The 144179-nt window shown below is 32.3% G+C and overlaps 5 protein-coding genes across 12 annotated transcripts; 2 read left to right on the top strand and 3 right to left on the bottom strand.

Annotated features, from left to right (window-relative positions):
* Positions 1-49006: 49006 nt before the first annotated feature.
* LOC131842075 (protein decapentaplegic) lies at positions 49007-79197 on the bottom strand. Of its 2 annotated transcripts, none has more exons than XM_059190561.1 (2): positions 79002-79197; positions 49007-50293 (listed from the first exon to the last, which is right to left on the bottom strand). In XM_059190561.1, the coding sequence occupies exon 2, from the start codon at positions 50274-50276 to the stop codon at positions 49167-49169; it is 1110 nt and encodes a 369-aa protein (XP_059046544.1). In that variant the 5' UTR covers positions 50277-50293; positions 79002-79197; the 3' UTR covers positions 49007-49166. The 2 variants fall into 2 exon arrangements, with proteins under 2 accessions (XP_059046544.1, XP_059046543.1); XM_059190560.1 differs by lacking the exon at positions 79002-79197 and adding an exon at positions 53080-53348.
* Positions 79198-80959: 1762 nt separating this feature from the next.
* LOC131842074 (T-cell activation inhibitor, mitochondrial-like) lies at positions 80960-90837 on the top strand. The gene is made up of 13 exons (XM_059190558.1): positions 80960-81110; positions 81289-81418; positions 82150-82267; positions 82347-82482; positions 82610-82714; positions 82934-83051; positions 83339-83441; positions 83528-83619; positions 88145-88245; positions 88325-88471; positions 89444-89575; positions 90102-90246; positions 90722-90837. Exons 1-13 carry the CDS (start codon positions 81088-81090, stop codon positions 90806-90808), a joined length of 1437 nt encoding a protein of 478 aa, XP_059046541.1. The 5' UTR covers positions 80960-81087; the 3' UTR covers positions 90809-90837.
* Positions 90838-91559: 722 nt separating this feature from the next.
* On the bottom strand, positions 91560-96165 carry LOC131842073 (kinesin-like protein costa). 3 transcript variants are annotated; one of them, XM_059190556.1, is made up of 7 exons: positions 96047-96162; positions 95686-95888; positions 93646-95585; positions 93334-93552; positions 92886-93022; positions 92192-92333; positions 91560-91683 (listed from the first exon to the last, which is right to left on the bottom strand). In XM_059190556.1, exons 2-7 carry the CDS (start codon positions 95783-95785, stop codon positions 91561-91563), a joined length of 2661 nt encoding a protein of 886 aa, XP_059046539.1. In that variant the 5' UTR covers positions 95786-95888; positions 96047-96162; the 3' UTR covers position 91560. The 3 variants fall into 3 exon arrangements, with proteins under 3 accessions (XP_059046539.1, XP_059046540.1, XP_059046538.1); XM_059190557.1 differs by having other exon boundaries at positions 96063-96160; XM_059190555.1 differs by having other exon boundaries at positions 95686-96165.
* Positions 96166-96641: 476 nt separating this feature from the next.
* Positions 96642-113194, top strand: LOC131842083 (non-lysosomal glucosylceramidase). 2 transcript variants are annotated; one of them, XM_059190575.1, is made up of 17 exons: positions 96642-96821; positions 96986-97193; positions 97367-97455; positions 98068-98248; positions 98591-98753; positions 99448-99574; positions 100826-101131; positions 101427-101550; positions 101623-101748; positions 102123-102233; positions 102645-102759; positions 102990-103119; positions 103694-103835; positions 104013-104237; positions 105094-105309; positions 109867-110096; positions 110356-113194. In XM_059190575.1, the coding sequence occupies exons 2-17, from the start codon at positions 97036-97038 to the stop codon at positions 110586-110588; spliced, it is 2676 nt and encodes an 891-aa protein (XP_059046558.1). In that variant the 5' UTR covers positions 96642-96821; positions 96986-97035; the 3' UTR covers positions 110589-113194. The 2 variants fall into 2 exon arrangements, with proteins under 2 accessions (XP_059046558.1, XP_059046557.1); XM_059190574.1 differs by having other exon boundaries at positions 103694-104237.
* A 382-nt stretch (positions 113195-113576) lies between these two features.
* LOC131842082 (phosphoinositide 3-kinase adapter protein 1) lies at positions 113577-141695 on the bottom strand. 4 transcript variants are annotated; one of them, XM_059190571.1, is made up of 15 exons: positions 141501-141695; positions 128647-128950; positions 128299-128549; positions 119795-119912; positions 119361-119587; positions 118611-118777; positions 118184-118328; positions 117420-117571; positions 116971-117103; positions 116656-116846; positions 115596-116433; positions 115392-115466; positions 115187-115284; positions 114500-114639; positions 113577-113958 (listed from the first exon to the last, which is right to left on the bottom strand). In XM_059190571.1, the coding sequence occupies exons 1-15, from the start codon at positions 141502-141504 to the stop codon at positions 113766-113768; spliced, it is 3036 nt and encodes a 1011-aa protein (XP_059046554.1). In that variant the 5' UTR covers positions 141505-141695; the 3' UTR covers positions 113577-113765. The 4 variants fall into 4 exon arrangements, with proteins under 4 accessions (XP_059046554.1, XP_059046552.1, XP_059046553.1 ...); XM_059190569.1 differs by lacking the exon at positions 141501-141695 and adding an exon at positions 131196-131447; XM_059190570.1 differs by lacking the exon at positions 141501-141695 and adding an exon at positions 129156-129207.
* Between the last annotated feature and the right edge of the window lie 2484 nt (positions 141696-144179).

Here is a 144179-nt window from a genome sequence, read left to right as displayed (position 1 = left end):
AAATAAATCAAGTTAGTTCGATTATGTAAGTGGAAATAGATAATCGAATATCTATGTACTAAATGTTTGATGCTTTACTTATTATACCAGTATTAAATATTCTAAAATAAATAGGTATGTACACCAATGTACATATGTAATATAGGTATTTTCACGACTGTCGTCCCATTGGGGTAGTCAATGCGAGTCTACTATCCACGCCGTGGTCAACGCAACGCCTGACGTGTCCTTATTTCATTTTTATTTCTTTATTCATTCACTAGGTTTATTTGAGATTGGATTTAATCTAACGTTGTACCGCTGTCTCTTATATTAATTTGATGGTTTGTTATGGCTGTTAGTAAAATATTGCCATTTTTCTCCGATCAAGCATATCAGTGCGATTATTGAATGACATTACAGGATAGGAGGCATGAAATCTCGGGTGGGACATGGTAGTGGGACACGCTGTTTGTAATGCTGTTCAGGTGGGCCGTCCATTTGTTTGCCATTCTAATTACATAAAAAAACATATTTGTTTTACCTATTTGTTAATAATATTGATAAAGTTTTTGAAATGTCCATATCCGATATATTCAGAAACTTGTATCAGTTTGTATGTATTCTAATTACGTTTGCAAACGGCAGAAATTTATAATAATATTTTAATCAAATATTTCATGCAAACGAACAAAGCCGGAGCGGTTGACTAGTATTAAAATATGTAAATATTTACTGTTTTTGTGTTGCCATGCTGTTATGTGCCCGTTTGTGAGTTTATGAACCTGTAGACATATGCGTGTACATGTGTGTATGTGTGTTATGATTATAAGTACATATAATCATAACTTATATGTAGTGTATGCCTATTTCTTTTAATAGCTTGGTCAAATAATTTACAAGTGTAAATCAATAGCGGGTGATGTCATTTTACAAAAACGACTAACAAGGGACGTAGCGCGACCACTTCAGAGAAATGTACCGTAACGTAGTACCTACATCGCATATTTTTCATGGTGCGTGTTTGTATTATTTGAGAGCTTTATGCCACATCTATTGTGTGCCTGTTAACTTTCCCTTAGCGCCGCTGTCATTTTTTCTATCCTGTATAATGCAAAGATGGCATGTTTGTGTTTTGTCTGCTACGAAAGATAATCAGCATTGTCCTCTAAGCGCCAGCGGCATCAATAAAGGCTTCTGTCCTAAGAACTACATATTAGCCATTTGTAGCAAGCGAAATATTTACTATTTACAAAATACATACGGTTCAAATTAGAATATAATTTTAAATATATATGTTTTTTTCAGAACAATAATTGGTGTTGTAGCTCTTTGCTTTCTTAAGTTTGATGTAGAAGTACTCTTAAATGTTATCACGTTATCTGAGCAGGTAACGTTAGATGTTAGCGGTAGTTAAGTGAGCAATGATTCATCCCTAAGGGATGAACGTTTCTTACAAGTGAGTCATTGCATATTATCATGGAAATTTTGGACACCTTATTGAGGAGAATTTAACTTGTCGACACCTGTTCTATGACATAATATGTCTACGATGATCTATTGATGATCATTAAAATAATTGTTATGCCATTAAATGAATAGTGTAAGTAATAAAACTATTGGAAATAATAAAGGCGAATTCATATGAATAAAACTTAATATTTTCGATAATTGAATATAATATACAATTTATAGTAAACTAGTAATCACTAGCAGTTTACTAGAAATTGTATATTAATGTAGGTATATATAATAATTTATATTTGGTTATATATAAGGTCCTGAATACATTTCAGGAAACTTGCACTCACAGCGCGTTGATATCTTTTCTATGATACGAATGCTCCTAACTATGCCTATACATCATGTTTCGTGAAATTCTGTATAAAATAACGATCATGCATTTTAATTAGAGAAAAAGACACATGCTTTTCTTTGTTTGTCATTTAGAAAGTTTGGTCTGCTAGCTCAGATAACATCTAAAATGTTTTGCAAAAAAATTTGTGTATTTTGGTAGGCAGTATAAAATTTATTATTTAAAAATTGTCTTTTCAAAGCAATCACCGCAATATATATAATAGATTATAATGTTTTTATGTAATGCTCAATTGAAATTTTTATTTATTGATATTAATTCATACGAACCTTAATTGAGCAGGCATTCTTTGATGTTGTGAATCAGTGTAGACAAAGATGAATAAGCCTCGGCAGGTAGCAATTAGGCAGGATGATGGTAGATTGGGCTCGTTAGTTGAAAGCGGATAATTTCTTTATCGGCGCAGGCGTAGAGGACGCGTGTGAGGTCCGTCAGGTTCGCCGCGCTGCACTCCCCGACCCACCTTAAACACCTACCTAAGATAAAGAGCTTTTTATTCGGCTTTGGTGGCCTAGCGGTTTATATCACCGCTTTACTTCCGATGTTCGCGGGTTCGATCCACGTTAAAAATATTTGTATTCATGAGTATGTTTGTTTGTATCGGTGTGGGTTTTGTCTACCTATAGAATATTATGTATATATTTAAAAAAATATTTCAGTTATTTAGTAGCTATAGCACAAGCTCATCTTACCTTGGGACTAGATGGCTTTGTATGTATTATCCAGGGTATTATATTATTGCTATTCTTTAAATTTCGATTTTTTATTGCTAATCATTATTTAAAAAAATAAGATATTTGTCTGCTTCTCTCTACTTACTCCATAAGAAATGTGCCGTGATGATATTTAGATAGATGTCTCTGCACCGCAGTGGTCTGATATGTATTATTCCGTGCTTCTGTTGTCTAGCATCCTGTGTGTTAGCAATTTATATATATGCCTTATTAGTTGTTGTTGTACAGTAGTACAATACTGCTATTTAAATTAAAAGTAATAAAAATTCAAAAGTAAAAGTAGTGTTGAACATAAAAAATCCTTATGGGGTTAGGCTTCAATAGTACAATAGCTTGAACTATTGATTGGTTTTGGACTATCATCTAGTCAGAGGACACTATGAAATGGTCTGGATTATTACATTTTTAAATAACAATATCAACGGGTTTAATAATATTATATTGAGTCATTGGTAGGTTACAGTACAATACCTTCTAAAACTTGGTGGTCAGAAATTGTTACTAATGAAATCATCTTGGTCTTTTTATAATTCCAAGTGAACATATTACGATAGTTAACTGATTTAACTATTTCATTTTTAGGTTGTGTCTTATTATGACGACCTCGGTGCTCTAGTGGTTTAGCGCACCGCTTTACGTCCAACGATTACGGGTTCAATTCCCCGCACGGTACACACATTTATATTAATGATTACGATAGCAGTACAAACAGTATTACTCTGGGTGATTTATATGTATATATGTAAGTTTTCCGAAAAAATAAAATAAGTATATCTAAATTTGTCTAGTACCCATAACACAAGCTCTACTTATGTATATCTTGCGACTAGATGGCACTGTGTGAATCACAAACGTTTCCATAACTTGCTATTAAATCAAACTTGAATGTTTTAGGACGATGTTAATAGAAGTTATTTAACTTTATTACGCGATAAAAAAATAATGAATCATTGTCTGTACTTAAAAATGGTAGTTAGTACCAAAACAAAATTTTCAAAATCGTGAGTAAATATTTGCTCGCTTCACAATTCTCGAGCATGCCGAGGAGCAAAAAATACGTTAACAAGAAAGGTCCTGTGGGAGCGGCCAGGAGTTGAGAGGGTAATGCAAAGGCTACATTTGTTAGAAAGGGACAAAATGTGCCACGCCCACAACCACCCACGAAGTCGTAAACAGTCCAAATCCTTTGCACGCTTTCATGTATCCCAAATCGAAATCGCTTCGAGCATCTGCATTGAATCTACACACTATAACTGCATCTGACGCTATAAAAATAAGACTGATAATCGTCTGTATCAGTTAAATAAGTTATTCCTTGTTTGTTGTCCTTTTGTGATGGAAATCATAATGATAAATAACTCGAAGTTTAAATCCAGTTGGAGAATAATAATTGATTTTGATGTCTTAAACAACGCAACCTCTTCTTGAGTCGACTGTGAATGTAACTTTTCTATTGAATCGACAATGAACGGACGCTCATCTCTATTTAGATAATTTCAAATATTTATAAGAAGTGACTATCAAATAAGTGTCAATCATTGTTATTCCATTTCATGAAAATATTGATACTTGTGAAAACTCAATTAACGGAAGTTTGTATTCAAAACTCATAGAATAATGAATACCTATACACTGAAACTATTGAATAAGTAGTAACTATTTTCTTTATTAACCTCTACTTGATCAAGAAATAGTTATGAATCATAAGGTCTTATTTTCGAATATTCAAAAATTAAAAGGAATGCTGTGACCAAAAAATATTAAAGATATTCCATTCCGATTGTGGGCCTTGTTTCATCGGCGGTATCGACAGGCTATAATTTGTGCATCTACATCGACACATAATTAAGGGGAACGTGATGCAATAAGTTGCACATTCCCACATGGACACGGCAAGGACAGAACACATAATTTTGACCCATTATTTTGACCGCAAAATGTCCACCATCACACCGCGGCTGCCCGCTGAGACTTGCGTGAACTTAAATAATTGTAAATGAGATTAGTTCTTTGTATTATATTCTATTAAATAAATAAAGTTATACCTACTTTATTTTGACACGTAGATACCTATACTTGTGCGAATATAAAGGGTAACTGCAATATACAAGGTACCTATAATTGTATAAAATCCATTAAGATGTTAGAATGTACGTTAAGAAGTATGTAAGCATCCCTTACTAATGTAGGTATTATCTATACTTTGCATAATAAAATTTACTTTTTAATGCATTATATATTTAAGTCAAAAGAAGAACATTATAATGTGATGTTTGTAGTACTGTTTAAAAATAAGAGGGTCAAAAGTTTACTTACCTTTTCAATTTTAATATACCTACCTATACAAAAAAAAATAACAAAGCTAAGCTGAAAATTACATACGCAAAATTTCTATAATAAGCAAGTTATATATTTTCTTAGTAAAAAGACTCTGCATCAGTTGTTAATGGTAGTATTTACCTGTATTATACACTTACGAGCAGTGCAGCAGCGTAGCACCGCGGGTAATATTCTCCATAGCACAACCACAAAAATAATAATAAAAAAATTAAAATAATATATAGTAGTATAATAGAAGTGAATATTTCGTTTTTCTTGAAACTTGAGGTGCTGATTATTTATTATATATTTATTCGAGCGACCAACATGAGATTCATTACGTTTACAATTATTATCACTTTCAAGAAGATCTGATATAGGTATAGTGTTGACTTAATCAAAATATATTGAAATAATCAAAATATCTTTGGTGCCAAAATGCTAATACGTAATTCAAAATAAATTTTAATATTAGGAGAGAGATTAGAGAATAGAACAATGAAATCTAGATAGTAACTCTACTTTTACTTAAAAATATTATTGCACTTATTGAATTAGTATTAAAAATAGATGTGACGTCGTGAGTCTATATATCATCTACTACCAGTATTGAAGTCGTTAGGTATCGTCGACCTCGGTAGCCTTCCATTAATTATTGGCTAAATTGGTTTTTATGTATCAGATGATATTCAATTTTCGAAATTATATGTAGATAGATTATAATTATAGGTAAATTATAAGTCGGTAAGTTAATTGCATACCTGCAGGTTTTTTTTAGGTTCTACTGTACCTTTCTTTGTGGTGACGTCGTTTTGGTGTATATTTTATTCCTGTATGTGTCCATTTTTTATATACATTTTCTTTATAATTATTACACTTTTTACTCTACTTATTATACACTACTAATATCTGCTGGTAATCCGGTATAAAGCCTAACAAAATTTAATTATTTATACCCCGTATTTAATAAATGATACCACCACGGTAAACAATGGGGTTATTGCTAGTAATGTACCATAACTATGTAAGTATGTGTAGCTTAAATACTATTAAGTATATATCTAAAATAATTAAATATTATGACAAATATTTCCATAGTCACGAAGTAAAATTGTTTGACGACAAAAGTGGGTGACCTTGCTTGGGCTAGGTATCTACTGTAGGTATCTAGTCTTTTATTTCATAGCAGTAGGTAATAGAAGAAGCGAAGTCTAAGAATTTATTCGATATAAAAATAGCAAACAATTCTATTTCTGTCATTATATTTACGAGTAGCTTGAATGAAAGTAGTCACGAATTTAAAAGAGAAAATGTAATGCTATTTGGAGAATTGTCAATTTTTTTTAATCGGATATATTATATTGAATCTCTGAATCCAGTCAATTAGCCTCTACAAAATAAAAATCCAGACTGATGCTATGTGATATATATTTAAAGTTACACATGGTTGGTATCTAACTTCATAAATATTATGTAATGTATAAAGTAGTAGTGTCTGTCTAACATAATAAAGTAAGCTCTTTGAAAATTCAAATATGCAGGAATGTTCTGTGCCGCCGTGTAGTCTGTTTGAGGTAAATAATCATGTAGTAGAGTATATTTGTTATTCTAAAAAACGTCATATCTATGGTATCTATAATATAAATAAGTTTCGAACTAGATACCAACCTAACTTAATTGTTCACATATCATCATCAACCATCTATTATAGTATATCCATTGATAGGCGTAGACAGAGATTTAGATTACTATTAGTTTATTAGCACGCTGCTGAGGCGGCTTGACACTTCTATTTCAAACGAGTAGTTGGACTCGACTTCAGCTGGAGTCTCATATTTAACATTGTAGCTATTGTACCCTATATCTCTTTGGAATAATACATTTGAAACAGTGAAATTATTTCGCAATTCAATACAGTGTCAATCCGAAATCTACTTTTATTTGTTTAAAATCTCTCTCGTTACAATATTTGTTGATCTTTTAGATAGAATACGGCCTCTAGCCATTTGTTAGACATACGGAATTATAGCGAATAGTGAACTATTGTACTCCTCACTCACATCTAAGAGACGCTATGTGAACCTACATAATGTGGAATAATTAATACCTATTGCTCAATACATTAACATACTATATTCGTTGCTTTTAACAATAATGAGATAAAGAACAAAGCATTAAAAAATAATATAATATTATGAATGGCGATAAAGATACAAATCGATCAAACTCCATTATAACATTGTGGTTCCAAGTCATCGTTTTATAACCGACATTAGATACTACCTGTTAACCAAAATTACGACAAAAACAACTTAAATAAGAGGCCGACGTTCGGTCTGCCTCGCACGCTCAAAACAAATAAAATGTTAAAAGGTGAGCGATGCATTAAGTGCATATAAACATGTTTCTGTAGTGTCAATATTTGCGGGCGGGTTCCCATGGGAACGTGCGCCGAGCCGCGAGCGCGACTCTGCGCTAAATCACTTGAGAGCTGCGTGCAGCATCCAACTTTTCCTTTTTTGCTATTGAAATGTCAATTTCTTAAACAAAACCTCGTGCGCTCTGCTTGCCTAAAATCAATTAAAGAATCTCGATTTATTTATAAACGTATATGCATTATTTCCTTATTTGAAAATGTATGTAGGTATATCTCAGAAAAAAGATAAAGGGTTATCTTTTTTAGGGACTCATATACGGAATTCCTTACACCGTAAACCTGTTACTGTTTTCTCCACTAAAGGAAATAACGGAAGTGTAAATGTACTGACATACTAAAATCGATGTAAGCAATGAAAAGAAATAAGGAAATTATTTACATGCAAGGAAGACTTTCAAAACGGTGATGTTGGGTTGGTGAGTCGGCGAGTGGCGATCGTGCGATGATCACGAATATTTGTCGCGTGATGTCAGGAGCCGAGCAAATGGAGATAAGGTAATTGTGAATGCGTGTAGCTGTCCCTTGGATATATTGCCGTGGGTTTTCGAATCCGCCTGATCGACCGCGCCCGAACCCTCCTACATTGTAGAGAAGAATTATTCACCTCTTAAAATATCGTTTTGGGCCATATATAATAAATAAAATATACATGTTTCAGATACAAATATAGAAAAGTTTTAATACTAAAGCTATATTATATAAAATATATAAACTATATTATAAGAATCACTGATGTAAATAGCACTCCATTCTGATGGCAGATTTTCGCAGTATCTACGCGCCCTTTGACTTTCTTTAATCATGTAATACTTTCACCTCATACAATCTTTAAGTTAACACTAGAAATCCTGTTGGCAATGTTATAAAGCCGTGACCAGTAACGCTTAACTCTCATTATGTCTATTTCTGAAACTCTACTAATTGATGTAAAATTAATCACTTGAGATTACGATCAGTTGAAATCAGTAAGGAAATTACAATTATCACAAGTTGTATCAGTGGGAGCGCGTCGGCTCGACATGTGTACCTACCTACTACTACTACGGTATGCGCAGACGCAGGTACCTGCGATGGAATGCCCGATACGCTCCTATAATGATGTTAAAACAAACTGTTAGGATGTCATTAACGCGACTCAGAACCCAAATGGGGGAGGCCCATTATAAAAATTTGTCCCATCCGTTTCGACCCAAATTTATGGTTATCGAGCTGCCCCGTTTTTCTTGAACCATCGAAATTTTATTGCTTTAAGATTAGAGTGGGAACGTTGATAACGATGTTTTAGAACAGGAATCTGTGTTCTTTACGCCGAAAACAATGATTAAGCATGCTCTGTATCCAAATATTATTTAAACCACTTATTCGGTCTACATTTGTATATATACCTAATATATTATAGCTATTAAGTATAAAAATTCACAGGTGTCTTGTGATATGATTTGCATACATATAAAAAATTAAACCGTTACATACGTACTTAATATACACGCTCGTAATAGTCTAGTATCATATATGTTAATATTCTTAAAAATCAAGCATAGTACGTAACACGGGAGCTGCTGCCTTGCTCATAATGTATTGTATTTTATGGTTGTGGCCTGCGGTATGCAAAACTCGGCTTCGATAATCTCACGTACACCATTACAAAATTAATTTTGCCGTCACATTCGTTTCTGTTTATACAATATTGGGCTATATCTAATGGGAATAAGACCATTATGGATGAAACATATGGAAATATATTGACAACCACAAGTATTTATGCGGTAGAGTCGTGGAGACTGGTCCTCGTCGTGTTCGCGTCAATAAGTTATATGCAAATATTCCCGTGTCACATATAAATGTGCTTGAATTATGATTTAAGACCTCATTAAGACTACCATAGTTGAACTTGTATTTTTATTAATAAGTATATAAGGCTAAAATTTAGATATGTATAAAAATTAATGTCATATTGGTATATATTTGTTACATTAAAAAGGCAGATACGCACAAATTAATAGACATTCGATTAAAGTGTCATATATTATTTAAATATAAATGACCAGTTGTATAACAATTAATCACTTTGGCATAATGGTAAACAAATACAACAAGTAGGTAGTAATTAAAAGTTAATCGCTTATTTATCATTTTATTGCCTGGAGTTCTAACTACTGCTAATTTTTCACTCGCTATCTATGTGTTTACTAATAGCGTATGTTAAATTAACGATCTATTTGATTAAACATTTTATAACGAATACAGTTTGTGGACTGAACAACTAGTTTATAAAAAAATTAATTATCATGCTGAGGAAACAAATCTTAAGAATTTGCGGTAGAAATGTACGAATTACTGCCGTTAAAACTGTAATAGAGTAATCGGGTAAAATCATTGCGAATTTGTAAACAATTACACAATACACAAACAATATTACCACTTTTACGGTGTTTAGATATGACATAACTTTCTTCTTTTCATTCATTATATTCATACTAATATTATAAAAGCGAAAGTCTGTCTGTTAGTCTATTCAGAACTGAAACACAGATTGTATTTCAAAGACAGGCATAGGTTACCTTATATCTCAAAAAAAGCAGAAGAAGTCGCGGGTAATAGCTAGTTATTTATAAACGTTCCTACGTCCTAACAAGTGTTGTAATAAATTGTTATAATTTGCTTCGTCCTTCCAGTTTGACAGTTGTGTATGTGAGAGAAACAAAGCCTTATAGTTGATTGTGAATGGTGTGGGGCAATGTTTATTTTCAGTAAAGAGTACAATCACCCCGCATGCCTATGTAATCATCATTGTTTCGATGCACTGATTTCTATAACAAGGGGTAAGTTAATTGGAAAATGTCATTGAACTCAAACACACATCCAGATGTTTCTTATAAAAGTAAAAGCTAAGATATTTATAATGCAATACAAAAAAGAAGTTTAATTTTAATTTCATTCATTATTATGAATGGTTTTTCCTATAATAAATAATATATATAGTAAAATTATGTTTACGTAATGAATTATTTTCCTTTTGAGCATTCATATAGATACATGTAGGTACTAATTGTAATTACAGTAAGCGTATACCTAACTGCATCAGTTCGTAATTAAATGGAACATTGAGTTAATTCAGCCAAAACAAAACGGTCCTAGTTTTGATATAAAGCAACGATTTGATTTACTTACTTTTACTTTAATTGAAGCTCTGTGATACTCGTCGTTCTTCATTTCATTACCTAACAAATTTGCTTATCCGAGGCTTCTGAGATAGAAGTTTCTTCAAGTCAATTTCTTTTAAGATTTCCTAAGCCGATTAGTTGTCAAAGCAAATATTCAAACAGACAAACAGATATATTTTACATTTATTATTAATATAATAAAGGACAAATGTAGTATAGTATAAGCTCTAGAGCATATGGTAGAGCAAGTGTGATGAATAGTCGCGAGACATCTTGTTTTTTAAATATTTATTTAAAGGTCATTAAAGGTCCTTATTACATATAAAAACTTTTCAGATACTACATGGTACTGTCAGTTCTGATGCGATTAAGCAACTGCTAATCGTTGGATAACTATCTAACGTCATCTTAAAAAAACCTTGTCAAAATAACTAGATGGTCAGATAAATGGACACAGAAAAGTTTAACTTAGGAAAATACCAATTTAATTCTCTGCTAAATGCAATTTATTTCATTTTAACTAAGACAAATTTTGTTATAAATGTATGTTATATATGTAGGTTACATTCAAAGTTAAAGTCATACTCCAAATAATATTTATTCATATGGGACATTTTTTTCTCTTATTATAACGTTAAAGTTTTAAATATATTATTAAATTCATAAATAACATGTTTACTATGACAACAACACAATTCTTTAAAATTAAATGTATATCCACTAAGTATAAAATTATTAAATTGCTTTGCAAAATGTATATGGGTACTCGTATTTAATTCACATAATTTGTGTTACTCTTATAAAAAAATGTCATTACAATTATTTATGTACAAAATATTACTATGACCGTATTTCCATCATAGTTTCCTGTATATAAATAATTCTTAACAAGGACGCATATCTTTACGGAAAACCACAAAGCTATAAATGTCAACAGATGTAACAGCTGGGTACTTAATGTTTTGTAATACTTGAAAGAACTTAATACTAGTGTTTATATATTAGTGTTCAACCATGCATTTAACAGGCAAATCACGTTTTCTCGTTAATAATACTAATATGTAGGTACCTATCCATCTAAGTTATTTTATGCGTAGCTTCTATTAGACTACATGTTAGTACTAATATTTATGTATGCAGTTATAGCTGTAACCCGTCACCTCGTCTATTATTTTAGGTAAAAGTTAGGTATACCTCGTCATGAGGATAGCTCACATAAAATTTTATTAGGACCCATTCAGCCGTTCAGTACTGAAAAGATAACAGACTATTGCATTTATAATATTAGTCGGTATATATATTTTTTATAAAACAGTTAATGTTGTACATATGTATTACTTTTTAACAACTTTATCATTACATAGGCAGGTTTATCAATTTAGAATTAACGACAAGTAGCGTGGCCAGATGTTTATTTTAATAGTAAGAATTTACTCTTGTATTGATCCAGTACTAATTATATTAACAGATTTTCTTTTTTTCTGGAACTAGGAGATCATATTTTAAAAAAGTATCACAGTTATTTTGTTTCTAATTTGATAAGAGAAGAACAAATTCTGTATAAACATATATACTTTTAATTATTTGACAGACCAACAAGATATCCACATTGTTTCCAATCATTATAACTTGTAAGAAATTCAGGTATACAGTGTTGATTTAATGTACGGTTGCTATGGCATGCATTTTTATATTTTTTAATATACCTAAATTTTAATTCTAATTGGATGAATTTAGCTTTTGTGTGCTAATATGTTCTAAAGAGGCTTATTTAAATTTAATATATAAAAATGAAGGCATTATTACGTTAGCACAGGTTACACTGTGCCGATAAGAAAACAGGGAGATAAATGCAAACAAATTCTTTTATTCTCAAAAAAAATATAGACGATAAAATATTAGGCGGAGTAACCAAGTCACATTGCATAGTTCCAAATGGTTTGAAGTTTTTGTAGGTAATTTTCCAAAATTCGGCTTATCTACTGGCCAAACCAATATTCTCTATATGAACCGCTTTCGTAAATACGATAATTGAACTGCTGGTATAGTAATTATTTACACTAATTTATGTCTAGACAATTTTATCAATTCTTAGTATCCATTTGTTATGCACTAGTAGATTCCTAATAGGTTAATAATAAATAAAAACAGCGATAAAACCTCGAATGATACCTAGCATTGTGACGTCTTATGTGGTTTACAGTATTTGTGTCATGTGATGATCCATTCATTAACAATATGCACTCGCATTGGTTGCTCAATAGGTATAAACATAAAAAATCGTTTATTAATATACTCACAGTTGCAATAAGTGACAATATCAGTAATCGATTTTTAATGATTATTATTTTTTAAGCGTACATAAGATTTTTTATTTATAATCTATTAATAATAAAATAGGATGCAGGCTTTAGCAACACACACTCTTAGTTAAACGTGGAGATTTTTTTATTATGACTGTCGTAGATAATTTATTATTAAAATCTTATTGTAGACAGATAAACTGATTTGCTGCTGATATTTTATTATTGTATCATACATACAATAAAGTAGTTCTATATATCCTTATACAAATTGAAATAAGACTGGTCTAGAGCTTTCTGCCAAACATGCATATGTCACCGTAGACGCGATGTTATTAAATGTTATCTTGGTCACTCACATCCGGTTATCTGATTTAATTCGATTTTGATATTCATCGTTAAAAAGATTTTTTTAACATTTCTATGTTTCATATTTGGTAAAAGAGATGCAAAATAATTAATTTCTTAGAAAATTTCCATTAGGTATGTTATATTATTATTTTGTATACCTATATACCTACATGCTTACGAAAATATCTGCCTAGCTGATATTATATTACAGATTGCTCTAGATTTTTACAATATGTAAGTGCCTTAGGAAAACATATTATTGTAAAGATCATTAAATGATGAAAATTTTCAATATTTAGATTATTTAATGTTATTTGTGAATTTAACGCGAGAATTCCATAGGACAAAATATGTAATGACAAAAAATCCCCGTGAAACTTCTTTGACTAAACCTTGTTGCTACTGGTTAAGTTTATAAACTTTCGCAATTGCATATAATCTTCATAAGTGTTAATTACAAACGCAGATAAATTATATTTTTATTTATTTATAAAGCATTGTACAATTATAATATAGTGTCTCACAAGCATTAGTAAATTCACACCATAACATGCACCTTGTTATGTATAGCAACGTGGTTAAGGGATTTGTTTTGTATATTTGAATCTATTCAAGTTTTTTTGTAATAATAAGTATTTTCATCAGAATAATATTGTTATTGTAAAATGATCCATATATTTTATTTTAAATTCCAATGAAGTTCAATTGTTATGTTTTAGTAAAATATAATCATAAATTTGATTTTTAAGTACTATGTCGATTTAAGGTAGTCGAAATTTATAAATATTTTTAGTACCTTTTCTTAATGTTAATAGTCAAATAGTAAATAATAACCCTTACAATAACACAATTGTGTTATTGAAATCTAAAAATAAATAATTACACTAGCATAAAACTCGTTTTTATCCATCCACAATGGTATCCACCTGTATTTTTATATATAAAACGCAATGCTCCCAAACCATCCGCTTCAGTTGGGAGAGCCGGGGCCGTCACCGTTATCAAGCGGTCACTTTGATTGTTTCGTTTGGCCCTGTCCCACTGACAGTATGACGAATGGTCCGATGCGAACTGTAGATAATAACAAAAACGCGTCCACAACTGCTAGTGTTCCTTAAATGTCGATATTAGCGATGTCGATAACAATTTACTTGCCTCGGTATATCGTACTCATACAGATATTCTTAATTTTGAAATTTGTCTGTCTATCTGTTACCCTTAAATAATTAAAAGACTGAAAAATATTATTGAAATTTGACATGAAGACATATGTGCCTCATGTAATGTGGACTCTATTCTCCGCAATTATCTTATTATCTATATTATCTCCTATCATTTGGGCCGTTGTCCGTGTATTGTAAACTAAGTACTTCATGTCAGGAGGAAAACATAGGGCATATTTTATAATAAAAAGCAGACTAAGTCGCTGCTAATACTAATACTAATCGCTAATTTTAAGGCTTTTATTTATTCTTCTTCTCATTCGAAACGTTCTTAACAAAACTGTGGCGTCGTGGTCATTACGTAGTTGGCTAAGGGGTTGATATCATCTACCGTACAATGGTTCGTCATTTTTCTCTACTTACTGCCATTCAGGTATACCCGTGGAGTATATTTTTATTTGTACAGTACATATATCAAAATACCCGTCTGTAAATAAACTGTATTTCCAAAATATTTAACGTACATTTAAAATTTTAAATATTCTTTATTGCACTTAAATACATTTTTTAGATATATTAATTAGAACTAATGTTAACAAAGGAGGACTTATCTCTAAAAGAGATCTCTTCCAGTCAACCCAGATTGAAAATAATATTTACTCAAATAATTTTAATTGTCTTTTTGTAAATTTCAGTAATTAACAAGAAGTTAAAAAACAAGCAATTAACTTTAGTGCAAGTAAAGAATCTGATCAAAAAAGATAATTGTTGCCTGTAATATAAACTAATTACTAATTACTTATAATCATATATGAGAATATAACATATAGTTAAGATGATGTCACTTATCCCTCACACACCATGTGAAATTAAAATGTTTATTATATCATTATTTATTTATATTATTTATATATAAAAAAACATCTATTAAAAAGAGCAACACACAAGTTTCTTGCTCATTCTTCTTGTAATGAATCTGCATTCCGAATGAGTGGTAGAATCAAAAATTGACTATTCAAAAGTGCTTGTAATGAATTTATTTGAATGAAGATTATTTCTATTTCTATAAAAATAAATATGTTTATGTATTTTGCTATTTACATAAAAATCACATTAAATAAAGATGGTGATAATTACCTACTTTACCTACTTCGTAGATTAATACAAAACCATACAGCTTGAGAAATCCATAGTACGAATATTTCTTTAATAATTATACAATACAATTATTATCACTATCGAATGATAACTGACATAATATCATATTAACTGATTCTATTCATGTATATTAAAAAATATACGAACAGTGAGTGTTTTCTGTGTCTATGAACAATAATAGTATCGATATTATCGATGCTGAGAACACTAGTCCGGCTCGTTGTGTCCTGTCACCATCAAAAAACAAATAAGTCCTAATGATCGATCGGTAAACTTCTATTTTGAACCTTTAAAACACGAGTTATCTCGAGTTAGACAGCTAGCTATACCTGATCAGAGTTGAGTGAATTTGTCAAAATGTTACGTCTTGGATTCTGTATTATTTTGTTTATTCTACTTCAAAACCAAAGTAAAACTAAATTAATTTAAATATACAAGACCGTTGTAAACTCTGTCTTATTTATTACAGCCAACCTTTGTTTCGATTGAAATTACGGAGGGCTGACACTTTCGATATCCTTCCGATCGATCCCCCGTCCAATTCAATCGGGGGTCGAAATTACTACGTTCTGAGTGGGGTCGAACCCCTACCGGTGCCCTTAGACTAAAGCCGTATCCATCTGGCGGGAGTTGGGCTTTAGGTGCTCCAAGCCCTTCCACGGGTTTGGAGTGCCATCTGCACTCGCCCTCTATTGTCCGGTGAAGCTGTAAAGGCCAGCTTCATTTCAATTACGTAAAAATATCCCTTTCAAAGGAGATCATAAACTTTTCATCTAACAGGCTTTCATTCATCTTTTTGATTTATGCAAGTTAATCCAATTTCTACTATACCTACTCGTATTACAGTACATGTGAGCTAATAGTCCAGTCTGTAGAAACATGAACAGGAATCAAAATATAACACGTTTGGACATTGAACATTACTAGAACGCACTCTAAGAACGATTTATGGACGCTATTTATTATACATATAACTGATTACTTACTGTTATTCTTGGGTATTTACACGTCTGACAATATGATTGTAAAACTAACGGTCACATTTATTACATTACACAGAAACAAGTTTAGTGTTCTGTTACACAAACACTAAACAAATTATTTGTCAGTTATGTATTAAAATAGGTCAGATATTATTTTAAAATTGTCAAGATTACGATGACGGTCCTTATAATGGAAAGTAACAAATATTGTCTGTAGATATGAACTATTGCAAAAAGTATCATATGTGTTAATCTGTGATATTGATTTATCTATGTACCAAATTTCATGCAAATCCATTCAATAGTTTTTGTCCATCCATCCGCCGCCACAAACATTATTAGTAAGTTTTGTACTATTATATTATACATATTTCCAGTGTATTGTATTCCTAGTTATTATACCGCAGCGGTAGAGTTTTTATATAACTCGGATGATGATCATGCGCGGTCTGTCTGATTGTAAATAACTATCGTAGTACGTAGGTAAACACTTTCAACACCAGAGGCATTATCCGCACCTGTTGCTGCCTCTTGTGACATGAATATCTTCGTGTTATAGTAGGTACCCGGTAATTTTACTGTCATACCTTAACTTTTCCTAACACAACAACATGCAGGCAAGATGCTAGTCTCAGACTTAATACATAAGACAGACCCGGAGTTGACTTTATACAAAGTTTCCTTTTATATAGATTCTTGTATAATCATCACCTTCATTGCCTCACTGAAAGTTGGTCAAACCGTTTCCAGATAAAAGTTATGTGTGCATAGATATAGCTCGCTTTGCATTATTTATTATTAGCTATTACGATTCAGAATAACAGATGAGGCTTAAAATAGACACAAATGCCTATTTAGTATCTAAAGCACCACGCGAGTACGTTTATGTAAAGTGAATAATAAAGTTAGAAGGTGCACTGAATTTTTATTAACCATTCAATGTAGGTAATAGTTTAACATTACTTTTTGTTAAATAATTTACATCTTGGATATAAAATTGTCATACATATTTTTAAACATATTGTATTAAAATTAAAAGTCAATTTAAATAATTTTACCTGGCCAAAAAGAAAGATGAACTTCTTGGCATTCTAATAATTCAACGTGCTTGTATCAAGTCCATCCTGTGGCAGAGAGGGAAACTCCGAGCAGTTCTTGGGACTTGTGATGCAAGTGTACTGTGTATACACAAATTATTTGGAAACTTCAAATGAATATTGTACCAAAAAGAAACTGTGATCATAACAAGATAATTTATTTATTATTGATTATTGAGTTTCGTGCTAGCTATTTTCAAATTAAGTAGCTAATTGAATTGGACGGTAGGAATAGAGATAAAAAATATTACGTACACAGAAGGCCGATAGGTATTGTGTTAATAAATGATTTTAAGTTTGAGTTTTGAGTTGAATAAGTTATAGGTATACATCTAGATCCATTTGGATATTTACAGGTATTTTATGGATGCATGTCATTGCTGCTAGGCTTTGAATATTTTAAGCTACGAATTAAGTAGCTTTTAACATTGACAGGAAAATTATTTATGAATGTTTAATAACATTACATTTAAATTTAAACAGATTAATTGATTAAACACATTCAGATACAGCGATCTATAGACTAGAATATTAAACGTTCTGACTTAACAAGCTTAGATTTCAATTAGAAGGCTCGCTAGTTACCTATCTGTGGACGTGTAAATGCCATCGTATATCATACGAACCTCGCTATTACATCCAGTGTCGGTGTTATTAATAGAACTGGATACATACATTTTAATAGTTGCGTTTGTTAGATACGTATTGGTGTTATATACAAAGTTCACGTGTGTATTGCATTGCGATAGTCCTTTTGAATTGAATACAAATATTAAAATCTGGCTATCCTAACTTTGTCTGCGCCACATAAGAGATCCGTTTTTGCAACATTTTCATTAAAGCTGGACTGCTTATAGTTGTAGCGTGCTTATACATTTAGCCTTCTTCGATAAAAGAACTATCAAATACTAAAAAAATATTTTAGTTAGAAGAAGCAGGTCCTAAAGATACGTTTAAGATAATGTACTCCAAACAAATTCTTTACAGTATCAAATCTACTATGGTCTTGTATTAATTTATTTTGTTATTTTTTCCATATCTTTCTATTCTCTACGCCATTTATCTATTAGAATATCACTTAGGCAGTTACTTTACGCTTAAACTTACGCAGTAAAGTTACAAAAGAAAAATATTTGTAACAAGTTAAATACTCGTTACAAATATTTTCCTTATTTTTTATCGTATAGTTTGTAAATTTGTTGATTTTGGATGTAAGAATGCGAATAAAACTTTCTAGTAGAAGTGCTTCCTAAGTAAAGTAATAAACCATTCGATGGAATTGAGGAAAATATAACATTTAAAAAATAAATTTGCATATAATATATAGTAGTTTAGGTGTAAAGCAGGACATATTTCATTCATATAAAACAACTAGCAATTATCCAATAGGAACTAAGCCTCTGTCTTGAATTTTAATTAATATAAAATAAAAACTAATTTTCAAACGGATAGTCTAATTTCATATTGTTTCAACTTCATTTACATAAATGATATTACGAATGTCCACTTAGAGCAACTCCTGCCTTTCCACCCCACTAGTTAAATAGTATTCTCTTTCCTACAAAGCGGAGTTCGAGGTAACTATATTATTACCCAACTAGTCAGCTTTCTCTTTAGCGTTAGTAGTAGGCCAAGTTACCATCCGGCTTCCGCACTAGCAGTAAAGACTACTGCTAGAAATTACCATCGTTGTCTGATCAGAAAGCATAAGAGGGAAGAACTGTATACAAATTCACTCTTCTCAACTACCTACATAAATATATGAAACAGGGTTAAATAACTACTTATTAACACTACTTATTAAAACGAATAATTATACTTCCACAACCTGCAATAAATTATTGTAGACAAACTTAGACTGTGTTTGTAGGCCAACTACATAAACAAGGATCTTCAAATGGCACAGAAACTTATGAATCTTTAACCACATGTTATAAACAAATCTTATTATGTAGTTATAGATGTATTTAATTATTAATATAATAATAACATATACAAGTATTATTTAAAAGTATAATCAACACAATAGTTTCTCTTATATTCAGTATTCTATAAATATTTCAATATTTTGCGTCTTTTTTAATTCAGTGCAAGCGGGTGGGTTTGAAAAATCTATAAAAAAGAAGTAGATCTGCATCCTAATATCAGTACTTAACCAGGTGCCCAATTGCTTACTCTTAGAAAAATGTGGTCATGTCAATCCCTTACTTTAAAATAATTGAATTGTATTTGTACTAGAAATTGTACTTTTGTTATGTGAATATACAACTATCAATAAATGCTGTATAAGCTTCCATATCAGTGATTAATCTTTGATGCACATGTGTTGCTACAAAAGGCGACTCGCAGTCTGGACGCCGAACATTGAGCTTCTCATTTAATTTCCTTATGAAGTGTCAATTAAAATTGAATACTGTAATACGGTATATGTTATGCTTATTTTGAAACTGATTACTGATTCGCACGTAGAGGTTGTATTAGTGACAATTAATTCTTCACGTCAACACATTATAGTCTCAATCTCAGACATCATAGAGCGATTCTATAAATTATTTTATTGCATCCTTAGAGAGTTCGAAGAGAGTCTACAAATTTACACTACTTTGTCTTTAGGTATACAAATTTTTATTCTTGTTTTTTCAGAATATCCAATTGTCAATAAAAAAGTTTTTTTTTATTCATTTCATGCTACTAGGCCCGTATAATAAATACCGTATAGATTAACATATGTACATATGAAATAATATTATAAAATTATAGTTATGCGAAACTAGTACAATGGTATTCAACCATTGAAATCTTTCTTGGGAATCTTAATACAATTTGATACCAAGTCGCATCACACGTATGGGTTTGTAACTGAAATGTTTCTTTTGACTGCATCGCTGGTATGACAGAAATGTTGTCGAGAGTGTATCGAGTGTTAATGCAAGCTATCAAATGATGAGGGCATTCCGTCTCGGGATTGAACCGCACGCGCGGCGAGCGGCAGAAATGTGGCCGCAACCTGACACCAGGCAGCCGCGCGTCGCTGCCGCCGCGCCGCCGCCGCTGCGCCCGCGCACTCGCAAGGTCGGCTACTGCACTGCGCATGCGTGACCTAGCCACCATCAACGCAATACTTATAATAGCACACTGCACTTTGCACTTTCCTGTTTGGAAATAGATAAGTTTATTTTTGGTATACAAGTACTTGCAGTTTTGTGTTAAAACATTTAATAACAGACAAACAATAAGTTTATAGCGTAGGCATGTTTATAAATAGATTGTGTCAAGTTAGTCCAATAGTCTGATTCAATGCCACCACTAAGTAATACCTAGATTATTGACCGTATTTCATCTTCAATGTGCAAAATATTTGCATAAACGACTTGATTTACAGTGCAACTGTTAATACTTATGTTAATAAGGTGTGGTATCACGGTGTTGATTGTAAGTAGGTATTGCAAAATATATACGCACGGAGCGCAAGCTCGCTCGTACTCGTGCCTAAGTAATCGCTTATGTAAATGAGGTGTATTGACAAACAATATATATGGAAATATATGAAGTGGACGCGTAAAATTGACAGCAAGTGGGTGCAAACCTACAATCACGACGTGGTCGCCAGCATCTAAACAAAGTAGCTGATTTCAATGAGTCTACAGATTTAAACTTAACTATTGTTTGACTACAACGTTTAAATAATGAATTTATTTTTTATATATTATTCAAGGATAATGCATATACTATTACTGAAATAGGTCAGTCTGACTACGCTCGATAATATTTATATGTCATGGTAGTCATACATATATGACAGTTAACTTTAGATACAGCATCATGTTGATCATAAAATGTATATAGTGTTACTAAACACCAGTCACGCGTTGAATCTCTGAAAACTATTAAAGAACTAAGTGAAACAATGTGTTATATAAAACAATTACAACATTATAAAAATAATATTATAAAACGATGAAGGAAAAATGTATTGCATATATAACATTTATTGCCTATATCAACAATTACATAGTTACCGATATGCCAGACAGTGCAAACTGTAATAGTCTTACGACAAAAAGTTCATTTTTAAAATAATTGATATATTATTACATATGCATATTACATTAGATAATTGAGACATATACCTAGTAAAATGTTGAAGTTGCACACTGAACACTAAAAAAGGTTCCAAAATAACGTAAGCAATAAGTAAAAAAGGGAATGAAACAAAAAAGCATCTACAGTGCTACAGTTTTGTAAAAAATAACATAATGCCGTTAAACCAAAAGTGAACATAATAACATATACAGACATTGTCATGATGATTGGTCGAAATTCCGCCACTACAATTTGTTAATAATGACTGTAATATGAAAGAGAAATGTGTAATACTTCTACGTGCACTTTATGCAAATAATAATAATAAATCTGGACAATTCACATAGCCACCTTATATAAGCTACGTAGAGCTTGTACTAGACAACTGATATAAATACTTAGATATTTTTTGTGTACACAAAATGTACATAGAAAACACCCAGACCGATACAAACAATCGTACACATGAATACAAATTCTTACAACGTGCGAGGAATCAAACCCGTGACCATCGGAAATTAGTCGGTGTGCTAAACTACTGATGCCGTAAAATATTTAAAAGTAGTAGTGCCCACGACTTCGTCTACTACATTTCTAGACGCCGTTAATGGGCAATAATCAAACGAGGAAAATAAGTGAAGTACATATTTATTTATACATTGTATTAGATGAAGTATTTAATAATAAGAAGTACTAATTTGCCCCTTTCAGGAATATTTTTTAAAGTTTCACAAGCTTATTTATTGACTCATTTTTAATAACATATTCTGTGAAAAATTAGTTTTAATTTTTCCAGACGTTTTAATATATGAAATACGTATTAACATACAAACACACGAAGAAACAAACAAATCGTTTTCATCTCGTCACTATTTTATTATATAAAGAGATAGACATAATTACTTAGAGAAGCAATAAGAGGACGTAGATATACATAAGTTAATGTAGTAGTGGGTAAGTCTATATAGATGATATGCAGAGCACAGACTGGATGTCGTACTCAGTTGACCGCGTGTTTATCGGTTCGCGAAGACCTTTGGCACGTAGCGGGGCGCGGCACCGGGCACCTGCGAGCTACGATAATGGCCCTCATAATGTCCGAGATTTATGTCGATGAATTAAAATGAAATGTCACTTAATTTAATAAACACACCCCGCGGCGCGAGCGTGCATCTGGCAAAATATACGCGGATGAATCATGTTGTTTTGCAAAGTACCTTCTTGGAACTGATTATGTTAATAATTATAATAATTTATCTTGTCAATAAAACAATAATTAACAGTCAGTAGTCATTTGAGACGTCGTATAATTTTCCTAATGTGAAACCTAGTGTAACACGATACAGAGATCGAACTGGTTGACCGTACACCTGTAGTCGCCAATAATACTAGTCAAATATTCCATTAACTTCACTTTTTAAGCATTTTGCCAGAAATATCGATTATTAGAATAATTTTAATTTAACATTAAAAATATTTAAATGTTAAAACATTAGAGATCAGGTAATCGATATTTTTAACTTGCTAGGTGAGGTATATATATATACATAGTGAATATAGGTAGTTTGTATTACATACGTTTATTTACTTGTTAGAGATTATTTATAACTTAACATTTTTTAATAAAAAATAAAAGTTAAGACATAAATATATATATACTAATGCCATTCCTTTATAGTCCCATATTGATAAAAAGAGTAGGTGTGAGTACTTACATGTAGCCTACAGAAGACGGGTTTCTATGAAACTCATAATTGAATACTAAAATACCTAGTTATTTTCTTGTGATAGTAAAAATATTATGTACTAATAACATTTCTTGCTTTCTAATATCTAATTTTTAGAGAGCGTTGAGACTAAGTGGTTGTCTACATGTATATGTACATAAGTTCAATTGCAAAATTTTAGAATTTTGTCTCTTCATGTACCAATTTCCAAATAAAACATTTATTTTTTAAATTAATTAAATAATTATATTTGTACCATCATTATTGTTGTAATAATGCATGGTCAAGACTAGCGGGGCCCCCAGTCCCCGGCAGCCCCGCTATTCTTGACCATGGTAGCGGTCATGGAAACGGCGGGGCAGGGGGTGCGAAGAATCTCCGGGTAAGACCAGGCTACCACTGGCAACATACAACATTCAAACACTGCGGACCGACGAAAAGTTAACTGAACTGGAGGAAGAGTTGAGCAGATTGCACTGGCATGTCGTGGGATTATCTGAAGTCCGAAGAAAGGAGGAGAACTCGATAGTCTTAAATCCGGCAATCTGCTTTACTTCCGGGAGGGCGATCAACTGTCCCAACGCGGTGTCGGGTTCCTCGTCCACAAGTCCCTTGTGAATAATGTTATCAAGGTCGAGAGCGTGTCGACTAGGGTAGCGTACCTGATACTCAGAATTACCAAACGGTATTCGTTGAAGGTTATCCAAGTGTACGGTCCAACTTCGACGCACTCCGACGATGAGGTTGAGGCTATGTATGAGGATATCTCCAGAGCCATACATAGTACAAAGACTCATTATAACGTTATCATGGGGGACTTTAACGCAAAATTGGGCAAACGAAGCGGTGATGAGCTGAGAGTGGGGCAATTTGGTATCGGTGATCGGAACTTCCGAGGTCAAATGCTGGCCGACTTCATGGAGAAGGAGAGACTCTTTATGATGAACTCCTTCTTCAAGAAGCCGGAACACCGGAAATGGAAATGGATTAGTCCCGATGGTGCCACAAAAAACGAGATAGATTTCATCTTGTCAACGAGAAGACAGATTTTCAATGATGTCTCTGTGATAAATGCCCTCAAAATTGGAAGTGATCACCGGATTGTAAGAGGCACATTGAATTTGAATCTGAAACTCGAACGATCCCTACTGATGAAATCTATGCTCCGCCCTACACCTATACAGATTCAAAACCCCGAAAGCTTTCAGCTAGATTTGCAAAACCGTTTCGAATGCCTTGGTGACTGCGTTGACGTGGACGATTACAACAACAGGTTCGTAGAAACTGTCCGTGCGGCTGGGTCTAAGCACTTCAAAACCCGCCGCGCAGAACCGGAAAAATATCTATCTCTACCCTCAAACTGATGGATGAAAGGCGAAGTATAGTCCTGTAGTCTCCGACTGATGCTTCCCAGTATCGGCAACTTAGCAGGCAGATCTCTAAGTCCTTGACTCGTGACTTACGCCACTTTAACATAAATTGTGTAAAGGAGGCTATTGAGAGAAACAAGGGCTCAAAAGTCTTTAACAGGGATCTGGCTGCCGGACAGAGCCAGCTGACGCGACTTAAGACGGATGACGGCAGGATCGTATCGTCTAAACCCGAACTTTTGAGGGAAATTGAGAAGTTCTATGGACAGTTATACACGACAACACGGGCACCTGTTAACAACACGGCGAAAGACCCTAGAGCCAAATTAACCCGACACTATACCGAAGATATCCCGGACGTCAGCCTGTACGAGATTGGTATGGCTCTTAAACAACTTAAAAACAACTAGGCGCCGGGCGATGATGGAGTTACTGCTGAGCTTCTGAGGGCTGGAGGTAGACCTGTTTTACGAATCCTCCAGAAACTATTCAACTCCATCATCCTCGAGGGCAGAACGCATCAAGCATGGCAAAGGGGTGTGGTGGTTCTGTTCTTCAGAAGCGATTTGTCTCCCACAAATCGCTTCTGAAGAATTTCAGACCCGTAACACTGCTGAGCCATATTTTGATTGAATTACCTGCCGCAGCGTATGAATGTGATCTATGGTACTGAAGCCTTTTCGGAAGCCGGGTTGCGAATACGCTGTAGCAGGTAATTCAGAAGACCGAAGAATACAACCTGCCACTTTGCTTGGCGTTTGTGGACTATGAAAAAGCCTTTGATTCGATCGAGACGTGTGCTGTGTTAGAGTCTATCCAGCGGTGCCAAATTGACTATCGATATATCGAAGCGTTGAAATGTTTGTATGAAAACGCCACTATGTCAGTTCGCCTCCACGACCAGAATTCGAAGCCTATCCAACTGCAGCGAGGTGTCAGACAAGGCGATGTCATATCGCCAAAGTTGTTTACCGCTGCGTTGGAAAATGTCTTCAAGCTTTTAGACTGGAGCGGGCTGGGCATCAACATTAACGGCGAGTACATCAATCACCTTCGATTTGCAGACGATATCGTGGTCATGGCTGAGACCCTGGAAGACCTTAGCAAAATGCTCGAAGACCTCAATAGAGTCTCACAAGTAGTAAGTCTTAAAATGAACATGGACAAGACGAAAATTATGTCAAACGTCCATGTCGTACCTGCTCTCGTAAAAATCGGAGATTCTACACTCGAAATTGTCGATCACTATCTCAATCGTCGAATCCAACTCGGATGGGTAGCGTTCGGGAAGCTCCGATATATCTTTTCGTCCCAATTTTCGCAGTGTCTCAAGACGAAGGTTTACGACCAATGTGTGTTGCCAGTGATGACTTACGGAACAGAGACGTGAACGCTAACTATGGGCCCCATCAACAAGCTCAGAGTCACTCAGAGGGCAATGGAGAGGGCTATGCTCGGAGTTACTCTGCGTGATCGAATTAGAAATGAGGAGATCCGCAGAAGAACCAGAGTGACCGACATAGCCCAAAGACTTGCGACTCTGAAGTGGCAATGGGCAGGGCACATAGCTCGTAGGACAGATGGCCGTTGGGGCAGTAAAGTCCTCGAGTGGCGACCACGGACCGGAAGACACAGCGTGGGAAGGCCTCCAGCAAGGTGGACCGATGATCTGGTCAAGATCGCTGGAAGGCATTGGATGCGAGCAGCGCAGGACCGATCGTAGTGGAGATCTTTGGGATACGTCTTCCAGGCTGCGATGATGATGATGATGATGAATATGTAGTAAAATTATTTATGTCTGAAAAATATATTTAATGGTAAGATGGTAGAGAGTGAAGTGACATAATACATGATTTTGTTTTTAAAGTTTTGATTAAAGAATACAAGAAAACTTTAAATATATTAATATCAAAAAAGTTTCTCAACAATTATACTTATTCATTCATCATAATTTAATGTAATGAATATATTTGTATAGTTTCGGGCAGCACAAAATACTACACATTATAACAAGTATATTACCTAAGATATATTATATCGTTTGTTATCTTTATCGCTGGCCAAAATTTTATAACAAGTATATACTATAACACTTTGACACTGCATAACTGCATACCTGTGTCGCATCTCGCCGGGTCTGCAGTCGCCTTGCTGACTCTGCCAAATAAGGACAGGTCATTGCACCGACTTCTTTGTTTAAAAAATAACACATGTTACATATGCGTGTGTGGAAAGTCAAGCAATGAGTAATAAGATAAAAATCTTTTATAAACGCATACAAACTTTGTAATAATTATTATTTACTGTAATCTTATATATAAAATTTTCGTGTCATAATGTTAGTTACCATACTCCTCGGAAATGGCTTGAACGATTTTTATTAAATTTTAAATGCATATTCATGTCTGAGCTACTATCTATTTATCATATCCCTAAGTGATGAAAATGTATGGGGTTGTCCACCCCTAACAATGATTTTTTATTTATTGAACATTTTTTATTATATTATGGCATTAAAAAGTACATACAAACCCAAATTTTCAACCTTCTATCATCAACCCCTATTTTTTAATAGCCATTTTAATTTATATGATAAAACAACGTTTGCGGGGTCAGCTAGTTATCTATAGATATGTGGAGCTCTTCCATTATCTCTCTAGTGTCAATATTAAACGCTTTGTCTTAGTTGCCAGATGTTATACCTAACATTATTATATGTATACGACTGTGTGAGGTAACACGACTGTCATCCTAGTTGCGGAAGTCATCGCAGTGGACTGACATTGCGATTCCGCGACTCTGGCAAATGGCGCTTCGTCGAGATACCTTGAAGTTTTTGGTAAGTAGGAGTCTCACAATATCCGCTAGGCTCCCCCGCGGCGTTCATGAGGAATTTTCTCTATTTAAAAAAAAATGGGCTAGTCATATTATCTACTGTGGATGTTGTGATGAACGCATGATGAACACTTGATATGCCCACATTTCAATGGGTATATTTGAATTCAAAATGGGAATGCATGCATATGCACATATACACAATAATTATGCATACAACAACATCAATTACATAAAATTGCAATATACGAATCAATCTAACCCCGTCTCTTGAATTCATTTTTAGTTCGAAATCGGTGTTTCCTTCACTGGAAGGTCCATCAGAATTGTAGGTCTTTTTTGTGTCAATCAGTTTGGAACTCACTACACAATGCAATGCATTTCAGATGAATGCAATTTCAGATAAGGAATACTTGATCACGACACTTTGACATTAATATAGTTGTTTTTTGTAGTCGTGTAAAATAATTTTTAAATCTAACTTCAAAAAGGAGGCAGTATCTACGTATATCGATTATTTACTTAGATATATGTTATTTCATATCATGGCCATTTTAGATCTATACTTGATATTTTTTTGTGTTGGGGTCATGTTTGCAATATGATCGCTATTAAAGTTGTTTTTGTATTTAAAATCTTAAATTATTATATCTGTTGTTTACCACTAAACTTGAAAAATCCATACAAAATAATAATCTAGCGTTTCTACACTCTATTAATAAAATTAATGAAATTATGTCATCGTGTACAGAAAAAATATATAAAGAAACAGTAAAATTATGAATAATATTTGGAATTTACTCATAAAAATGTTTAGGTAACATAGTATCAAGTGTCGTGACAGCACGGGGTCGGTCGGCTGCCAGGTGTGGACCCTGGTACAGTTAGCTTCATATATATACAGTTCACATATACATTTATTATTTTTCCTTTATTATAATTGGCTGATCATATTTAATCACAAATAGTGAATGTAAAATTAAAAAGGATTTGTCGCGTGCCGAGTAATGTCGACCATAGATAGCAAAGATGTCATATTCACAAATTATGTTGTTATTAAATGTAGATAACATGAGTGCACTGTTTGAAGTATTCACAATATTTTTGACATCAACTGATCAGTATAAATCATTACGTTCCATAGTCACATCTGTTGCGAAGATTTACGAGTATATAAATTCGTTACTTGCTTACATTTAATTTATTAATACAATAAGATAAAAAAGAAATTCAGCTTTAAGATTATTATTAATTCTGTCATCTAATATGTTTATGATGGTGACTGTACATTAATCGTCGATCCACCATCGTATAGATCACAATCGGAACCAGTTTTATTATTTTAAGTTGTAAATGACGCAAGTATCGGTGGTGCCTTCTCGCAGGTGGGTGCGTTTATGATGAACGAAGGAAACGGTACACACAGCCTCCAAGATTATAGGACTTCGCGGTAAATGAACTGTCAATGTTCTCAGTGATAAGTATTGTAATGATAATTGCATATTATTATGAATAATTAATATGCATACCCATTACGGTTTACCATGTACCTATTCTTAAAGTTTGTATTGTATTATATAATCATATAACGAATATGTATATATCAATGAATTGCATTGTGCGGAAATAGGATATTGACTTCTATAAATACTAAAGTCAGTATATTATACATATCTAATTTACTCTTACATAAATACAATTACGATTTAATGATATATCTATTTCACTGATAATAATATAGTTTAACATCGAATTAAGAAAAAATAACTAATATTCGAATATGGTAACTTTTGTATGCTCTTAAGTATAATATTTGCGCCTCTTGTTACTTGTTTGGCTTTTGATCAACCAACCAAATGCCAACAAACAAAATAAGTAGCAGTACTAGTAGTATTTTCAACAATATAAATAGTTCACAGATAACAAAACATATGAGATTGCACATGTTGTTTATGAAGCGTGGGTTACAGTGGTATGTTGTCGGTCGGGACGGTCTGGCGCACGCGCACATTACATGCGCCTGCGCAGGCGGCGCGGCGTCTTACTCGGCGCCCTATCGTCTACCAGCCGCCTATCATTATTCCCAACCACATGAATATAACTGCGACTTTTTATACTCATTTTTTAATTTACAAAAGCAATCTAAAGTTAAGACTGAAAAATATTACAGTAAAAATGAAATGAAAGAGACAGGAAACTTTTTAATGATCTCTTATTATATTTATTTTAAAATTCAAAGAAAATTAATTTTATATAAAAATTGTGCAAAGTAAATATATATATATAAAAGTGAAGTTAATTAAAATGAAATCTATCTATGTACACATTAGGTAAGTTTAATGGGAACAGATATATTTCATCTTAAGAGATTCTTTCTGTCTATCCCATAAAAAGTTTCTTATTCGATGCGCAGCAATGATCTCTTGCTTCATCCATCTTATTTTATTTTCACCAAACACTTGAATTTACCCATTACATTTCATGATTTTAATTTCTTAATTTCTTTTACATTTGAATATTATTATAATTTGCTTTTATATAACTACAATAACAAACAAGCTGATAAGTCACTTGATGGAAAGTGACAAGCATCAGCTATAGGCATTAACAGTACCACATGACGTCATTATCATATTTTATATCCTAATAATGTTTTTTTAGGTTTCGATTTATCCGTGGAGAAACTACGGATACAAATCCGTTTGTTTCCCTACTTTACACACACTCTCTCTCTGCCAAATTACCGTCATATACCGTATTAAATTATAAAAATTAAAACGTACTATTTTCTTTATATTACTAATGTATAAAAACATTAGTAAAAATCTTTATTAATTAAAACCTTATTTTTAATTACTTGATTTTACGTTACGGTATGTTATTTTGGTGAAACGAAGTTTTACACTAGTTAGCTAAAGTTGAAACACTTGTTTGTATAAATAAAATTCTTTATAAAATTCCATAATTCTATGCTACGAAACTGGTTGTGGCATCACATAGGCGTACTGGCTGCATATAAGAGGAATTGCTGGCGATCAGGATTCCATTTATATCTGTCCCTGTTTTCCTGTTGGTCGTAGGTAGGTAGTGCTATATCTACGTGACAGAACCAATAAATACTTAGAGCTTACATGTATAAAATATTTTTTGTTTAGTCGAGAAAAAAATATAACTGTATTCTTCTAATATCTATTATAAACTTGAAAGTTAGTAAAGATGTGTGACTATTTGTGTTTGTTACTTAATAATGCTTTAATGACTGGATGGTTGGACAGTAATTAGTAATTTATAAAATTTGGGTAGAAAATGTCATAAATATGAAAAAAAAAACAATTTATATGAGTTATTTACGCATATAAACATAAGAAGATCAAGTTTCATGTATGATCTATGGGAACTGACTAAAAATGCTGAAAAAAGTTCATTTGGCAACCCACGTTGGGCGCCAAATTACCGCGTTTCTTTTGATTGTGAGAAGAATGATAAAGTACAAAATTCAATATCATATAAAAATAAAAGTATGTAGTTGACTCATCGTCTGGTAGGCATTAAGTATTTGTTTAATTCAAAAGTATTATACCAGTAATATACACCATATTACTGGTATAAATTAAGCTAATAAATACAAGTGAATGTAACAGCCTACGTTGCAAAATTTTTATAATACAGTGGCATGCACTAACAGGAAAATATATATACTTTGCATTATCACAGTTACTCTTTTATAGAGCAATGTTTAACATGTCATTATATATTAAAAATAACATTATAACACATTCTCATTTAGGTACGTTTTTTATATTAGTATCTATAGTAATATGAGTATTTGTGTAACTAACCTAGGTACAAAGTCTTTTGTTTATGGACAACAAATAAATATATTTCGATTTGAGTTCTGTCGTTAATTAATTATATTTATTTGTTAATTGTTAGTAGGGTGTAAAGTTTAAAGAAATAAGTAAGGATCTTTAAAAACAGAACTTTATAAGTATTAAATGATTTTATTTATTGAAACAAAAAAAATTGTTAACACAAATGTTGATAAAACAAGTGGAATATGAGGACATATTGGAGAGACTTATAATAAGTGCGACTGTTACTACTTATTATTCTGTTTAACAATAAAATAGAAATTTGAAATACATATACATCACAAAATTGAGATATAATACATGACCACAATATAGTTACTTCCAAAAAAATAACAGTGCGTAGTATGTATGTATTATCATCACATACTCGGCTCTTTAACTGTAGGTGTCAAGACATGTTTATATACGTAGGTATATATGGCAAGTCAGGCTTGTCGAGATGTTTGAACGCGACCGCGGTTTGAGCAGATTCGCGGAAGCACGTCGGCGTCCGCCCGTCTGCTCATGCCATGGTGCACCTGCCTTCGCCGCTGGCTATTTATAAACCAGACCGTACAGCGTCCATAGACTATACAATACCTATATTAAATTTATAAGATCGCCAGTTTCTTTATAATTTAGCAACAGTTTTCTTAACTTGAGAGTTGTTTTGTATATAGGTAAGTTCTATATTGTCCAAAATAATAAAAATAAAAAATTTATCTTTACACACCGTATTCATTTACTTATAAAGGTATATCAGTATTTATTTACCGAATATTATAATTGACATATATCTTTTCTTTTCTGTTGTATGAAGTATTGTATAATGTAGTTTTCTACTTATATAGACTTTGTACTTAGGCGACTATGTCTCTGGTTCATCTACATATTTCAGCCGTCAAGCAGTCTGGCTTGACGGAAATATATAGTAGTATGTAGTATATTAGTACGCTATATTTTTGATGAAGAATGGAGTATGACAGTAAAATTATTGGGTACGGAGACATGATTCCGTCCAGAAACCAAGAATATGTTCTTGTCCCTATTATAACATAGGGGACAAATGAACTTGAGCAACCGCTACACGAAAGGATTAAATCTGAATCGCCTGCTTTTTAAGATGGAGTAAGTTATATTCTTGAAATATTAAATATCTTATTAAATCAGAATTGTCATTGCTGAATGGTAATTCGACAATGTTATCGTGGTTGAGCGCAACCAAAAAGTTTCAGGAAAAAAACTAATGCTATGTGCACCCAAATATAGTTTTATTATTTTTAGTCATAGTAATAAAATCATATTTTGTTTTATAATACTAAATTAGTAAAACTTTACTCTAAATATACATGAAGTGCCGTGTCTAAAAACAAATAATTTACGTTCTCTATGATAACTGGAAGAACGAAGCGCGGCGTACTTACCTTACTCTCTATGTACAGAATGATACAAACCCTATAGATAGACCACGTTCCTACAACATATTAAATAAGGCTTTGTGATGTTAGAATACCTATCCGGCAAAATATTGTTTACCACCTTTTTGCGCAGCGACTTACATAGTCTCCTACATATTACACATAAGTATACATGTATACATCTCAACAATAATGATGTAAGAGTTTGCATATTTTAATAATCATCAACAAGTAATTTATAAGGATACGACTGGAAATATACTAAATGATCAGGTCCCTTTTATTGACTACACATAATGATATCGCAGAGTAACGACTTTGGACAATAGTTATAAATTAAATGCGATATTCTGCATTGACATTATTCACAACTAATTGAAAACCGTTCTATATGAAAATATTACGATTCTATTTGTAGAATATGCTCCTAAACAAGTAAATATGTTTACAGATCATGCATTCCCACTTTGTACAAGTGTATACTAGGTATACCTACATATCTGTGTCTTGGTAACTATTTAAATGTATTGCTAAGAATTAAAAATGTTATTATTTTTCATCATTCATTACTATTTTGCAGCTTATGACAATATATGTCTGCTGTTATGAAGACCGTCACTATAATAAGTTATGCTTTTAGGAAGAATTGCAAAGAGGACTGACAAAGCATAAGCCGTGTGCATAAAGCCTCTGTTTATTTAAATCTTGATATCCAGGTAGATAAAAGTAAATTATATTAACTCTCTTTCTGATGGTTGCTGTATTTCATCAATCATCATTTATAATTGTCATAGAAGCTTCCTTTTAATAACAGCTTTCAATTGTTATTAACATATTTGACAGGCTAACAGTCGTTGTTCTTTGAAGCTCAAAAATATTTTGGGACCTGTATAGTCTGGAGCTTAGATGGAGAAATTAATTTGTTTATTTTTCATTACACATTAACACAGATTCCAGTTTGTAATATTATTGAATTCACATTACATATTAAGAAGTGGTTTATTTACTAACCGGGATTGCTGATCTACTGGAACCACCAGTCTTTGGACACGTGTTATGGGTGTATTTTATAGCTATAAACATTACAACATATAGAAACCGTTGTTCACTAATTTCAAACGTGGAAATGAGAGTCTACGTATATGATCATAGAATCCTAATACTATTACATGTGTGAAAACTTGTTCTTTGAATATTTACATATACATATGTAGGTACATGTTTGTAACTCCATCATTGAATTTGAATGATTTTATTAAGGTATAGAACAAACATGTAAGTTAAGATTTACTAATTTTTGTTAATGTTATTAACTAAGTTATTATAGATGCAGTTAGCGATTTATCTTCCACCATAACGAGTAGGTCATAACACTTCTTATGTTAATAGTTACAGGAAAATATGGATTAGATAATTTGCAAAAAAAAATCAAACATTACTGTTTTCGTGCCTTTACTAAATAATATTCTAACTCTCAATCTGTTTTTTTTTCATATAATTTGCCACAATTAAAATGATTTCATCAACAGAACAAATTTTAAATTATTTTACAAAGCAACGAACATTGGTAGTTTTTAAACTTTACGAAATCACCAGTATGACAGTTATCGATGTGCATACAATAAAGAAGACTACCAGTAGTAAAATAAATATTATTTTTAACGATCAGTGCAGTATGTGTTTGCGCTGTGTCCGACATGTTTACGTAACAGTGTTCAGATGGAAGAAGCCGTTTGCGTACCGACCGAAGCAAACACACGAATAGGTGGCTTCCGAACCTGCTATTATTTATTCAGAGTTCGTGTGAAGCACCGCGTCTAACATGTGGTGGAAGACAGCCTCCACAATCGACATTAGAATGAGTAGTTACTAACTTTCATTAATATTAGTTTTACTAGCATCTGAGAACATGCAAAATAAATCTAGTACTAACTAAATCCTAATGTAAGTATATAAAATACATTAAAGCATATTGTTGGTAAAGAGTAGATTACCAACAATAAGCTTGCACTCAAAGTTGAGACTCACTTAATTTGGAAAGCAAAATAGGACAGCCACTTTTAATATAACTTGGAATAGTAAATATTCTGATGTACAGCAATAGCAGCTTAGAACTGTGTACCTACCATTGCTACCTGATCACAAAATATAGGCCCATACTGCCCTATGTTGCATTTACTGACTATAAATGCGCAATTGCTCGTGCACAGTAATTTCGCTGTCATAGCGCTCTCTCAACACCAGAATATAAAATGCAAGTAAGTTGCTTGTTGGAAGCAATAAAAGGGGCAGAGGAACCAATTGAGTCTTTATATAAAACCAATATACAATCTGCTCAATTCGCTTAGCCAAATTAACCATGTGTGGACACCTAAACCACTATAATTTTGAATACTGATAAGTACTAAATTATTCAGCACCTTTTGAGATCTAAATTTTATAAACAACAACGAACAAGTATAGAAATTTTATAAGATAAGACTGATGTTGGAAGAATAAATTCTCCATGATGGGTTTTCTCATATTTTCTCGTTATTAAGTGGGCTCTGCCAAATTGCGATTTGCCAACCAAAAGCTTCTTTTTCATTGGCTTCATAGACAATAAGATTAGGTACCGAAATTATCCTACATAAAAATATCATATCACTGCAAATTCAAGACAAAGAGTAATTGGAATTGTGACGCTCAGAGGACTCAAATTCCTTCGTATTATATGATTCTTTAGATGACTTTTTACAAAGCTTACCTTTGGTAAGGATTCTGTATATTATATTACAAAGGCATACATGTATATCAATTTATCAATTAATGAAGTTGTTACTGCACTATGAATAAACTAGATGTGAAAAATGGATATCAAAGTTGTATCACAGTGTTTAAAATTTAGATTATTACTTAGAGAATCCGGATGTAAATAAATCTTAGACGCAAAAGCTTCGCTCGTAATGAAGGCAGAGTGCCGCGGGCGCAGCTTAGGGTTCCCACCTGTTATTTTAGAATAACATTAACAAAATATTTGTAATATTTGAAACAGCTGTATCAGATCATTAAAATTCGTTAAATAAAAACAAAATAAAAGAAAACAGTAAGTATTATCTGTAACGTAATTTTTATATTGCAGTTATACATTTTTGTACTTAAAGTACTTCACTTTTTAATAAAAAAATTTTGATTTGTTTAAAATGACATTCATTATTCATTGATTACAAACATTTATTGGCATTTAAAAAATAGCAATACATCCTACCACTGATAACTTGTTCAAGATAACTATAGTAAGAGTTGCATTACATTTAAGAAGCTCAATTAGTACAAATCTGAAATAAAGTAATGTGAACTATTTATCCAATTTCCTCAAGAGATACCTAATTTTTTGATCCAATTTAGCTAATTTAATTTAATGTAATTAAAGTTAATTTCTAAAAACTACAATGAATACTCGTACATGTAGATTAAACAGAACAAAGTTTTCAATACAACATATTTATTTTACCATATGAAACGCACGACTACTAAAATATCTGAGAGCAATATTAAAATAAGTTTTAAAAAATAACATAATACTATTAAAAGCTATTTATACTTTGTGCATATAGTTTAAAAAAAATAAACTTGTATCCTATTGAGATAGTAACATTTCTAAGTATTCCTAAAATATTACCTTCACTACTGTTTTTCTCCTTCCAAGACGCAACAATTTTGATTTAAAATAAAATATACTTTATAATTAAAATATACTGTCAAAGTATAAGTAAAATATTGTATACGAAGTATAATTTACTAGACAGCATCTTGTGTATGGCGTCGGCCCTACATGGAATGAGCGTGCTCTGCAATTTACTTCTACCAGCACTGTGGCCGGCGGGGCATTCCTATCCTACGGTCAGCCTAATTAGTATCGTGTGCGATGAGCTTTTGTCTAACATAACAGTTCACCTTGCCAACTTTTTACGACTCATTTAATGCCTATCGATTCGCAGAGTCGACCTCTGCTGGAGGATATCACCCTTTTGCTGAGAAGTATACATTTATTATGTTATGTTATGATTTGTATGACCTATAGACACAGATTACTTTATTTATAGCAACCTTGATATAAATAACATTTAACGTCATTATTCGAATGTTATTTTAACCGTAGTTAGATATTTACTCTTAATTAATGTACTATGTTCAACTAGTTGGTATTAATTTTAATGCATATCACCCAACTTAATCAGTAAATAATTATCAATGTATAATAGTATTTTCAATAAACAAAAATCGTCTAAATACATATTTTCGCAACATAACTGCATACTTGTCGTGGAATAGTTTTATTACCTGTAATATTAAATATGCAATGAATTGTTGCCACTTAGATACAAACTTACAGTTATTTGGTTCTCATTAAAATACACTGTGTCTATTAGAAGTCATACAACGATATCTTTAAACATCCAGAATTGAAGATTGTTATTCTATAGGCAATTATTTGTAGTAATTGTAACAATAAACTGATTAATTTATCAAGTATATATATTCAAATGTCCATAATTATCTGGTAAAATATTGATAAAAACTATAAATAGTTAGGTTACCTACAAGTTTAATCTTTATTAATAACCACACTGTATGCTATGTCTACGTAGTCATGAGCCTTAACTGCACATGTTGTAGGCATCTTCACATATCCACGTCACACAATATGTCAACACGTCAACGTCGAAGACACGTGACGTTGGTTTGTTCGACATGCTATGTCCATTTCGTAACGGTAGCAGTGGTAAATAGGTTTAAAAAATGTTTACACGATGTTTTACCACACTTGAAAGAAAGAATAAAGAAGAATATGGGTTGGAATTAAAAAACTAAAACGGATTGGAACTGAATTTCGATCCCGGAACAATATTCCACACTGGGCTTACGACCTTTTTGTATTGCTGCGGATATCACTTAATGACATAAACTTGTTAATATTATTTAGATCTGTGTTTTGTCCAGAAATATATTTGGCGCATACAGTTTATAAAGCAAACATCTATTATACATGACATGAATGGATATAAATTAATATTAATCAATTAATAAATATAGCTGTAACAAACATATACCATAATTCTTTTTAGAATAATAGAAAGAAGAAATTAGAACAATTTAAGGTTTGACTCTTCAACTTCATGCAATTGTTATTAAATTTTATAAGTTTTAAAGGGATTTTAACAGAAATTATTTTTATAGAGTATGCAAGTTCAATCTTAATTAAGTTCACCATACACAACATCTTTGTCAAATTAGGTGCCTTGATAATGTTATCATAACTTTAATTCGTGATCAGTATTTAGTAGTATAACAGATTTTGGTGTAGATATTATTTACATGGTTGGCCCATGCGGTTGGTTTGTGGTCGGCCTTCGGTCACCGAGAGCCAAGAGGCTTGCTGCCACTTTCACTCTGCCACTGCGCCTCGCACATATAAATACACCATATGTAATGGACGTGGTATTTTGTAATAGAATATTATATTTGATGAAAGTATACAGTTTATTCTACATATAACGTTTCAGGCGTCTTTAAGCAAAGGATTGCTTTCTTTTTATTCTTGGGATATTTATCTTATTTATATATCATACATACTAAAAATGTGTTTTTGTATTGTGCACTCAATTACATGTAAACAGCTGTTCATTTGGCTGTATTTGGTATTGAGTGAACAATACCAAAAGGAAAATATTATCATCAGGTTTGTTGTAAGCACTGCAGTCCACTGGACATTCAGAATCATGATTTTCTGCTGTACATTTCCAATCGTTACCTTCAAATCCGAGTATGTCGTTGGTTTACCTGGCTACAAGTGGTGAAAGACATATATCGTGAATTTTGTATTTATATATACTGTTTACGACTTATATTTAGACTGCTACATATTTTTGTCCAGTCCACAAGAGTGTAGTGGCTGAATATATCTGGACAATTTAGGGTGTGGTATACATAATTTCTACAATACTGACTAGTCGTTAATGTGTTATTGAGCAAAAAATGTTCATTCATATTTGCAAACTTTCACATTATATTGATAGGATACATATGGGACGTTTTTCTATCCAATTCACGGCATAATTACAACCATTCCATGGTACATGCAGGAGATATGTATGTACTCATTGAGTTAAAAAAAAAGTGAGATCGACTAACCTTACCCATTTATTGTTTTATGCTTTTATATCTTAAATCACTAATTTATTTATTATGTATTAATAGAAATTACTTTTAGTATCATGTCCAGACCAAAAGTTTTTAAACAGTTGTTAAATTATTTACTATTTACTTTGATATTTCAGTGTTAAACTAAAAACTTTAACAAACTACGAGTGCTAATGCTATAAGTGTTTTTTATTATAGTTAATACGTGCATTCTCCGCTAAAGTAAACAAATTAAAAAATGGTGGAGTCGTATGATTTATATAGTACTTCTGAAAGGAAAAATAGAATACTTCATTCATAAATATAATAAAGTAAAGACGCCTAGAAGACTTCTTACGTTCACTATATTGATAATGCAGAAAAGTGTTACTCTTGGACTATGATTTTAAATCGTCATAAAATTGCAGTATGTCCATTTGTAGATTTAATTTAATATTATATATTTACTACTAATTTTGTTATTATAATTATACACCGTACACAACAAACGAATTGTGTCTTGTAACAAACCGATAAACATCATAAATAGGTGTATGAATATTAATAATATTATTTAATTTAAATCCGCTTATGTCATTTAAATGTCGTGCCTAGCCGTAGTCTCCGAGTAGACACACATCCTGGGAACGGTGAAGTGAAGAAAATCTTCTGGAAAGATCTTGGTTTACTACTCTAGTAGTCCCAAATGCATAAAAAACAGATCCTAATTTACTTTATACGTCACATTTTCTGTTTAATATATATTAATATATCGGACTGATATTTCAGCTATAAAAGAAAAACCTTCCAACATTTAAATCCAACGATAATGACATATATTTCTCTTTCAGGTATACCTTTCGGTTAAAAGTCTTTCCAAATATACCACGGTGCGTCGCAGTGGGCTATTTAATAGTAAGCAATCTCAACTGGCTATGAATATTTGCAATTGATTTTAATGACAGTAGTAAGGTTTAGTTTCAATTACAGTAGGTAATATAAGGTAGGTTGATAGACTTTCACGACTGAATTGCATATCTGCTGTAATAAATAGCTCAAATAAGACGGTTTATAAGGGCGGGAAAAGGTGTCCACTTTAAATTTACACTTTTCAAACAGAAATACAGTGAGACAGAGCTCAGAGACTCTATGTAGAATATATCAAAATTTGAACCTTCTCCTATAATGCCTATATATATTAGGTAATTTATATTTGTATATATATATATATATTTATTTGTGTATATATATATATATATATATTATTCTATTTTTTTATACTTATTTTATAATCTACAAAAACATCCAATATTTACCATACTCTATTAATAACCATAAAGTCACGTGCCATCAGAAACTCGACTGACCTCTATGGGTGACAAGTTACCACTATTTTAATATTATTTTGAAATAGTTTTCTATCAATTCCAATTTTACACATAGATAGATTTCAATACAATGTGAACGCACGGGAAATATACAAGTACACGTAGACAGCTAACACGCTACGCTCTCTGAGCTAGGTTAGAAGACGTATCGGTTTTTTGTCGGATAACTTATAAGATACTATAATTGGCTTTTGATATAAAATAACAATTCCACTTAACTACTGGAGGATCATATCACAGAACACGGGTGTAGTACATAGAACGTGCGCGTGCGCGTTTCGAAACCGGTGTTGCGCAATAAGGTCGGCGCCAAGGACGCGGGTTCGTTGCCAGAAATAAATTGCTGTTTATGTCTGTCTAGCGTACACTTGTTGCGCGACTGGGTGCCTCCGCTGCGTCGCAAACTGCCTCCTAAAAGCCTTAGTATCTCCCAAAGAATCTACTAGATATTTTTTCCATCGCCATTTTAATTAATTTATAAACAAAATACTTAAAAGTTTTTAGGTAGTATAGTTATTCGCAAAAAATGCATGTAGCGTAATATGGTTAATGGTAGCTACTCATCACAATGTAGCCTTCACGATCTGTATATCCGTGTAGTAGTAGTACAATGTTTTATTATTAAATCTACCTTCTTCGCAATACATATTGATATAACTGAGAGCAGAATTAGAATCGTTAAATGTTGTGATTAAATTCACGACTATAATAATAACAATGTTATGCTTATTTGTGTTCACCGTCTCGTAAATAATAAACAGAGATCATTTTATAGTTGGTAGGCATTTCCCAATTCGTAGTGTTTGCATGTACGCAAATACAACCTGTTGTGTATCAAATATGTGAATATCTACTGTGTTTATCCAGTAATGCCAGTTTATTTGCATAGAAAGCAATCAAATATATATGTACTAACAAATACAAAAAAAAAACATAAATTTGGTTCAAGCTATAATTTAGTACATTATAAAAATAAAACAGATTACATCTAAACCTTTAATTTTTTCATGACACATGTACCATGTTTCAGGAAATAATGAAATGTTTACTACGTACTACGTATTAACTTAAACTTTTTCTGATGATAATAGAATGGTGCTCTCATCTGCGATAACGGTTGCACCAGTGGACGACAATAAAATGAGTATGAGGTCAATTCAGTTAGACCAACGTGCAAATTCACTAAGATTTATGGTTTCCAGGGTGAATCGGCCGTTACAGCCAGTGAGGGATGATTGTCAGTAATGGGAACTGATGTCATTGCTAGCAATGTGCCAAGTCAGTTTGACCTCCACCAACCACTAATATTTGTTATATTAGGCGTAATATAACAAATATTAGTGGTTTTTGTAATGGATCAATAATTATATATATATCTATCTATATGAGCTATATATTAGTTTCTAGTACTTACAGTTATAAGTAACTAATGTGCATCATTCATTTTTATCATCATTATTCACGTGTTAATTTGAATTTAATGTAAAGCTTTCATAAGTATTAGTACTACATATCTGAGTTGGAGTTGGAGTGGAATATTTATAAGTGTTATATTTTTCAAACATAATTCACTTTTATTCCCATTAAATATCACTATATGACATACTTATTTATCTGAGAGGTTCTTGCTTCAGAAATTTGGTTTGAATTCCGTGACCCGTTTATTTTTCTATTTTTAATTGAGAATATAACTCTGTTACAGATGTTTTCAGTAAAAGATTGAATTGGGTTGCAAAGAATGTAGGCTTATCTTTAGATTCGTGCTAAAACAAGACCGACCATTAGTTTACGTAGAGTATTTCTTACATTTATACTTATATATAATTAGTTCAAAAATAGACTTTTTCTCTTACTTCGTAATTTAAACAAAGGCACACCAAATGAAAGACGAAAAGTAGGGTTGTAAATATTTTTTGATTTTGTACTCATTTTTTCCTTGAAGTAAATTTGAGCTCATAGTTAGAGACTATGAAACTAGAATAAGCTAATTTTTACTACGTATTTAATTGCATTTCTGTAAAAAAAATCGAATGTTCAATGTTCAACTTCAATCGATCAGCTATGTGACGTCTCCCTTATGGTGAAAGTTGATTGTGATCGAGGTGCGTATACGAGACAAACAAACGCAAAACGCGCGAGTTGTGCGGCACGCGACTTCATCATTTTTTATTACTTATACTGTCATTTTACACTCTTTTTTCAAACTTCGACACTACATCAAAAGGTTGGAATTGTAATGATCAGAATATTATGGTGAACACGATGCGCATTCACACTCAAATTCGAAATGCAAACAGCGCATCCACAAAACATGACGACATAACGTCTTCACACTGGACGTGTTATTACTCTTGATTCAGATAATGATTGTTGATTAACGAACGGTACTGTTACAAATTTAAAACATGTGTAGTTTGTATACATACAATTTTTCTTCACCTGTAAACCATAAATAGAGTACCTATATTTATTTATATTATGTATTATTTCTTTACTACTGAAATTTATGAACTTAGGATTAAAACGGTAAGAAAGATATAGGCTACTTACTGTTTATTCCGGTCAATTAGTATGTCTCGGTTATGCGAACGTGTACACAGGTATTTTTTAATTAAGAATAATATAAACAAGGTATTAAAAAAGTAATAACAGTTTTATTTATTTCATGACTTTTTAAAATTTATTACTTAATAACTTTAAGCAGCTTTTAAATATTGGGTTGACGTTTTCATGTATTCACTTGGAAGCATAGGTAGAATAGGAGGCTGCAATAAAGAGTTGGAGTCGGGCGGACCGCACTCGCGGCCATCGACCGCGCGCCTTCTCTCAAATATTCCAAGCATGCACAAATTAAACGGGTTTTTTCTTCATATCACTTTATTACTTCTGCATAAAACATTGTAAACTAAACAATTTCGCGGCACTCGATACCAACAACGCACCGAATGAGGGTTACCGCGTTACGTCTGACGAATTTAAAATTTCCGTTAGGTATTTTCGTAAATCGTTTGTATACGAATATAAATTCTGAATTGGCATAATTCGTGGTATGTTGAGGTTCTCTGGATTTAGCGTAGCGAATTAGTTTAAACACTTTTGTGTGCTTTTATCGTTTTATTTAAATGACTACTTTAATTAAATATAATATACCTACGTAGAGGCGTATGTTACTTACGTCACAGTTTCAAATGTTCCACCTGCTTTAGTAAATTTTGATTCTCTTAACCGATTTTGGTCAAACATATCCATTGCAGATTTTAGGCTTATCCTATTTGTCCCCTAGAGTAACCTTGTCAGTCGCTCTGAGGTTTTACTTTGATGCTTAACTCTGATTGTATACAATATTCTAATTAATAATATTTATATTTTTGGTAAATTGTATACACATAAAGTCATAAACTTGTATTAGAATATTGTTAAGTCTGTGAGGTATAACTAATTTAAAACTATATAACTTAAAGGAATATAAAAATATTTTATAATAATAAAATGTTAGTTGCATCCATTAAATTGTCAAAGTTCAAGTGGTAGATAAGTATTTATTTATTTACAAACATACGTCGAACCTATTAAAAAAGAGATGAAACAATTCCGATTCACTTACAAAAAATTAAGTGCTTACAGTTCACATAGCAACAAAAACAATCTCTTCCCACTTGAGACTGGAAACTTGCTTCGATTCATCCGTAGCTTTTTGTCTCAGAGAATGTGAGTCGTCAGACTTTGGTCTGGTCTGTAACATAGGGCCTGCAGCACGGGGGGCCAGTATCTCGCTCTTTTGTTTTTATACCCGTGCAAGAATGCAAAACAATTATAATTCCCTCAGGGATAAGTTGCAGCTCTCCTTGGGAACCGAGCCTGCGTAATCGCGAACCATTCTTGTATCTCATTGAATCTTATTCGTGTTGTGGTTACAAAAAAATATTATTTTAATTGGATTATGTCTCATAACCCACACTGCGGCGTTCTAATACTGTACACTGCATAATGCGCGATAGTAATAACTTTCTATTAGATAAACAGGGAGTGGTCTGAGAGGAGAGGGTCGTGAGAGAGGCGAGTCGGGCGGGCGGTCACTCAGAGGTACCGACTCCGGCCAATCCATTTACGTTAATTACACCGAGATGGGGATAAATCGGCGTCCAGCCGTCCACCGCCGAGTTACGAGCGAGCCGACTATAAAATAAATTATACCCACTTCGTTCGCCTCCACTCAGTTTTTTGTTGCCGTCCAAGGCGAATGGAGGAAAAAAAACAAAAGCAAAATCTCGAGAGGACGAAATACGAGGCAAAGACAAAGCTTAAATTTATCTACTGATAATATAGACGTAGGGCGGCGGGCGCGGCAGACGCGCAGTTGCCGGGTGGCCGCCCGAATTATACAGGCGGGCATTCCTGAGTCCACGCAAAAACATGATATATTGCCGTCTTGTGACGAAATATTTGAGATTTGGAGACCTGCTATGGAAATTGTTATGTGTATTGCTTTCGAATTCTTTGTCTTTTATTTGTCGTCGACAACTTTATATTGTTCTGTGTGATAATTCGTACTAAATTAATGTTTGACCCCTATTAGCATACCGACGTGATTTATGTTTAATAAAATCTGCTATATAATATGTGTTCATTAGGAGAGTTATATGTCATTATTACAGTCCTATATTTATCATTTTATTATAATTCGTTATAATCATTAATATTGTGTCAACAAAAATTATATGCACTATAGTTATACCAGTTATACCATCTAGTCTTAACGACAGTTAAAACACACAAAGATCCATAGATATAATACAAAACATTTGCTAGTAAATTTCTGTAAAGTTGGTGATCAGAAGATGAAATATTCGCAATAGTGTTGTGAATGTTTCACCTCCTGCCATCACATAATCAACATAATCTATTAGAAAAATGGCAGTTAATATTAGAAAATTTGTAAGTAACTTTTGTATTCGAATTATTTTCTTATATTGTAATATTGGAAGTTGTCAATATTATCATTATGACAAAGTACTAAAGTGGTATTTGATATAATTATGTGTACATTCGTATAAAGTCTAGTGTTCGACGTCTCCAGACGACAACTTCAAAGAGTAATCACAAACATGGAATATAAAATTGGGAGTGACCATCATGTGAGACCAGATATCCCTCCTGTGTTGCCATTCCGGAGGACTTTCTGCTTTCATTGTAATTTCATCATTCTCACATTTCAACCAGATCATAACTTACATAGCAAATTGGTTGGCGGTCAATTTAGTTGAGACTGAAATACGCAATATACTTCATACAAAGTTGAGTACATATATACTGTTACATACCACAGACATCATAATATTACATACATATACTATATAATATTTATCGTATATAATATATATCGTATATTATTATATTAATCAATTTCTAAGTCAATAAATTAATGTTTAAATACCATTGGTACAGAACAGTCACGTTCGTAATTTACATACCAAAATTCCTACTACAAATATTTTTTGATAACAAAATAAATTTTGTTCCACATTATTATATAGTAGAAAGTACCTACATAATTGGCGATGATATCATCCAGTGGAATTATGTTTTTATAAAAATATCTTTTTCAAACACCCACAGTAGGTATGGAAATGTTCGACAGTAGAAAACTATTAGATACAATCCGTTTGGAACTCGACTCCCACACGGAGATCAAAAATACTTGGAATGGAGTTCAGTTTAATTCTTCAGTGTTTTTGATGGCACTGTAAATGTAAACGGTGAATTCCAATGTACGAGTACTTGCTCATATATTCAGAGTTGTTTTTACTAACACTCCGTGAAATATTATGTAAACATATTTTCTTACCAGTGCGGTGAGAAATAAGCACAAGGCCTGCCTCATATGGTATATGTAGATACGTGTCGGCAAAATCAATTTATTGGGTTGTATTCTCAAATGTAGGTAAATGAAAGTCATTGACATTCATTATTATTGTTAAGACATTCATTATTATACATATTTTTATAGTTGTTAAGAATAATTATTTGTATTAAATTTTATCTCTTTTCAGAGCAAAACAATTGGGTATATTATTTCACATAAGAATATGTTTGTAATATAGAGAACACAATGTTACCTATATTGTACGATATTTTTGGGTTTTCAGAAGTTTTTAAATTTAAGTTCTTTTAGTAATACATATGTAATATACGTAGCAAATCAATATTACTAAAAAGCATATTAAACTGTAACATTAATCTCATGCAAGAATCGAACTTGCGACGCGGTATTCTAGACCGCTACCCCACCGAGGCCGTTATACATGTATAAATGTAATAATAATAAAATATCATATTATAAAGAGGTTACAAACAATTTTATCGTTTTATAATGAATAAACGAAAAAATACTAACCCTATTTTTTAAATTCGCTCGATAAGAGAGAGTGATTTCATGTTAATAAAAAAATAAAGATTCCAACTACAATTTCATCGGTGCTAAGCTAGTAGTAGTAGCCTAGTAGTAAATAAGTGGTTTGTTTAATTGAATAAAATACAACACAAACATCCATACAACTTTACTAACCTAACATAATAATATTAGTGGAACCTCGTTAGATAAGTCTACAGAAGCTACAAATAGATATAAATGAAAGAGCAAAATGAAAAACTTTTCAGCTTGATCGTGCTTTTGTACAATTTTCTGTCATAGTTTCACTCTTCTTTCGTCTTTTCAATAAGCACATTGTTCCTAATAATAATTATGAATTTCATAAAGGATTTCTAAAAACTAATTTTGCTAACACTAACCAATGAAATCTTATTAATAGACCTAGTGATTTGTATCAATTTTGGAGATAAAATTTATCATTCTCATTAAACAATCTGTCATTACGTCAAATTTAAAAAAAATACAATAAATAGAGAACCGTTCCAATCTTTAATCATTAAAGGATTAACAGACTGATACAGTTATATAGTATAATTACATTTTAACTTATGTCTTATAATTTATTTATATATATATATTTATGTATGTCTATTGATACTTATAGTTAATATCATTAGAACAATATTTTAATATCTCCTCTTTTCGTACACGTATGTATGACTATTCTATTTAATACACGATCCTATAGAAATCTCTTTTTAGAGATAAGCTCGCCCTTGTACTTTACATTTATTCTGTATAATTTCTTTTATTATGTGTGTGTGTATACAATAAAGAAAGAAAAATATACAGTTTCATATTTATTATATTAGTTTGGATTAGGACTAGTATAATATAAGAGTTTTTTTTACTGAAGTCAGTTATTTTACTTTTCCAACTGTATATAAAATACGATCGACATTACCTAATAATATTCGCTACATTAAACTTGATACAAATACAAACATCATATCTAGGTATAAAAAATAAAATGGTACCAAACAGATATTAATTTAATCCTGTTTTTATTTTTATAACCATTTATTTTTCTAATCTCGGTGTAACTACTGTATACTAAAAAAAACTATATCACGCATAGTTAGCAACTGGATATCTGTCACTATATATGAGTATTACACTTATTTACATAATATAGTATAAGAAATTAAGGTGACTTAATTCATTCATCAAGTTCATTTACCGTCGACCTTGTACCGTCGGTAATGTGACATGCCGAGTGACCCAGTTAGCAGCACAAAGGGTATGTTATTTTGACTACAGGGTCAAACACGACCTCTTAGTACATCCGGTAACCATTTGATGGTCATAATAAAATAATCTTAACACCTAATAACAAGTTGGTTAATTCTGATGCGATAACTGCGATAGATTCTTCGACTGAGTTACTGGTTTTTTAAATATTACAATCGTAATAAAATTAATACAGTAGATTGATATTTACTCTTTAATTATTCAATCCGACTGTAAAAGGGGTAAGTTCTCAATTTTATGGTATGGCATGTGAATATAAATTGCGTATTTGTTTTCAATCTTATCAATTCTATTTAACTGATTTCGATTATTATTTTTGCAGTTCACAGTCTTATATTGTAATGGTATCATATATTTTTTTCTGGATTGGAAATTATTTTTATGTAATAGTTTATACCTTAAATATTGTTTGTGCATCCATCATTAGCTTTGTTCTATTATTTATTTCTGTTATTGTAAATTAAATTTGTTATTGCTAAATTGAAAGCACTATCTAAAAAAAATAGTAATGTATTTTTAAAATTCTATCATGTCACAAGTTTGTAACAGATATGTATACTTTATCAAGCAACTTTGTCAAAATATAATTGTAAATTTATAGATTTTATTTTTTATATATATATTTATAGATAATATTTTTAATTACATTCTACAAAATTAGAAAAGAGTCAACAAAATGCACTTATAATCAGTGAAGATATGGCATAACATACTGACTATATGAACATAGCATAATATGAAATATATATTAAGTAAAGCAATATATCGACTTCATGCATATCCGCTGCTTCTCCATAACATAAAGTATGGTTCTTAATCACCAGCAGCCATAGAATCTCTGTCCTATGTTATTGTATAGTGAATATGAATTCCTAATATTACAAAGCAAGATTATTGAGTTTAAAAGATTAAAAAAAAAGCATAGCGTTTCAAATTAAATGTTTTATTATATTTTTGTTTCAATAAAATAGTAATTACACGAATATATACACAAAGAGATATGTACAATTTTCGAGGCCACTACTATATGTACACTGGGTCCACGATATTATCACTAGGTCCGCACCGGGCGTGGGGGGCGCCTTCGTCATCGACAACCGCAGCCCACCACCATCATGTCCTGATAATTTTTGAGCACCACTTTGTTCGCTTCTTCATCCAAGTATAGCATGGAAATAGGGGCGAGTTGGGTCGGTACGCAACACGCTTTAGGTACCGCCGCCGGGTTCACCGAATTCACGAGAGTTTGTACTATAGCGTGGTTCGTCCCGTTTAAATGATCAGCGAGCGGGAATGGGCAGTCACCCTGGCAGTAGTACGCATCGTACCCTGGAGGTGCCACGATCCAATCCTTCCACCCCACCTCTTGGAAATCTACGTACAACGGTCGCCGCTGACATATCTCCCGTGCTTCCTTACGGCGATGGTGAGCGCGGTGTCCTTTTCTCTTCGCGGCCCGCTTGTTTCTCATGAGCCGAGTCTCACCAAGCTCTCGAGCGGCTCTCGCTCGACCATCTTCTGTATATAGGAGCAATAGCGGCTGACTAGCGCGCCATTGCTCTTCGTTTTCAGATGCACGTCTCCGCACTCTCACATGTGGCACTCGCGCATCTGTACCGTTTGTGTCTTCTTCCATAACACGCACTAATAGTCCATGATTATGTTCAGGCTCTTTTAGCCACCGTCGCACAGCACCAATCGCGTCCGCGGTGAGGGTGCCCTCGGCGGGCCTGAGTGGTTTAGAGTCTAATAACCTTAATATAGGAGCACTTTGGCCGCGACGTCCGGGCCTTACTATATCGTATAACAAAAGTCGTTGATCGCTGGTCGCGTCGGATGCGCGTTGGAAGGTAACGTCGGCACCGCGTGCGATCTCATCACTGGGGACCGCGCTCACATTGAAGAAAAGTCGAAACCGATGCTCATTGGGAAATCGCACGTCGATTTCGGTGGGAGTGTGATAATATGAGCGGGCAGTGTTGGCAGCGGCGGCTGGAATGGACTGCGTCTCGTAGAGCAGGCGCATGGCGCGGGGCACTGGCGGCATCGTAGTGGTACTACGAAGAGGTCGCCGCTGCAAACCGAGCAGCGCAAGCAGTTGCCGCTCGGCGGCAGCGCGCGTCTCTTCGTCGAGCCTCGAGGCCGCGCACAGCGCCACCAACGCGCACACCACTGCGCACGCGCACGCCCCACGCATAATTCTCCTCGACCCACCTGCAATGATAGAAAATTATATTTATTTGGACTGTTTAATTTTGACTATCTTAACTTTTAAATTACAATAAAAATTTATATCTTGTTATCAAAAATTTTTAGCTATTGCAAAATTCTACTATAAGAGTAAGAAAAAAATTAAGATTAGATTATAACTTAACGTATTAATTCATACAGATTCTTACGATGGTAATGCCAAATGGGGTAGTCAGAGGTATTAACAATTGTCCACATTATACTAACATTTGATATGCTCCCTGTACTAAGAATATTTGAATACACTATAACGTAAGGCGTTACCATATTGATTTTTATCTTAGTTTATTTTGTCATTGCCCTAGGATTAGATATTAAAAATTTACACATAAATCTTTTGGCGTCGGCCTGATTTGTTCATACAGCCTTTAATATTAGTTAATCAGGGTAATGTCGAAGCTTTAGAGAGCTCAGAAATATATTGCTCTGCCTAACTCTTTGTCATCTCTGTCCATTTTTTTGTCCACCTTTTCACGACTAAATGACTAAATGAATCTTAATTCAATTTCATGTGAACATAGCTTGTGGCTAAATTAAAATAGGCTAAAATACGTTTTATGTTAAAAAAGAAGTAGCAGCCTCAGTTTATATTATTTAATATTATAAAAACAAACGAGAATTTGTTTATTTGTCACGCTTTCATCCTTCAGTATACAATAATAATAATAATTTATAAAAGGATAAAAAAATAGTAATAATTGTTATTAAAAAATATATTAATAATTAAAACAATATATTTTTTAGATATATGAGCCATAGCCTACTTTTATCCCGGTTACACGAACGGATTCGGAGGCAGATTCTAGTATAATGGAATTTTATTATTAAATGGTTAATTCAATTTTAATCTCCCATATATATATACTGATATATAGGATATCAGTAGCTAGCAAAAATTCCGAGAGAATCGTTAATTATGTATAAAACATTAAGTAATGCGACAATACTGACATTGTCTGCGACCGGTAGTGTTTTTTTTATCTCGTATCGTATTTCTAATGAACACATCGGCTGCATTGCATTCGGTGTACTAAATACTAAGTTGCGACCGTTACGTTTTTGTAATTAGGAAGTTTTTATGCGGCGTACCGATACTGAGTGCTGTTAATGATTGTCGTACTTAAGTTCGTGTTGTAATTGTTTAATTATTAAAACTAATTATCAATAGATGTAATGTTTAAAATATAGAAATATACGGAAATATAGAAGCGTAGCTAATTAGAGATTTTAAGTAAGTGTTTATAATTAAATTATTCCATTGTATAATTATTTAACATTTTTATTTGATACTGTGTGAAACATATGGAAAATTATGAAAGCAAACTCTGATTTTGATTATGTATAGGCCGAAGTTTGTACGCTATATTTTGTTGCTACATCAAATACCTATAATAATGTTTTATTTTAGATACGTGTTAAAAGTCAAATGTTATCTAAATAAATATTTAATTTATACGAATATTGCAATTTTAAAGAGCGTCTGTATTTTTGTTACATTTTCTTTAAACGGCTGAAAAGATTTTAATAAACATGGTACTACGGAGACTGACGTAATTTATATATTATATTTAAAAAAAGGCGAAGAATACAACTAGATCTAAATACAATAGTTTTTAGAGTTAAAAAACAGCAGATTTACTTTAATAGTTTAAAATTTAAACTATTGTAAAGATGGTGACCGTCGGTCATCAGCGAACGAAAATGGGGGCGGAAAATGAATGAGGGCACTTCAAACTGCGGATAAACATATGTGGCAGGTGCATTAATCAATTGGCTCCTGGCTAATTGAGTAATGCACCTGATCAATCCATTTGAAATTATAGTGATGGAGATAATTATAATAGTTTTACGATTTAATACAAAGTATAGATATATGAGCATGTTGCGGTAAGATTATATTATATTAGAATTATCTGTTTTTGTTAAAGCTCTTGTTAATAGCTTTTTGTTTATGAGATATATTATTGTTCGATTAGTAGTAATATTTATGTTAAGAATAAGTTATATCTATAAATATATATCTAACGTTAAACTGCGTTGTATGATAAAGCACGCTACGTGTAGGTATATAACTTATACAAGACCTGTTGCAGAAATTAACGTTATTTTCAATACAATAAATAAATTCAATACATTAAAAATATTTCAACCACGCATCTATATTAAAATCAATTTTCAACATTCCGTTTCTAATCGGTACAAAATCCTATATTAGTAGATACAAGGATCCATTTATGATATATATAAACGTTATATATGTTAAATAGGAATTCTTTAATTATACAACAAACTGACAAACAGTTAAGTTACATAAACATGCAATGCAAATATAAATTTCTCGATCGAACACTTTCCAAAAGCGTTCAGTAAAAGACATCAACGGGATCCGATGCGAAGTAACGCGTTAATTACACAAAACCTCTCCGTTGATAGCAACCACTCTCTGTTTACAATAAAGCACTCTACATACTCCTCTTACTCTACACCTTATCTGACTTAGACTGGTAATAATTCCTATTTAGGAGTATCGAAACTTAAATAAAATGAAACACTTATCGTGCTAGGAGAATCGAGGAGACACGAGTTTAACAACTAGTCGTAGTAGCGATGGTAAGAACGTCGCCGAATTTATATGTTGTTGTTATGTTTTGATCGTTCTAGCGCGGTCGACCGGATCGCGGCGTACGTATTTCGAAAATAATGCGGTCAAACCGGCCGCGGGCGCACGACCACTCGCCTCTCTCACTCACCCGAAATTTTAACGCTTCCAACGTCGACGGGCACGCAAAATCCGCGATATTCTCGCGAGCGATCCGAGCGCACGGTCAGCGCTTCGGGAACAGATGGAACTGCACTTGTTCACGAACTAACTGATGGCACAAAACAACAGAGTGTGGTAACATGACGAGCGCGGGAGTGGTGTCGCGCGCGGCGTGCGAACTGAACAGGTACGCGCATAGCGTGATGGCGTACTATCGGCGCGCTGCTCGCTAGCGGAATGAGCGCGCTGTGCGTGCCAGACGCGGCGGCGTCGGCGCACACCCCGCCACCCCGCTGCCCCGCACCCCGGACCCCGCACCCCGCACCCCGCCGCCCGACGGCACGCACACACCCGCCACCCCGGCCCTCCAGGCCCCGCCCCTCGCCCCCACCACTCACACCACATTACACCCCACCACCGGCACCCCATCCCCAACTAGCACACTGTATTAGAAAACATTACCACCGTCTGTAATCTAATGGTCAATGTAATACACAATATGTGTAATGTTATCAAAGGTCATACAGTTTCGTAATTGTATCATTTACTGATGTTAGGGTGGGACTATTAGGAATAATTCTATCATAGTAAAGATATTACATAATTCTACAGAGGTCGAAATCAGTGAATATATAATTACAAGATACGTGAAAATAACTGGACATATTGATACGAAAAGCACCGTTTCTCTCAAATATACTACTACTCGTATGTCATATTTCATGAGGATTAGTTGAGCAGTAAATAAACAAACTCACTTTCACATAGTACCTATAACGTTCTGATTTATCGCTGACAGCTCTACGACTGCACCTGGAGCCTGATAAAATCCATGATCAATCACATACCTAATAACATTAATATCTAAATTACTTTATGTTTAAAGGACCTACACAGGGCCCTAAATTCAGAGGTATTAACAGAGCAGAGGAGGAGGAGAGCACCTAAGATCTCTTCATAGATCGCCTCGTGTGTATCCAAATTGTAACCACTATTATTATTATTCCTCCGGCCGCTGAAATGGCCGATTTTTCACAGCTTGTTTGCTAGCTTAATTTTACTTATCAAGCAACCAACTCAATCTTATCTAAACCACGATTTATCAGTTAAACTTTTTACTGCCTGCAGGATTCAGCAAATGGGTACAGCCATTGGCTCTACCTTCAGTCTCTACCTATTTACATATCAAAAGGGAAAAATTGTTAATCGGCGCTTCAATCACCGATGTTCAATCATTAACACACATACTCGTAGATTGTTTTGGTGACTGCTTGATCCAATCTCACGGTGTGAGTGGGGTAGTAAATCACTAGACGATGGCGTTTTATTGACCAAAAACTACAAAGGCTTTATATGTTTCACTGATAAGTAGAGATCGTGTGATATTGTTTAGCACATATATCCAATTCGTAACTGTGAATGTGTAAATCGAGAAAATTCATTCTGTCCATAAAATTGATTAGTCTATAGTTACCATTGGTAAACTGTAATATTGATGATGTACTAAGATATGGTGTTGATATCAACTGCTATCAAACTAAGATTTCAACTTCATGTCACGTCTCTTTGATGTTTTCATTTACCTTTTGACATATGGTTCCGCCTGCGCTGTTACGTTTTTTTATGAAATTAGAATAGCAACAAGCTGAAAGTACGAGTGTATACATGATACAGGATAATACTGAGATACACACAAGGTGCTTTTACTCATTGTCATATCCATAATGAGAACTCCATGCTGATAAGAAACACATCACTTTTACAATTGAGGGCGTAATAGTCTCAGGGTTTGAGTCTGATATTCATACTTTTCAAAAATCCAAAGGCTATAAGACTTACTACTGAGAGAGACCTAAATACAGAGACTAAAAATCTTAATTGCGGATCTTCCAATGAATATCGGATCACCTCTAGAACTAGAACTTGGTATTAACTTACTCTTGAATGGCATAACAAATACCTACGAGAGTAGGTATTTGTCGTCCTACATCCTACTCACAGAGTCGACTTTTTATAAAGTCCACCTTGGTGCTTACTTCTCTAACCTAAATACTTTTGGTACGAAGCTTTATACTTTTTTTGGGATCTTGACGTGCCAATAGATTAATAGTAAACAGAAGATAATATTTTAATAAAATAAAAAACGATAAGAATAATAAAAAATGAGGACATTTTATTTCATAAACACCGAAACACACATATCTACGTTTGTGCTACAGCTGCTACGATTTAAAAATTAATTACCTGGCATAAATATTTAAGGTTTATTTTATGTATATTTGAAATTACAGTCGTCTAGTATGTTGTGAAAACACCTTTAATTTTCAATTAATTTGGTAGTAGGTTACAACTTATAAAAATCTCTGAAATATATTTATATTTTTTTTACTTTGGGACATATTTTCTATTCATATAACTGCAACACTTTTTTTAATTGGATGTGAATCGTCAGAAACCATAATGACGTTGTTTTTTATGTAATGTACTAGTAGTAATTCTAGAATTCTCCATTAATTAAGTGTTAATGACATGATATTTTGACAATAGTCATTTTAAAATAATTAGATTTTAATTAAAAAACATGTTAAGTGATGTAAAAAACACAAGCTGAATATGTTAAAGGCACAGAATACAGATACTATATAGATTAATTATAGCTGCGGAAATAATCGATATTTTATTATTTGTAATTTCCAGAACCGGTTTATATTAGGTAGTGCACTTTATTAATGTTTTTTACATTCATCATTATAATTTCGGAGGCAAAGTTAATTAATAGATCATCAGTTATTACTATATCTGTACCTAAATTGTATTAAATGGTAAGTAGATATACTCGGCAGTGCAGCGGTTTAATCAATTCACCTCACCTGATAGCAGGTTCGATCGCATATTATAAATATTTGTAAGTCATGTTTACTTGTATTTATATAATTATTATTGTGTAGGAAGTTATTTACCTAATAGTATTATAAGTGTAAATAGGTAGGCAAAGAGTTTTAGTACCTAGTCTATCATCCATAACAGGAACTGTGTTTCGTATGGGACTTTAGAGCACTTTGTAATTTATTATTTATTTTAGGACTTCCATACCTATTATATATAGGTACGTAATTTCCAAATGCTTTTTAAGTTTTAGAATTTGGTATATATAATATTTTATATATTATAAAATGTATAATATTAAATACTATTACAAATTTAGATAACAGATCGTATCGTATAGCAAAATCTAGTAGTGTGAAACCTAGACCGCGCAAGAGCTAAGAAAAGATTACAGTATCAAACTGTGACAACATTAAAATTAAATCATATTGACATATATACTTGTTACTGAACTGTAGGTTCGTCGCTTCCCCTCTATTTTCCTCAATACAAAAATATATATGTAGATGATATTTTAAAACTTAGATGTTTAGAATCCGATAGTCTGAGATATGAACACTTCGACTCTCATGAGTTGTTTTAAGTCTTCAGGCTGCTGTAGAATCCTTGTAATATTGTTTTTATTTCCCCAAAACTATTACTTGCGCTTATTCTTACAACAGAGATAAGGAACCAATGCACATCTTGTCGCACATCGCAATACTTCTCTAACAATAACTTTATACATTGGATACTTTTTTTACGTTCGACATGTAAGTAGATGTACACGTAAGTAGCAGCATAACTTTGTTTTTACACCGTTTCATGTCTGTCCACGCACCTGCGTCCGAACTATAACAATATGGAGATATCTAAAATAAATATAAGTGAGATAAATGGATAGATACGCATCGCGAGTGTGCACGATGAGTGTATCGTTGAACAATGATTGAAAGTTTCGATCGGCAGGTGCCAACAGATGGTATTTTGATAAGAACCACGCACGTGCCAGATACAGATGGTGCGGTAAGTGTAAACTATGTCAGATTTCTTTATCAGCTGCTTATTTTTTTTTTAAATCTACCCTTAATGTATATTATTTTCCAATAATTAGCTATTTCATTATCTATTACCAAAAGTTACAATCCCTATTATGATTACGAATGCAAAAACTTTGTTTATTAGCACTTCATAACTGAACGGATTCTAATGAAATTGCGGGAAAGTACAAATAGAGTTACAGCTAATATATATGTAATAAACCTATTACATGTCTGTTATATTGAAAATGAATGTTCCACAGAGCTTCAAATATTGACATAATTGTCATAAACACATGCCGTAAATCTCCGAATAAAATCAAAGAAAACTTCCTCCTTTATATTATGAGTAAAACAAATAACTATATACATATTTATATACAACCATTATAAGAATACAAATATAACAAAACGTGTAAAAAACTAACTTTTCAACATATAATGAAAAGGTAACCATTTTAATAAAAATATAAAGGTAAAATATGTGAAAAGAGGCCGAACAGCACGAGAAGTCCATAAAAATAAATGATGATGTTTGATGATGAAGTTCCATTATCATTTTATATCTATACCTATTCATTTGTTTCTCGTGATACTCCATAACAAAGTATGCACAGTAATAAATATTCAACCAACACGACTTGTACAGTAAGCGGTACGAGAGTACATTTTAACTGGCATTTATAAAAACATTCCGCTCCTAATTATTTTAAGTATGCGATCAAGTGGAAATTACTGAGATTGCTACCGTACACCGGGCTACCGGAGCCGTTACGCGCAAATAACCAACTGCTGTTCTTGTTTTTTTTATTATTTTTTTGGCGCGTGTCTCTCGTGAGCCGTTATTTGCGAGGTATTCTGTTCGTAGCGAAAGTTAGAGGCTATGCGGTATTTTATACCTGTTTTTAGAAGACCTTGAATTAAGGTAACATTGATTAATTGATTTAACTTGAATTATTTTTAGGCCTTAATATATTTTTTTATAATAGCAATATTATTTATTGTTCTCATGGTATTTGTCTACGGCATATTCAGTTTGTGGACTTTATCATTAGTACAAAAATATAAAGGCCAATTAAACAATATTGAATAATAGATGTTATAAAAATCACAATAGCAGTTGAAGATTTGTATGACAGTGGTAACACTTGACTAGTAATATTAAGAATGGTACGGTAAAATCACGATAACAAACTATGTCAGTATCCAACGGAGCCATGCCGTCTGCCACCCACGACCGCCGGCGTCCTGCCACATTGACTCACCAATTCACGTCTCATATACGTAATTAGTCCATTAGCACGCACGCACCGCTCAAATGCTCAATTAGATCAACGACCGTCGGGAATGGCTGGGCAGATTACGTCCCTCCTGTTCGTTTCAATGAAACCCAGGATAATGGTTGCTGTAATTGACAGTTGTAAACCTAGCTGTCTGGTACATCACGCTGGTAGTCTAAATTAGAGATATGCGGCTAATGATGTATCACTTAAGAGATATTAATAAAAAAATGTTGTTATTTTAAGTTTTGGGTCCAAAAACCTCTCGTAAATGTAGATATTTGATTATCTATTATTTAAATCGTTGTAATTCGTAAAGAATCTTCAGACCCTTATAATGATACAAATTTTATAGACGAGTATAATATTACTCGTAATTCTAAAAACGCCGGCTAGTCGTATTACCACGCTTAAAGATAGATGTAACATATCATAACATAGTTCAGCTGTGGATAGGAAATGCTACATCTTCCTGCCAAGTAGGTAATGTAGTAACGTTATTTAATACAAAAACTACATCCCATAATTTCCTTTTATCAAGTTACTTATAAGAGTATCTAATTAGACTCCATGAACACCACTGTCCGTTTTCAATATATTGTATAATAGGATCATACCACAGAAACGTAGCCAGTCAATTTCCTCTATTTCTATCGGCTGTTGTAGGACTCGGCGGTCTAGTGTTTACTTACTTTTGATCATCCTGGAATCAATTTCTCGCATAATACAAACATTTGTATTCTTGACTATATGTTTACATGTGTTTTTTTATCTATAATAGGTACTTATGTATTTGCAAAAAAAATATATTTATTTTGAACAATATGATGCTGTGTGAATTGCTCTGAGTTATTATTATTGCTATTTGTTGTCTTAAGTATATTTAATTAGGATATTTTTATGACATTCATAAATGTGCAGGTTAAATTGACGCTAATTCCAATTCTTTAACATTCCTATTGTGAAACTTCATAATAAGTCCATATTAGTTTCATATTGCTCGAGCACAGAATGAATTAAGTGATAATATAGTTGAATTATTGAGTACAATGTAATGAATATAATCAGTTTGCTATTTATTGTTACAACATTAGGTAACTGTTGTGGATTAAAATACCTATGTGTTGAAAATAAATTCAAGAGTAAAATTATGAGACTTCAAAGACCAAAATTGTAATAGTTTGATTAAGTTAGACAAAGTATTAACCAATTATATAATAATAATTTCATATTCATTAACGGATATTTGAACAAAAATTTTTTCTACTACCACGTAGTCTAGAAATTTTCAGAAAGATGTTTGGTAGATTATGACTTTGAATTAAAGAAGAAATCTGTGGTATTTTATTCACCTGCCTGAGAAAGGTTTGAATATCCCCAGAAACCAGCAGAAGACTGTGTAATGACAGAAATAGGAAGGAGAAAGCGGGACTCACCGACCGGGCTAATTTGATTGTAAATTGAAGACCTTGGGTGCACCCTTCGTCCTTGACTCCGATTCCACACACCACCAGCAGTTTATTTTACACTTGTAATGCACTGGACACGTAAATTCACACAGATTTTCTTGTTAAATCTCAATTAGAATATGAGTAATGTCAACTCAGGTATTAACAGCAGCCATAATGAATTGCACATTTCTTTTTTCCGGGGTTCACACGCTCACGCAGTTAGCACCGGTTGGCGGGAATATTTGAATTTGGAATTAATTGAACGAACGAAATATCTTCTTATTGATCGTTGATTAATACAATGATATGGGGATTGGAAAAGGATGTCAGAACATACCCCCCACTTGGAATTCAAAGGGATTCCACCCAGCAATAATTATTGACTGTGCTTGAAATACCTACACTAGATTTTGTACAATACAAAGAATATATAACAAAAAGTAAGGAAAGTGCTATAACTGGAATAATATATATTTTGTATAATATCTACTAGAATCTTATTAATCTTACTACTAATCCTACTACTATATAGAGTTGGGACTGAGATAACTTACAATGCTAATCTTAAATAGCTAAATTAATAGTATATATCCCCTTTTAACTAACTTACTCTATTGGATAGGTAAGGGACAAACCTTTACTACGGGACGTTTAAGAATATTGCCGCTTGCCGTTTTTACTGAAACCACTCTAATAACATTGTCACGACCCGGGTGAACTTGTACTATTTTAGCTAATTTCCACGACAAGGGTGGCAGGTTAGAATCCATCAAGATAACTGGATCGTTAATTTTAATATTATCTTTAGTTTTTAACCATTTATTTCTCTGTTGAAGAGTGTGAAGGTAATCAATCTGCCAAATCCGCCAAAACATTTGTGTAATTTTCTGTAACATTAGCCAACGAGAACGCAGGTTGGAAGTATTATCCTCTAGAGGAATCTCAGGCAAACTTATGAGAGGACCTCCAACTAAAAAATGGCCTGGTGTCAGTACATCAACCTCATTAGGGTCCGAGGAAAGCGCACAAAGAGGTCTCGAATTTAAAACAGCTTCAATTTTGGTAACTACAGTAAACATTTCCTCCAATGTCAAGACCTGTGCGCCCACTACACGCTTCAAGTGGTATTTTGTGGATTTTATTCCACTTTCGAATATACCCCCGAAGTGAGGTGCGCCGGGGGGATTAAACTCCCAGCGAATACGTCTGACGGCGAGTCCATCAGAAATATCACGACGATTTTCGTAGAACATTTTATACATTTCATTCAAATAACGATTTGAGCCTACGAAATTCGTGCCACAATCAGATATAATTTTATGACAAATGTTGCGTCTTGAAACGAACCGATCAAGGGCAGCAAGAAAGGCCTCTGTACTTAGTTCAGTGACTACTTCCAAATGGACAGCCTTTACGCTTAGACAGATAAACAAACATATCCAAGCTTTATATGTACGGGCATTTCGACGTCTACTTTCTTTTTAGCATAAATGGCCCACCGAAATCTATTCCAGTAGTTTGAAAACATCTACCTGACTGAAGTCTTTCAACGGGTAAGTCACCCATGGAGGGTTGACAAGGAAAAGGTTTAGATTTGAAACAAATTACGCACTTAGATAACCGAGAGCGTATCAATAGTCGCAGTCCAAGTATCCAAAAAGTTCTACAAACTAGTGACTGCAAAGTGCGAGGACCACAGTGCAAGTACTTCAAATGATAGCTGTCCACGACTAGCTGCGATAATATAGATAATTTTGGTAATAAAATCGGGTGCTTTACGGTATGAGGTAAATTTGAATGTCGAATACGACCCCCACTCGTATTATACCAACTTCGTCGAGAAACGGACTTAGTTTTTGAATGGACTTTGTACAGTACAAACCTTCCTGAAGGAGTCTCAACTCTTGGGAAAAGTAATCAATTTGAACATGCTTTACTAAGAGAATCAATGCGTCATTTAGTTCAGACGTCGATAACGGAAATGAATTACGGCGATCCCGACGTAACTTAATATTTTTGATGAATCGCAAACACCAAGCTAGAATTCTTTGTAGCCTTGAAAGAGATGAAACTCTGGAAATTAGATTGGTTAATAAATTATCTGGTGGACCACTCACCAAACAGTCCACAGTGAGAGGTTTTAATTCAGGCAACTCTTGCTCATTTGCGACAATGTTTTGTATAGGCCAATTCATAGGAGTCTGGCGAAGCCAAGATGGGCCAGTCCACCAAAGATGGTGATCAGCTAGAACTGTGCATGTAGTACCACGACTACAACAATCTGCCGGATTATCATGTGTAGAGACATGGAACCATAATTCAGAATTAATTAAATCTGTAATCAGTACTACCCGATTTGCTACAAAAGTTTTAAGTAGATGAGGTGCGGTATGTAACCAGGATAAGACAGTACTACTATCTGTAAATGCCTTAACGGATTTAAATTTTAATTTTGGGTTTAAAAGCTCATACATGTGTTTGAGTACACGGGCCAGCAACACAGCGGCGCACAACTCAAGCCGGTTAGTCGTTAAAGGCTTCAACGGGGCAATCTTAGATTTGCCTATGAGTAAACTAGTTGTAGTGCCTTGTGCAGTCACCGCACACAAATAAACACAACATCCGTACCCCTTAGAACTACCGTCACAGAATCCCACAAGATGTAATTCTGAAGAATCCGGAGGCAGTACCAAACGCGGTAGCTTAATTGATTGTAAATCTGATAAATTAGCAGCAAGAATATGCCATTGCTTGGCAAGACTGTAAGGTATGGGTTCATCCCACATCAACTACATCTCTTGTAGCAACAGCTTGGCGGAAAAAACAACTGGACATATCCAGCCGAGAGGATCAAAGATTCTTGCAATTATGGAGAGAATAGATCTTTTTGTGTACTTTTAAATTCGTTAGAAAAAGAATATGAAAATTGGTCACACAAAGGATCCCACTTAATTCCTAAAATCTTTAATGTGTGTTCACTATTAGGTTCAGTGAACAATTTAGAAGACTGACAATATTCAGACGGAATGTCGGAAAGGATTTCTAAACAGTTGCTGCTCCATTTACGCAATTCGAATTTGCCTAGCTGCAATAAAGTAACTAATTCTTCCTTTAATTGTTTAGCAGCTTCTATGGAGACGGCACCTGATGTTATGTCGTCCATGAAAGTCTCTTCGCGCAACACTTGAGCAGCGAGAGGAAATTGATTACTATAATCATCAGCTATTTTCTTATAGCCAAATACGGAGAACTACTTACTCCATATGTAACCGTATTCAGCTCATATTCTTTAATGGGACCATTAGGTTCATCGCGCCAAAATATATGCTGATACGACCTATCTTCCGGCCGAATCAGTATTTGCCGATACATTTTACATATATCCGCCGTAAAGACAATCGGGTGTAGGCGAAATTTAGTAATCAAATCGATAATATCAATCTGAAGTTTCGGACCTACGTGCACAATGTCATTTAACGACTTATTATTTGTTGTCATACAGCTAGCATCAAATACTACCCGTAGACGAGTAGTTGTGCTATCAGGTTTAACAACACAATGATGAGGAATAATATAATTTCGATCTTCACAAGAAGATTCCCAGGCATCCATATGACCTAATTCTTCATACTGGCGCATGAATTCCACGTAGATTTCAAACCGACGTCGTTAGACATACGTTTCTCTAAGTTTAGAAAACGGTTTAAAGCAAGCTACTGGAATTACCTAATACAGGGAAATTATCTTTTAACATTATGGGTACAACATAACGACCGTCTGAATCGCGGTAAGTGTATTGTTTATACTGTTGTTCACATATGTCATCTTCCGGTACCTTTATACGAGTTAGGTTCTTCACTCCCAAAACCGTTGTACCACGTTATCCAATCGATTAGTTGAAGTTAAAAGAGAAGTCACATATTTAGAAGGTGTCAGTTGTAGTATGACGTAATATATTGATAAGGCACATAAACTCGGGATCCGGAGCAAAGCGACCTCCATCATATATGCGATCGAAACATTCTACTCCAAGCAAAATATCGACTTTACATGGTTTGTCAAAGTCATCGTTAGCTAGATAAAGATGACTAAACTTTTCTCTAACATCTGATGGTAATGGCACAACCGGAATGTTTGATGTAATTTTTTGAATAACTATTAATGGCAATGAAAACACGGTTCATCACAATGCTTAGGCATAATCGAACCATATGTAACACCCTTTATACATTGTACAGAATTCTGACCCAATCCTGTCACCGACATATCACACTTACGCACCGGTAATTCAAGTCGATGAACACAAGAACTGGTAATAAATGAATCCATGCTACCACTATCTATGAGCGCACATGCCTGGTGTAAATTACCATAGGAGTCACGAATGCGTATAATCGAACTAAGATTTTTGTCGATTGATTTCCCGTGTACTTGTTAGCGTAGCATTTATACAATCTCCCTGAAGCGACTCCTTGTTTTGATGATTATCATTCATAGACATACTCGGGGAAGAGGTATCTACTTGTAAGTATGTACTCGTGGTGGGCGCGCACATCGGAGCGTCAGTGTGCAAAAATGTATTATGTCGGGAACCACAAATAAAACAATTTATTTTCGACAAACAATTGCTCGGATTGTGACCCGTTCGTAAACAATTTGAGCATAATTTTATATCGTTAATTAATGACCTAGCATCGACGCTCATTTTTTGAAATTTAAAACACTTATAAATACTATGAGAAGAATCACAACATGGACAATGAAGTTTATTGTTCTGTTGGTTTTGTTTATCATTAGTATTAGTGGATGAAACAAAAGAAGACTTCGACTGTTTATTACGTGGACTGTATACTTCGGATTTATTTCGAATTGATTTTATGTTATAATCATGTGAGGAAGAAGAAGAATTACTAACTTCCAAAATTTTAATATAATTTTGTAGGAAAGTTAATAGACTTTCAAATGTTGGTATTTCTTGTTTGTTTTGTAACTCAAACCGCTGACGAGTGTCGCCATCTAGTACGCGAGCCGCTAAATAAAATAATATAACTTCATCGAGCAACTCGATATTTAACGCTCGGAGTGCGTTTACACTTTCATATAACGTATTTGTCAATACATTTAAACCTGCGATTGACACTTTATGCAAAGGAGATAAACTAAAAATTTTATCGAGATAGGCAGTAGCTAAAACACGCTTGTTGTCATATCTGTCTAATAAAGCTTGAAATACTACCGAATAATTAGAAGCGGTCAGAGGAACACCCTTTGCAATGGTTAAGGCAAACCCAGATAGACACGAAATCAAATAATGGAATTTTTCTATATCTGATAATGAGTTGTTATTATGTATTAAAGGTAAATAACTATCCTTTAATGTTTGAAAATTAATTATATTACTATCAAATATAGGTACATGTAACTTCGGTAAGCGAACTTGATACGGCTTATTTTCTATAGAAGACGAAGGTATAGTCATCAACTGTGGGTCTGACATTTTAGTAGATAAAACTACCTCTGCAATTTCAATAACACTATAATACAACTCGTCAAAAGACTCTAAAAGTTTTGTATCGGGTTCGCTACTCCACCCTGCTTCCAAATGTTTTAAATTAATTGTCTGATTAATTTCATAAAAACTTTCCTTCAGGGATTCTATATTTTTATATCTGGCACGAAAACTAGATAATTTAGACTTATCTTTTTGTACTTCCCTCGATATATCATATAATATTTGTATTGATCGAAATTCATGTTCACGACGTGAAATCAATGTTTTAATTTCTACTTCAAGTCGTTTTTGTACGAGATCAGCTGCTTTGGCCATGTCAATGACCTAAAGATAAAATCAGTTGACAATAGAAATTTATAGGTACTAAGTAATAATAACCTATAACTAATAGAATTAATACTGTACTGATATTAATACGATTATTATGTATTTGTTTCCTATTTCAAGCACAAATCAATAACTTTGCTACAAGCAGGCGAATAGAATACCGATTTATTGCAATGAATTATAGGTACATACGTAATACAGGTAAGTAAATATCGACTGGAATCATTGAAAAGATAAACAAGTTTTGTTTTGTTAATTGTTTATAACTAAATTCGAATAAAGTGTTATGAATTACAGTTATAATATTCTGAATGTAAAATATATAAAACGTACAATTACGGATTCAAAATCCGGCTCGAAGGACCAACTTAGATGGTAGATTATGACTTTGAACAGAACAATGTTTGTTTAACCTTTCTTAAGAAATCTTTCGGCTCTATCGTGGTACATTCCACTGATTTCATCCATTAAAGCTCCGATTGCTAACAGTACATAAATTATGAACTTTGAATACTGTGATGGCATATATGACAGCTATTACTGCCGTATCGCATTGAAGGCCGCACACTCCGATTCCGGAAAATATGGCACGAGCTATCTGCTCTACAGCATATTTATAGATATCGGTTTCCTCGGCAACGGGCGATACCGTGCTGTGTTATGAAAATTATATATATTTTTATACATATAGAATGTAGAATGCAATATCACATTACATCTAATATGTATGAGTAGCAGGTTCAACATTTTTCATAACGCATCTGGATGAGTGGTATTTCGCTATCTTTGGACAATAAAATAGTTTCTTATATAGTCTTCCCATTTCCAAAGGAAGGAGAATCTGAATTCGTTGTACATTTTGGTATGTAATTTTACATTGTTGTTTTTGATAAGCTTTACATCTATATGGTAATCTAAACTATCAATATTTTTTTAAAACGATGAAATGATGTTAAAATTTATCGCAAAATTTTAAACACTATACATACATAGTCATCTCCTACATTGCGTACAATTGAATCGACCTACACAAGATAAGTTTCTTTGCTAGTAAATACTTTGCTAAGAATATTTATATTGCACTTTTATTAATTAATAATTGTCGTTAGAATCACAATCATATACATAGAAACACCGATTTCATAATATATATAAATATGTAAAAATCAAAAGGAGTTCCTGGTAATATCATGTTATCATCTTTGTGCAAACGGGCATATAATTTTATAATTATTTATTTATGTATGGGATAACAACAGCTATAAGCTGTTAGAAACTACATAAGACTGTCAATACCTACTTATACTGAGGTAACATGTAAGTTTACAGTATTGAACTAAAAAACACTCACAAACTCGTACTGTAGCACATAAATTCATTATTAATACAGTAAAGAAAGAAATATTTATTATTTTTTGGCAATTTTCCCATTATATTTTTAATAGAATTAGCTGTGTGAAGTACAGTTAGGAGAAAGAGTATGTAAACAATATAGTACTTTATCACAGTAAATATTATGAAAACTCTGAGCAATTTAATATTTTAGCAATAAACTGTTATTGTAATAAGATACCTAGAAAAGCGTTTACCATTAGTGCGCATGGACTTTACTGGCTTATAATATAAGTTAACAAACTATAAGCATCAGCTTTACTTTATTTGGTTTGTTTAGAAAATAACGAAGGTTTTTTAATTCAAACCAAATTATTTTATAACCAAATTACCTACATCATTCTTGGCAATTACACCAATTAACGCTTCTGAGAATCGTATGGAGCGCGGCCTTCGTCACAGGATAATTGTACGTATATAGCGTTGATTACTATAATACCTACAGTCGACATTAAACTTTATTAGAATCATAAAATCCATAAAGATAGTACTCTGGTAGGCCGCTTAGATTGAATAGAGATAGCTTTTTATAATTGCGGACATAAATCCGTATATTAAGAAGAAGGGGATGTGATTTATTAGTAATAGGACTGAGTGATCTTATTGCAAACAAAGCATGTTAAGTTCAGCTCCATGCGATCCTGGAAACCACAGTTATTAATTTGCATAGAATTCACCACAATATACTACTTCTTGTAAACGAACTTTGACCCATATGCGGAAAACAGAGCCCAATTTACATTACCACGATGGACTATCTGACTAACTTCATACACATCCTATTATGTTTCACTTCAACATATTAGCTCCCAGCTAGCGTGTGCCGTTATAGAGCAAGAGCCCACGACTGCCAGACATACGTCATTTTAGTAAACGTGAAAGTTGTTGTATGTGTGTCCCCAACACAGGTAAGAACGATCCCCAAACATGAAACCTGGATCGTGGTTCCTTTGGCAGGTACCAGGTAACAAAGATGTAAAAAAATTCATATCAAATTCGTTATTTTAAGAAACTCCATATTTTCATATATTGTTCGTAGCATTATTATAACTTGCGCTGCTCATTGCCAGACCCTTAGTGTGGTTCCAACCCCCCGCCGGACCCCCCTAAACTATACTATTTTATAAATAAACTTACGTCATTTTAATAAAGCTGAACTTTATATATATTATTGAGAGAACTATTAAACTGAGTTTCCTAAATTGCCAGACAGTTTTCTTGGTTCGACAACGAGCAGAGCAAGTTATAATACTGTTACGAGCAATATGTGAAAAAATGGAGTATCTTAAAATAACGAATTTGATATGAAATTGTATACACCGTTGTTACCCAATATACGGTTTCAATGAGTCTGGTAGGATAAGGAACCAAGAAAACTGTCTGGCAATTTAGGAAACTCAGTTTAATAGTTCTCTCAATAATATATATAAAGTTCAGCTTTATTAAAATAACGTAAGTTTATTTCTAAAATAGTATAGTTTAGGGGGGTCCGGCGGGGGGTTGGAACCAAACTAAGGGTCTGGCAACGAGCAGCGCAAGTTATAATAATGCTACGAACAATATATGAAAATATGGAGTTTCTTAAAATAACGAATTTGATATGATTTTTTTTTACACCTTTGTTACCTGGTACCTGCCAAAGGAACCATGATCCAGGTTTCATGTTTGGGGATCGTTCTTACCTGTGTTGGGGACACACATACAACAACTTTCACGTTTACTAAAATGACGTATGTCTGGCAGTCGTGGGCTCTTGGGCTATTAGCGTAGTTATTATTCTATCATTAGAAGCCATCCATACATTCAGTAACATTGATTTTAGTAGTAGTAAGAGTTGTGACAACTAATCACATTTGTGAGACATTGTGACACGTTTCACTAGGGAAACCTAGTGAAACGTCACATATTTTTCAATTTTGAACTGGAAAACCGAGTGTTAACTCCTCAAAAAAAAAACAATATAAGCCTTATGTAAATATAAATACTTATAATTTTTAATTTTTTTTATTAAAAGTACAGTACAAATTTCGTATTTACTTACTTTACTTAGATATATTAGATTTTGCAATGCGACGTCATGAAATGTATGTGCCGTTCTTCCCCTTGTCACACAGTGTCACATTGTGTCGATTAACGTGTGTTTTAATTTATAGATGACCCCTTATGCCATAAATACCTTTTCTCGATAGTTGCATATTACGCAGATATAGCATTTGAGTTTAAGGATAGGGGACACCCATAATGTACCAGTAATGACACACAACCTTGAGAACTCGTTATGCTAACTCAATATCACGACCAGAAATAAAATTTATTCCTATAATACCATATAGGTGCGATATGTTAAGTGAAATTTCAAATGAGTATAACATGACGTCAATACCTTAAACTTGAAATTCAACGATTCGGAAATGTCATGTGTAAGGTAATTAAATTTTATTGTAACTCGATTACCGTGCCCTCAAAGGCAATTCATTTTATTGGTTCCAATATGTCTGTGCATGACATAGTTTTCCTATTAAAACAATTGTTCCAACAGTCCAAAGGAAAATAACTGTCACGGAACATAATATACCCATATTTATGTATCAGAAAGATTGTGCCAACCGTATTTTGGTTAGAAGACGTTTTCATCATCGTCAGAGTTTATATGAGATTTTGGCTAACAATAATCGAAAATTACTTGGTGCGATTTGTTCAAATATATGTGAAACTCCAAAATATTCGCATAACACTAATACGTTGTCAGTCACCATTCCAAAGATCGGCTACGCTCAGTGTCGATTGACCTCGTTGAACGACATTGACCAACGAGAGCAACATAGCTGATATGATTTTAGTAATTTTCTTAAAAAAGCTTAATAAAATTAAAATTAGTTTGATTTCTCTTTCTCTCACTAGGAATGTTTAAAATTTATTCCATATTTATAAATAATTTTGAGTGATCTATAAATCTACGATAAAAAGTATTGAGCATCTTTACAATTACATATATTTATATATCTTATTTTCATCTTCTCTATTAATTTTATATATCAAATAATAACAAAAATTTCTTCTTTAGAAAGATTCATCATTTATCATCAGGGTTCATCATTGATAACTATTTAAATTGTTTTTGATATTTCAAGAGAGTACCTTAAAATAAAACGTATTGAAAAATAAAAATGAGTTCCAAATCGAGCAGGTGACAAGAATTGCAAATATAAACTAAATTATTGAGTGCATGAAACTTGAAATTGCATATTGGTGACACCTCAAAGACATGTTTTCGGAAATACTCATGGCAACAGAAGATATCGCATTTGGCGTGGGCGAACGGGCTAATTTTATTTCCACTTATTATTTAATTCCATTATTTATGTATAATATTCATTTTTGGCTTTATACCGATATTAGAATGTTTGTTGCAATGCTATTAAAGTCAATAATTTTGTTTACGATTAAATATTAATATGGTGTTATAAACATTTAGAATATGCTTAGCCTTTAGTTAGCTTAACCATTTAGCTAGCAAAATAACACAGGTGTTAAATCAATTAATACAATTAGTAACTTCTATATCTAAATTTTTGCTCCATATGTCTTTACATATGTACAAAAGACAATCTAGATATATAATAATAATTGCTGAAATATAGTAGGTAATATAACTTATTAATACTTACATTATACTAATATGTACAGAACTTGTTAATAATTACTGGCTTAATTTTTAACAAGTTCTGTACATATTAACGTTTTATAATGTTAGTCTGAAAGAAGGTTCCGAGTAGAACTGAAAGAGTTTCTTTCGGTGCAATGATTAAGGAGTTCATTTTCCTCATAAGAAAATGCGCTCACCCTCTATCTTCATAATAATATTATGAAGATAGAAAGGAGTAGAAGGAAAAGGAGTAAACATTACATATATATGCTAAATAATTGCAGATATTGAATGAAAATCACTGTAATATATTTGAAACATACAGATAAACATACAATTCGATATTCGTGCAGTTATAATACTATGAACAGACAAATTTTTGTGTTGGCACGATACCTCAACGATACGGCAACGATACAAAAATCACAAAAATACTTTAATGTCAAGAAATGAGAGTTAATCTGGTTTACTCTAATTCTCGCTATAACCTTGGTCTCTAAAACTCCTTAAACCATTCCTTAATATATAAATAGCGGGTATCAGCTAGAAAATATACCTATAAAAATGTATAATTATAATAATCCTTTTGGAAATTTTACAACATTTAAAAAACCTCTAACAATAATAAGTAATGAATACTTCCTTCTTATAGTTGTACCAATTGAAGTTATAAGTACAAGGAAATATGACCACAATTGTAGAAGGAAACTGATTTTAAAATATTTTAATGTACTTTATTAACAATAATAAAACGTTCAACTTTTAAGTTATATATTTTGTCAATATAGGTACAGTACGTAATAAATGATATTTTATAACTCTGTTTACTTATATATGTAGGTACATGTTATGGAAATCTATAAAGAACAATATTCAATCGGCTATTTTCTTAAAGAGGAGATTATCGATTTGATTGTACTAACTTACCTATTCACCTACTACCTACCTACCTACTTACAATTTAGTTTCTTCAGATTGTGAGATTTTTTAAATATTCTACCGAAGGTAGGTACTTATATTTCAAATCCATATACATTACCAAATAATATAAAATTCCCTATAACAAGCGATCTAGTACACTGTGTTAACACAGTTTTGTACATTCTATGTTTACACGGTAGGTACCAAATCGCACACAGTAGGTATGTGCCTACACACACCAAATAGCGCAACAGCAATATATACCTCTTATGAAAGAAACCCATGTACAATACAGATATATCTAACTGAATAGTACCACAATTTTCGTGATATCTGTACATATCCGAAATTTAGTTACATGAGGAAATGAAAATATAGAATGACTCATTCTTTATTTTATAGGAAATATTTGTGCTCAGGGAAGTTCCAAAATATGGTATATCATTTTCTTATTTCTTGCAATACAAAATGGTAACTTTTTGTGATTTATTTTATTAAAAAAATAGCACAATTTTAAGATATAAAACCAAGTATAAAGAATTTGAAAGTGGAATGACACTTACCACTTAATAAACAAATGCATGAAAAAATAGAAGATCCCAGGAATGTACTATTGGTACTACTAAGTAATAATAAAAATGTAATCAAGGTAAGAAACAAGTCTGTTCAAAACTAAAATGCTTAAAATTCTACATAAAATGTCTAGGAATGCCAAAATCAAAGTATAGATTTAAGGTATAATATTATATCTGTCAACTGGTTGCTTTCTAATTATGTAACGGGCAAACGAAATCGTAGCGTATCAACAACTTTAACAGTTTTAATTGTGAAACGCAGCATGAAACTTTATCATTTATTTAAATTATGTGCTTGTATCGAACGGTGGCTCGGATCTATCGGACCGGTTCGCACACTAGCTCGCCTCGCACACACACGATCATGGCATGTGGTAATCACACAGACCTGCCTAAGAACTGGTAAAGACAAAGCCCGTTCTAAAAGGGCTGTTAGTCTGTCAGCATGATGTCAGTAAGATGCTGTCGAGTCTTTCAAGCTAGCCATTCGTATCCATGTTTATGTATAAGTTAGAATCGTAGACGTAATGGTTACTGATATCGATGGAGTACTGATGAGCTTACATAGAATAATTATGTTGGCTTTTTACACGTCATCACAATTTATCTTATATCAAGTCAATATGATAGAAATCTCATATTAACGTTTATAGCTTTAATTAATTAACAACGCGCCCATTGAGTATTTTGCAACTGAAAGCCTGTCGTTCAGATTATCAGATAATAATAAAAAATTATGACTTGTTGACTTGTGACCAAGAGGTCCAACCGAAATGAGTGGACCAGAGGTAGATAGCAAAAAATCATCTGCGTGGGTATACATACCTTACTTTTACCTATTTCAGAAATTACAGAATAAGAGGTATCTCAAATAAGTCTAGAGAAGCTCCCACAAAATTAGGCAGTGAAATTACAGGATAAAAGGTAATTACAGGATAGAGGTATACACATACCTCTCAATCCTCTGGAACTTGAACACATGAGTATACCACGGGTCTCAAATAATAACGTTATGTCCGTAGTGCTGTTCCTGTTTATAGGCGACGGTTACTGTTTATCATCAGGTTGGTATCAATTTGTTTGCGTTTTCAATTACGTAAAAAAATCCTAAACTAACAAAGTGTGAAACATCAAAGATTCTATTTGATTGCTTCTGGATAGCATCAGTGAGACAACAATGCCGAATTATTACACAACACTACCCTTTGAGTTAAAACCATGTTCACACTGCCAAGAACTTAGGGACTGAGAAAAGCTACCTCAATAGGTCACAAGAATAGCCTTACAACACCGGAACGAATATTATAGATTGTATAAATTAACCTACAAAACGTACAGTCGAAATACGAACTTACTCATCTCTGAAGAAATTCCTTTAACATTAATAGATAAAAAGAGTGATCATCTAACGAAATATCTGTGTACGTAAATGTTTCGATTATTGAACGACGATCTAGTAAAGAAGGCGGTGCTAATGAAAGTAACAGAGCGTGTACAATGCAGACCTTCCAACTCTCAATGCACCAGTGATTACCAATCCTATTACGCCGTTTTGTACTCCAATTTGTGGTTAGCATTGTAAATAGTAAATAATGTATATTTTCTGTTGGTAGAAATGGTAAGTAAGTACTGTAAAAATCATCTATTGTTGTAGGCACCTACTTATTTGTGAGAGTTACCGCACCGCTCTACATTTTATTGTAATCCTGAAGGTTGTGTTGAAATTCCAACCGATAAGTTTTTACGTTACAGATCGTTTTAGTTGTGTATTTAGATTAAAACAAACATATTTAAGTGATTATTGTTGATATTATTGATATTATTGAAGATAATTTTTACATAATATTTTTGTTTTTTCATTCATGGAGGGTATATAGATGACGATGATAACTTTTTTTTATGTAATTAAAATGAAAACAAGCTAATGAGCTACTGATGGTAAGTGGTAAAGTCAACATACATGAATAGCACCACGTGACGCCCGTGCTACTACCGATGCTTTGCTATTCTGGAGAACTAAAATGTTTCTAAACCATGTGCTGTAATTTAACCGCCTTATCTGAACCTTTAACCAAGCACAGCTTATAAGGCAAATTGTTTAGCGACTGAAATAGGTTCGACAGGGGTATGCACGCTGACAACTTCAGATAGTCTACCATAGTCAAATATACCATTAAGACATTATATTTGTTATCCACACAAATTTAATAGAATGTAACTCGCTCTAGCTCCATTTGTCGGTATCAATTATTCGGTTCGAGATATGGTTGAAACGGTAACTGTAGAAACTAATATATTATAACGTATGCGAAGTGGGCTCAAAATTTATTAATACTACGAACTACAGAGAATAAACTTCCTAATAGATATGTTTTTCTGAGTATCTATTGGAAGTACAGATATTAATAGATATAGTGTGAAGTATTTTATTTTTAAATCTTAGCTCAATATCTCATGGGAGCATGTTCATGAAGATTGAGAACTTAAGCTAAAGAAGAATTTTATAAGAAGTATCTCGTCCATTTGTGTTTTCAACTAATGTATTTTCACTATAAAGACCAATTGTAACAATTGCAGATAATGCATAGTAATTTAAGTTTTATTTAGAACCTCTACGTTTCTTACCTCCGTAAATAAAAGAGATTTATAGTATTATGGTCATATAACATCTTTTTTATGTGATGATGTTATATTACTAGTCAGACTTTAAATCCAATTACGCTAGAGATTATTCTTAATGATGATCTAAGTGATCATGGTCTTATTATATGTAAATTTCCTATAGAAAATTATAAATATACATCATACCGTCGCACAGTCTCGTACAGATCTTTAATTGAAAATGCAACTGCTATCACTCAAGCAGCAAAATTTACTCCATGGGATATTGTATTAACTTGTACAAATATTGATGAGATGGTCAGTATCTTCAACCCACTCATCTTGGATCTTATAGATACCTTTGCTCCAAATCAAACACGCATATTCAATCGTTCTCCAGGCTCCCTGGATGACCGATACTCTTAAAGACATAAAAGCAAAGCGAGACAAAGCCTGCCATCGAGCAAAAAGAACTCGCACAGAATCCAGTGAACTGTACTATCGTGAATTACGTAACTATTATAACCAGGCTCTAATGCGTGAAAAACAAGCTTATTTTACTAAATTTATTAATAACAATAAAACAAATGCTAAATTAATGTGGCGTCACATTAACAACATTGCCGGAACAAATAATAAACGGTTTACTATACCGAACCATTTATCTGATCCGAATGTTCTTAACAACCATTTTATAAACAGCGTACCCCTTAAATCAGATAATAGTGATATACTCAGTGATCTTCAATATACTAAATACTCTAATGCCGAATTTAATTTCGTATCGATTACAGCTAAGACAATTGAACATATTATAAATACATTCTCATCCTCCAATTCAATAGGTAAGGACGGTATATCCATGTTTAATGATAAAACTTACACTACCGTATTCAATGGATGCAATATTGTATATAGTCAATAACTCCATTTTACACGGAGTATTTCCCGAAACATGGAAGTGCGCTGTAGTAAACCCCATACCTAAAAAATCTACCAAAGATAGTAGAAGGATGTGTTCAGTTACAAATAGTTTCTTTTAATGAACAAAATAATATTCTTCTTCAGATGCAATCAAGTTTCCGGAAGAAGCATAGTACGACTACAGCGCTATTGACTATAACTGATGATATTCTTATGGCTTCCGATGAAGGCAAAGCTACACTCATGGTGCTTCTGGTTTATACACGCGCGTTTGATTATGTAGACATTGAGATACTAATAGCAAAATTAAAATATTATGGATCTGGTGAAACAGCAAGAACATGGTTCCATTCATACTTCCAAGGCAGATCTCAGGTAGTAAAGTTCGTGGATAGTCAGGGTGTAGTCAGGATGTCAGAAGTTATTCTATTGGACAGAGGTGTTGTACAGGGATCAATATTGGGCCCAATACTTTTTTCCATATACACCGCTAGCATTGTTAAAGCAGTGACTCACTCACAAATACACTTATATGCAGATGATAGTCAGTTGTATGTTCACACTTTACCAGGTCAACATGATGTTAGTACTGCAGTTAACAAATTAAATATAGATCTGACATCAATAACAGAGTGGTCAGTAAAACATGGTCGTACACTTAATCCCAATAAAAGTAGTACTATTACATTTGGAACTAAACGACAAGTTAAAAATATTAATAAATATAAACCGGCAATTAAACTTAGCAATATTATTATACCATATCAAGATAGTGTACGTAATCTGGGTATCCTCATGGATGAGCATCTTAAATTTGAACAGCATATCCGAAGTAAAGTAGCTAAATGTTAAAAATGCTTTATAAGTTTCGTACGTTTCTCAAACGAGACATAAGACTATTATTATGCAATAGTCTAGTATTATCACTAATAAACTATTGTGATATTGTTTATAGTCCTTGTATGATTGCAAAAACTGCCAAAATAAAACAAAGAGTACAGAATGCTTGTATGAGATTTTGTTACAATATACCGCGGTGAGATCATATTACACCTTATTTAATCAGAAATAATATATTAAATTCACACAATGTCTGTATTTTAAAGTATGCTTGTCTTTTGCACTCCATAAGGAATACAAAATTACCTTCGTATTTATATGTAAAAACTAATGTTTATAAATCTAAAATAGAGTCCCTTAGAGACAGATGTCATCAGTTTTCTAAACCTTTCATCAAGCTCACAAGAACTAGGGGTTGTTTTAAGTATGCTGCAGCAAAAATTTGGAACGACTTGCCCCCGCCAGTTCGTTCATCACTGATTTTATCCTTACCAATATTTATTTTTTAGACGCAAATGTAGCAAATGGTTGCTGCAAGAACAATTCCTCGTTTCGTAGTATTGTAATTTACTAAGTTGTGTCGATATATGTGTGTACACGCAAGTCTGCGTCTGATGGTATATATGATAAAATAACCCCGAATAATTCTTAGATTTTATTTAATGTTGTAACTAATCCTGAATAATGTTTAGATTATATATATTTAAGTTTGTTATTGTAAATTTTTATGTTTACTTTGTTAGTTGTAGTTTAAAACTTAATATGCTATCGTTGTCGTCGATCTCACATTGTATTTTACTGATAAAGGCTATAACAGAATAGCAGAGAGGGTGGACTCACTGCCCTCACTGAGTTATAGGCCTTTTTGTCTCATTAATTAGTTTTTAAATTATATTATTCAATGGGCAATAGTTGTATTGTGTAAAAAGTTTATGTTTGAGACAAATAAAGATTATTATTATTATTATTATATGAGCAACATCAGCGGTAATGGTGTATACTGTATCTCTTAAGCCTATCTGGTTATCTTCCACAGGTGAACAGAGCATGAAGACAGGTTTAACTAACCCATCACGATGGTTTCCAAGATTGAATGCTTCAATATCTACCCATAGTACACTAGGGCCACAATTTTCCATTACTAACAATCCCCTCACCGCTATAACAAGCGCTGAAAAAGACTAATAAACGTAAAAATTGGGAAGGACCAAATATACTGCATGACTTGTCAAATATATAGCACTTTGTTGAAAGTGTTGAAACACTTAGTTCTAAGCGAGCAACGTCATTGGGTCTAATAGTAGTTGGGTCTTTTTCGAATACCGGGGTAATTGGCCGTCAAATCCATGACCCCGATATTACAAAATCTTATATTCGTTATTCGATAATTATGAAAATATATACCTTTGTAAAATTTAGAAACAAACATTATGAACATTTTAAAATCTGGTATTATTTTAGTATATCTAATAATAAGTAGATACTCCAAAGTACATAAGGTTAAGTTATTTACTGTTTACTCAAAAAGTGAAATAAAATAATGTGCAATATCCCGTTATTCTTTAATATAAGTTCATCTAATGGCAGGTGTACTTAAGAATTGATTATTTTATAGCAATGTTTATTTTCCTGTTTACAATTATTTGTTAATGCGTAACTACTACTAACTAAACGTAGTTTATTTTGTATTTGATTTGAGTAATTTAAGTGTAGGTAGTACCAACCTACTATGTAGGTACTAATAATTTGCTGAAATATTACTTTTAAAGTAAAAAGAAGTCAAATATTACTTAGTTACTTAGTTTTCTATGTGTATTAAGTATACATTTGTAAAAAAAATATTTCTATCAGTTGTTTAATACTTGTAAGACAAACGGCTTATCTTGAGACTGGTAGTACCTACTAAAATTGTATGGAAATAAGTTTTTAGAAATGATATATTTTTTTAACTAAATATAACAGATATTTTCACTCTGTAAAATTCAAAATCTAGCGAGTATATAGTGTACTAAAAAACATCTTTCCTTATCATTGCAGTTGTTTAATTGGAGCAGAGTAATAATTTACAGTATGTCCAAGTCTGTGATTATTTTATTATCGTTCAAACAATAACAATATTATGGTCTTCATCTACTTATTATTACATATATTTATATTAAATATATAAAGCAACATAGTAAATCAATACTTAGCAAACATTATAAACAAAACTGGTACCCAAGCCTCTACATTGCGGATTGAAGAACTACATCCTTGAACTACATCCTTATGAACATTTTGAAGTATTCTCAATCCAAAACTTTGCGTGTCCACATCAGTTTCATTGTTAATAATGTTAACGAAATAAGACTTGTCAAGAAAAGATGTTTACCTAAAAGTTTTAAGGTGTTCTACCACCAGTTCATCTTGTAAGTGTTGCCACCGTTGTAAAGGTATCCTTGATATACTTACTATTGATAAATTTAAATGTTTAAATGTAACCGTTAAATGTGTATGTGTGTGGTTAGAAAAAACACTACATAAATAAAACAACATACGTAGCTCATTGCACGTTATACAGGAGATGAGCGCGCTGGGGCGGCAGCGCCGGCGCGTGCTTGCCGGTGGCGGCGATGGCCAGCTCGCGGGCGACACCACTCGGCACACGGGCGCAGATCGAAAGTTCGATGCGAGATCGAGCGCGCATATGTAAATATCGGCACATTTACAAGCGAAAGGGTTCACCAGAGCGGCGCACTAACGCAGTGCTGCGCGGGAACCAGTCAAGTGAGATTCCTACGGCGTCCGATAGAAAAATGTCGAACGAGCTTCGGGTCCATCACTCGGCGCGGGTGTCTGATACGCAACGCGGCCACCGCTCGACTGCCGCCCTCCTCTCACCGCCACACTGCTGGTATATTTATCGCTTAATTATTGAACTCGTCTGTGTAACAATTATGAAGCTCGACGAGTGGCAGGCGCTGGCGGAGGGTGTACGGCGCTACCAAGTCTGCGCTCGCGCATTGCGTCACGTCACATGCAGGCGCAGCACCACACGCCGCTGCCGCGCTGCACACCTTCTACACCTCACATCGGCACACAACGACGGCATCGCATAAAGGTACTTGCGGAGGTCGCAATGGTACCTTACATCGACATATGTCACGCCACATGGACATCAACCTTCAGATTTTATCACTATCAATTAAGAGCCAATCAGCTGTTCACCTGTTATTTATTTTATCCATTAACCTCCAATTTATATCAATAGATATCATTCTCAAGCTTCTGTTTCCGCGGTAGTTATTTATAATTATCATATTATTGCACAAAACTATAAGCGTTAGTATATGTATGTAGATAGGGGTACCTCCATATCTAATATTACATGTAGGTACCAAGTTGAATACTCATTATATGTGCAGATAAGCTACAAATTATTACTCGTAAACATTTATTCATTACATATACTTCTGATCTTATCATATTCAGTCGATTTTGCTAAATACACAATTCACATGATGAAATGATTGACGATAATATATTCAGTCATTAGACTATATTTACCAGTACTATATTTCGGTAAATTTTTATATTTCCCTTTTAGCGACCTAAAAACTTCCTTCAATTCTAATACACGAAAAACGTAGATTGTTTGTATAAACGTAATGTTAAATGCAGCATGTATCATGGCTATATAGACAATAATATTGGAAGGGTAAGGATGGACAAAGAATCCTGCCTGGGGGGAAAGTGATTGTTAGTAATGTGAATTAATTAATCCATTGCTAGCAATGGATCAACAATAGATCAACTTTACATGGTTATGTAAGGTTGACCTCCACGGGGTTCCCATGGAAACCATCGTGATAAATTCTTGGTGAATTTGTTACAATGGTCTAACTGACCTGATTTCATGCTCATCTTATCATCCACCACTGATGTCCCGCCAGCGTAAACCGTTAGTGCAGACGGGCGCATCATTCCATTATCATTAATTAAAAAAAACCCTTTGCCCCGGGATCGTTTCCCGGTGCAACAACATACAAATGGGTGGGTGTAAGCGGGTACTTTTTTGTAAGGTACTATTTTGAAACCTGTAAATACACCATCTACATGATCAAAAACATATTTATTGTTAAAAAAAATCTGAATTCGTTCTTCCAAAAACAAGTTAAATATAAGGAATATTGTCTTTTATAATTTTTATGAAAAAAAAATTTAATTATAATATTTATTTTAATAATAGTTTATGTATGTATGTTATGTGTTTATATTTTAAATGCTTTATACATAAAGCTTTTTAATTTTCACTACTGGTAACTTGTAACTTATAATTTAATCGTAATTCGTTTGTTTTTTTAGTAATTTCCTTTTCGCCGGAACCAAAGGAAGGGAAAAAAATCATTTATTTTCTTACTGTAATGAAGGAAAGAATGGGAACGTAGTGGATAATGTGCCTAAATGCAAATTATAAAAATGCTGTCATTTATGACATTTATTTTTGACACAGAAGGAATAAAAATTCACTCTCTAACACTCTCTAAACGCGTAGCCTACTGTCAAAATCAAGGTCGATTTCTGGAAAAATGCAATTTATTTGTTACACTGCGTAAATTATTTAATTATTTGTATCTATCCAAAATGTATTCTAGATTGAAAATAAGGTAAATGAATATCTTACGTTGCTAAATATTTACATTTCATCATTCATACTTGTCAAAACATAACTTAATTCAATGTGTATAATTCCTACATTTTGGTGCATAAATGTTTTACCAAAGTTTTATTTGTAAGCCTACTCTTAATATGCAGATCTTTAAACTTTGCTTCTGCTAATTCCAGATGGTGTGGATGTCCTAGAACATCTGGAGTACTTTGTAGATATTTGAGTAGTGCCGAAATTTCAACTGCTCTACGACCTTTTTACTTTAGTGTTCATCCTGATCTTTTTGGAAAATATCCAGAGCAAAGAGTGAGTATTTTAATACTATGTTATACCGGGTCCTGTGTGAGGTGGGCAGAGAAAAAGTTCATTTTTATTTTATGTTACCCTTAACTTAAATACTTTTTAGTTTAGCTATTTATAATTTTTTTATATTGTCTAGGAAACACTTTCTCCCAGCCAGAGGCTTATTTCGTCAATTAATTTCTCCTTGTTGAAACTTTCAAAAAGTGTTACAAAGCCTACTGAAAGTCAGTTCTGCTTCCGAATGTGGACTGAGGAGCGGGGCCCTCAATATTTATCTCCCATCTCAAATTGCTATCTAATCATAGTTAAACCTATATATTGAAGATAAAAAATAGTCAGCTGGCTGTAGTGTGTACATGTCAGCTGATGGCATAACAAACATGTAAAGAAATCTGCGATTTCTTCCCACACCAAAATTTGTTAGATGTTAATTTATGTGCTGTTTTGAATAAATAAAATTGTTAACTGTATATATAGACAAGCTTGTCCATATTTACTTTCATGTAGAATCAACTAATGTGTTTGACAATAAATTAATTTTGATGAAATTACAAATTTTCTCTTAAGTTCTCTTAGAGACACATTTTAATACCCATTATTTTCAGTTCAGTATCCTATGTATATTATATGTATATTATAAATAACCCTTTTGAATTCTTTATGATTTCATTATTTGTATCTAAATATAAAATAATTTCTTGTTTATTAAAAAGTATTTTATGAATTTATTTTAGAAAATCAATGAGAATTCATTACAACAATTAAGTGCTTTAATAGAGGCTCAGCAGTCTAGTCGAAGATTATCAATACCTCCTTTATCATTTTATTTGAGACAAAAGAATATGCCTGAAGGTAAAATATACATGGACACAAATGTTTTAGTTGTAGACATCATATTAATGCTATTACTAATATCAGTTTAAAATTTTAGGTGAATTTAAATTAGTAAAAATTAGTTTAAATGGTAACAATGTAAGAGAAACAGTAGTCAAAGTATTAAATGCCTGTGATATGTCAACAAAGTTTGTAGACAAAATCCCGAAAACTTCTTCAAAAATTGAGATAAGGTGAATAAACTTGATTTAAATTAGATATAAAGATATAGAAATAATATACAATAATGATATACAAAAAAATTAATATATATGTACTTGAAGTTAATATATGTACTAAGAACTTTGTATAAATTTTCAGTACACCTGACTTTTCTAAAGCCTATCAAGAATATGCAAAGGACTTTGAAAATGTGACTAGAATGAAAAGAAAAGTTGAAGAAAAGAAAGCCATTAATAATATTGTGTAAGTGTGCTTATAAATAATATGGATAATATTTTTATGTACAACAAACTATAACATATAACTTATGTGAAACCAAACAATGTAACTTATGCTTATTAACTTATGTTTAAAATACAATTGTACATCTTTTGTTATGCCAGAAGTATTTATAAAATTGTTTATATAATTGCCTCAAATATTAAAACATAACATATAAATAAACAGTGATGTATGTTTCAGTGAATGGATCATTGAAAACAGTGTTATAGCAAAAGAAAAGTATGAATCGACATCTGCCACAAGAGATCAAGTCAAATGTTTGAAAGAACATCTTTGCAATACTTATGGTATAAAAGAAGTTGGTAAAGCTTAAATAACAATACTGTGTTTAGAATAAGTAAACTATTCTACATACAGTTTTATATAAATAAAATATTTAATTAATACAGATAGATTATTTGAGTCAGAATGACGTTTTCCATCTCTGTTAACCAGAGAGTGTCAGCTATTTTTATCTCACTTAATTAATAATAAAACAGAATGTAAGGTTTTATAACAACTTATATAATTATTTTATATGAATTTCTAAAAGTTTGTATATTGCAAATCCTTATATTAAAATTAATAGTTGTTTTATATCTTTAGGTAAAATACGATAATGGTTGGAATATAAGTCATATACGAGGGGCGCTACAAAGTCTGGTATCACTTGCCACCCAACACTCAAATGAAATGACCAATCTAGAAGGTTTGTAGACTTTATTACTTTCTATTACTGTTTCATGCCTGTTGTCTCACTGTTAAATGAAAATATGCTTAATAATTATATTTCAGGTAGAATTATAGCTTTAGGGCAATTTACTGGAGTAAGTTTAGATGGAGATGTATACCTCAATATAATTGATGTTAGGAATGAATGGCTTTCGGTGAGTTTTTGAATATATTTTTATTACTATTAGCAGTGGGGATCAATGGCATAGTAGCCATTTTTAGTTCGAAAAACGGATTTAGATGGCGTCATTGGTATCGAATGGAATTCAACATTGTTTTGTAATCGTTTAAAACCCAAAACTATGTTTTTAAAAAGGTTTAATCTATTTTTAAAAAGTCATATATAGATGTTAAAATGAAATAATGCGTTTTGAAAAGTAATTTTCATATATTTACTCATTTTGTTGTTGCCCTGTATTTGTTTACAATTTAATCATTGCTAATTGGGGCTTATTGTTTCCAAAATACTTTCATAGATGACGCTGTTTTCATTTGTATCACCGTATTTTAAATGTTTATTTTATATTTTCAAATAATAAGTACTTACTATATTATTATGATAAATTAAACATAAAAAAAGTTTAAGTAAATATAAAACAGCTAAACAAGAAAACCATATTATTCCAGTAATACTTATTTAGAAAGTGTTGCCATATTAAAAATAAATGCATAGATTTATCGATTTTTTCGAATAATCGATAACAGGATATTACAACGCATTATTCGATGGTGCTTTTAATTAGTCTTTGCAAACAGTAAAATTTCATCATTTTGTATTATACTCTTATTTGGAACGAATTGCAATGCATAATTTTTACTCGACGACGGCAAAATAGAGAGATTTTGACAGGTATGCAAGTACTATATATTTATCTGTTCGCTCATAACTTCGAAACTTGAAGAGGGAAATATTAATTAGATTGATCTGATACAAGTGTACTCTATTATATCAACCTCCACGCGGTCACCCTGGTAATTATAGCAATTAATGACATTAGTGACATAGTTCTTCTATTAAAAAAAATAAATACCTACTTATTATAATTTAATGAATGAGAATTGAATGTGGTATAGAGTATATAAGGTCAGCTATACCTTTATGAAACCTCTATAAACAAGTGTTATATGGTATCTAAATTACTGACATTGATAGCTAAATATGAGGATCCTCGAATTTTTAAAAATACTCATAAGAAACTTTACAAATACTCGAATTTTGCTTTTGTAGAAGGATATTTTCAACCTTACTAAATTGTACAAGGTTTTGAAACGATAATCATTCATAATACTATGATATATTACTGATCCTAGTACCTACTATTCATGATAATTAGTTTTTTAATATCTCCATTCAAGGGTAGGTTATTAATAATTTATATTATTAGATTTCATCACAAATAAAAATATCGATTTAAAATCGTAGGTTGGTCCATATTTTTTTATTATATCGAAATGACAACGAGTACTGGCAACATAAATGAAATGTTAAAAATATAAAATATAGGAATAAAAGAATAGGATAAACGACTTTAAGTCAAATGCTTAAAACATATTTTCACTAGCATTGGATTTTTTCTCTTTTTTCATCATTTAAGTTAAGTAGGTACTTCAACTTTTGAATTGTCCCTGTTCAGAGTTCATTGAACTTCTTATTTTTTGTCAAACTCAATAATTTAAATGTGTCTAAGGACTACTACAAATATTTAGTAAACTATCGTGTCTTTGAGGATTATCTCATACCAGGTAAACTTGCATATGTATGCGTGTGTATCTTTCATATTAAAATATAATAAACATAGGTACTTGGTGACCGCTTTAATGTGGTATTATTATGTTTTTATTATTGGTATGAATGTAACTTCAAAAAACTAACACTGATTTTATAATTTTTGATTGATTGAGAAAATACTGAAAATTATTAATCAAAATAAAGTACTAAACAGTAGTATTATTTTTATATTTTATTAGAACTGAATGAATATGATGTATGAATAATATGTTTATTGTACTAATAAGGTTACAGTTTAGTTACTTTCATGTAAATTAATTCATGTAAGTTCATGAAAATGTAACATGGTATATGATATTGTTTTCAGATTTTCCTGACATCAACAACTTAATACTGAACAAAGTTTAAACAAATAAGAGATGATATTCTAAATCTCCTAGTCATTCAGATGAAGATAAATAACATTTTTACTGTAAAGAACAGGAGTTCAAAAGAATAAAAAAAATAAATATATATATATATATATATATATATATATATATATATATGAACATTTTACTGTATAAAATAATAATGCAAGTAAAAATAAGAGAAAAAAGCAGAAGAAAAATCTGTAAATTATTAATCACAATGCAATTAATAATATAATTAAATAAGTAAGAAAGCAACGGACTAGTGATGAGAAGAAATTCCAAGTAATTATATTATGTGTAACCGACTGCAAATAAGTTTATGATTTAAGCTCATGATTATTATTATATTGCTTCATCAACAAATCCAGGAATATTTTGTGTACCAGAAATTAATTATGAAATGATTTTGATGAAATATTATGTCTTGATATTGATTTATTTGGAATATAATATAAAAATAACAGAAGTGTTTGAAGTTTTAGTGGTATAACAGACAAGCAGTGAAAGAAATATTATTGTAAATTATTAACAATTGTTTATTCTGTGATTAATAAATTATTTAAAAGTGTTTTATTACCTGAAATAAAAATGTTACGATCTTCAAGTGTTGTGTTCATGCAATGTTAGTTTCACCTCATTCGATTTAAAATGTCAGGAATTATTTACTACATAATGATTTTGTATTAGATGGTAATCATATATATTTTTTAATGCAATGTGTATAATAATTCCCATTTACATCAAGAAACTTTGTGTAAATCTATATTTCTCTGTCTATAGACTTTGGTCGTGGAATACTAATAAGAAACAAAATCTAGAGACTGTAGTATATCACAGCATCCCAGAACCTTGTATTTAAGTCATATAAGGACTTAGTACCTACCTAATACTTGCTACTTTTTTAATCAATTAATTAATTTGATCTCAATCATCATGATGAACAATGATGATAATGTTGAGAATGCTGCCAATGATGAATTTTATGGTGGTCATAAATAAATGCCACCGTCACTATCGTCAACAGTCATTGATCATTCATTTGATCTCATCATCGTCACCGTCACCCTCCTTCATCCATATTGTCAAAAGTTACTACCTACTATTATTAACTGAAATGGTAAATAAGCTGACGATCCATCCAACCACGACGCTATCCGACGTACATACATACACATATATTATTAAACAGCATTACGTCATCATGTCGTGCCCGCTATATCCCGCATACGTTATCATTCCGGAGAACATAGATGTTATGTCCAAATATCCTGTAATTTCGCAGCTTAATTTCAACTGAATAACAACTTACATAAATACCAAAAAACTAGCAGTAAAGGCGTAGTTTGTAGATATCGAAGGTTCTACAAATAGGTATAACATCAAAATAAGTACCTACATGTCATTAGCACCGATGTAGTATCCCTGAAAGAACCTACATATAACAGATTGATGGTTTGCAGATATTATTTTCAGTTTTACAAATTGCCAGTTTACCATAATTAACTACATATAATTAACTACAAATTGAGAAATAATTATACACTGAAAATTATATTATAAATTGATTATAGCTAAAATCTATCACTATCACATAACAATTTATATAAAACAAAACCGTATTAAAATCTTAAACCGATCTTAAACCGACCGAACCGAAAACTCCTTAACCGATAGCCCGATTTTAGTGCAGACGCGTTACGACATATCTTCGTCGGGAGAAAAAAAGTAGGCATGTAAAAAAGTAACTGTAACATAGTACATAGATACATAGGTACATTAGCCGTGTCTGTAGACTGTCAGCGAACAATATTATACCTACATTGAATTTTCGATTGTACCCAATCAGGAGTTCGATACAGTTATATATCTATTATGTACGTATCTTTGCAAAACAGATGTCATGTAGACCGAATTCTCTGCCATCTATTTTCATGCTTTATTACTAATCACCCACTAGTAATCCAAACTGCTTCAGATATAGCGACATCTAGCGCCTACGGCGGCGAAATAAAATAGCCCGAAGAATAGCCCGAGTTAGGAAGGAACCATTTTCTTGTATGGGATGGGGTATCTGTATGTAATATTATATTATCTGTGCTATTAGTATATTTAGAAGAAGATTACTTAGTTTGCAATCTATATTATTATAATAACATTGAAGTTTATTTGAATGTAGTAAATTCATTTGATAAATATGCTTACATTAAGCTTTACTACTAAATAAATATGTTATTTATCAAATATGTTAAAACAATATTCTATTCAGTATGAGAGGAGTATGCTCTAAATACAAGGCTCAGCTGAGTGTCCATCCTAATAACTAACTAGCTCATTAGGGTGGAGATTATTCACTAATAACCCCTAAAACACTTAACACATAAACATGTTCTTTATGTTTACTAGTGTTGAATAGAGAGCAAGTTCTCAATTTCTAAATATATCGCCAGAAGGCCTATAGGAATAAATAAATAATTGTATATGTATATCGAGACAACTGTAACATAATTATAACAAATGGTGTTTTCTGTTTAATTACAGTTAATAAAAAAAGTTAGTCAAGAAGACAGTGCTCTGATTGAAATACCTAAATATGAGAAAGCATTATCTAGTATTCTAAGAGACATACATATATGTAGAAGGTATATAATATATATAAAGTATTTTATTAATAACAGGCTTATTATTTTCCCATGCATACAATCTTCAACTTAATTTCAGGAAATTTATGCCGAAAGTGTCCGCGTTTCAGTACTGTAATCATCTCAGACAATTGATCACTTCTATTGGCGACTTTTATGGCCACGGTAGCAAGTTTCCATCATCTGTACCAGAATCTCTTAGCAAATATCAAATAGTTGTAGAGCCGTAAGTATCTACAATACTTATAGAACATTGAACAAATATACATAGATCATAATATTGTAGAAATAAGTTTATTAAAAATAAACATTTCATCCATTTTATATGTGGTTGCTTTTAGGTAATCAAATATATTAAATGCATATCATCAAGTAAAGGTCTGCCATAGAAATTGCTTCAATTAATAATTTCATTCTATTTGAGCTATAGACAGCATGATAATTACATGAAATACCAACACAAATTCAACTTGGTGCACTTAATTATGCTCTAATAATCGTCAGTATTGCTGGTTCCATTTGTTTAGCAGGTGATTTTACTTTAACTATTATCCTGCATGCATAACCTACATTTGTTTAATAATTATATTCTATTAAATTATTTCGAGTGCGATACTAATTCACCTAAATATTGTTTACAAGTCTCAAATCAACAATATAAGACTGTAGAAAATATGATGTGATTACATACAGTCGATGCTCAATCGGCATAACTTAAATTATTCCCTCAGCCGCTTTACAAATATACTATTAGGAAGAGCATAATCAATAACATATTCATAAGTTTTATGTTCAGTAAAGTAACTAATATCATATATTGCTTTATCTGTGTTGTACTAACTAAATGATTGTGTGACCCTAATAAAATTATGGTATCCAAATAAGTTTATAGAAGCTCCCATATAATTAGACAGTGAAATTATAGGACTATCTTCCAGAGGACTAAGATGTCATACCTCTTATATGTATGACCTCTTAGTCCCCTGGAAGGGCAAAGGATGAATACTATCACGGATGTCGCATAACATGATGTCCGACAGTGCTGTTTATGTATACAGGCGACGGTTACAGCTTATCATCAGGTAGGCCATCCTATCTGGTAGTAAGCGGTATTACATTCCAATTAGTCAATTACATTAAAAAAAAAATTCTACGCTTATACTAATCACTTCCAAGTTGATATAAATTACACTTTCAGAGAAGCAGGCCCTTTAATGGTGTCGCCAACTGGTCAATTCATTACTCCGTCGTCGTGTCCCGCCGGTGAGCTCATAGCGTATATCGGCAAGCATCTGGATGAAGCAACATTACTCATGACAGAGTATAACATGTAAGGAAAATTAATGTAATATCCAAAGGTACATTAAGAAATCCAAAAATTGGACATATCATCAAATCGAACTCTGCTTTCTTTCCAATCTTTTTTAACAATGGGACAATTTTAAGTTTTCCTATTTTCAAAGATTAAAACTAATAATAACCCTGGACGATTAACACAGCGCCATATAGTCCCAAGGTAAGCAGAGTATGTATTATGTGTACTAGACAAGTGAAATACTTAGATTTTTTTTATAAATACGTATATAGCATACATAGAAAAGATCCAGACTGATACGAACAATCGTACTTATGAATAAATGTTTGCACAGTGTGAGGAATCGAACCCGCGACCATCGAAAAGTGTACTAAACCGGTAGATATCCGAGGCTGCCGAAACTGATTTAAAAAAATGGAAGAAGTATACCAATTGACTTTCTTGCTAGTTCTTCTCAACTAAAGTACATAGCCAAACTGTAGTAATACTGTTAAATGATGACTTGCATAACAGGTCCTGTATGTAATGTTTTAAATTTCAGAAATAAACATGTCGAAAAAGCGCTTTATAAAGAAGTACTTGAACGCTTTGGACTTTTAGAGTTGCACAAAGATGATAGCATTACTCCAGGACTTATGATTCTCTGTTGTCAAAGATTGCTAACTAGAAGTGATAAGCTTCATATGGTGAGTATTTACTATATGCAATGAAATCCATTAAACAACACATTAGCGTTAATCAAGATAGCATATAAATAATTACCACTAATAATATACTAATTTTGTACCCTAAGGGCGCCTTCAAATTAGTCGCAAAGAGCCGCGCGGTGGTAGCGCGTCTGCAGCGCTGAAGCCGCACTGCTGTCGCTAGGTTTGCGAATCGTAGTGTAGTACATAGTTTTACGATAGACTCATCGATAGATTCATCAAACTTGTACAAAAAAAATACGTGCGTGCAGTCACTAGTAGATCAATGAAAAGTACGGGATCGCAGCGCGGGCTGACGCGCTGCCACCGCGCGGCACTCTGTTGCAAATTTGAAGACGCCCTAATAATAATAATAAAGTATCAAATATAATAACAAGACCAAAAACTCGTATTATTTTCATAAAACTGTTGTTGCGAATTACACCAACTGTAACTCTTACCTTTTTTGTTTCAGAAGTTACAAGGCAATATTTTATATATAACACATTATTATTCTGTATTATCTGAAGGAATATTATGTATACCCTGGAATTTCAAATAACCAATACTAGTATAGCAAAATGTATACTGAAATGTTACCATTTGATCTAAAATATTTACTATAGCAACTTGTTAAATAATACAAAATTGTGATTTGAATATATTTCATATATTTATATTTAATATTATAAGAACAGTCTTCAAAAATTTTATTTAGTATAAGTAGCTTTTTAGAAAATTTGACACAAAGCAAAACTATTTAAATGTACAAAGTATTTATAAGTTTCCATTTTGTTGCTTAGACAAAGCTAAAACAGTACTTTCATATATATCAAAGAATATGGAATCTCATTTGCAATTGTTTCATATTTTTTTCAATGTTCTGTTCAATGCTAGCCTTTACAAGCATTTCTACAGTATCAATATGATTTTTTTTCTTTCACGGTTCTGTTTAGTGTTATGGATACTAGCAACCAGAGATGTCGGAATACAGGATTGTGTACTCATTTATAAAACTTAATTCCATTGACCACAGAGTGAATTAATCCAAATATGCTATGTATTTATTATTAGGAGATTTTTATTAACACTTCAGCATTTTCTAATACTATTCATCAAGAAGCATTTGTTTTAAATTATGTGACAATATTTTACAAAACAATTCATAATATTATACAAAATTGCATGCATACTGAACTGAATTATTTACAAATTATTTGAATTATTTATACTGTCTAAAATATATTGCATTATTATGTACAAAGTGAACATTATAATTGAATTAAATTGTGATAATAAAAATAACTGCAAATATCAGTGTCTTTTGTTTTGTTGTTGTATGATGACGAGTTTATTCTTTTCTTTAGTTACTTTAGCTACTGGTATGTTCGTTGCTGGCATAAGCTGTCTCAAATTTTGACTAGGTATTATGGGAGGCTGTAAATAAAAAAATATATATATTAAAGACTTTTATGCACATACACAATGTCACTCCTTAAAAGTTTATACGTCCGTAAGGTGCACATACCAACATACAAGTAGTTTACAAAGCTTTAATCACTGAAGTTTTAGTTGTTAGACATGGATTTTTATAACTAAAATGTTACCCAATATTCATTTTTTTCAACTCGAAATGTCAGTAGCAAGTACACACTAGTTACATTTTTTTTATTTATCATGTCTATCAACCAATTAGTGATGACTAGAAAAATGCATGGGTATGCTGACAAGCCAAGTAAAAAAACCTGTTGTTAAATACTTTGTAAAAGCCATAATTAATACATATTTATAATAAATAATAATATCCCTGAACAATTCACACAGCGCCATCTGCGCATCTGCGCGGCCGTCAATTATTCGTGATAGTTACCCCAATTGTTGCAATGAAGTATGTAAGGATATTTTATTTTAACAAAAATTACTCTGTATTTTAATGTACACTTACCGGTGGACATCTAGCTAGTTGCTTCATACGATCGACTAATCGCATGGCATCGTCTGATGTTTCTGAATCTGTTGTCATACCCAATGATAAAGCTCTTTCCATATTCCCACCATCCACATATTTGTGAATCGATTGGAAATGCCTGTAATTTATTACATAATAACAATTATTTAGTTAGGTTTATTTTTGTGGATGTAACGGCGAAAAGCTTAGAACGTAAGTCAAAATAAAAATTACTAATAGCTACAAATTGATCTTCATAATCGTACGTAATAAACTCGTATCGTATTTAGCAAAAATCGAAAAGTCGAAAAAATTTACAAGTGGCTTTCTCGAATTAGCTGACACAATGCTTCTAGGACAAGTGTTATTTGAATTTATTATTTATAACTTTGTTTTACATTTAAACTTTGAAAAATGGTAAGTTATTAAAAGTTTTTTAATTTAACATTGGCACATGTGTTTAAACGTTGCAAAAATGGTCTAAGCCCGTGTGTTTAATGCCATGCCCTACCTTAGCCTTACTAATAAAGAGTCCAATTTCGAATTGCTCCCCTTACCAATCAAATCTTAGCACCCCTTTGGGATGTGGACCCCACGTTGGGTAACATTGCTCTAAACTCAAAAAGCGTGTCGGAATATGGTACGTATGTTTAAAGTTTATATTTACTTACTTTAAATATATAAAACTTACCGGGCTTGCGCGTGTGGTCGTGATCTCTGTGCGTGTCGCCAGGCAGCGGTGGCGCGTGCTCGCCACGCAGCCGCCTCTTCCGCCGCTGCCGTTGCACCCGCCTCCAACGCTGCGCATGCGCCACGCAGATCCACCACCTGTATCCAAGCACCACCACCACATCCAAGGTTATACTAATTTTACTTATCAATCAAATACATTATTGATATTTCCTGGTCTTTTTTAGAAGTCGTCGGTGCGACTCTCATGGTACCCGCCACTGTGCTATTCCTGAAGATGCCATGTTAATACTAACGGGGTTGTACTTCACTGTACTATCTCATCCTATCTTACACTCTCTTTTTATAACAAAGCAAGAACTGAGTACAAATTACTTGAACTACAATAAATAAAACTTTAACTTATTATAAAACTTACCAAGTAAAAAGATATGTTATAATTATTTTACCTTTTGGAAATATCTATACAGAAGAGTTTTCATTTCATCATGTGACAGTTTATCTAGCCTCGCCATTAGCATTTGTTCTCCCCGGGTTCTATTGTCCCTATTATCTTGGGAATCTGATAAGGATGCAGATGGTGATTTGCCACATATTAAATTATTCTTGTACTCTATTGCTGTATCAATTGCTTCAATAGCCTCTTCACATTCTAAAAGTTTGCGTTCCTAATAATAAATAAAAAATTATGTATTATATATAAGATAATCATATACACATTTAACTTATATAACTCCAAACAAATTAATTTTAGAACATACCTCAGAATCAGAAAGTGACTTGTATATTTTTCTTTTGTGACCTAAACTACATCGCTGGTCATGTAGACATTCCCTAGTTTTTCGTAGATTTTTTATTTCTTTCCTTAACATTAATTCCTTGTCTTTTGTTAATTCTAAACTCTCTAAATCATTAGTTTTCTCTTTCAAAATACTATCTAGTTGTGTAATTCTATGAGTAAAGTGTTTTATTGAATTAGTTTTTTTATCCTTTACATCTATAGATGTTTCAGATAGTTCATCCAATTTTAGTTTGTCTTTCACAATTTCTACATCTAAAGTATTTTTACGTTTCTCATCTTTACGGATTTGTCTTTTTATTTGTTCAATTTGCTTTTTGTAAGTCTTAAGATTTGTTTCATGTCTCCTTATTTCTTTAACCATATCATAATCCATAACACTATTTTCTACTTTGTCTGAGTATTGTTTATTTGCACTATTATGGCAAACTCCTTTTGATAAATCATGTATCAATCTCTCCTTAGCTATACAAAGATTTATAAGTTCTTTCAGCTGAGATTGGCTAGAACTAATTTCTTTAGACAATTTTCTTGCTAATATTTGTTTTTGAGTATATTTTTCTTTAGTAACTCTGTACTTCTTACAAATTTCTTCAGTCTTTGGAGAATCTATCATTTTAAGAAGTTCTCTTTCTATTAATTTTGGTTCCGGATCCAAATCCTTTTTATGAGATTCCATAATAATTTTCTGAGATTCAGGTGATATTGCTTTGGCTGCAACCTTTCTTAATAATTCTAATTCTGCACCAGATAAACTTTCGCCAGGTTGTATTGTTCTCCTGCGCCCGGAATTTGATTGAGATGTCAATGTAGGTAATGATTGTGAACCACTAGTTTCTGATAAAGTAATATCATCAGAGTCAATATGATTTAAATATTCTTCACATCTTTCTGCAAACAATTGGTCATTCTTTTCTCTGAAATATTCCATATATTTTTCAAGTTTATCTTGGAATATAGTTTCAGAATGACTATCTTCTTCAGAATCAGATTCAACATCTGATTCACTGAGCTCACTGGGTTCAGTGTCCTCAGCTATTCTAGGTAAACCTTGCTTTAATCCATTTTCTTTATTATCAGTACCAACATCCCCACTTAAACATTCATCACATTCAGCCTTCAAAAATAGCCATTCACTAACTTGATTCATATCAGCATCAGACAATGATTTAGATTGTAGAATTTTATTAAAAAGACCTTCAGCATTAGAAACTAGCTTTAACCACTGAGTTGTAGCAAATTGAATGTTAAAGTTGTTATCTGCAGGTTGTAATATTGTCTTTTCAGTATAGACAGGTGTATTATTGTCTGCAAATAAATTAACTGTAACAAAATTCTTTATACCACGACAACATAAGCATAAGTTTAGTATTTTTAATGTGTCTTGATAATCTTCTGGTTCAGTACTTATGCAGCCTATGACCCATGTGAATGCTCTGCCACCAAAAGAATCACGTAGCATTGCAGTGAGTATGCATTGATCATAATTTATGTGCTTAGGAGGGTTTCCTGCAAGTAACTCCTTAATAATGTTTTCAAGAACAAATAACCCTGGCTCAGGATATGCAGCTAAATCACAGAAACTGGCAGTGGACATCCTGTGATTAAGCACACCATTACCACCTACCCATTTTTGTTCCATACTAACAGTGAACACAGTGTGATTATTCCCTTGACATCTCTGCCGCCACCCCATTTGTAAATACTGAAAGGCTTCTTCAACATTACAACATCGGACCAATCCTGCCCCGAGTACATCAAAAATATTATTATTAACAACTTGCATCCATGTTATATGCAGTATGAACTCTCTTTCAGGCATTTGATTGAGTTTGTGAAATATTTCAGTTAGAAATCGTGGGACAATGCCTTGATCACATTCACTATGTATACATTCAAAACCTGAAATTATATTTTAATGCATACATACAACTACATAACATATTTTTAACATATAATAATAAACTGAACCATTCATGTATACATATTATAGCCTACTCACCTGAACCAAACAATGTATAAGTTTTTCCAGTTTTAGGCTGTCCAAATACAACAACAGATGTGTCGCAGCCATCCAAGAAACAATTTATTTGAGGAATCATAAACGAACTAAACAAATAAGCTTGTGTGCAGTCCACTGGTAATGCTCTATTAACATGAAATGTTTGGCCGCTTTCGGTTATAACTATTTGTGTCACCGGATTACTGAAAATACATTGAGTAGAGTCTTCAAGGCTGGGAGGTTTCAATCTAACTGCAATTTGCACTGGTATATCCATTTTAATTATAAATAATACTATATTAAAAACTGATTGAAGTACAATACAAGTTCATCTATTTTATAATTTCATGTATTAAGTTACTTTATTAAATCATTACATATCGAATTGAACTTCTATTTTAAAGAATTTTAATCATATATTTCAATATAAATTTACTATAGTAATAATAATTAGATTACTGTGTTTTAACATAAAATAAGTAAAAATTTGAAGTATTTTAATGACAACAATGCGCATGACATTTACAGTGTGACCAGATTTAAATTCATGATTATGCTAAATCCTCGACACCATTATACTAAAATGTGCTTTTGTTAAGAAATTAAATTATAACAGATTAAAATCAATTGGTTTGAGATTTTCTATGAATAATTGAATTATAGATGCAAGACGGTTTATACGGCTATCAAATGCAGTATAGCTAATAACAGTCTGTACCTAAAGGAGTGGTAACCGGTATAGAAGTTTTTTATCTCTGTTAACTGTCATTGATTTTTTTTAGGTTGGTTAGACTATTAATATACTATATTACGTGTTTTCTCTGTCTACGGGTTATTGCCGTCATAGGGTCTGTAGGAAACTGTCATTGACAGTTAATCGCTGACATAAGCTGTCATTACTGTCAAGTCTCTTATCTATGATTTGTTTCCATTTGTATCCAAATCTGTGCCCGATTGTTATATTGTAGTCACGATTTCGTGAAACAAACCATTAAATCATTATGAGTCTCTGAAACAAACTCAATATTTCAGAATACGTTTCAGACTTCTGTTGCCAAATACTTTAGTTTATTGCCCGCTTCTGCTGTTTTAAATCAGACTTAAATCAATTTTACTTAAGTTCTATGCTGCGTTCGGTGAGCTCCTCAGTAGTATTTTAGATTCATTTGTGCTAAATAATTGCATATTTTTGTACTATATTTATTAGCATTAACTTACTACTGATTCTGATTATTCCATACCTTATTTTATATAAGTAATACAGTAGTGATTTCTATTTAATTTGTTCTTATAACCACAGTTATCTTCGCCAATTTGGATTGAACAGTTTTCTGATAATATATACGTAAAATGGAGATAGAAACTGTAGGTGATCAAGGTCCAGAACTCGACAAACCTCCACACATTGGGCACAAGTTGCTACTGAATCATGAGTTTCCCTTACAAAGTAAACAAATTATTAGACCAAGAGTCAGTCAAATATTTGAAATGATGCCTCTTTCAGCGAGGTAAGTATTCAATTAAATAAGAAAATGTTTTTATCTTATCTTTGATTGAAAAGAATATTTCTTTTAACTATATTAACATAATTTATCTCAGATTTATGTTATCTGGTCATCATAATAAATTAAAATAAATTTCTGTAAATACTTAACTTTTATGTTTATCTAAATTCTTTCAGATATTTAAAGTATTATCTTAGTAAAAAGGTACATAAGAAGCGCCCCATCATGGACTATGTACATATGATATCAGCACAAAGGATGTATGGTATGTACATAGTTAAATTGAAATTTAGAAAAGTTATATTTTTTCTTATATAGACATAATGACATTGAAGGGGCCACAAAGTCATATAGCCTCAGTCAAACTATTCTAGCTGTTGAAGTGATTTTTGCTTTACTATCAAACTATTGGTTTAATTTTGTAAGCAGTTACAAAACATAAATATTATATAAAATTTGATTATGGAAAGTTTCCATTTTTATTAAAAAGGCAAGTCCATCATCGCTAAACTACTTTGAAATGATATAAAAAATCTCTTATCCCATTCTTTTTGTAAATCCATAAACAATTGTTAATTAAATTTTACTAAGAACTTTGCATTTCAATTTTAAGCAGTAATAGAAATTAATATTATACCTTTGTGTAACTGTTTGGTGTTAAAAATTAACAAAATTATTTGACCAAAGAGAAATTATTTAAAATAATAATGAAAAATTACAAATTGGACTGAAAGGTAAATGTATAAATAATAAAAACTCCTAGAGAGTTAGAAGAAACTCTCAATAACATTAAATGTTTTTTTTTATATATGTCATATTTATAAATAAATTGGTATATGTGTAAACACATTTATAAACATAATATTTTATTAAATAGGTTGTCCTATTGGAGGTATTGGTGGAGGCACAATTGGCAGAGGGTTCAAAGGAGAATTTTGTCGTTTCCAACTATATCCAGGCCTCTATGAATATGTCACAGTTCCTGAATGCCAGTTTATTGTCAATATACAAAATGCTAAGAAGGAAACCATATTTCAGTCTGTGCTGTCTACTTATGAGTGAGTATAATGTCAATCTTTAATGTACTGCAATAAGTCATAGTCATAAGATTTTATTACTAATAGATTTTATTTTCTGATTTATAATGATGTTATTATTAAAAATGGACCTATAAATAGAATACTAGTGTATTTTTATATATCTAATTGAATAGTAAAAAAAATTGATGGCAGACCTATTGGTAACTAGTAACTGTATATGCCATGGATGTGATGTTATATTCTGATGCAATTGATATGTAATGCTATTCAAGAAGACTAAGATGTCATGCTTCTTATCCTATAATTTCACTGCCTTATCTTATTCATCAACTAAAACTGGTTTTTTATATTGTTAATTAGTAAACCTAAAAAAGCACCACAATCCTGGGAGTGGAATCTTAATGCTGTAGATTGTGAATACACTGCTTTGTACCCCCAAGCATGGACCACATATGATTTGAGCAAATATGGTGTAAAACTAGTATGTAAGCAGATATCGCCTGTAATACCACATAATTATAAAGTAAGTACAGTTTCAAAAAATTAATTCATAGAATAGTATTAGTAGCCAAGCATATTTAACAACCTGTGAGCGGTTTACCATGCCACTTTACTTCTAATGGTTGCAGGTGTGGTTCCTCACTAGGTACAAGCATTTGTATTCATGAGTATGATTGTTTGTATTGGTCTGGGTGTATTGTATGGATATTATGTATACATTAAAAAAATATCTAAATGGTATCACTCAGTTACTAGTAACCATAACACTCACTACTCTTAGCTTGGAAATAGATGGCGTTGTGTAGATTGTTCTGTGTTATTATTATTATAATGAAAAATATTAATAGCTCACAAATCTGCTAAATATTGGGTGCGGAATGGAGTAGAATATTCAACAGTAATCAATAAGATTATACAATGTGAAGTAACTTATAACAATTTTTTTTTCGAGTGCCCTAGCTATTTTACCCCGACATAAATAAAAATGGTATTAGTAAAAATCGACACAAAAAAACTGACTGCCTAAATATATTTCTGACTGATGACCGCAGCCTTGCGCCTTGCCACATTGGATGCAAATGTATTGATAGGAATGTGGGCATCTCAGATGTTCTGCTCACCATAACATGGACAGTTGACAATACCTCTGACTCCCCCATCTGATAACAGATGTGAAGATATATATAATATTACAATTGTACACTTTATAATTACAGGACAGTAGTTTACCATGTGCTGTATTCATATTTTCGGCAAAAAATGTTTGCAATGAACATAGAGATGTAAGCATAACATTCACATGGACTGAAGTTCTGGGAAGCACCAACAAGAAAAAATCTGTAGGTTAGTTTTGTCTTGAAAGTTTTATTATGAGTATACCAGAAAAATATTAGTCGAGATAGAATAAGCTACATAAGGATTTTCTATAATAAGGAAATATATATATTTGGAATTATATACTACTCCATGTTCATTCATTAAAAAGTATCGAAGTTGACCCAACTAAAGTGCTGTTAGAAACCATTAAAGCAATAGTAAGCAATAAAGAATCTATACATTTGAATACTGGTGCAAATTATATTCATTACATTCATTAACTTCATTGTAGGAAGTAGTAGGAACAATGATGTACTGTAGTATACACTAATTACACTTTACGTGAATTAAACGGATTCACTGTATAATATCAGAGCAGATATGCTAATTTCTATTAAGCTTAATTATTGTAATTTATAACATTCTGAACAGGATGTGGTGAATTAGAAAGATGTTATTATAATACAATGTATGGCACGAAAGCGAAAGATATCGTTAATTGTTAGTTACATAATTGCGAAAATACATTAAAACTTTGGGACCAATTACGTAACACGAAATCGAAATATATGTTTGGTGGAAATACAAATTTCATGAACACTCAAAGTGCTCCCATCCCTGGGAGGCATCTTAGATTTGGTCACGTCACATTTAAAATTTTGTTAAAACATGATATTATATATTAAAATGTAACTAGCAGTGACAGGCGTAAGAGAGGAATAAACATACTAAAATGGCCTTCTTAGTAGTTACGTTGATATAAGTTCCTTGTAAATTTATCGTAATTTAATTATTTAACATCAGTCATCTTACTTAGAGGTATTAAAAATTTCATCTCCACCAATGTAATAGGATCATTTCATTGTATGAAATTGTACCATTTCGTCAAAACTACGCCATAGTAAAAATACTATTAAAACATAAGCTATAATAAAATTAATCTCATTATGGTACGTGTAAAATGGCGACTAAAACTCCCTTTCGCCCATTCCATTTCCTCCTGCAGCGTTAGATAATAATTATCAGTTACATAGTTAATTAATTAATTATGACAAAACAAATTAATTGATTAAGAATCTAATTATGATTTATTATTTTACTAACATATATATTATATTAGATAAGATTATTGAATGTTATCAATGTGAATTGAATAAACTGTTTTATATAATGTCTCATCTGTCGCTTGCATGAACAGTATTACAAATTCCTATACTTTTTTCTAGCTTTCATTGTGCAGGTCAACACATAAATTGTATGCCTATATTTTAATTTTAGCTAAACTGGACATGGAAAGGTATTCGGAGGAGTACACATGTGGTGTAACATTAGAGCAAAAAATTTTAGAAACACCATGTACATTCACAATAGCAAAAAAGAAGCAGGAAGATGAAACGATCCATGAAGGATATTGCTTGTGGAATTCTACAAAGACGTCCAACTATGTATGGGATTGCCTAAAGAAAAATGGGAAATTAGAACCAGATCCTAACTTGACTCCACCTCCACCTAAAGTGCCTGATAAATCTGATAAAGATGACGATGAAAAAGAGAAAAAAGAAAAACAGAAAAAGATACACAAATGTAATTATTATTCTATTACTGGGAGATTTGGTCACGTAGTAGTCCGTAGTCCTATTTAAAACTATAGTAAACTGTAATATTGGATATAGCTGGACCAAGTTAGAAGTGATTTCATAAAAATTGGTAAAGTAGTTAGTTTCATGGTCATCCCAGACCAACATAGTAACGTGAATTTTTTGATATGTAGGAAGTATGAATAAATCTTATCTTAACACTTCTTAATGGACAATAGTTTTTAAAATCACTTCCAATTTTACAAATTGTTATTGATTGCTTTATTTATTATATATTTCAGGTGATTCTATGGGCCTTTCTAGTATGTTATCTTTGGATCCTGGAGGAGTTAGAGCAACAGAGTTTTGTCTTGCATGGGACATGCCAATTATTAGATATAAAAAGGACAAAAAAATACATAAAAGGTTAAATAATTTTTTTTCTGTTACAGAAATGGTTTAGTAATTGAATAAATATAAAACTGACAAGTGTTTCAGGTTTTATACGAAATATTTTGGAAGCGATGGAATTGCGGGAACCAGCATAGCTGCATATGCGCTTAGAAGTTATAAAAATTGGGAGAAGCAACTAGCCGAGTGGCAGGATCCTATTTTATCAAATAGGTAATCATAATAGTTATAATTTATTTATACTATTATCAGAAACGTTAATAGTTTTATACTAAAATATTGATTAAACTAGATTTAGTAGGAAGAAAGAAATAACCATTATTTCTGAACTATGTTTATAATACTTTTACTTTGATATTAATAAAATACATATTCTTTTTATATTTGAAACTATTATCTGTACTTATAGTAACTTTATATGTGTTATATTTATTTACTTATAAAATCAAATGTGCACTGTAAGATGCGACTATTTCAATTGACATATTGTTCACAATATTAAGGTTACATCATGCGAATTTTACGTACATTCGTACATACAGTTGCTAAAATTTATTATATATTATTAAAATACTTTTTACTTTCAGCAATATACCCGATTGGTTAAAAAGTGCCTTAATGAACGAGCTTTACTTCATCGCCGACGGCGGTACCATATGGTTTGATGTACATGACGAGTATCCAGATACTGATCCCAGGTACTTCTTGAATCCTTTAGTTATATAATTTAAGTCATCTTGTTTAGAATGGCTAATAAACAAAAAAAAAGTAAAAGTGGACTGTCCTGTGGCATATAAGACGGAAAGAGGGAAAAATAATCTGCATTAAAATAATTTTATTATGAGCATGTTTAAATAGTTATATTTATTTAAAGGCCTCAACGGCCTAGCAGTATAGCATATATACCGCTTTATTTCCGGTGGCCATACAATCGGTTCAATTCCTTGCACCATACTACCTTTTGTATTCAAGTGTATGATTGTTTGTATCGTCTGGGTGCTGATTCATATCTATCGATATAGTATCGATACCAGATTTTCGTTGATAGAACGTATGAAATCGTATTTGGATATTTTAAAATACTGGATATTTGTTAATTCTCATTTCAGACATTCATTTGGATTGTTTGGCTATCTCGAGGGACACGAATATAGAATGTATAATACATACGATGTACATTTCTATGCTTCATTTGCTTTAGCACAGCTATGGCCTAATTTACAGGTTAGTATAAGGTTAATTTTAGATTCTTATAAGTATAAAATACTTCATTCATTTACCATTTAATTAATTCGTAATTAGTAAATTCAAACAAATAGTACTTGCCAGAGAACTAGGTTACGAATTTGGCCAATCGTTATAGAAGTGATCATGCCTTATATTTATACACAGTCTTACAAAATGCGCCTTTTTTATTACATTAATATGTATGTACATTTAAATTGTTGATTCAGGTTGTACTACAGTACATGTTCCGTGATACGATAACACAGGAAAGCGAGAAATTCAGACAATCATTATATGATGGTAAATCAGTTAAATTCAAGATAAGGGATTCTATTCCTCACGATTTGGGCGATCCAGGTAATATTATTCGAATAAATTAATTGTTTTAACGAAATATTCAGTATTCGTGAATGTTAGTATTTAGTTACATATTATACAAAAATAGATATAATGAAGTAATCCACTTACCTATTTTAAATATCATGATACTGTTAATTGTCTCGTATTCATATAATTATTAATTACAAATTGTTTTCAATTCAGTAAACATCAGTATATGAAGTTTACTGACGGATGTTTACTAACATGTGTATGTTGGTCCATATTCTGTACTTACATTGTCTTACTGTCTTAATAAACGCAAAGTTTTTGAGCATGTATGGATGGATGGATGTTTGTTACTCATTTGACGCTAAAACTACTGAACGGATTTTGATAAAACTTTACAATAATATAGCTTATACAAAAGAATAACACACGCTACTATTTAAAAAGATAATTTGTGTATTGGACGAAATAAATAATGATAAATGTCAAGTTTAATGCAGATGTAGTTGTACCTGTTAGCTAGTCGAATAATAGTGATTTGGGCAATGACTTCTGTCATATTATCAAATTGCTTTATTATATAGTACCAATTTCTACAAAACAGATGATCTGCCTTTCTCGAACATAAACGCATACAACATTCACGACGTGAGTGAGTGGCGGGACCTGAACCTCAAATTCATCCTGCAAGTGGTCCGCGACTACCGCCTGCTGCGCGGTCACACCGCGCCATTCGCGAGCGAAAGGTACCGCTCAATGGCGTTCATAGACGACGTAAGAGACGGCACCGAGGACGACCTGTACTCACGGTCTACTGGCCAAGCGGACGACTCGGAGCCGTCTGAGGTCGCTACCGCTGAAGGCAGCCCAAAGCAGGATCCACCGCAGCCGGCCGTGGGGGATATACTCGACCTGTTGTACAGGAGTACCGAACCGGAGCCCGAGGGCTCTAGTCTGGCGCCGCGGCCGGAGCCTCGAGAGGCGCCTGCGGCTGTGTGGGACGCCGGGAGGTACCTCGCGGATATGTTCCCGTCGTGTGCAGCACTACTGCGTCGCGCGCGCCAGTGGGACCACGACGGTGACGGCCTCATAGAGAATGGAGGCTTCCCCGACCAAACTTACGACGCGTGGGTCATGATGGGGCCAAGGTAATACTCACTTTAACTATTTTATACTCTAACAATAATAATATATATTATATATATCACAGTATAGCTACATACAACATTAATAGCTTAAAGAATCATTACAAGATTACCTAATACTACGCCTTAACTGAAATGTAATAAGGCAGGAATTTACTTACACTAATAAAATAATATTCTATTTATTCATTACAGGAAATTCACAGGATGATTCACACTAACATATACAGATTGTCTGGTATTATAAACTAATCCACAAACAAGTTCTCTTACATCACTGCCTATCTTATATATTTATGCTCATACTGTAGCAAACGAAAGTAAATGTTTCTAAGCACTGCCGCAACCTGATTCAGGAGTTTGATGACTCATTAGTCATATGAAATATATTTAAAAATCCAAATATGTTCCAAATATGTTAGATGTGTCATGCGAACCAACATACACCACCTAGATACACTCAATCATTTTACTAGAGGTTGATTTGGAGAACGTCAAAAATGATGAGCTCACGTATCGTTTTTTTTATATTGATTAATATACCTACTAGCTGTTAGCGACTTCGTTCACGTGTAATATAACGTATTTTACTTTGATAAATAAAATTTATAAATAAAAGTAGCCTAAATTACTAGCTATCAGCGAATGATTTATTTTTTACTAGTTTTTTATGTATGTATCGTGTCTACATTCATATGCATTTAGTGAAAAGCTGGTAATTTGAAATTATAATCAGGGAGTTCAGTTTTATTTATTTGTATAGATTTTGTAATGAGTGCAACGTCGCTTGAACTCCTTTTGATATTCTTTAAAATCAAATAATAAAAATTCTATTTGATATTTTTATTTTCTGTTTTAGCGCATACTGCGGGGGATTGTGGGTATCAGCAATAAGTGCGGTTCGTATGATGGCTCGCATCCTGAGCCAGGAAAGTGACGAGCGTGAGTTTTCCAAGTTACTCGAACAGGCACAAAACTCATTTGAGAGCAAATTATGGAACGGATCCTACTACCGGTTCGATATGCGGCCCGCCAACAGTCGTGTGGTGATGGCTGATCAACTTGCTGGACATTGGTAACTATATATATTTTTTAATTGATCACACTAATGTTATAAAAGTGAGAGTAAGTATAATAAGTAATCTATTTTGATCAGTGGGGATCAATGGCATAGTAGCCATTTTTAGTTCGAAAAACGGATTTAGATGGCGTCATTGGTATCGAATGGAATTCAACATTATTTTGTAATCGTTTAAAACCCAAAACTATGTTTTTAAAAAGGATTAATCTATTTTTAAAAAAGTCATATATAGATGTTAAAATGAAATAATGCGTTTTGAAAAGTAATTTTCATATATTTACTCATTTTGTTGTCGCCCTGTATTTGTTTACAATTTAATCATTGCTAATTGGGGCTTATTGTTTCCAAAATACTTTCATAGATGGCGCTGTTTTCATTTGTATCACCGTATTTTAAATGTTTATTTTATATTTTCAAATAATAAGTACTTACTATATTATTATGATAAATTAAACATAAAAAAAGTTTAAGTAAATATAAAACAGCTAAACAAGAAAACCATATTATTCCAGTAATACTTATTTAGAAAGTGTTGCCATATTAAAAATAAATGCATAGATTTATCGATTTTTTCGAATAATCGATAACAGGATATTACAACGCATTATTCGATGGTGCTTTTAATTAGTCTTTGCAAACAGTAAAATTTCATCATTTTGTATTATACTCTTATTTGGAACGAATTGCAATGCATAATTTTTACTCGACGACGGCAAAATAGAAAGATTTTGACAGGTATGCAAGTACTATATATTTATCTGTTCGCTCATAACTTCGAAACTTGAAGAGGGAAATATTAATTAGATTGATCTGATACAAGTGTACTCCATTATATCAACCTCCACGCGGTCACCCTGGTAATTATAGCAATTAATGACATTAGTGACATAGTTCTTCTATTAAAAAAATTAATTCCTACTTATTGTAATTTAATGAATGAGAATTGAATGTGGTATAGAGTATATAAGGTCAGCTATACCTTTATGAAACCTCAATAAACAAGTGTTATATGGTATCTAAATTACTGACATTGATAGCTAAATTATGAGGATCCTCGAATTTTTAAAAATACTCATAAGAAACTTTACAAATACTCGAATTTTGCTTTTGTAGAAGGATATTTTCAACCTTACTAAATTGTACAAGGTTTTGAAACGATAATCATTCATAATACTATGATATATTACTGATCCTAGTACCTACTATTCATGATAATTAGTTTTTTAATATCTCCATTCGAGGGTAGGTTATTCATAATTTGTATTATTAGATTTCATCACAAATAAAAATATCGATTTAAAATCGTAGGTTGGTCCATATTTTTTTATTATATCGAAATGACAACGAGTACTGGCAACATAAATGAAATGTTAAAAATATAAAATATAGGAATAAAAGAATAGGATAAACGACTTTAAGTCAAATGCTTAAAACCTATTTTCACTAGCATTGGATTTTTTCTCTTTTTTCATCATTTAAGTTAAGTAGGTACTTCAACTTTTGAATTGTTCCTGTTCAGAGTTCATTGAACTTCTTATTTTTTTGTCAAACTCAATAATTTAAATGTGTCTAAGGACTACTACAAATATTTAGTAAACTATCGTGTCTTTGAGGATTATCTCATACCAGGTATAACTATAAGTTGTTAAAAACTTGCATATGTATGCGTGTGAATCTTTCATATTAAAATATAATAAACATAGGTACTTGGTGACCGCTTTAATGTGGTATTATTATGTTTTTATTATTGTTATGAATGTAACTTCAAAAAACTAACAATGATTTTATAATTTTTGATTGATTGAGAAAATACAGAAAATTATTAATCAAAATAAAGTACTAAACAGTAGTATTATTTTTATATTTTATTAGAACTGAATGAATATGATGTATGAATAATATGTTTATTGTGCTAATAAGGTTACAGTTTAGTTACTTTCATGTAAATTCATTCATGTAAGTTCATGAAAATGTAACATGGTATATGATATTGTTTTCAGATTTTCCTGACATCAACAACTTAATACTGAACAAAGTTTAAACAAATAAGAGATGATATTCTAAATCTCCTAGTCATTCAGATGAAGATAAATAACATTTTTACTGTAAAGAACAGGAGTTCAAAAGAATAAGAAATATATATATATATATATATATGAACATTTTACTGTATAAAATAATAATGCAAGTAAAAATAAGAGAAAAAAGCAGAAGAAAAATCTGTAAATTATTAATCACAATGCAATTAATAATATAATTAAATAAGTAAGAAAGCAATGGACTAGTGATGAGAAGAAATTCCAAGTAATTATATTATGTGTAACCGACTGCAAATAAGTTTATGATTTAAGCTCATGATTATTATTATATTGCTTCATCAACAAATCCAGGAATATTTTGTGTACCAGGAATGAATTATGAAATGATTTTGATGAAATATTATGTCTTGATATTGATTTATTTGGAATAGAATATAAAAATAACAGAATTGTTTGAAGTTTTAGTGGTATAACAGACAAGCAGTGAAAGAAATATTATTGTAATTTATTAACAATTCTGTGATTAATAAATTATTTAAAAGTGTTTTATTACCTGAAATAAAAATGTTATGATCTTCAAGTGATGTTGTGTTCATGCAATGTTAGTTTCACCTCATTCGATTTAAAATGTCAGGAATTATTTACTACATAATGATTTTGTATTAGATGGTAATCATATATATTTTTTAATGCAATGTGTATAATAATTCCCATTTATATCAAAAAACTTTGTGTAAATCTATATTTCTCTGTCTATAGACTTTGGTCGTGGAATACTAATAAGAAACAAAATCTAGAGACTGTAGTATATCACAGCATCCCAGAACCTTGTATTTAAGTCATATAAGGACTTAGTACCTACCTAATACTTGCTACTTTTTTAATCAATTAATTAATTTGATCTCAATCATCATGAATGATAATGTTGAGAATACTGCCAATGATGAATTTTATGGTGGTCATAAATAAATACCACCGTCACTATCGTCAACAGTCATTATTGATCTCATCATCATCACCGTTACCCTCCTTCATCCATATTGTCAAAAGTTACTACCTACTATTATTAACTGAAATGGTAAATAAGCTGACGATCCATCCAACCACGACGCTATCCGACGTACATACATACACATATATTATTAAACAGCATTACGTCATCATGTCGTGCCCGCTATATCCCGCATACATTATCATGCCGGAGAACATAGATGTTATGTCCAAATATCCTGTAATTTCGCAGCTTAATTTCAACTGAATAACAACTTACATAAATACCAAAAAACTAGCAGTAAAGGCGTAGTTTGTAGATATCGAAGGTTCTACAAATAGGTATAACATCAAAATAAGTACCTACATGTCATTAGCACCGATGTAGTATCCCTGAAAGAACCTACATATAACAGATTGATGGTTTGCAGATATTATTTTCAGTTTTACAAATTGCCAGTTTACCATAATTAACTACATATTGAGAAATAATTATACACTGAAAATTATATGAGGTACCCATATGCACATCAATTGATTATAGCTAAAATCTATCACTATCACATAACAATTTAAATAAAAAAACCGTATTAAAATCGGGCTATTCGTTAAGGAGCTATTGCTCCTTAACCGATAGCCCGATTTTAGTGCAGACGCGTTACGACATATCTTCGTCGGGAGAAAAAAAGTAGGCATGTAAAAAAGTAACTGTAACATAGTACATAGATACATAGGTACATTAGCCGTGTCTGTAGACTGTCAGCGAACAATATTATACCTACATTGAATTTTCGATTGTACCCAATCAGGAGTTCGATACAGTTATATATCTATTATGTACGTATCTTTGCAAAACAGATGTCATGTAGACCGAATTCTCTGCCATCTATTTTCATGCTTTATTACTAATCACCCACTAGTAATCCGAACTGCTTCATATATAGCGACATCTAGCGCCTACGGCGGCGAAATAAAATAGCCCGAAGAATAGCCCGAGTTAGGAAGGAACCATTTTCTTGTATGGGATGGGGTATCTGTATGTAATATTATATTATCTGTGATTTTGATACATTTACATATATTAATGTAATACTTAATTATTTACAGAAGTAAAATCTTCAGTATACACAATGTTAAACAAAAAACTGTAATGTGTGAATAGCTAATTTAAATATAAGGATAAAAACTCCTTTTTTTAATTAGCTAGACGACATAAGTTTTAAAACTTGTGCACAGTCAATTTTATTGTGAGATACAACATACACATTTTGTGTATTTCTTTTACAAAAAGATAAGTTTTTTTTTTCATTTATTTATCGTTTTGTGTTTTCTTTATACTACGATGGCGGCAAACAAGCATTCGGCCCATCTGATGGTAAATGGATACCGTAGCTCATGGACGCCTGAACCATCAGGGGTGTCACATGCGCGTTGCCAACCCTTAAGAAACCTTAATATATCTTGATAAACCCCATGCTATAATCTCTCGTATGCTGAGGATACAAATAAATCTACTTTTAAGGTATTTACGCGCCTCTGGCTGGACGGAAGATGTTTTTCCCGAAGTCAACGTAAAGAAAGCACTGTCTACCATATATGACAACAACGTACTTCGGTTCAAAGAAGGGCGCATGGGTGCTGTCAATGGATACGTAACTGGCGCCCGCGGTCACGTCGACACCACCGCAATTCAGAGCGAGGAGATGTGGACCGGAGTCACATATGGACTGGCGGCTCTCATGATATACGAAGGTAAGTTGCAAATGTAACATTAAAAATCATGTCATAAAAGCTTCGCTTCTCTAAACATTTTATGTTGCTCTGGATGTTGATTATTAATCGCGCTATGTCGATTGGATAGGATGTAATAATCACTGTCTTTTGTTTTCAAGACGAAACAAGCATCGAACAAGCAAGTTTAATATGTAGTGCATGAGAAGACATAAACTCGAAGTTTTTATTTAAATCTATTTTACTGTTTAAGAAATGTTTATAAACAATCTTTTTTCAGGTATGCATGAGGAAGCGTTTGTAACCGCTGGCGGCCTACACAATACGTTAACACAGATGGGCCTAACCTTCGAAACTCCAGAGGCACTCTACGAGAATGGTAATCACCGATCCATAGCTTACATGCGTCCTCTGGCCATTTGGTCTATGTATCAGGCGATTCTGGCGAGACCGCCTCAACACTCACCTGTATCTAATGGACAAGTACGTAACACCAAAGATAATACTTTATAGTAATATGTACATGTAAATGTGATATAATAATAATAATAATATTTACAGTATCTACTATTTAAAAAAAAACGAAAGAATAATCAATTTTATGTTGTATTAATATGCAAATATCAATATAAATATTAACGAAATACTGCTTTAAATAATTGAAATTAACAAATAGTTCCCTATATATGTTCATGCCCTGATTCAAAATACAGATTTTCTACAATTCAAGGGCTATATTTTAAGCAATTTTTTATATGTATTAAATGCTATGTAATTATACAATCCAGAATTTGTGTATGTAAGTATAAACTTAAAATTAAAAGAATGATTAATAAAAAGAATGCTATTAAAATAATTTTGGTAAATTATTATACTTACCGAATAATGTCTTAATTACGTATGTAATAAATGGTTGCCAAATTGTTCTAGAAGAGCAATGTAATGCCACTAAGAAACGGAAAAATTAAGTTAAACGTTTTTTCATTTCATTGTATTCCTGATTCGGCTTACTGTAAACATGTTGCCGACTCTTAAGTAACATTTTCATTCATCCTATGAAAACTTCCGTGAAATGTATGTACACACATTTCACGGAAGTAAAATACAAGTTTCAGGGATGATTAATTTTCAACCGATTTCCAAATGCCATTTAGAAGTTAGTTGAAAAGTATTCTTAATTAAATGAAGTAACTCCAGACGTTCATTCTATAAATTTGTTCTGTATTCTGAATACCTTAATTGTAATGCGCCTATATAAGCTACTTTCTAGTGACTAAAAATGGAACCGTTATGTAATAGCATTACAACCATAGTTATAACATATGTAACGTAACATACTAGAGCGGTTGTATAGATTAAGAACGTCATGACCTAGTGACAGGGTAGTCCCTGACTATAGATTTTAGAGGCAGAGAAAGAGAGTGAAATTCCCATTAGAGTTAGTTACAACTCTTCGCCGATGGATGGCATCGGTCGTAACCCAATTTGATCCTAGAGATGACTAGGCTGGTTCCATGCCATATAGGATTTAAATAATCTGAGCGAAATATAGGCATGTCAAATGTTACACTCAGTACAATGACGACATTCTCCTGACTACCCATCTGAAATTACAGTCCATAGGTTATTTATTCACGGACACATTCAGTCATTATTGTAATCTCGTATTTTTATAAAGTACCGAAAATATGATATATGTACCTTTCCTCAAAATTTACCGATTTTGTGATTGTCACAAGTGAGAGTATTTATTTTTAGAAATCTACGTAAATTAAAAATAAACAAATATTGTTTAAAATAAGTGTTTACATTAAATATAACGTGGTGTGTATAACATACTCCACAAATAAATAATAATTGAAGAAATACATATAACCAGTTGAAAAACTTTATCTTTATCTCCGTGTTTCTAGTTTATACTTGCATTTTCGCTAATATGTAATACGAAGTGCATATCATCTGAATTATAACAAAAACATTTTTGTACTAGTTTTTGCAAAGAACTTGGTTGATAAATAATGTATGTTAATGTGTCGAGTATTCAATGCTATGGAACCCTACCGCAATAAGTTCTATTCACTGAATAATAAATTTAGAGTACTGGTAGTAGTTAGTTACTTTTGTAAAATTCTGTCCACAAAGACAATATTTGTCCAAAATTTATTTTTGACCTCCATATTGCGGGTCTTTTTATTATTGGTCATTTAAATTGTTATAAGGATTGTGATATTTCTTGCTAGCGAGAAGAAAAATTTTTACACCTTTTTTACATTACACATTGTGCATTTTATATTCTTTGTTTACCTAAGTATTAATTGTTATACCAATGAAATTGTAACGAAAGTATTGTTTAGTTACTACTTATCTTAATATAAAATTGTAAAATTATTTTTATTTTAATTGTATTTATTTGTTACATTACTTTAGTACAAAAAACATGTGGTCAAACCATAATAATTGTTTTAACTTTGTATGTTGTATTGTGTACTCAAGTGAAGTATTTTGTTTTATTTCAATAACCTTACAAGATAAAATAGATGCCAAATAAAAACATTTTTGAACTTATCATTTATTTTCAAATATGTATTACATATAAATGCATTTTGGAACACGTTAATATAAAAATATAAAAAAATCATTGTAATATTTTTATTTCATCCTAAATTTCCTGCATGCTTCTAAACATTAATAAAAAACTTATAAAATTAATCTATCTGAATATATTTTGTACTATGTTATAATTATCATTAAATACGTATATCGTAATTTCAGTTATAAAATAATAATAAATAGGAAATAAATGGCTACAGTATATACAAAATTTACAACATGTGTATCTTTCAGTCTTCGTTCATATTTCAAACGTGGATAATGCTTATACGCTAGTCATTGCAAGCTAATCCATTCCTTCATTTATTATGAATTACGTATCCAATAAATTAAGGTCTAACCACAACTAAACGATACAAAATGCTACATTAATGAATAGATATTGTATACGTCGGCTATTCTATATATAGGCCTTACTTATTGATTATCTCGCACCTGCGCGGTGTATCGTCTGACATAGCTTTGTGCTCGTTACTATTATAATGAATAAATTGCATTAAATCTTTATCATAAGTCCACAGTTCTCTACAACAATATTTATTTGAGTTGTCATCGTTGGTACTATTAATGGCACATGCTTATTATTTAATCTAATATGAATTACATGTTCAATATTCGTTTGATGTTGTATTACAATTTAAATTGTGCTTATCTATAGTACCTTTACATTCAAACTACGAGTATGATGAGTAGTGCGTGTAATCGAGGTTTTTAATCGTCTATAGTCGATATAGTGACATCAACATCACTACGAATTATTTAAGTTAGCAACTTATTTTTAAAACTAAGACAGTAATGTATTGTACTAATGAGTTGCCACTATAGTAATATTCTAAACTACATAATCTTGTTTATTTGACAGTAAAATAATGCTATTATGTTTGCTGACTCTATGCAATTTTACTTCTCCCGTCGAATGTCGAATCTGTGTAATCGATAAAAAAGCCTGAATACATACCAGATTTTTTTTTATTATATTATTACATGTTTCCATTCAAGTCTATGGCTGATATAAAGGGATAACTTTATCTTTCTTCTGCAGAAATATTGTATCTCGTCTGCATAGGCCCTTGTAAGCGATTATGTTTGGGTAGCAGATATGTTCATATACATGTGAGCGCCGTCACGGTCGTCGCAGCGAGCGGGCGCGGGCAGGGGGCGGTCGCGGGATGCAAAGTTCATGCGCAAATGTGTACCGCTGTGTGCGTCGTCGTCCAACCGTTCCCGGGACGCTGATGCCTCCCGCTCCACGATCGTTGCCATGTGTTGCGCCCTTAACAATTGGAACACTGTTATTGATTTATTTGCAGTTATGCAACCATACATATTATGCGAATAGAGTACCTATGTCTAATAATACATATAGGTACGAAGCGGTGCGACGGTCTGCTACCTTTGTTGTTTACTAGATCTATTTTATAAACGACCTCGGTGGTTTAGCGGTTAGGTACGTTACCTTACTTCCGATAGTTGAGCTTTGATTCAGAGCCACAGCAGTACAATCTGCATCGACCCCAGTTATTGCCAAAGACCCTTCTGTTGCTAACGATGTAAACGATATGTAACGATATATCAATGACTAATTGTTTGAATTGGTTAGTTTTCTACGTGTGAATGTCAAGTAGGCATCATATTGCATGGTATTATAGTAATACCCGGGAATAGTTTACTAGATCATGCTTTGCAATAAATATACATTAGATACGGTTCTCAAAACTGAGCCTTTCATGTTAGACTTCTGGGAGCAACAAAATTTCTTATTCAGTGGTTTCGACATGATATTGTTGAGTTGTTCGGATTCGTATCGTACCCACCTGTTGTCGTGTTTAGGGTGTCCGAAGGTAGTGAATTGCGGGCAGCCGTTAAGGGGCCGAGGCGGTGGCGGTATCAAATAGTCATCAAGACGACTCTCTATATCACACGCTGAGTGCATAGTAAGTGTGCTTGATGATATCTACGAAACAAATAATTATATTACAAAATTAATGACAAATAAAAATAATTAAAAGGAAATTAAACGCTAAGTACTTGTAGTACAGTATTAATTATGGAAGAGCCGTTAATAGAAATGTCTCGAAAATAAAAAATTACTTAGACAAAGGGAAAGGTCCTTTTGTCCAAGTTTAAAATCCCTAAGGAGTAAATTAAATTTAAGTAATTTATCAAATGATTAAAGATAGAAAATAAGGATCCTAATGATTCCTAAATAGAAATCTATCATCACGCTAGCTTTTTTACAAGATACGAAAAGAGTATCGAATACCATTGAAATTGAAGTTAAAAAAGCTAAAACTTGTAAGTTAATAAAAAAATATGTCATATTTTTTTATTACTTTTACTATTCACCAGGCGCTCTACTGATTACTTATATTCAACATATAATTCAGTTTATTGGTCATCTTATGCATTTATACTGGCTCCTAATATACATACAATGTATAGATACTGACGTATATTATTGTTATTTGATGTATATTATTTACATAACTACAACAACTTACAATAGATCTGGCTTTGTCGTCATTCTCAGACTGGACACTGTTGGTCTCGGCGACGCTACCACCGCTGACTGTACTAAGTCGGCCCGACGACGAAGAACCTATTATAATATAAATGTTAATTTGAAATGAAAATGTCTAATATATTTATTCCATTCAATGAAAACAAATGGACAAAATATTTTTTTTATTATAATTTCAAACTCACTTTCACTTAAACTGCTATTCGGCCGAGTATTCCCATTTCTTTTTTCAATTGTACCATTATTGTGTTCGTGATGATCTGCAAAAAAGTTATTATTCATTAAAATATAATTTGCAAAGAAAATTACATGAACTTGTGTTATAACTTTGTGCTATATTATATATAGTTAGCAGGATGTTTTAAATTCGATAGAATAAAAATACTAACGTTTATTCTTGCTTTTAGAAAACAACTTTTTCACCCTTTCAAAAGGCGTGGGTCTTTTCAAGTTATCCTTTATTTTTTGTTGAATTTTATCATATTCTTCGCGCATCTTATTCAATTGTTCCTGTTTTTCCTTAATAGATTGTTGAGTTTCGTTCCTATTTCTCCATTCCATGACTAACTTTTCTACTTCAGATATAGTAAATACGTTGTTTTTGAAATCGTTAATAATTTCTACTAATTCTTCTTGTCCAGTCAGAGGGCAACTCTCTTTTCCAGATTTTATGCTACCACTGTTACGCGCATCTTTGGTATTCAAGTTTATTTGGCTTATATCACTAGTGGGAGTTTCAATATTGAAAGTCTTTGATTCTTCGGTGGGAGAATATAAAAATATGTCATTTTGTTGAGGCATTAGGCGAGAACTGTTAGCATATAGATTATTAGGTCTGAATTTTGGACTTTCCACTTTTATATTAGACGGTTGTACTAAATAATCATGTTCAATTGCTTGCTGTATCCTGTCTATTGTGTCGTCTATCAGGGGAAAATCATTTTGATAAAATTGTTCTTTCACTTTTGGTAATTTCAAAGTAGGACGATGTTTCTTTTCTTCTTTCTCCTTATCTACATTTTCTTCTAAACTTTGTGTGCAATCTTCACTAAAAGGATCAGTGGAGTGTTCTGCGCCTGTTTGTTTAGAAATATCACAACTGGGAGAGTCAACTGTATCTTCGGATTCAACAATATGAAGTTCTTTGGTATCGTCTTGATTTTTTTCTTTATCGTTATCCGACATGTTCTTTAAGTAGTAATACATATTAGAAAACTCGTTAATTTTCTGTAACAAAAACATAAATTTTATATTCTGTTTATTTGTTTTATATGATTAGGGGTAATTTATGATAAAAGCGGGTAGCTCAGGACCATCTTTTATGGCGGTATACGGAGGAGACTTATATTTAGTAGTGGTTTGAGTGATAATAACTTGACATCTTAGCATCTCATTAAGTAATCATAACAACTCAATATGGAGTTAAGTCGAAATATTTAGAGTACGTACTAGATGATCTGCAAGCATATCCGCGAGACGGTAGTGCTTGTGATCTCGTGCAAGATCGGCAGGGGTGCGATGTCGTACGTTCCGCAGCGCGACTGCGGCTCCACCTCCAGGACATTCCACCAACTGCCAGCAAACTCGCTCAAGGCCAAACCGAGCAGCCCAATGCAGAAGTGTTGGGTATTCTTCGCCACCTACATATGTAAATTGACATTGAATACAAAGGACTAAAAAATTTTAAAAATAGTATTTAATCATTAACACGATGAAGATCTCCGTATTAGCGAACGAGAAATGTATCTATAGGTATGTACTTACTAGATACGTCTGCTTTAGGGTTGAACTGCTCATTAGATGCTAGCAAATTGAAGTGTGGTGGGATATTCTTCTGGAAGGCGTTTAACATCCAACTGTCCAGTTGCTCCTTGCTGGTTGTTTTGAAGCCGAGTGTCTACAATATTATCATATACGTTTAGGATATATTAATATCCTACTCTAAATTACACTACCTACATATGTACAGTAATTTTTTTTATATTAGTTATAACGCAAAACAGTTAAAAGAAAAAATGAACATAATTTAAATCATGTTTGAGTACCTTATACTTATTTCTAAGTACCAACCAATATGTATGGATTGGTTCCAATAATCATTTGTATATTTTTTTGTACTGTATCAAAGCTAAAATACAAACAACAGATTAAAAAATAGATTGTTGATATAATCCTTTTTCTACTTTAAATATAAAGATATTTATTATACATACTTGACACATAAACTCTAATGGGTGATCAGATGCTCTAAGCAACTGGTCCAGCTCACGAAGGCGGCTCTCGCATTTGATTTGTCTGCGCCCCAATGGTTGTCCATTCTTGCTCACTCGTACCCACACCAACATCGACACATCTAAGCACGCCTCTGTATGAAAACAATAGATATTTTTGATCATTTTCATTATTACGGATTAACTAAAAAATTCCTTCCTAATATAAGAATCATATTATTGTGGCGAATTCATCAAAAGTGAACCACGATGGTTTCAATGTAAACCGCATGGAAGCGGACCTGACACTGTACATTGGTAACAATAGTACTACTTGTCCTAAATACTAGAGCTCTCCTCCCCAAAGTCGTAAGTATTTAATTATCCCAAATAAGATTTAAAAATTTGTCCATTATCCACTTGTAGTATTAAAAGTTATTCGTGCATATATATTTGCTATTATTTTAGATTAGATTTAAATAAAAACAAGGTTAGGTATATTAATTAGTAACTAAACCGACTCCTTTTTATTTGATACTGTGAGTCAATCAATCAAATTAATATAATATTGCAATAACAATGAATCATTAGCCTTTTTCAATTGTTTTGTAGACTCATCAATAAAACAATCGAATTTACGTCAATGGAATATATATACGAGATATACACATATTCTAAATTTTGTATAGTCTGTGGTAATTTCTATTAATGTTTATTGCTGCATTTATTATGTTTAATGTTAATTGATTTATTTTTTGCGTTTTTACCTGGAATATCGAACTGCAGAGTGTAAGGGTTTCTCTTTTTGAAAGTAGTTATATTTATCACCTCTCCCTTCTTGTCCACCATTATCTTAATGCTGTCCTCTTCCCTAATGGGGTCGTTGAGAAGCGCTATCACTCGACTTTGGCCCTGGATACAAATTATGTGATAATTAGACAGTAATGAATTGTTTTGCTCGATGTTGTTTGTATTTTGTTTTCATAATCTAGATCTTTTAATTCAAAACTATATTGTTTATACATAATATAGTTGATATACGACAGACGACTTTTTAGAAACTCAACCTCGCTAAAAGAATAATTGTTATAATTAATAAAAATATTTAGGTATTGTTAAACATACAAAGTAAGTCTTATCTGATCTGAATCTTTATTTTATATTATAAAAAGTATTTTCAATAAGATTGCTTACTATTTTCACTTTCTTTGGAACTATAGAGAAGCTAGTTTTATCTGTGGCGATGTCCTTGCAGTCTTTGGTCCTCAATATGCCGACAGCGGCTGTCAGGAATGTATCTACAAATGTCGTGTCCTTCTCCCTCACACACATCATTTGCCACTGGTCGATGTTTGGGTATTCTATATGTAGGAAATATGCACACTTAAATGATGATATGGAAGGATGGAAATTTGAATAAAACAGAATTTTTTTAATTTTCTATTTGGCCATCTATATATATATATATAGAAACTAAGGGGACTAATCAATTAAAAATAAATTCTTAACTTCTTATTTTTAATATACATGGAAAATATCCAGATCAAGATAAACAATCCAACTCCAAATATTTGTGTCGTACGAAAATCGACTCCGAGACCGAAATAAGGCGACGTGCTAAAATGTTAAATCACTGATGTTGTTCAGACGAGTCATCAGTATACCCACCCGTCAGGCATGGTCACACTTCTTTATGGCATATCTTTCACATTTCGCCCATTTTATTTTGATTTACCTTACCTGCTTACGATGATCGTGGACTCAAATAAACATTTGCTTTTTTAGATGTGTTTAATGCAAAGAGGCACTTATTTATGTATTTAAAAACCTATATACATATATTTAAATAGGTGTCTTCCTCGCATCTATTTCGGTAAATATTTGCTAATATTATGAGAAGTATTATGTAGATATATTAACATAAATACATCTAATTAAAATTACCGTCACTGCTGTTGGCCAGAACATGATTTTTATCCACGCCCAGTAGCATTACTAAAAGCTTGTCAACTTTGAACATGTTCTCACAGTTGGTCTCAACTTTTAGGTCAGTCATCTTACTGGCGAGATTCGGACAAAGGATCATTATTTGCAGCTGTGCTTTTGATAACCTGTCTAGTTTATCTTGGGCATTTCCCGACATTAGCTCTTCCGCTGTTATTGGAGTTACTCTAAAGAAAGAAAAGAAAGTATGTTTTTTTTAATTATTGTTTTATTGTTTAATTAAATTTAATATGCTTACGCAAATTATACGACTGCTTTTTTATAGCGCTTATTAATAAATATTCATCAAATATGATGTGATTGTATAAAACATATTATCAAATCACATTATAAAAAAATGTTGAAAATAGATAGATACATATAGATAATTTTACCTGTAATGGTGTCTAGCTCTCTGTGACATTATTTTGTCGAAGCTAGCAACAAGGTAGTCGGACCATAGTGCACTCTCTGGGGAACCAGAACTCCACAATATTGCTATGTCTTCCATTTCTGTAACAACGTTAAGACATTTAATTACTTGCTTCATCTTCACTTTCATATAACTATAAACACATAGCGATGCCGTTGTAGAGGTCATTAAAATCAATTCTTCGTTTTCCCAGACTCACTAACAACGCATATACCTATTTAAATTCAGAAAGAAGAAATTATGAGAGCAGTTTTATTTTATAAAGAGAAAAAGTAATTTTTGAACCTTAATGACACCACACGTGCAAAGATGCAAGCAACAGCTAATATCCAATAGAATTAACGCAGCAGTAGTGTGTCATTAGAACATTTCGTTTCATTCTTATTTATTATCTACATATGTAAACAGTTTATAACTCAAATATATCATTATTTACATAGCATAAAACAATGTCGCTGTCGCTGTCTATCCGTCCGTATGTATGCTTAAATCTTGAAATCTGCAACGGATTTTGAATTGTTTTTTTTTTAATAGATAGAGTGATTGATTGTTGAGTGTTGATTGTCTCTAAAATGCCTGTCTTCCTGTCCTGCCTCCCTGTCTCTAAAATGTCTGCTACTAAACGTTGTAGATAACGTATCGTAATGAAAAATAAATGTACAAAGACATCGCTGTGCAAGCAGTTTTTACGTAGCTAATAATTTAGCAGACGACAATCAAATGATTGATGTATATTGGTTATTGTCTGACAACGCATTAAGTATACGTATCATTAAAAGGATGTGTTGTCAAAGGATAATCAAGGCATGAACGATGTCGTTCACTGGTATCGGATAAAGGTCATTGCTTGGATCGAAGTTCACTGGTCGAAGCGGCACGTTACATGTTACATGATCCAGATGCCATAAAATATTTTTAGATGCATCATACAACATACCTTTTCATATCTATGTCTTTGTAATCACAATTATTAATATCATAATATAAATCCAATCAAATGATGTGTATAACAGATGTTATTGAAATTAAAAAAATATACTTAACAAATTTAATTATTAGGTATATTATATTTTTAATGTTTTTAATTTTATAGGTTCTTTGTTGTATAATTAAGTTATGTACATATATCATACACTAATAAAGTAGTAGTATCAAATAAATATTTATACTAAGTTGATTTTTCATTCAACATTGTGGTTACAATATACAAGTAGATAACTAGATGCACAGTTCTAAAGAGCTACGTAACTTGCTATGAATGGGTTTATAATGTAATGTACCTTTGACGTATGAATCAATGTTTAAAATAAGTTATACCTAGTATAGCTATAATATATGACCATTTTATTTCTTATAACTAATAACTTGCCCATCTGTTACTAATAATATTTGCATATATTGGAATATATTGATTAAGACTTTCACAAAATAGATTTCTTTTATACTATATTTAATACTTAACCTTGTCATCTTCAGTAAAATATTTTAATATTAAATTTATGATTTTTCATGTATAATTTTGATACTAAAATAAATATATAGACATGTAAGTACTAGCTAAAAATATTATGTGTAAGTTTACTCTTGTCTCGAAATGCAATTTAGTTGGCCACTTGAAGTCAATTAACTTACGAGTAGCTTTCGCCACTGATTAATGGGTTTAGTGCACTTAAAATTAGATAAGAAACAGTTTGTTGAGAAAATTCAAAGGGATTCCATGCAAATGTATTCAAATGTAAGAAATACCGTCTACTTGTAAACCCTTTTATCCCTAAGAGCCATGTAACGTTGTCCTAAAAACACACTTCCATTATTCTTTCTCAGTGAGTACGTGAATGAAAACATACGTTGGTTGTTAAAATTTTTATTGCATCTAGCAAGCAACGGCTGCTTACAAAATATGCTATGCACCGCGCGCGCCGGAAACTCGTACGGATTTATACTTACCCACCTCTGCCGCCAAATGAAGACCCGACTAAATGTAATATCCATTTCCTAAATAGACAAACGTCTATCAGCGTCGCTCGGAATAACTATGGCCGATTAGATGCAGTCGAGCGCACGTCGGTACTCATATTTGTTCCATAAAAGAAGTCTGTGCAGTTATGATTTAAATTTTGACCGTTTATTAATTATGTATGACATATTTGTCCCCACAGTACAATTCAAGTACAGTTTAATGCTGTGTTATATTTCATTTAATTAATTATGTTCATATACCTAGCTAAAATATTTGAAAATGACCTCTACAATACATTAGTTCCTTATAAGGAACTAATGTATTGTAGAGATTCATGTTTATGTTATAACATATATTGTTTAATTGTAATAGGATTATGTTCAGATACTGAGAAATAGAACACCCCAGATTTAAACTTACCCTATAAATATTTCTATATTGACTATCTCTGCTAGTTTTTTTTTGACGAGCAAAATTTGTGTCGCGAATGGGATACAACACAGTGGTGAATATATGATTAGGTAGGTACTTTACAGATATCATGTTAGTATTTTTTTTATTATATGTATATAATAATGTATAATAATAGTCGGTTTAATTGAATACAATATGTTTGTATATGTATAAAGTGTATACTCTGCGAGTTGTAGACAGCAGGTATACTTTACAGAAGCTATTTATATTGCATCAAGTCGCGGTGAGCATTACCAAAAGCTTTTTAAGTGGAGTAGAGCAAAGGTAGCACTGCTACCATTTGGGACACAAGCTCAACGCTTCACTGCGTTCGGTTTTCAGTTCAATGGCCGATGCCAGCTTTGATGTATCGAGTGAAATATTGCAGTTTCCTCAGTGGTTGTTTACGCGGCAGGTATTATCTCTTTCTATATTAAAAGAGGTGAAAACGTAGTTTATATCTATAATAGATTCTCTTAGGAAAACTTTACTGATTTATTACATTACCTAACTAACCTGATTATATGATACATTAGCTTTTTACATACGGTAACAAATAAATAAATATTTTATGAAATGATGAATTTAATTTTAACACACATAATTCATAAAATTATTATACAATTTATTCAGTTATAAGTAATAACGCATTTTATAATATAAATTTACATACTAACGATTTATTTTTACAAATATTGGTAATATAATACAGTAATTACAACGTTAGTCTATTTAGAATACAGTAAGTTAAAAGTTTAATAAATGATAATTTATCTACCTTAATGGGAAAAAGGTTGAAGTTGTAAAGAAAACAGTTGCCAAAATATTCAGGATTGCTTGGACATAAAAAATAACATTACGATCTAGAATTTGAGATGCTGTATACAAAAATGTCGACAGCGCTCGGATACCGGCCGGCGGCACGTCATGTAAGTAATTACGATGAAAACTAGTTGATTCATTTTTACACATTATTTATTTATATTATTTTATTGGGATTGTTGCCTAATAAATTTACAAGAACAGTAAACTATTAAAAAAATAACCAGAACTATCAAATAATTTTCTAGATATATTGAGAGATCGTTATTACAAATCCCGCGAGATCTTGAACTTACGATCTCTGCTCGTTTGCTTTATCTGTGGTAATTAAACAATTGCACTTAAAGTATTGTTCTACTTCAAAAATACAGTGTACACCATAATTTTACCGCACCAATGTAAATATTTTTTTTTATGGTAGATTCTAATAAACATTTTCAACAGACTATGGCGTCGAGCATATTCAGTATGCACCGGTCACGATGATTCATAACTTAAAAATAAACATCCTTGTTTTATTCTTTTATCCACAGCACTAAATCATACGATCCGACATAAGTTCAACTTATTTAGTCTCATGCGGATGAATGAAAGTGATTATTAATGTAGGATTGATCCTGTATTCATTTCGGCGAATATGAATATAGCTATGTTTCACCGTTTAGATATGGTGTGATAGAGTGACTGTTATGAGGGTAAGTAAATTTATATTTTTACAAGCAACTAAATCCATTTTACCCGTGCTGCGAATTGAAAAAAGTAGTATATAACATTATAAATTCAATGTGGAAAAAATTGTTAAATGTATTGATTTAGTAAAATAATGAATTCTATGTAGGTATTTCGATATTCCGAATTAGAAATAAATTGAATAGAAAATAATCAGAATCTTCTAGAATACTTAAAAATATATAGACATATAAATTAGTAATTATTAAAGTCAATGTAAAAGTGTATAACGAAGTTAAGGGATTCGGTATGAATCATATAATAATACCTATACCTATTACTGAGTTTACATCAATTCCTTGCCAACGTGTTGGATACAAAACTTCTGGCAACACACTCACTGAACAACTGATGCACACGTGCAGGTGTTCAAATACCCAATTGAGTAGTTTTAATTTTTTTTTATGTCCATCCATACGGAATAATTCGAAGCTGCAACTCTAAATGTAGGTAGTATTTACCTATAGTATAACAGCGCCAGGTAAGTTGATCACTATCTAAATAGAACAGACAAACATGTTTCAGTGTCATATATAATTTATCTAACAATTTAAATAATACCATGTTAGAAATTAACCTTCGAGAGCAATCGCAAGTATTCAAAGATAACGTAGTCATATTTCCGCTGTCTTCGTCTGCATATGATAGCGGAAAGTTATACAATAGTAAGTTGAAAACAAAGTTATAACTCAACTGCATCTATAGATAACAAGACAATCGGTTGTCAAGTTGAACAATACTGTAAAATCATTGTACATATTCTATGAACGATGTTGCGGGTAACAGTTAGCTAGACAGCTTACCCGCAACGTCGTCTACTTTTTCTAAGAACAAAGATGTCCATTTTCGTTCTCGTGCTACAATCTCCAAGACAATTTTCATTAGGATCCGTGCAGTTATTTAGTCGTGAAAAGGTATCAAACAGACAGACATTTATAATAGTAGGTATCTGTTATGACACACAATACTTACTATAGTGTTTACGCATTAAACTTGTTTAAATAAGTTAATTGCCTTTTATTAAGAGCCACTTTCGTTATATGTAGCAGGGCGAATAATTAGAACTGTGTGACAGTGTTCTAAGTCAATGTGATACAGTTTAAATTCGTTAATTTTTATGTAATTGCATTGGTAATGAATATCATAAATTCATAACCCTCTTAATTGTAAGTAGTACTAGTTGTTACATACAAGAATTAGCACCACTGACATCACGTCATCGTATGATGCCCGTAGCAACATTCATACGATGCTATTCCGGAGACAACCATAGAAATTGCTTTATCTCTCACCCTACAATCGAAAAACATTTTACGAATCAGGGTGTTTGACGACTGGTGATAGGTAAAGTGGGAGGGTTCTGTAATTAATCATACATTTTAAATTATGTATAATTAATAATTAATCAGATAATTTTATTCAACGAATATATTCTGATATATTTTGGAGTACGTTGCACTGGAGGAAACGAAGTAAATCTGTCCTACCCTCTCTATGTCAGAAACTGGGTATGCTCATGTACTAGACACTAACAAAGCCAGCAAGTAAGTTTAATGACTCGGTTCATTGTTACGAAGGATGTAATAAACTTGTAATTGTGACAAGTAGGTACATGCTTTAACACAAACTCTATCCGCTTATGGGAGCAATCTTGTGCGGAGAACACAGAATACTAGGCGTTTGCATGGCGTTTACTCATTTATATTCCTACCACGAGTATATTACGGGAGTCACTTCGATGCATGTAAATTACGACATGTTTATTCAACTATACATGCCAGCCTGCATTGGTAATGTGCACGAAGAGCTAAATCTAACTGATTTCTCATTTTTTAAACTCCAACCACAGCTATAAAAACATAAAGCATAAAATGCTTTGAGTAGATTTATAAGGACGTCAGTGTAAAATTTGGTAATGAGGTACGGTGTCTTTTTGACATTGATTTTGGACGAGTCTGTACATACATCTTTAAACATACATATAAGTGTTATTTAGACTCCGCTTAGAAAAGGGCTTTGAAAAGTATATATAGTATCGTGTCTATCCTACGGTACATATATTTCTAACAAAATAATGAGAAAAATAATTTTGACACATTTTAAGTATTTGGTAAGAATGAATAATTGTGTACCTGAGTAAATACTAGGTAAGTTTTACTATGCGTGATAACGTATGTTATAATTAAATACCTTTAAGAGAGTGTAATCACATTTAGAAAAAAATCAAATATTTGTGAACCTTCAAAATTCTCGTAGGTGTTAAATAGAAGCATAAGTGCTATTTTCTAACTAAGTCCTATTTATAATAATTTCTTTTTCACATTATATGACGTTGCTACTAATACACGTTTTACTCAGTTAACATCTAATTGTTTTTTTTATATCTTATCCTATGGTGGCAAACAAGCATAGGGCCCATCTGATGGTAAATGGTTACCGTAGCCTATGGACGCAACATTCTTAATATGTACTCGTGTTTGTTGAAATCTGGTGTAGTTCAATAATAAATGCAAAATATCATAGTATCAATTATTACCATACATACATAGTACATAATATTATATCTACTGTTTCTTTGTAAGTACTAAAATTAAAATTTAATTCAACCTGAATTATTAATTCAATAATTCTGTAATATTTCAATGGTTATTCTAATATTAAAAAGAACTGAGATCAATTTAAATTAATAAAGAACATTATAATTCTACTTGAAATGGTAACGAGTAGAGCCATGGGCGTCACAGTATGTCCTTCTTGAATAAAGGCTAGTCCTTTGTATGTGTAAGTAACATTTAATAAAGTTGACGTATATAAGTTTCCGAAAAAGTTTTACTTTATTTTATAAATAAATGGAAAAATTTATCAAAATAAATTTATGTAACTCACTCATGTCAACCATTGTGTCGATCTCTTTATCCGCCATTTCAATTGTTATCTAGAAGGCTTTCGTTACATACGATATAGACTTAAATGTCCAACATTGCACTAAACTGTATAAAAGCACTAGAAATAACACTAAATAATACAGAAGTGTTGAGAACAGTCCTGCGGAGTATGTACTGTCGGTTTGAGACGCGCAGTGCACCGGCGCGAGCGCGACGCGCAGAACAGTTTGTGCTGGCGTCAGGCGGCGTATGCGCACGCACTTCGCATACTAAAAGCTCGTCGCGACAATAATCGCAACGCCATCCCTCAAGCCTAATCTCATCAAACGTCAAACAAATTTGGGCCCATGTGTAAATATTCCACTAGCGTTATCGCCGCCAAATAAGACGCTGTAAACATTAAACACGTTTCGATTGTATTCCGTGCGCGTTTTTTTAAGATACGCCTAATCGGCGAAACTTTATGGTTCCTGAAAGTTGATAAGCTTTCGAACATGATGCCCTGAACTTAGCGATAACATGTTTGATAGCGGTGTATTTTATTTATTATTGTGTTCAATCCAATTATTAATATATATTGTTGAATTGACCAATGTACTTTGTTTTTAGTAAGTCAGTCAGTGAGATATACACAACTATTTTTCAGGTTACGCACACCTAAATTTTACTCTCATGTAATGCAATGAAATCATAATAAATTAATAATAACCGCATGCAAACTACTCTTGGACTTTACACATTAAATCGAAGTGAGACTGCGCAATACTTCCCTAATTGGTATTATATTAATATACAAATATATAGATAATTTTAGTATGATACGGAGACGTCAAAAGTACCGCCCTCATCACGCATATTTCGGAACAATGCATCTCTGGTTATCAGTTATCTTGAAGGGTCAGAGTTGCATCGACAAAGAGCAATGCTCTCCTTTTATCTCTTCTATGTCTCGATTGAGTTGTTTATGGTCATACATCATTAAGTTCATTTCCATATATTTATTATTTCCCAATAATAGAATTAAGTACGCACAGCTTTCTTCAGATAACATTTTAGAAATAACTGTAATAGAGTTATGTATCTGTTGTGAGTAATAAATATTGTGAGATAAATAGTCGTAAATTTGTATAATGATGGAACTATATTCCAATATAGTAATCATTATACAAATTTACGGATATAGGTACAAAATTGATAACATTATTTTATTGCTTTATTTTAAACTATACAATATAAGAAAACATCTAAATAACTACTTGATTCTTGATTGAAAGAATTAGAATTAGTCTCTCTTGACTTTAGAAAATGTATCTTAATATATAATTGCATAGCAATTGTTATAGGATTTATAGACTAAAGAGATAATTTACTCGTAATAAAGCAGAACCTAAAGTTTGAAAGTGCATCAAACAAAAGTAGGTAAAAATTATTTATATTTTGCATGATGTTAATAATACCTACTCCATCTGGATTCACTCTGGTTAATATTTATGTGTTGTAATAGAGTACCACCTACTCTTAGGTCTATTTAAATAAGGACTAGCTTAAAAAAAGAGCAGGACAAATGATTTAATATTTACATGTTTTAAATAATAGTGTATATAAACTCTTACCTACCTTTAAAAGGAAAGTTCTTTGGTCTCCTGCGTTTTACTGTATCTTCATCTTTGGGAGCGAAACGGGGAGGCGGCATTTTGGGTACTTCACTTGGCACGGATGTGACTTCACCTCCACCTGCCCCGCCCGTTGCTAGGTACCCTCCAACTGAATGTCTTCTCCGTCCTTGCAGCGGGATTGTGTAGAACACTTCTTCGCGCTCTTGTGTGTAACCTTCTGGAGTCAACACCTTTGCACTTATCTTGCCTTTTCTGCATTAATATAATAGTTTAGTAAAAATATTTCTCAACAGCATACTTACATTAAATAAAAATGTTGAAGCAATATTATTTTGAGAAGGCTTCTTACTTTATTCGTGGAGCAGTAAACGTATGTCTCATATCACCAGGTGCACGGTCTCCGGGTCTCGGTTGCCCTTTAAGGAATGCTTCAGCTTGCTCTGGCTCTCTAGCTGATAGTGAACGAAGAAGAGCGCGGAATTCCTTCCGTCTTGGGCTCTCAGGTTCCCTACGCCGCGGAGAACCCAATGATCTAACTGTGTCAGGCCAAACGCGACTTGGTGCCGACCGAGAATATGTTTCCGACGACGCGCCATGTGATTCTGCGCTATCAGTGAGGTCTTTGTCTGGTAGCGCAAAATAAGATGGATTATCTGAAACAAACATTATATACCTGTTTAATACATGTATGTAGTACTAATCTACTTAAGTACGTTACTCTTTATTCCCATTGTTAATTTACATTCAATTGTTTTATAATTGCTAGCATTAGTATACCATAAATATCAATTAAAATTATCTTTGTTCTTCTCTTATTAGGTTAGGCAGTAATCTAGATTAAGATATAGGGTCATTTACCAATAATCATAGTGGTACAAGAACAACAACGGCGTCCCACGATGGCTACCGCTCGTCGACTGTGCCTTGCGGGAATTATTCAATAACGCCAATGAAATAACGGCTCTCCATTACATTAGGTCCAGTACGGTCAGAGTGGAGCGAGCAACCTACTTTTGGAAGCCGGAAAATGCGAATTGAAAGCAATCGTCGCCCATAATCCACCCTGCCTAGACCACGCCGAGATAACGAATTTAAGTAAATACGTACCTTCTGTAAGGTAGGTATGAACTTAAGTTTTTAGATCCTGCTGTAGAAAATTCAAACAAACCATGCGCATAATCAATGCGCACAATTCCACGATTTATGTCTATTACATGTTAAGTGAAAATTCTAAAGTGATAGAACGGGAATTGTAATAATGGATTTAGGTAGAGCAAATTATAATCTATTCGTTTTGTATTTTTTGTCCAACCCGCATATGCGAAGCATATTAAATTCCACAATTTTCTACAGAAGAAGGGAGGCATAAAGGGACTTGTGGGAACATGTGGTCGAACATAAAAACAAGATGACACAAACAATACTACAATGATAATTCTACTTATTATCTGTAGCTAATGGTTGACTATTATCTGATATTATTTGTTGGATAATGGTGACATATATGACAATAATTGATAGCTATAATATCTACGCATGTGTCTATCATAAATTCTTATGGTAGTACTAATGAGCAGGTTTCTTTCTAATTTATGCAAAACACATATCCAGGAATTATTTTTGATCTACGTATAATATAAATAAATAATTATATACCTATATATATTTTACAATTATTACATTATATTGTAAAAAAATATACCTATATAAATTATTTTTAATAAAGTATAGGAGGGATGTTATATAAAAATGCTTCTTTTCCATCTAACATATAAAACATTTATATAATTTAGGAATTATTATATAAATATAAAACTAATTGTCTTAGTTAAAAATACATTATTCGACACTATTTCCATAAATTGTTGGACTACGTAATTAAGGAAGCAAGTCAACATCTGCCAACACACTGAGATAAATGTATAGCATCCGTTGTCTGATGAATCAATCACAGTTCTCGGAAATAATGTTAAAGATTCTCTATTACTTTTCTGAATAATTGTAGTCCGATCTTACGATTGAAATCTTTGGTAGAAATGACTAATTCAGACGCTCTTCCGTTCATATTAATCAATTTAAAAATTTTGATACTATGTTTAAAATTTGGAATTATAAATATAACAAAAATGTAATTAGTGCTGAAAATGCGTCTATATTATTATGTAATGTCAATAAATGCAATGAAAACTAACAATTTTAATCAATTCTTTTAATAAGTGTCATAATTAATCGAAAATCGTAATAATTATAATTGTTTAATTTATTTAAAGTAAAACATAAATATTTGAATTCATGAAATTGTATAGTGAATGCTTACAATTACCAAATTATGAATATACATAAATTTATAAACAAATATAAGATTTAGTAGACATATACGTAATACCTGAATAAGTAATAAAGATATATATATATATATATATACAACTTATAAATACAATGCAACCATTATTTGAACTCTATATGCAAGAAACGTACCTTATCTGCCGATGTTGTTAGGCCTGTATGTTATAAGTAGTAACTACTACTATACACTAGCTACTTAATATAGTCCCTGTAACCGTCTTACTTAACCTTATAGGTATAGGTAGTACCTACTCTATATATATAATATCTACTTACTATGACAACTATTTATTTATCTATAGATTTTGTAATACGTATACATTTTTATTACTAAAGTAGAAATACAAAATAGATATTATAGAATTACTGGATTAAAATTATAAACATCTAAGTATATTATTAAAGAAAAATGTAAAACAGCTAAAATACGAGCACAAAGACCAAAGAAAATTAACAAAGTTTCTAAAGATCCTCGGGCGAACTTTAGGGCGGCGGGCGGCCGAACTAACTTTGATAATAATGAGTAAGTTGAAAAGTGTATTGAAGACTCACTTGTAGCTCGCAGGCAATAGTCGTATTGGGGTCCCATGGTAACGAAGAGATCACCATAAACACGTCAAACACGACACATCCCGTCGAATGCGCGGCGGGCTCTGCGCTTGCGCTGCGTTCTATCTCATAGCGCGTTCGGAGCTCACGCAGGTGGATTGAGGCAAGCGTTGCTTAACTAACACGTGTGGAGCTTTCACAAGGAAGCTAAGCTTTCTTAGCACGCGCTAGCAGGAAGCGTCCCAAACCATGCGCACTCGCCCGCCAGAAATGTACGCTCACGAACAGGGGAGTCTGCGCCTGCTGGCTGCGCCCTCATTTAATATCCGAGTGTAGTACATCCGCTCCGGTAGCACACGTTAGGCGTTATGTTTGTAAATAAACCCCGTACATTGTTGATGTTTACTGACGCTCCGTCATTTTCGTTGCTGGCACTGTTTTACGCTTTGGGCGAAGGTAAACGAACACGTTAGGCGTGAAAATTATTGATTACAAATATTAGACGAATATAAAAATATTATTATCACCTACCGACAGTTAAAAATAGGATTCAGATTTCTTATTCGTATCTCACAGTTATTCGACTCGAGTGGCATCCCATTTAGGCAGAGTACACAAAGATTTAAATGATTGTTTAAAGTGTTTCAAAATACAAATTCAGGATAATTGAAAATTGATTAATAATGGAAACAAAATATTTACATTTTAAGAAAATATAAATCTACATTCCAAAGAAAGTGAACAATTTATGATATATTTTTATTATCAATAACTTAAGCAGATTGACAAAGTATGTTTTATTAAAAACTAACTGATCTCCCGACTTTATGCGATGTGGTAGGAATTCTTTTTGTTTTGTTTGTAAATCGATTAGAATAAAATAAACATTGAATCTTACCACAATAAATTAGTGAAATCCATACACAATTTCGTTTTCACTTGCAGTTTTTGATGTTAGCGTGCAAAAACGAATAGAAAAAGTCCCCCAATAATTGTTTTTCTAACCCAACTTTTATGTACTGTCTGTACAGATAGCGATCAGTTATATTTTTATTATATGTAAATATTGACAGATTATGTTGATTTTGGAAATGCAAAGAAGCTAAATAAAGAAGTCAACTTAAGTCTCAAGAAGTGTCGGTTAACTGTTGGTTTGCAGTCGTGCATGACAACGTATAACATTTTCAATCTCAACTTCTCGTCTCATTCGAAAAGGGAACATTTCGTTTCGGAATGTATTCTTAAATCAAACGCTTTGCTCTGGCTGGAAACTTGATCGTAACAGGTATAACGGAACAAGGAGTATAATGAATTATTTTTTATTAACCAAGAAGTGTGGTAACTTTATTATCTACCCTTATTAAAACATTAAATTATCAACTGAAAATAAATGTGTGGACAGGGTAGTAAGGTGTAATTTTATAATTGTTTATTACAACCTTCTGCCATCATAAAATGTTATAACAATTATTTTACCTGTTTTAAAATCGCAGTTGACGTCACAAACTAAACATAAAAATATATCGAGTGACATAAAATCGACCTCTCTGTCTGGAAATAAAAAAATATACCAGATGTTGAACGGCCTGTGTTTACTTGCATCTGCTGTAAAACAAAGCTTACTTTTGTACCACCACGGCTATAATCTTGACTATGGAATAACAAAGGGTATTGTGTATATCATAATATAGATACATATATAATCGTATATATTTGTATATAATTAACTATTTTTTCGTGACTGTTGTATTATTTTAACGGGATATTTTCCATGATAATATAATTTACGAGCTCCCAATATTTCTAATTATAAGTATACTTTTGTACCTAGATTTAAATGTCAAATTGTATCAATTCTCTTAGATTGTTTTTACTATAATTAATAATACTATACTATAATATTTATAGTAATTACATTTTCTTTATTTTTCCAATATTTGTAGTACATAAGACACGATAAACAAATGCCTTCTCTACCAGAAATCCGAGAAAGCGATAATTACTTAGGTTATAATACATAACCCATGTATAAAAGCAGATCTATCATAATCGCATCGTAAGTCTAAGCGGGGGAAGTCTGAGGCTTCAATATCGACGCGTGGAGATATATAGATTATTATTATTTAAAAGCGGTCATTGAAATAATCTTTTGTAAGCTCATAGTAATCTGCGGGTAATCTAAACTGCATGTTAATTAAAACGCACATGCAGGTCAAAACCCGTGAATTCAAAGTATTCTTGGAATGTGTTTGAGTTATTTTTGGCGGCAAATGCGTGCCGTTACTGTCTGTATTAAGTCTTCATTAGTCACTGTACTGTACAAAACGTCCACAATTGTGGACGTTTTTAATACGACATTATCAATTTACTATCCGATCAATCGAGCCAATCTGTTGGGTCCTGACAAATTGATAAAGAGTTTACTTGCACCGATGAAATTTTGGTTGTGAGTGAGGCCGACATATTGCTCTTATTTTGAGTTGGCCTACCTCAATTAAGAAGATTGACCCAACAAATTAGCGCACGATCGTGATCTAATACTTCCGTTGGATAGTATTGCCACTAAACTAGTTATGAGAGGTGATAGAAATTAAAATAAGCCCAAATTTCAAAAGAAAAAATGACTTAAAGTTATTTAAAAAGCACGTCGTCATTGATTATAGCGTTGCATAAGTTTAAACGAAGTTCGGTAGCATCGGTCAATCTATAGATGTACGGGTCCGTGAGCGCTCTGTGAGTGCTCTCGTTGAAAAATTTTATGTTGAACAAAGTGGTAACCTATGATATATTGTACACCAGATGTGTTAAAGTTCGATTAATACTAATGTATACCTATATTTTTACTATTCCAATGCTGTTGGCTGCAGCTGGCCTTCGAAACTTTACTGCACGAAAAGGGGTGGGGATACAGAGGGCACTGTAAACATGCGAAATTACTTATTGAGCATCTCTAGACCGACTTCTGCCTCAAAGATACTATTTCAGTATGAGGGAATGCTAGGAGTCCGAACCTACTTTACAATTAGATACAGGGATTTTTGATAATTGCTGACGAACTCATTAAAACACCAAATTATTGGAATGAAAATACTTCATTGTATATTTTTGATATGATAAGTAAAATACAATTTGTGGTGCAGAATAACGTACCTGCAGAAAATAGATCTCTCTTACACAACTCTCGATTTAAAACCAATACCAAGAAGGGTTTATACCTATAATTTTATTTTGGTTTCCCATATGACAACAACAGATATCATCTTATGACCAGAAATCTTTGGTTAGTGGGACGTTTAATGGTTTGTTATTTAATTATTTATTGATTTGTCGTTATGCGTATATTTTGTATCCATTGGTTCCTTAATCTACACAAGTAATATATTGTATTATATTATTATGTGTAGATAATAGTAACAAAATTTTGACAGAATCGAATTTCGATGAAGCCGAAATTAATTTAATTATATAACATTTAGTTAATGTTATATGCCTTTTAATACTATTATTGTGCACGAAACATTTTTTTAGACTTATATCTTTTTTTAAATATACGTTTTAAATACCTTTATCCTTTGTTCGATTATTGTCACTTTTTATATATGTCGTTTACCATCAGTGACCTTAGTTTTTCTTTGTATTAAAATTATTAATATACACTATACAGATCTTAAGAAATCTTAGTCGTTAGAAATTGTTGGAAGTGTATTTCACAGTAATTTTATTTATTAGTTTGAAAAAGACTAATGTTTTCTTTTTACAATAAAAAAGAATTACTACTATTTGAGATCTTGACGATTCAATTATAATTCAATCGAGTTTAAAAACAAGACTCCTGGGATGCTTACTTAGTCATGTTTGTAACTTTGTAATGCATAGCAGTAATATCACATAGTTTTATAGGTCGGCATACGACCATTGTACTTACATCTACTGCACCGACGGATTACAATTGGCTATTTCCTTTGGTGTCGAACCAATTTGCTGTGGAGATACCTACGTAGCTACGAAAATAAAGCTAGTAAGTACTTGTTGTTAAATGAGGGTAATCACACGATGTCGGTCTGTTTTCAACCGACTTTAAAATAAGAGACTAAATTCTGGTGTATAGCTAGAATCTCAAAATTTTGTTATCCTCTAACTTAAAACCGCATAATAAAGTGTAGATTAAAAAGTCCATTTAGGTACTGATATTACGCTTCTGTCTCCTGAACTGAGTTGTTTTATAATATAAAATAATGTACATAAACATATTTGAGACAAGAATTTCGGTATTATAGCGGCTTATCCTGGCATTATTAGGTACTGTAATAAAACTCTCAAAGTATAAAAAACTTTAAGACATAAAATACTTATTATGTACCTACATATATTATAGAAATTAGATAAGCGTTATTTACATATGTGTGTATAATTATGTTTGCATTACTAATATCTACTACTACTACTAGTATTACCTTAGCTAATTACAAAAAGAATCATTAATAAATGATTCCTTTTGTAATTAATAAGGTGTTTGTCATAAGAATTTGGTACGAGTGAGGTATTTTTTTGTGACTAAAATTATGAATCAACTACTGAATGTTCTAATACAAGAATATCCCGAAATTGGGAATACAAGCTACCTATTTCTAATTTAAACATACTAAAGGAAGATGTTTGTAGGTTATAGTAATTCTAAATTAGCTCTGCACTATCTCGGGGTTTGAGTACAGTACTGACATTAAACAGATTTCATGGTCTGCTTAATTCCATGTCCAAAGTTCATCGGCCAATCTGTTCGGATTAATGAATTCCAGACGCACAGACGTATTATGAAGCAGATCATCAGATCACGACCTACAAATTAGAACGTATTACGCACTTTTATATTTACCTAATCAATACAAATATTTTAAAGAGGAAACATTATGTGAGTTTATACAGACTACTTATTTTGAAAATAATTTTAGTGTTACATTGCACATTTATCGACAAAATTATATGCTATATAATATTACGATACTACCAATAGGAGATGCAATAAAAAAGCGATAATGTAACGCAAGTTATGTTGTGGGTAAACAAGTTATATGAGTACGCCGCGCCATAGGTAATATCAAATAGAAATTGTGTTTGCCTCAAATTGTAAGATATGTTACAGTATGTTAAAAATATTGGTAATAATTATATTGATAAATACATTTGCAGTGAAACTAGGCCTGTTTTTATTTATTTTGTAAGGGAAAACAGCCACGCACTACCTTTACTATTATGAGAGTAAGATTTTCTTAGAATGTGGTATAAAAAAATGTTCACTACAAATTTCCTTTCAGCTCTTTAGTCGTTAATACTAAAGAATAAAAAAGAGACTTAAAGAGTAATAAATAGACAAACACTACCATTTTTAATATTAGTATGAATTTAGTTCGCGTACAATTTAATTACAATTATTTTTAAATAATAATAACCAGGAACAATTAATATTTCAAGTCGTACAAGTACTCGAGCTAAGCACTACTTGTGTTATATGTACTAAACAAATGATAGTCTAGAAATATATATATTTTTTGTATATATTATTTTCTATGTACCTACAATAGAAAATAAATAGACCAATACAAATAATCATAGATATTCATACAAAGGGTTGTACCGTGCTGGGAATAGAACTCGCGGTCATCGGAACTTAGCCGGTATGCTAAAGGGGTTTAGCCCTTCAGGCTTCCTAGGCCGTCAGGAGGAAAGTAGGTGAGTTTATAATAATAATGTTTACTTCTTTATTCGGAAGAGACAAACTGGTAGCTATTTTTATATAACCTAAAAGCCCGGTGAATTGGCTTTTTATCTTATGTATTGTCACTTGGAAATTTCATTATGAAGGCTTTTCTCTTCTATTGCTGAGCATTACAGAATAAATATATCACATTTTATTTTATTATTTCCATCAACGTAAAAAGAACAATCTGTTATATACCTAGACATTTTTTGTAAGAATCGGAGCCTAGCAATGGTTTACCACCATATTAGGACCAACAAATGGTAGAGTTTGAATCTGGGCGTCACCAAAACTCTTTGAGCATCAATTTATGTATCTAATATAATTATTTAAGCACAGATATCAATATCAATTTAATTCAAGAGATAGGAGCCTGCCACCAAGATATCCTGCCCAGCGAAATTTGGGCATATCATCTATGGCGTACATCACGTCATCGACAGTTGACGATGCCTCTAACTGTACTTTCCATAGCATTATGTCGTATGGTATTTTGTTATGGGGCAAAGCAGCTAATATAAATACAATATTTACTTTACAAAAGAGGGCCATTCGCTCCATTTATGGTATGGGTTCCAGGAGTCATTGCGAGAGTGTTTTAAGGAATCAAATATCCTCACCGTTGGTTATCAATACATTTATGAAAATATCATCTATGCCAGAAGGAATATAGTTAGTTAAGTTTAGTTGAGTTAGTAATTGCACTAACAAAAGGTTACGTAACAATAACAAAATAATTTTTCCTAAATGTCGTTTGGCTAAAGTTAGTAATTCGTTTTATGGCAAATTGCGTAAGGTTTTACAATAAAATACCAGAGTCTGTTATAAATCTGCCAGAAAAAAGATTTAAATGTCAAATAAAACAGTTCCTTTGCAAAAAAGCTTACTATAAAATTAAAGAATTCGTTAACGATAATAATATTTTTATAGAAAAACTTTAAATCTATAGCACTGACAATATTATCTGATTACATTAATAATGAGTGCGTAGCGACTTCTATGTTGATTATATGCATGCCTCTTACTTGTTATACTGTAATTATTTATATAAAAAAAACATCTATCATCGAAGCCGCGGGAACAGTGCTAGTGCTTTATAAAATGGGTGAACCAACCTGACTTCATGATTATCACAGTATTTCCCACTTGTACCCCGTATATCGTTAGCGCGGGCTGGTGAACCATTCCATTATCATCCACAAAAATGTGCTTTTAACTACTCCATCAGGAAGAGTCGATGATGGTAAATGATTGTATTATAATAGTTACTTTCAGATAGATATGTGGATTACTGATATTATATTCTATTAACATCAACTATTGGTACATATAGAGAGTAGGTAGGTACCTACTACATCTACGGGAGCATTTATTAATTCCGACTGCAGTGAACCGGAACATCCAATTTTCGCCACATGCAGACAGTTATATGAAATGAACGGATGCGGCGTCGTGTCTACGTAAAATTAATGTTGTAAACTGAACCGCATCTACTAAAATATAGAACTGCTGTCAAGGGTCATAATAATATATTACAGAATTATATTACGACACACGATTTCCTGTTTCTATGATCAATTAAAAAAATATTATATCACAATTTACAAGAACCTGCATTGTATAACATATAGAAATGATGTCGTCTGCATACTTTTCGTCTACATACATACATTCAATCATTCGTTGAGTGATGAAATTTTGACTATTTTAAAAACTTATTAGTTATATATAGTTTAAAAACTTATTAGTTGTATATAGTATATTGTTTAGCTTGTAGTTAGTTTAAAGATGTTTTCATGTCATTTATTCAAATACTTAGCACAGTTATTATTGGTGATAATTTACTAACAATCAAATCTAAACTGTTTGTCTGCCCTGGGGAGCGGATTACATATTGTTTTGGTTATAATGATATACACTTGTGAGTTATCTTATAAAGTTAGGTCACTTTATAAGAGAGTTACTTTCATTATCTTTTTCATTTTTATTTTTTCTTTAAATACATATACTAAACTCGTGACAAGGCGAAAACTGTTTAAAGAAACAGTTTGAAAGTTGAGAAAACATGTCTCCCAATTTTATGAATTAATTCATTAAAGAAACAAAACATTGTTAGATGTTACAGTTTAGATAAATACAGATGCTTTATATATTTATATGCATATATTAAAATATTCTTGATGAACGTATACGTTTGAGCAAACGTGTCAAGTATATTTTAATTTATTACAAGGAATTATTTGTTACAAGAGCTTGTAACAAATAGAATAGAATAGAAAATCATTTATTCAAATAAACTTATTTTAAGCACCTATTATATAGATCATCAGCCATGGCCTACATAATACCTAATAAATATTGTAAGCCCAAGTTTTAATAATAATGATTGATTAAGAAAAGTGCGCATAGTAACAGAAATAACGAAGTATCTATTAATTGCTGCCTTGTTTGAATGGAACGCGCTAACGTACCGTACTGGGAGGCATTTGGCGCGGCTAACTGTTTACTCGGTACAATGTCGTACATAATCGGAATCAATCGCAATCAGAATTAGTAGGCCAAGTTTACTGATAGCTATTAGTCACCTATTTATCACACAAGGCTAACTATTATATCTTTTCTACGATTAATATATTCAATATTAAACGTAGAAAAGATCTCTTTTTAACGACAAGGCTTCTCATTGTTACTTTCATGTCTTGTACGTTGATATATGATTAACTTTTGTACATAATTGTTTGTGTGAGAAACAATAAAAAGAGTTTGTATTGGAATACATATTTTTTAATTTACTAGGAATTCTGAATTGTATTAACTATATTTTATATCATGTACCCGTATGTGTTCTACGAAGTTTCGTAGCACGTATGACCTAGTTAAATAAATTTAAAGCATCTTGCTCTACATTTATTCAGGTACCTAATGAAATTATTTATATTGTGACTAAATTAGCACGACGTGTTCCAAGGGAAACTGGCGATGTTATACCTGACTCAGAGTAGGAGTCAACCAGGAATACCTACATCTTCTACCGTGACTTAACCAGGTGATATTACTTTTCAAAACTGAGCTGTTTCACTATAATTACATACCTACTAATTTCGTTATCAGATTTAATTAAATAAATATTATAAATTACATACTCAATAAGAATAACAATTATTTGAAAATAGGGTCTATACAGGAGTATAGAATGTGACGTGAATGTGCTTTATACTATTTGGTCTTTGTAGTATTTATTTTTGGCTTCACCCATTAGACATTCTGGATATCGTAGAATAGTTACGTGTTATGATGAGATATAAATAGCGTCACCGCAATACTATGGCACTAGTTTATGAAAGTTCGTTGTTATGTTATTTATAACAGGATATTATTGGGTAGTTATTCCGTGATATTTACTCGGAACAATAATTATAATAAGACTTTAGCAAGACTATTTTCATGTCCAGTAAATTTTATTTGTACATTCTATTTTATTTATTTTACTGTAGATGTTTTACTAAGAAAAATAAAATATAGCAACTACTACTCATTAACAGCCTCAGTGGTCTAGCGGATTAGCATACGGCCTTACTCCCGAATGTCGGTTTCGGGTTCGATTCCTCGCACAGTTCAAACATTTGTATTCATGGGTATGATTGTTGGTATTGCTGTACAGTACACTCCTTGTGTTAAGGATTTGTAATATTGACACAAGCTCTGCTTAGCTCGATACTATATGTCACTTTGTGAATTTTCCTGAGTTGGTGTAACTGTAGGCCTGATACTGAACTGAGGCCAATAGAGATCATTGCCAACACGTGAATGCATGAAATGCGTCATGAAGGTAGCTAAATGAATTTTAGATGTTAGTGCATAAGAATAAAGTACCTACTTGACACTCGGATCATTCTGTCTAGCCCTGATATCCTGTAGTCTCTGGATTGAAGGTAGATAGTGTATGGCTATTATTCTAATACAATTGATAATACTGTCAATATATCATTGTATGATATTAATAATAATCAGAATTAATTCTGATTATTTTTAACCTACTGTAAAATGGTTTTCATATTGACCTGACCACATTTTCGTAATAGGTATGCTACGCCTCGTATTTCTCTTTGCGAGATTATCAATCATACAATATATACGTTTACAAAATATAAATTATAAACCAAAACTTGTCTCCCATTAATAAAACTCTTGGTTTTTTTTCTGAGGTACTGAACATTATCAACAAATGTGTCAATATCAGAAAACAAACAAACAATAAGCAGACATGTTTTAGTACTTTCTAATGCTTGATTTCATCCTTAAAATTGTATATATAATAAAATACGTATATTAAATAGGTAATTTAAAAGACAATCACAAACGTAATATGTTCATTTAACGCTAGCTATACTACAGTAGGTAGCTACATTTACAAAAAGGCAATTATAAATGAATCTCAACAAAAAATTAAAGGTTGACAAACTTTCGGCGAAGACACGGATCGAATAGGAAATGTGGGAACGCTGTATAGGCTCGCAGTATTGTTGTTAAGCATTCATATGGCACCCGCTTACCCATTGCCGGGACATCCGCTGTTACTTCCGCTGCCAAAGATGGAGGATCTTCGAGCGACTAGTTCGTTGACAGTATTATCGACCTCCCCGGTGCCAAAACATAGCGACTCTATTTGTTTTTTGCTATTAAAATGTACGGTAATCATACACTGTGTCTGAATGGTAGAACGATCGAATACACGGCCGGAGAGGCCGGTGAGTCGCGTAAACTTACGTTTAGCGCGTCTTCAGAGCTATTTTTGATGCAAAAGCGCGTAGGGACGCCAATGTCTAGAGCATGCCTGGAATATGCAATGTCGTCAGCCTTCGTGTTCGCGGTGATCGAAACGATTTCCCACTTCTTATCTGACATTGTGTTCTCATAGGCATTTGTTACAGAATGACTACATGTAACAAATAAACTGAGTTTATATACCTATGTACGTCCTCTGTTTTGTCATGATTATACGCAGCCATAATTACTTGCAGGCTAGTTTTTATTAGCGGCTTTGTTCACATGATCGAGACAATATTTAAGTATTTTTCCAAATACTGCACGTTTGCAAAAATGTTTGACAATTGGTTGAAACGTTTAGCCGTTTACAGCCAAGAAAAAAAAAATAAAGAAACTCTCATGCATGTAATATGTAAATATTAATAAGTAGGTACACCTATAAGTAAGTACAACAACAAATTCAGAAAATATAAATGCTATTGATAAATTACTATAAATTGTATAAATATGATAGAATTATAGACGTTTCTAGATTTCAATTGGTTGTTAGTTATTATCTATAAGAAAATACTTAGTAGGTACTAGCGGCCTAATTAGTATCCGCGCTTTCCTTTTATACATGTCCTCATGATTATCTTATCTTCTCGTCAATTCAAAATTAATTAAGTTAAGCCATCCTATGATCTAGTGATTTAGCACGTCGGCTTTCTTCCGATGGTGGCGGGTTCCATTTCTCACACAATTCAAGCATTTATATTCATGAGTATGATTGTTTTTCATCGACTCGATATTTTCTATGTATATTTTTACCGTCTGCGCTAATGTTTATGCTGGCGGGGATGGAGGATTGGATGGGGACGGGGATTCACCAATGGAGGACGATAAAATAAGCCTGAAGTCAAGTTACTATACTTAGCCCATCTTGGCAAATAGCAATTTATCACGATGTTTTCCAGAGAGAAGCAAGTGGAGGTCAACCGGACGTAGTACATTGCTAGCAATAGGATTATTTGTCCATCTTGCTAACAATCCCCTTCCTTCTATGTACCCACTTATATTAGAAATGCATTTACAAAAAAAATTGTCACACGGTACAAACATTTGTATTTATGAGTATGATTGTTTATATCAGTCTAGCTGTTATGTATATGTATATATTATGTCTGTATTTACAAAAAAATTTATCTAAGTATTTATGTCAGTTGTTTAGCACCTACAACCACAAGCTCTGCTTAGTTTGGGAATAGATGGCGTTGTGTAAATTGTCCAAGATTAATATTATTATAATTAAACAGACGATGATGACGATGGGTGAATTTTAAATTTTACTTACAATTCGTTTGCGTATGTGTGACGCCCTCGGTTTACGTCCGATGGTTGCGGGTTCGATTCCTCGCACGGCACAAACATTTGTATTCATGAGTATGTATGTATGATTATTCGTATCGGTCTGGGTGTTTTCTATGTATAATATGTATTTTTATTTACGAAAAAAATATCTAAGCATTTGTATCAGTTATCTAGTGCCCATAACACAAGCTTTAACTAGCTTAATTTGAGTATAGATGGCGCTGTGGGAATTGTCCTGAGATTATTATTATTATTACTCATATAAGAACTTCCCTATCTCATAGCTACTACCTACCTATCTAATAACTAAAGAATGCGTATTCAGTAATTAACAAATTATGTTTAGTCGTTGACTTGTATGCGATAATAGTAACTAATTTTTACACCAAAATGTGTATACAACGATGACGTTATTCGTAATAGTACAAACGTCGCGTCATCATTATGAGACCATTTGTCTTACCCTATTTTAAGTTTAATTACTTATACTTTAAGTTTAATTCCCGCTAATCAAATAATCAGCAAGTAATTTTACGATTAGGTTTTACCCCACTGTTCTTTTCGTTGTGTCACAGAATTAAAATTCAGTATTATGACATTGAAACAAAAAGAAAAAGAGGTAGACCACAGAAACGCTGGGAGGATGAAGTCAAGCTGACAGCAGGTCCCTACTGGAGAAGAGCAGCCCAAAATAGAGTACACTGGAAGGAATTAGAGGAGGCCTTTGCCATAAGGCACTCTGTACTGCGGGATATAATATAGAAAATGAAATAAATAATTAAACATAAAAAAAAAATTAAACTACTTAACTAATAATAATAGTAAAAAAATATATATAATAATAATAAATTTATAGTATAATATAATAATATGAATGAACAGGAATGTAGAAAAAAAAAGTATAATAGTACAGAAATAAAGGGTTCTTTATCTTTATCTTTATTATGACATTACTCTTTTTATTTTATTTCTCCGCCGTATGTTACCGCCGTATAATGGCAAAGGTACTTGAAGGCGTTGACGACTTAATCCTAGCTTATATATTGCATTTCGGTAAAAAATAGGGTAGGGTAGAGGGGGATAGACTTGTTAGACTATATTGCTAGAAATTTGGC

The sequence above is a fragment of the Achroia grisella genome, unplaced genomic scaffold, assembly GCF_030625045.1.
Source record: "Achroia grisella isolate CSIRO2021 unplaced genomic scaffold, CSIRO_AGI_Agris_v1 utg204, whole genome shotgun sequence".
Classification (NCBI taxonomy): domain Eukaryota; kingdom Metazoa; phylum Arthropoda; class Insecta; order Lepidoptera; family Pyralidae; genus Achroia; species Achroia grisella.
Note: the sequence above shows the minus strand (reverse complement) of the source record. Positions and strands in the feature narration are given on the sequence as shown.

Coding starts and splice junctions, on each gene's coding strand:
- LOC131842075 (XM_059190561.1), bottom strand. CDS start 50,276: ATGCGTGGGGCGTGCGCGTGCGCAGTGGTGTGCGCGTTGGTGGCGCTG.
- LOC131842074 (XM_059190558.1), top strand. CDS start 81,088: ATGTATTCTAGATTGAAAATAAG. Junction 83,052..83,338: donor ATACTTATGGTATAAAAGAA/GTTGGTAAAGCT, acceptor TTATATCTTTAG/GTAAAATACGATAATGGTTG. Junction 89,576..90,101: donor CTCATGACAGAGTATAACAT/GTAAGGAAAATT, acceptor TTTAAATTTCAG/AAATAAACATGTCGAAAAAG.
- LOC131842073 (XM_059190555.1), bottom strand. CDS start 95,962: ATGGATATACCAGTGCAAATTGCAGTTAGATTGAAACCTCCCAGCCTT. Junction 93,553..93,645: donor AGTCACTTTCTGATTCTGAG/GTATGTTCTAAA, acceptor ATTTATTATTAG/GAACGCAAACTTTTAGAATG. Junction 91,684..92,191: donor AACTAGCTAGATGTCCACCG/GTAAGTGTACAT, acceptor TTTTATTTACAG/CCTCCCATAATACCTAGTCA.
- LOC131842083 (XM_059190574.1), top strand. CDS start 97,036: ATGGAGATAGAAACTGTAGGTGATCAAGGTCCAGAACTCGACAAACCT. Junction 101,132..101,426: donor ACAGAAAAAGATACACAAAT/GTAATTATTATT, acceptor TATATATTTCAG/GTGATTCTATGGGCCTTTCT. Junction 103,120..103,693: donor TCACGATTTGGGCGATCCAG/GTAATATTATTC, acceptor TCTACAAAACAG/ATGATCTGCCTTTCTCGAAC.
- LOC131842082 (XM_059190569.1), bottom strand. CDS start 131,232: ATGGGACCCCAATACGACTATTGCCTGCGAGCTACAA. Junction 128,951..131,195: donor CTATTGCCTGCGAGCTACAA/GTGAGTCTTCAA, acceptor TGTTTGTTTCAG/ATAATCCATCTTATTTTGCG. Junction 118,778..119,360: donor TCTGGCCAACAGCAGTGACG/GTAATTTTAATT, acceptor TCCTACATATAG/AATACCCAAACATCGACCAG.